The sequence below is a fragment of the Strix aluco genome, chromosome 1 (assembly GCF_031877795.1).
Source record: "Strix aluco isolate bStrAlu1 chromosome 1, bStrAlu1.hap1, whole genome shotgun sequence".
NCBI lineage: Eukaryota > Metazoa > Chordata > Aves > Strigiformes > Strigidae > Strix > Strix aluco.
Window position 1 is genome coordinate 119,536,787 of NC_133931.1, and position 102,880 is coordinate 119,639,666.

Genomic DNA, 102,880 nt, shown 5'->3' on the forward strand with positions numbered 1-102,880 from the left:
CTCTAAAGAGGTTTACTTCGGCGTATAACGAGAACACAGAAAAGAAGAACATTTTCTGTTCATTCTGGGAGGAAAATCATAGAAAGCTCTCTCATGAGTGCTTTGGGGCTAGTTATTTAAATTCCCTAGAATATTCTGAAAATTTCAGCATTAATTCACAAATACCAAGGTCTGTATGATTGCACTGCATCACATATACAGTACCTTGTGAACCAGCACTCACAACACCCTCAGTTTCACAGCACACTCACCTGTTCTGCTAGAGCAAAGCAGAAATGATACATTTAGACATTTTTTTCACAGTTCATGCAGGACAACCTCATATTCCCTTTCCAGCCCCAAGACCACAAATGCCACATGTGGATGGCTGTGGATTTGTGTAGGACGTGATGGGCTGATCAGGAGAGCCCAATGCTGCAAGGGTCCCTGCTGGCTGACACAGAGCTGCCTTAGTCCTCCCCACTCCATGTGCCACACGTGTCCCGTGTCACACGGTCTGATGCACCATTACATCGCACACTGCAGAAAGGGGTCCTGGAGAGGCCCAGGAGTATATGGAGAGCTGCGGTATTCATCTTCCAAGCCCAAAATTTTTTGGAAAAAGCATTGCCTTATGCAAATTGAAGAAATACTTCTTCCTTCCCACTCCATGCTAACACCCACATATCTTTTCCTGGAACTCATAGTCTCCAAGTAAGCAACAAATCCAGAAATTTGATATAGTTACTGTAAGTGGTTTGGAGAATGGAAGTAGGTCTTATGTCTGCTTCTAAGAAATTTCATTAATAAGTAAACGTATCCATAAATATTCTGAATAAAACAGGGGCAAGAAAGACATGCATTTCAGCCACTTAGATGCAGGAAAAGCAAGAAAGGATTTCTTTTCGCAGCCTCTTCCTGTAAATTATATGGGAGAGCTGCATAAATCTTCTTTGACCTGGTTTACCCATACACTGTGTTTTCCTGTTAAAATATTCACATACAATTAAGTGTCCACAGGCAGACAGACAGGAGCAGAGATTGTGGAGATGTAGGAGGAGTCTGCCACAGAAACAGACTTCTCCTCACAATACAGATTACAAAAAATGTCTAAAACTGTCAATGTAAATTTAATCTGTTGAAAATTTGCTTTAACTTATTGTCATTTCTTTTGTCCTTTCTCCCAAATCATTCCAACTTTTCTCTGTTAAAGTTGGCACATGGGAAACAAATCATTACAATTATTTCTGTTTTTCTCAACCCTTTAGTAACATACACCGTTACTAGAAAAATCCTGCTGGCTTTATTCACACACATCTCATCTTAATGACATCTAAGGCCTTTTAAAATGAGCCGTTAAATAATAAACTCAACCACAAATATACAACCATTGCAATAAATTCACATTAGACATTCAGACACTATGGCAATAAGACGTTAGATGACTAGAAAGACACTTTTAAAGCCACTTAAAACACAATTACAAAGGAAATTCTATCAGCTGTGTTTTCTCTTTAAAAAAAAAAAAAAAAAACCAACCCAAACAACCCCACTGTTTCTTCAGCACCTTCAGTTCTTGCCTTCTTTCCACATGGAAGAGAAAAGGGCCATTTGCAACCTCCTGACCCCAAAGAAAATGTCTACATCAACCTCAAGGACCTCCTGGATTTGGCCCCAAAATGTTTTCTTCATAGCTATGTTGTATAAATGAGCCCCATTTCGCCTTTGGAGTACACAGGGCAAACAACATCTGTGGAGACCTGCCCTGAGCCTGCATACAGGGTTCATCTGTGAGAATGGGTCACCATGGCGTGACTATGGGCAGCCCTGGGCTGCTATTTCTTGGCATGTTGGAACTGCCCGGACTAGCAGTTCCCTCCACTCAAAACACACCTGAGGGTGAACAACTTCTTTGGACCACGTTGTGTTCAGAACCAGAGATCACTTGTGTTTCCTTCCAAGAGTAACTGGGCACAGCATGCAGTCAGAACTGATGGCAGGTCCAAAGCCTTTCTTTTGCTCCTTCCCCCCCGTGTCTTGTTTTTCCCACTGTACAGTGGCTCTGCATAGGTAGGAGCGAAGAAGAGCATTGCCTCACTCAGACCGTCCTGGAGGCTTGTGGTAAAACCACTAGCCTGGGAAGTGGTAGATGTTTCTTAGCAAATGCCCTCTTCTGAGCAGTGTCCTGAGCAGCTCCAAGGTAAGCAAATGCCATCACATCCTCAATAATTGGGGACTTACCCTCAAAAAAACAATTATGTGCTTAATTCCAAATCATCAAGACACCAACTCCAAATGGAGCCAAGTGTCAGGCACCTCATCATCATCAGATACATCCAAAGACACGGTGTTCAATGTTGGCTAGTCTCAGAGCACTTTGTTCCATATGCAGGAGCCTTACATCAAACTACATAAGATACTAAGCTCCCTCTTTAAACAATGGGAAAAGCATTTCATTCACATGCTCTACATAGGTCTTCAGAGGTACTCTGTCTCTGCAGTGATTGCAGAAGCCTATGCACCTGATTTCATGAGTCTGAATTCCCCCTACCAAGACTAAACACTCACTCACATGGTTTTTCACTACCTAAATAATGATGGCAGGTGATCAGAATCTGGCCTAATACCACATAAAAGTCCCTGGAGATGAATCATCCCAAAAAATGTATTCAGCTTAATTATGTGGTAGTAAAAACAACTTTTGTCATGATGTTGATCCTTTGTGGAGTGAAGTTGATGCAAGCTATACATTTTATTTGTTTCTTCTCTAATATTGTCTTGTTTTGTCTTAATTCTTTTTAAGTCTTCCCATTGCTTTTTTCCCCTTCACATTTAGGCAAAACTATCTCATTAAGCTCAACTGAGAACAATCACAAGCTCCATTAGACCACACTGACAATATATGGCTTTAATTATTTTTTCATAGAAAACTCTTACACTGGAGCAGAGTAACAGAGTGGTTGTGACATCTTGCTACAAACTCTTACATGGGAGTGTGTGTGGTGGGAATGGGGCCTGGGGAGGGCTGATGGAGAGGCAGGAGAAGACAGAACTAGTTTGTTGGGGTTTTTTTAAGGAAAAGAATCTTGGTGATATATTTCTGTATGCCACATATGCTAAAAGCACTTCCATCTTTAAAGTCATCTGGTCAGAATTATACAGTCAGCATGCACTAAAATCTAAATCAGGTCATTAGTTATTTCTTGAGATGATAATCATACTTTTATTAAAACTTTTAAGCAGTTTTGAGCTGATAGATTTCCATAACACTTAATTTTTAAGCCATATTCTGGTATTCCTGTATTTGCTGTTTAGCCTATCTTATGGCACAGTAAAAAGTCCTGCCATCTGGCAGAACAATCACAGCCTTCCAAATTAGAACATAATTCTATACTTTCTTGGTTTGTTTCCCTGGCAAAGCTTTTGTCCCAAAATATGAATTCTCCTTACAAGCTAGAAAATATTTCCTAAGATATTTAGAGCCAGAAAAACTTTGGTACAAAGTGTCTCTTCTCAACAATTCATGCTTCTTCTAAAAGCAGGGAAAAATAGGCCTCAACATCCTTAATGCTCTTGGCTTTCACTTCATTAAGGCTTTTCTGTTTAAACATTCAGTATTGTTGATATGAGAATTCTTGTGCTGGCAAGATGGTTTCCCTCTTTCAAGGGATCATAAAATAGTGTTATGCATTGAGAGGATCTTTATTCATATACTACACAGTAGAGCTTATTCCACTGGCAAGCTTGCTGAGGTCTAAATCTTGGCCTCCCTTTTCCATCTCCAAGATATTTGCCATTACTTCATCTCCAAAGAACTGTATTTTTTTTCTCCAATCTCCCCTAAACATACTTAAAGAAAAGGCTTGACAGTAAGTCAGTTTAAGGGCATATGTGCAACCTGTACGTCCACCCCTCAGAGAAGCCAGCAGATCCTGCATGAAGTCTCCGGGTGGGACGAGGACAGCTGCACTCAGTTTTTTCTACAGGCAAGAGGATGCAACCCATGGAGGTGTAGGACAGCTTTGCAGGGGTCCGTAAAAGGCTGGGTAGAAAGCTCTCTAGTCCTTCAGTTTCCTCACAATTTCCTGATATTTTTCAAACTACCTGGCTTGGTCCTGTGAATTGGCATGACACCATTGACTTTTTGGCAATTTAGTGAGGACTTCAGACCCATTGTTTCTATTCCAGACACCACTTCCTTAAAATAAACAGTTGGTGTATACTGAGTGTATAAATATGCACAGTACTCCAGAAATTTCCAAAATTGCAATTCGATTGTTCTAGTGTGATCTCTGGTTCTCAGGCACCCTTAGGCCTTGTCAGTGAAATCCTGGTGGTGAGGAACAAGATGACTTAATTACCTTGAAATTAAAGTTTCAGCCTCAGTGTTACCTAGCAATATGTGCATCGAAAGCATTATGTTTTAAAAGACATTTGAAAGCATGGGAAGGTTGCCAGCTATTCAAATATTGTCATAGTTCTGATTTTTCTCCAGCTCCCCTGATAGGCACTCAGAAATGAGACCAGCCTTCCAAGGAGGAAAGACAGCTGGAATCAAGACATCTCCATTTATATATCCTGAAAACTTTCAAAGCAAAGAGCTGTACCTGGCTTCAGTTTGGGCATGTGGGTGCCCTCACTTCACACCAGGGAATAAGTGCCTCATTCCACTCTCCACTGCCTGAAGGAGGCAGGTTCCTATTGAATCAGATGGACTGGAGCCTTACAGACCCAGCTTTTGTAAAACGGAGGTTTGTCAGGACGTCTCTGATATGCCCGCAAGATTGCCATAGCAATTATACTGTTTACTGTGGATTTCTGCCTCCTCATCCTCACTGTGAAGACTCGATCTCAAGGAAGATGGAAGTTCAGGAAGCCATGGTAATCCTTGAAGGTTTCACCTGTAAGCCCCAATTCATCTTTTTCACCATCACTTCATAGATCTACCTCTCTGCTCCAGGCCTGTTACCTCTATCTAAATTAAATCCTGCTGATGAGCAAAGGGCACCAGCTGTCATCTGGGCTGATGTTCTCTACTTGCTGGTTGGTTGTATATCCCTTTGCCGTGTGCTACCACTGCTTCTGCAGACTTTGGGACAGAACCTGTAATTTTGTACTAGGGCTGTTATGATGGTGTCCTGCTCCAAGATGGAGGCTCCTAAGCTCTAACATAATAAAAATAAATAAATGAAACCCTGGGCAGCCTTTGTCTTGCTTCACATTACAGAGCTCAGAAGATCTTTATCATATGGTTTCTTCTATGTATGTTTGTCCAAGAGACAAACTTACTTCTCACACAAATGTGACTGGCCATGGTAACTCATCCTGAACATTTCCTTGGAAATGTTCTCCATTTTAATATCCTACATTGTCTCCTGTGGAAGCATCTTCAGAGATGAACAGAATAAAACAGGAAATGAAGGATCACTGAGACCAAACAATGTGGAAGGTGAGGAAAGGGTAAATAACCTTGTAGATATTTACTTTTCCCCTCCTGTCCCAGGATGAAGCAGCCCTTCTCTTCAAAGTGACAACAAGACTTCCCTGCACAACCCTTGGTATTATCCCTTCCACCACTCCTAACTATTCTCTAGACACTGACTTAAAGAAGCTGCTCATTTAAGCTAAAACCCTGTGTTTGTACTGAAACACAGAAGTAGCTCATTAAACTTTTCTTAGATAAATTGTTCAGACTAAGTAATTCTCTCCTTTCCTCCCCTTGTGTTGCCAGCCTATTGTTTATAGCCAGCACCCCAGGCTGTGTGTGATGAAAATGCTGATGTATTTCCTGAGTTACAGACCCAAGCTTTATCTCATCTTTCGTTTAGGAAACTGGCTGCTTTATCATTTTATACTGCTGTGTGCAATGTTTATTTTTTCCCCATTATTAACATTGTATAGGAGGATGTGCCCAGCCCCATCAGTGGTTTGTTATATTGTGCATACCATACACATACACACACACACAAAAAAACCCCCAACACATAGTGTAATAGTTCAGGGAAATCTACACACACAGTTCACAAATTTCCTTTGATATTGGGGACAACCTCTGCATAACAGTGTCAATGTATAGCTATGTCCTTCACACACAGTCTTGGCTGTGGAGTTTACTGGTATTCTCTGCACCTTTTACTTCCATTTTTCAATCAAAATCCACAGGATGTGACAAGGAAAACCGCCCTTTGCACAAACTTAATGATGATCACCGATTCATCTGGAATCCTCTTAGAAAGAAAGAGTTCCTCCCCAGGTTTTCCTCTGTTTAAATTCCAGGGGAGAAATTACTAAACAATGACTCACCTGATGGATCATGAAAGCAGCGAAGGGGACCAGGGGTTACACATGAATCTTTGACTAGCTGTTCTGGTCAATAACAAATTAATTGGAAAAGTCAGAGACACAGTCCATGATTTAGAGAAGCTATGTTTAAGAGAAAAAGAATCCTGAATTTCCAATAGGATTTTGATTTAAATCCAAAGAATGCACAAGTGGTTAGGAAAAAAAGGCAGATAGTCATTCTTTTGTCTACAAGAGATACCTCTTGAGCTAGTTCAAGTTCATTGATTTTTTTTAATCAATTTTTGCAAAGCCTGTTTAACTTTTTGCTTTAACTACTGAAAGAGGTAAGTACTGGAAGAAAAAGGTACTAGAATATTACAAAGACAATCAACAAAGTTTGTAGGGGCCAAAACCAACTGAATTAAAAGATATCATTGCTGTAAAGGTATAAAATATCCTCATGTGCTGCCCATGAGGATAGCTTCTAAATCTGAAACATTCTCACATGTGGTTGTCACCACAATTATTTTCAGCTACTGCTTTTATCAAGTATAATGGATTCACTGTATGTGCACAGTAGATTGCCCTGGATTTCTGAAGGATCCCAAAAATAAGGTTATCACACACATTTAATGTCAGGCAGTTCGATTATTTCTTAGTGATTCTATCAACTGCTGTTCTTGAACCACTTCTCTTTTAATAATAATAAGCATTTTAATAATAATAATAAGCATTTTCATTCTGAACTTTACCTACAACCATAGAATACCCAGAAAGTGAGTTACCAGTTCAGTCTTTCTTTCTACATTGTTTATCTACATTTGCTTATGCTGACCTTCCTTTGGAAAGAATTCTCTCTCAAAAATAATTTACATTTACCTAAACTGGAACAAAGCAACCTGATAAAAATATGACCTGTCAAAATCCAACTTGACCTTAGACTTGTTGCTCAGGTCTTCTTCCTTCCCTCCCCACACCCAGTAGTATTTTCTTTCTCTAATGCAAATATTTTCAGTTCCTTTTACTGTTCCCTTTCTCAATACCTCAATTCCTCATTAATGCACAGAACAATGTATGGTTTCAAATGTTTGCCCTGTGGTCATCCACAAAACTCACATAAGCCATGCCAGAGCTAAATGATGATGTCCAAGATGTAGTTGTCTCAGACTCGGGCCATGCAGATTCAGTTTTCGGAATTTTCACACACTTTTCTTTATAACCTTGGCAAAGTTCAAACCAGCTTAGTGTTACTGCATTCCCTGCAAGTTTCTCAGCTCTCCAGCTGTATTTTGTTTACACCATTTAAAATTAGTCTCTTACTAACTGTGACACCCATCTCAAGGTATTCGGTTTAGTTATTTTTGGATTAATAAAAACAGACATACTGGAAGTGAGACATACTAAACCAGAATAGTTTATAAAGATGAAGTATGTAGACCACTCTTCTCATTGTGAGGATGGTATCTCCTGCAGGGCCCCTGGACACGAGGCCTATGCAGTACTGAATCTATATTCAGACCTCCACTATATCCAGCTGCAGCACAGGGACATTCAGTTCATTTGCTTTAAGCCAAATTTCTGTTCTTCGAGTTCAGGGGCTGTCACATCATTGATGTGATCCTTGTTACACTATAGTGCAACTGACAGGTGGTATTTAAACCGTGGTATCTATCTCTAATCTGAAAGAACTGGTTTAGTGCTCTCCCCTCCCACAGTTCCCTTTTTTCCTTCCCTTTCCCAGCCCTGGGGCCAGCAGCACAGAGAGGGCACCGAGGCTTCACAGCCTCACACCTTGCCAGCGCTTTGCACAAGAGGCAAGGCTGCAATGGTCTTACAAGCACAGGATGTTGGACACCCTTAGGCAATCCTCCTCAGAAAGTCTGCTTCGTATGAGGAACACTAGATGGCACACAACAACCGCTGTATTACTTCTTTTCTGATTCAGAAACCAAAAATTGGTTTCAAAGCATCAGCCTGGAATGTGACTAAAGGACTGAGCGCAAAACATGAGTCTCAGTAGGCTAGAAAAACCCACTGGGAAGATAACCTTTCCAATAAAACCTCACCCGGCTTCCGCCATCAGAATTATTTTTCTATTTATAACTCTGCCTAACTTGGCAGCTTCAGAGAGTAAACACAGATTTTATTTAGTGGCTTGTTGAGAAGCAAGGGAATACTGCCATTTCAGTACACTATAAAGTAATAGAGTGGCACACAAAGTAAAGCCCACTTGGCTCAGCAACCTCTACAATTCAAAAGACAACTGCTGGTACGAGATTCAAATGATATAATAACCTATCACATGGATTCTGTTAAAGGATCTGTGCTTCCCTTTATAAGTAAAATCCAGTATTCACTTCCATTTTTTATATAGCAAGAAGTATTTCTTCCTTGTCCTAAGAGGTCTAAAAGGCCAGGAAAAAGATATATTTTGCTGTTCCAACTTCTTATGCTTTATTATAGAAGTGTTTAATATGGGTCTGTTCAAATTCTGGGAGGAAAAAAAAAACAATAAGCATTCTTTTGGTCAAGAGAATCCTTTACATCCTGTTGTTCATAAAAACACAGCATTTACAAGGACAAAACCACAGCAATTACAAACAAGGAAAAGCATTTACAGGACCCTTCACACTTCATTTCCATTGAAGCAATCTGTTCCTGGTGCCACTTCACAGATTCGTCATATCAGCACAATGTGGTTCAACTTCTGCATATAGGTGAGGTTATGATTTAACAGAAAAGATGTGAACTTTCAACTTCATGCAAACTGATAGTAATTGGCACGGCTTCTTTGGAAAACAGAACCTTGTCCATGATTACCTGATAGAGATCCAGTCCTAAACCCACCTAAGCAGGAAGCTGTAAACGTCAATTTACTGGCAGAAGAGTGGAAATCCTTCCTTGTGTGTATTAATAAAAACTAGCTGATGTAGGGGTGGAGAAGGAAGACTTGACCCTGAATGATTCCCCTTCTCCTCCTCAGAAGTGGACTAGAAAGAGACCTAGTGGCCTCTTAGGAGGGGACTCTTCTGCGAAAGCAACCTCAAGCTGTAGAGTCAAGACCAGTATAAAGCACCTGACAGGTTGGGAAATGACTCATCCAGGGAGAAAGGACCTTCAGTACTAACCAGACTCCCTGGCAGAGATGAGTGTTGGGGGTTTTTTTTACTTTCATTTCCGTTCATGTATTTTTGCATGGTTTGCATTTCATGTTACCTGTTTTCAACTGTGCAAATAAGTAGTTTTATTTAGTTTTAACTTATTCTGGTTTGTGTCAAGAATAACTTCTGAGCAACTGGTTGAACCTTATGGTATTCCAGTCCTCCAGGATGACAGTCTTCCAGGATGTCAATCCTAAAAAAACAGGGTCCTGGACAGCTCTCCCATACTTCTCCTCTTTGCCTCTCATAATAAGGCATGTTTCCACATAGTTGTAGGGACCAGTCTAAGATGGAAAAGTAGATACCTTGGTAGAAGAATTTATGTCTGCAAGTATCATTAACCTAGAAAGCTCTCTGGCATTAGGTAAAAAAGAGGGGGAGGGAGCATAGATAAATTCATGGGATTTTTAAGGGACATGTAATAGTAATTATTGATATTTTATTTTTCAGTTTTAAATTAAACTCCTTTCCTACCAAATATTCCTGCCAGTTTGAGTTAAGTAATATCTTTTTCAAGGATGCTGTGGTAAGAAAACTGATGAAAAATTTTTAGTACTATGCAAATCCATATTCTGGCTTACAGGAAATACACTTTCAAAAATGCTATCGCAAAGTTGTGTGTGTTGACAATTTGCTGTAACAGCTGCATATAATTAAGGGATGGAAAGGAGCTAAGTATATGTAAACAGTTCTCCCATCTTTTGTACAGAGTCATAAATTTTTATGTTACTTGGAACTGTACTTGGTAATTCTATGTTTGTTGATTGAAATGAATGGCATTTTTATTGGATTTGTTATTTATCCAAAAGATTTCATGCAAGATATTAGCTAAACATATCCACTTCTTTATTTCTTTCACTTCCATACCATATTACAAATTTGTCTCATAAAATCTTCAGTTCTTCAGAAACAGATTTTTAATGGCATCACATGGGAACTTAATAGCAGCAAATTAATAAAGAGTGATTGCAAACTTCCTAACAGTATGGGAACAATTGGACACACCTGTCCCAAGGACAGAGAATGAGAAGCAACTTCAGGGCCCAGGATCCTGTGCTTGGGATCAGTTGAATGCCAATCCAGCTCTACCACTTTCAGAGCTACACTAGTACCTCCACGTGATGTTGACCTGTTTCAGTTGTACTGGACTGATGGGAAATAAGTAAAATAACAAAAAAACATTCCTTTACAAAGGCATTGAGGTCTCAGAGCCAGATGCCTACCAGCCTGTCTGAGAATGCCCTTGGGGTCTACTTGCATCTTTAACATATACACACCTAAATACTTTTCACTAACTTTCTTGAAAATTGGTCTTAGGACCTTAGTAGCATATATTTTAATAAAACTACACAGAAATTAAATGTCAATATTTTTACTAACATTTTCTCTAAACATATCCTACTATTCTACTCTATATTTTGTTCTATCTACTGTCCAAGAAAAAGTGAAAAACGTGACTTGGTCACAGTCCAGAGGAAACAAGAGCAGATTGGAAACAGGAGCAGTGTGATCCAGGATGTAAACTGGCAACAGGCTTCAGGCTGTAAATTGCAAACACTAAAAGAACATGCAAGGGCTGTGGTGGATTCCTCATCAGTTGAGGCTTTCAAGTGAAGAGTGAAAAGCTCTCTGAAAGATATGCTTTATTCAAACAGGCATTTATGCAAGGCTTGTGTTATGCAGGAGATAAACTAGACGATCTCAAGGATCCCTTATGGCTTTACAGTCTATGAATAAAGAGCCTCTTTCACTATAACAGACTCAGTATTTCAGCTACTTTGGACCCAACGTGGTGTTGCGGGGCTGCTACAAAGCAGGAATTGTGTCAGATACTTCTAATGCCACAAAGGCCCCTGCAGAGCACAATGGGGGACAAGCGTGTGAAAGAAGTTCTTTCAGTGCCCCATCAGGTCAGCTGTTGGAGCACAAAGCAATGCTGAGTAAAGAATTACAGTATCTTTGTTCTATTAGCACATTATGAATCCCTTTCATTGACATACCCATGGACCCATTAAACGTGATATTATGGCTGCACAAACATGAAGTCTTCCAAGACTGATGAAAGGTGTATAGGTCTTCTGGTTTGCCATTCAATGTAATCATTACTGTTTGGGAGGAAGGGGGGAATTCGGAACAGAGTTGAACTTGGTTTACAAGAGCATGTTTTGGACTCAAAAGTTGAGCAAAAAAGTGATTTGGTTTTTAAAGGGTAAAAGAGAAATACTGACAGGTTGTCTGCTCTGAATTCCAAATTAGAGAAAAATCGCTCCACTAATACAAGCTAGCAGGTATTAATGTCTAGACAACAGAAGAGCTGGGTTATAAAAAAAGATCACATCTGGCAAATGAAGACATTTTGTTTCTTATTATAAAAATGAAAACAATTTCATAGATGCAATCTGCAACAACCTGATTTTAGGAAGCACTTGTAACAGTAACTATGATATCTTAAATGGTGAATGCAAATTGGCTTGAAGAAACCCCAGGTATGTCTTGACTGTAGCTTCTGCAGTAATTTTGGCTATTATGCAGATATGTGTAAACTAGCTTTTCCCAATCTACTTCAGATATTACAAGAAACATAACCATGACACCACAGAGCTCAACTCCAGTTAACCACAGAGCCTTCCTAGGCGTGTACTGCAAACCATTCTATGTTTCACTTGGCCATTTCTATAGGGCTATCAGTAACCAAGCTAATTTCAGTTGCAAGCCAGCTCAGATCATTTTGCAGTTAACACTAGTTATAGCAGTCGCTGAAACACAGGCATACTCAGAGTAGCTGGTGATGAAATACAAAATAATTCTGAACAAAATAATTCTGAGCTGGAGGAGAAAAAAAGTGCATGTCCAAGAGGAAAACTGTTATAAGTCTAATTTAAAATATTTATTAAAGATTTAGAAGAGGGATAAACAGTACATTTTGAAATTAAAATGATACTAGTTTACAACGGGTTGCATATCTACAGCTCACATAAATCACCAGTTATTTCTGGAATGTACAAAATATCTCAAGCAGAAATATTTGCTCTCACAATCCATTCTCAAAACCCAAATTCTTCTCTTGTTTACTGGGGTAAACTTCAGTTCAAAGGTTACTTCTTGATATCCTTCAAAAATAAGCACATTGGATATATCCTTCTTCATGTAGCTTGGCTTTATGGGTGTTTATGTTTCTCCTGTTCATTAACATTAGGGATAAAGGCCAAAGTCCTCAGTTCAGTGAGGCAAAAGCTAGGGAGAAGCAGAAGAGAAATGGTCCCAGTTCAGGCTGGATTTTAAGTATGCACATTCTTTCTCTCTTCACCACTTTTTCTCCCCTCTTGCTGACAGTGCCACAACACTGCATGAGTAAGAGCTTCCTCTTTGTTTCTGCACCCTCATTTCCTGCTGCTTCCATCCTGTAAACCTCCTTCAGGATTTTCAAAGTGTTTTTCCACTCGGACTGGGAGAATGCATTGAACTGAACAGATGGTGAGGGATGCGATGTGGAAGAAGAAATAAAAGAGGAAGTAAGAGAGAAAGGTGAGAAGGTATGGAAACAGAAAGGGCAGGTATAAATGAAATGGAGAAAATGGGAAGAAAGGACACGAATAAACAAAAGAATGAGCAGTGGTGAACAGCAAGGTAGAAGCAAAATGGAGGCTCTACTGCTTCCCATCATTTGTGAATAGTGATCCACGGAATGAAAAAAAACCCAAAACACTCTAATATCCATTATTAGTAAGAAAATTAAAACTGGTAAATTCTCCAAAATCTAGCTGAGCTGGTAGTGTCATATGATGTAGACAAATCCTCCAAACCCTGATGCTACCCTGGCAGCTAAACGGAAGAAAAACTGTCCCTCTGCATACAAAGGTTCTAAGGTGGATTCAGTGAGTAACTAAGGAGTACAGCTGTGAGCATAGGTCTTAAGAAAGCCTCATACTATACAATCTTACATCTTAAAAATAGATAACTTTATTTTGTGGCTGCATCTCCAACACTGTGTGCATTTCTGAACACTCGATGAAAAAAACGGAATGGTTACCTGTACCACAATTCATGTGGTACAGTCTAACAAAGACTGTGTTAGAAAGCAGGACAGAGATCACTATTGATCTCACATCTTCATCTCAACAGTGCAGACTCCATATAGCTTCAAATATGTTCCCTGAATAAGTTATGGGGTTGGCATATTCCAGTTACATTTTTTAAAAATAGAAAACCTAGACTTTCTGTACCTGAGAAAGTAAATGTCCAAAACTAAAATAATGTGCCCCCAAGCAGTTTTCTATACAGCTTCTGTATGTAACTCCCATAACAAGACAGCAAACATAGGCTTGGGACTTGTTTTGTGCTGTCTTGTAATCATCCAGTTTGAGAAGGATTCTCATTTTCCTAGAAAGGGACTTGGAGGCCAAGCCAAAAACATTTTCAAGAGACAAACCTTTTCAGGCAAGTTACTCAAAAAAATTAGGGGAAGGACAGTTTCTCCTTTAATCACAGATCAGGTTAGTCAGGCAGACAAGTCTGTTCTAGTAGCATGTAAGGATGTCTGAACATGCACTAGCAACCTGTGTACCAAATCCTGGGCTGGTAAGCACTCTTTGAAACTGCACAGTGCCTCTCACTTTCACCAGTATTCAAAGAAAAATGCAAAGTAATATCTCTGCCACTTTTTAGAACAGGACAGAGGCATCGAATGGGACAGTTGAAGCTGATGAGTGTTTTCTGTCAGCCATTAAGTCTCCTAGAGCTCCAGATGACCATCTGAACACCCACGCTGCACTACCTACGTGTTCACTCAGTGGATACAAGCTGAAGCTGGCTCTCTTTGTGAAAGCCTTGTATCAGCAGCCAGATCTGCACCTCTGCCTCCAGGCTCTGGATTTCCATCGTGCTGTGTCTCCAGATACAGCTGTAGGATCAGGGCCCTAGGCTGTAATTCTCTCAGAGCATGGATGGTGCCTTCCTTTTAGTCTTATTTTCTGTCTGTAGACTGCCATCACATATATGACACCAATAACAAATTTGTTTCTTCCTAAAGAATTTCAGTCATGACTCTTGGGTCATCTTTTCCATCCTTCTCCTGTATGCTTCCATCTGAAGTATTCCAGAGGACTCTGTAAATGATGAGGCATAAGGGTTTTATTTCTGGAGTCTCTTCTACACAGCAGTAAACCTGGGAAATTTTTTCCTTGTACTTGTCCAAAAATAATTTTTTGCTCTATTTCAGTTATTCTTGATTCTAGTATAAGCTTTTGGATACTCCTAGAAAATTCCTCTCCCTCCTTGATATCAGTGCCCTTTGAATACTTGTAGGCATTAATCCCCCTCCCTCCATTTTCTAGCCAAATTCTGCATATTTAAGTTGTTTAATTTTCTTATGTAGATTGTGACAAACACTCAGCTCAGGGACAGAAATCTCTTCAGAAAATTAAGTGCCTACAAATTTTACAAAAACAGGCAGAGGAGAGAAATCTGCGAAATCTCCTCACAGAGGCAAAGGCTGCAAGATCAGCTGATGTCCTGGTAGGAAGCAGAAAATGTATTTGGAAGCAAATCTACAGGAAGAGGGAATATATTATTGCTTGACAGCAGAAGAGGCTTCAGCAAGGCTTTGTCCTTGTACATCAAAAAATGTAAGAATGATTATACCACAGCCACTTAATCTATTGCTGTGTCTCCAGCAATGATCAATAGCCTTTGGAAGAACCAGAGCAAGCAGACACAGCCACTTCCCCAGAAGTCTCTCTCTGGAGCCATGTGGCTTAGGGTCACTGTTCCTGTTCCTACTGCCGCCAGGGAAAGGATGCTCGCAAGATCCAGCAAGCCAATACCTGCATCACAATTTTTATGAAGGGACAGAAAAGCAAAACTCTGCTTACAAGCTCTATTAAAATTGTTATTAAAGCTAAAATTAGCCCAAGGTCACACTAAAAGATAGTATCTCCTATCTCCTTGTTTGGTGCCATAGCAAAAGCAAAGGAATTTAAGCTAAAGCTAATTAGAAGATTACTTCTGCAACCAAATTTTGACCAAAAAAAATCTGCATTGTTGAATGTGAAATGGTCTGTCTGGAATAACTTTTATTTGGCAGGCCTTTGCCAAAGCCTGGATTTCTGAGGAAGTCCAGCGGATGTGGGCTCGACAACACCGGAGGCAGCAGAGCTTTACAGTCCTGTGGTCAGGTAGAGCTCTGAGATGGGACACAAGCAGGTCCAGCAACTTCTGGACCACCAAAATGTTTTCAGACTAAGCTGGGAAAAAAAAAATGTTTGGTGTTTTTTTTTTTTTTATATACGTGCTGCAAATGAAAAGTCTTCTTTTTAATCAGTTGCAGTAAACTCAGTTGACGGTATCTCAGTACTGATGTACATCTCTCCACTACTGGACTCAATTTAGTGCAGTGAAGAAGAATACTAAAGTTTCAGGTCTGTTGGAACTATTTCAATTTTCAGAAAACTATGGGAGGAACATTTTTCCTTTCTTCCTTGCCCAAGAAAACAAGAGACAGGAGGAGAGCCTACTGCCAGACGTGCCTTTTCCCTGCTCTCCAGTAGAGGATAAGTATCTCTGCGTACAAATGCAGGTATTTTTAATTTCCTTTAAAAAGTTGCTACCTGTTTTTTTCTGTTATTTGCGTGTGAAGAATTCTGACATTTTAAAACTATTTTGGCAACATTTAGTGGGAAAAAAAATCATAGCATAACCATTCACTTAACAGTGTTAAAATGAGACAATCCCACATGAAGCAATGTTGCCCTGCCTTGCAGAATTATTACCCAGAGGAAAAGCACACCACACCTATTGTACAGTTTCTCTCTTCAGAAGCCTCTGCCAGGACCTTTAGGGTCATGTTTTCTTTCACTGTCTATACAACTGAGTAACATAAAAACTATGAAACTAGTTCTGTATTATTAAAACAGAAAATTAAACTAAAATATAACACAAAATAGTTATTTAAGGTATTAGAAAAAAATCTATTTTGTCATGTGAAATATAATTGTTCTATAGTCTCTGCATTTTCCATTTTGTTCTTTATACTGCTATTACGTTAAAAATATACTTTGGCTAACACACCAAGCCTCACAGGGAACTCCAGATTTAGGAGCTCAGAAGAAAATGAGCCCAGCTTTTGCAAAAATAGATGCTCAGGATATCTTGCAAAACCAAAACCACGCTTTATTTTGACTAATTTCCCTTTTCATTATTACAGTTTAAGTCAATCTATGAGGCCAAAGGACTCCAGACTAAATAGGTTTACCAAACTATTACAACCAAACTGGTAATGTTTGATAGTCATCCCTTCTGGATAAAGTTCATGCACTTGTAAAGGACCTAATCAAAATCCTCTGCACAGTAGAAATGTGAAGAGAAAGACTTGGAAGTCTGTCAGGGAGGAAACCGCTGGATTTACACTTTAATAGATCCAGTGGTTACAATAGAGATGTGGGAAACAGAGCTGACACCCCCCAGTTTCCATGGAGTTTCCACCAAGCCCTATTATTTATTCAGAACCTATTTTCCAGGAAAACAGCCAGCCAGTCTGCAGAAGTGTTTTCAAGAAAATAATTTTTAAAGGATGGTGGAACAACAAAATAAGCAGTCCACAGATATCAGGTAGCTAGTTTTTTCTTTTGAGTTACCTAATTTGCATGTTTGAATAATAACATCAAACTGGTGATACTCTGTTAAAAAGTAGCATATATGTAATATTTCTACTCCATATGGCCAAATCATATTTCTACACTATTTGCTCTTTTTTTAGCCCAGTTTAATATGGAGATATGAAATCTCATCACTAGAAACAGGTGTATGTATGTGTGTCCCCATAGTGGGGGGACACACAATTCTAGTGGATTTCCAGCAAATGCGGAGAGATGAGACGTGAATATTTTTGGTTGCCTGAGGAATATTTTTTACAGAAGAATGTATCTCGAACTACCAAATGGCATACTCTTTTTTCTTTTTAAAGGATGCCTTTCTTCCTTCTCTGCCCTCAGATCTACTCGGAGCTCAGTTCCAGCTGCTTCTGTCTGGCACTCTGAAAGCCTTGTCTGAAGCCAAAGGTTAAACAGGGGATGGGGCAGCATGAGAGGAGATGTCAAGGAAACACAAGATTTGGCCAGTAGCACCAGCAGCCAAAGAGACCACAGTAGCTGAGTGGCAGGGAAAGCACTCAAGCAGAGGTGCAATGCTTCGGGCAGGCAGGGTTGGACCAAGGCTGACAATCAGCAGCCTGAGATGAGGGTTTGTGTGGAGGGTGATCTGGGGTGGGGACATGGTGCACTTGGAGTAGAAAAAGGGTGGTGAAATAAAAATGCTTTGGTAGTCATCATGGGACATTTACTTGCTGAGATAACTCAAACCAGGGAGGTAATATGAAGAAAATGGCATAAGCACAGGACTGCCGCATTATGCCAGCAGCACAGCATCATCCTTCATGCTGTCAGAAATAAGGTGCAGCAACCCTAAATACAGCAGTCTGCATGCTGCTGCCCAAACACCCCATGGGAGAAGGGAAGAACAATTTCATTGTACAATATATGTTGATATCAAATTGAAATGTTACCATACCTCATTTAAAAAGCAAGGAAACCATAAAGATACACTCAGCAGAACAGGCTTCACTAGTTTCTCACAAACTCAGGTGCTCACTAAGGTTCGTGTTTTCTCTAGAAAAATCTTGACTAGTGGTGACATCCAAGGGCCATACAGTAGCATCAGTTAGAGCAATTATCTATCCAAAATCCAGTGCGACAAGTCTTACTCATTTCTAGAACTAATAGGAACACCAGTGGGGTATGAAACATGGGAACTTAAATGTTGATATGAGACATGTCACTCTTCTCAGAGAATGTTGTAACAACACTACAAAGAAATCAAAAGGAGAACTACTTTTGTTCTGAATTTAGCCCATAAGGTTTAGCCTATAATGTTTTAAGAAATCATTAAATAGCTACTTCATTTAGATGAGTTATTTAAATGTTCTGAATCAATACTAAAACCAGATAATATAGACAGTTACCACTCTGATACAGTTTTAAAATGATGATTTTTTTAATGCAAAGGAGAAACTGGTTGCTTCCTAGAAGAGAATGAGAGCAGACACTTGAAAATCTTTATAAATCATATACATACGCATATATATGTTTCTATATGCATATATACAGACATGAACAGATAAAGGTTTAGATTCCATTCACACAATAATTAATCCACCTTTTTTCCATCACTTCAAGAAATGTAAAACTAGGAAATTTTGTCTTTTATTTACCAGTACTGGAAAGAAAGGAAGCTGATGGTAGGTGACATCTAAAATTTAAGGAGCCAAATGCAAGAATTCATATTCTTTCCTCAGCCAGGAAAGTGCTCTCTGTCATTGGGGGGACACTGTCACTGGATATAAGCTTGGGATATTAAACTTCAAATACCACATGCTGTGAGAACCAGTCAATGGACTCCTACATGAAATTATCTCCATATTGTGTAGTGTGGTGAATGAGAACTCCTCTGTCATATAGCAGATCATTTAACACAACTGTCCACAGATTCCCTTTCAGACATAAATGACGTCTAAAGAAGTGCCTAAGAGCTCTTTTGCTTCTTGCACCTGTCTATCCATCATAGTTCCTCCCTCCTCCAGTGATCAAAATAATAAAACAAATTTCAGAGTACCGCAGGGTCAAACTGTAACAAATAACTATTTTTGAGTGACAAAAATATGCAATAATCACATAACTGAGCATTTCTTTTGGTAGGTGATTCAATAATTTCTGCCAAAAGATAAAATTTTAAAAATGACCTTGTGAAAAAAAAAATTCTGTTATATTAGCTCATTTTTCTGTATTCAGGAAAAAACTTATTTTCAGAAATACCACAGTGCTCTTAAGGTAATAAGTCCAGTAAGAAAAAGAGTAAGGTGATACAACAAGCTCAGTATATGGATTTATCAGTGCTGTGTCATTTGGTTTTACTCCAACAACTGAATCAGAGTAAAGGACAAACCTTCTGTTACAGGTAAAGTGTCATAAGCACGTCTGGATCTTTTCCCACAGGTGAATCAAGTTCCTGTTTGCACTTGGAAATAAAAAGGCTGTTCCTAAGAGTATGACTGAAACAAAAATGTCCAGATAACAAGAGTGACAACCTTCATTTTCACTTCAGACCTGTCCTTTCCCAAGAAAAAATAAAAAAGCGTGCACACACACAATACACCACTTGTATTCAGTTTATCTCCACCGGAAAGGACAAGGTGTAACAGATTAAATAGTTACAGAAACACCCAAGGGCTGCCTGGTATAAAATTAAATTTTAAATAAGGGAGAATAAACAAGTCACTTGAAAGCCTTAAACATTTTGTATAAATAACTTGTGATGCTATCCAGAATCAGCTGAGCTGTAGGCATCATCTGCCCCAACCATGAGTCAGCTTGAGTCAGTTCAGTGTACTTTTATGGTACTATCACAGTCAGAAAATACAACTCTCAGCAGCACAAAAGAAGTCTCTGAAATATGGAACAAGTATTCGGTGGGAAGGCATTTTCTACTATAAGCTGGCAATGAAATTAATGGAATAAATAAAATGCCAACATACTTATCATTTCTGGTTTTTTTATTTTTAGCCCAAATGGGGCAGAAATCAAGGCCTAAAATGAAAGGCAAATCACATGCTCTTAAGGCCAAACAATTTGAAACTCTTTGTGAACTGTTCCTTCTGCACAGCATTTTCCGACTGTGCAAAGAAGCACTGTGGCAATATGAATTCAGTAAACAGGGAATGCTTCCAGCTGTTTGAGTCCCTCCCGCTCCCAGTATGCATAACATCCTGGCTGGTAGAAGCTATACTTGTGTTTAAACATGATAAGACTGATTTATATTAGAGGAATGTTTCTGATCAATCATTCATGCTGAATAGTCAGTGACTAAGTGGAGATACTTTACAGAGAGCACTGCTGAATAAGAACTGAGTAAGAAGTTTATAAAACTTCAGGACGTGGCCAACAGTTTCTAATCTACTTAGTAGACAGCACACAACTTCCTGTAACTGCTTACATTGGGCACACACACACATTTCTTCCAGTACTCAGAAGACTCTCAGTATTTGTAAATATGGAACATAAAAAGTAGGGAGAGTTTGTCGTATATAACTTTGCCAATGAAAAGTTAGCTGCCAAGTACAAACTGATTATTACAGTCAAAGGAGAGAGATATGAGACTTTTTAGGCACTTATCTTCAGGCAGCATGAATCACCCTGTCCACTGACTGTGGTATCAGCCTAGAAACTAATTAGCTGCCTCTAGCTGAGATAGATCCCACCAAAAAGTTTGGTGCTGTCTGCTTGTATGATGGATCATTGGCTGATGCTCTTTGTCAAACTGTCAATAGCTGTAGGTCCACTGGAAACTAGCAGAAGCAAAGATCTGCTTCTAGGTCTTTCCCAAGTTTACCATCCAGCACCATGAATACAACAGATCTGCTCTTGAAGACTCCTTCCAGAATAGCTTTATAGCGCACAAATAAATATTTACACCAGTAAAACATTTCTCCTTTGATATTTGAAAAAGAATAGAAGAAAGAGATTGAATTTAAAATAAAGTTAGTCTTTTATGATGTTTTCCTAAAGAAAACCTTAAAAGAAGGGGTTTTTTGGGCAAAAAGGCCACACTTTTTTAAAAGATCTCTGTTGCCAATAATGTCAGAAGATGATAAATTATCAAAATGGATATGTTTCAAAGCTAGTTTAGTATTTACTATTAATCATGGCTTTTAAACTTACTATGCTGGATCTGCTTAGACAACAAAATGACACAGGCCAATTTTAATTTAGGGTTCACATGTTAACAGTTCAGTGCTATGGCATCTGAGAGAATTATTTAAATTGAATAGCATCTTCTTTTTGTTTCATTGCTTTTTACAATGTTAGCATTGCAGTACTTTAAGGTACTAGGAAATTTATTAATGTCACCTTAGCAATGTCCCTGTAAACCTAAAAAACTAATGTGTAGGTATTACTGCCTTCACTCAAGGCCAAATTTCTGTTTATAACCCCCTTTTATCTATTATCCAGCTTTGCTGTATTTACGCATCAGGCTGAAGGCATCTAAGAAAATCATCTTCCTGAAGTTGTATGTTTTCCTTTGGAAAGCAAAAATGGACCCGCCATTTCCAATAGTGTAAAAATAAGATACAAAAAATGAAGGTAAAGTAGTTCCTGCAACCTCCCATCCTTGAGGCAAAGGCTTTTGAGCCATGAGAGGTATCCTCGGCCTTTCTTACGACAGCTTAGTAAATCAGGCTACTTTATGAGACTGGACTACCTCAGTTCACATATACATGATAGAAACATTAGCATTTCACATTTTCCAAAGCTTTGTCTATAGCAAGGAGACTCCAATCTGGAAAGGCAGCGGCTGGGCAGAGTTGTCCTGGAACTGCAGTCCATCTTCAGAGGACTTTGTGTGACTCAACTGCCCTCAAAATTCATCTTTCCTGAAGGGGAAGAGATCAGTGCAGCTAGAACACATAAGCATGAAGGCACAGGTGCCGCTGGTGAAAGGGACAGCTCAGTGTCCACACCGTGGACCACAACAAAGGGTCTATTCACAACAGATGAGAACATCTGGAGGGTCACAGATTAAAATGGGGAGGAAGAAAAGGTAATGATAAGATAGGGCTAGTGCTTAGAGATATGGTGTAGTTGAGAACTGTCAATGTCAGGTTAATGGTTGGACTAGGTGATCTTCAAGGTCTTTTCCAACCTAGATGATTCTGTGATTCTGTGATGGAAGATGGGTCATACAAGGAACAAGCTTTTCTGTGATATAGGTACTAGCTGAGCAAAGAGAATTAAGATTCACATTTGCTAGCTTGAAGACAGTTTAATTTTAGCTAAGCCTCAGCTACAGCAGAAAGGCAATGCCACATATTCAAGTATGTGGTTGCAGAAAATACCACAGATCCTGAGTAAGCTGTGAGGCAAAAGGCTGAAAGCCAAATGCCTTTCCACCACCCAAGCCATGGGACATCTAGCATGGCCTACGTGTGCATTATCTTCATAGTAACTTTACAATACATTTTTTATCATGAACTAGACTGCAAAATTCACTCCATGCAATGTTCCACCTCGTTCTTTTTGAGCTTTTCTAAAAATTGCTTGTGAGTCTTTCCATTACATATTAGTTCATCCACAATGACCTTTTCACTTTCACTCCTTGATGGCTCATTATACACAGCTGAGATCAGGATGGAACTTTGTAACAAGTTATAATGCCTACTGCCAAGGATACTAGCAAATTACAGTATTTCTTACTGCAGTTTCACACCTAGGATTTAATTAATAATGTATTTCATTTCGGAGCCTGCACCTGCAGACTGAGAAAATGAATTTTTCTCTTGATGAGTCCTGAGAGTTAAACAGTTTACTGTTGCAAAATACTGCAATCACCAGCAGAGTCATAAAGAACGGAAGAAAAGCTGGGTGCATAGCACAACAGAAAGTCGGAATTGCTTTGTATTAGCCTCTGCTTAGATGACAAGGTAGTGGGATAAATCAATATTCAAGCAAAACTGCTATTAATGTCCAGAGGTAACCTCTTAAGAATAAGGAAATTTATGACACTTGTGCGAGAAAGAGGACAATATACGGGGATCATTGAGAGTGCGCAAATGAGAGATTTTGGCTGTAAATCACTGGCATCTTCATCCAAACATTATTACTGCCAAAGCGTTTTAGATATGAGCCTAGGAAATTAAAAAAAAAAAAAAAAAAAAAAAAAAAGTGGAACAAATTATTTGAAGAAACACAATCAGGAGAATAAGTCCAAGCGTGTAGGAATGGGGAGGAAAAATGGGGGGTTTCAGAACAATCTCAATATAGGACTCTCTTCTACTTGACAGAAATACTATTATGAAAATATTATGTTCTGCCTTTTTTGACTCTGTTTTCTATTAGAACAGCAAATCACCTTATACAACAGTGATTCTACTTGTCCAAATCTCCTTTCCCAGAAGTATCATTTCTATTTATTTCCTTCAGACTTTATTTGTCCTGTTTCTTGCCTTCTAGTCTTGCTTAAAATCTGCTGGTTTCCACATAGCTCCTTTTTCCCCTGTGCATCAATGAACATAAAATCTGTCAGTACTCCTGCTCTCACAACACAAAGACTCTGACTGCTAGTAGGTTGTTCCCCTCTCCTACTTTTTCTGGAGCAGATGATATAAAAATCCTCCTCTCTCATTCCTATCCCTCCTCTCCTCTATGAAAGTCTAAATTTTAGTAATTTCATGGAGTAGTAACTACTGCACTTAAAATGTTGCAGGATGTCCCTCACAGTAAAATTGAGCCAGAAGAATTCTGCAAAGGAAAGCTCTCACAACCCTGCTCGCACACTTCTTTGGGGACAGTGGAATTCTTTTTTTCCCCAAATGAGCATGAGCTGCTTGTTTAAGCAGTGGGAATCCCCTGAGAAGGAAGGAATGGAATATGTAGGCATATGATCTCAGAACATCACAGAATAAAAGCACATGGTAAGAATCAACTAACTGCTGATTATCAGAAAGTTATTGTACATTCAGAATTACTGTCCTTTGGGGATATCTCTAATCTTCCACAGGCATCTTTTCTTGGGTAATTAAACACTAAAACATCTTCAAGCCTGAAGTTTTTAAATCGAGTTCTCTAGAAAATGTGCTTTAGTTCAAGCAATGTAAGAAGCTGGTGCAGAGGTTCTCTGCCTTGTGTTACCATGATCATAAGTGTTTCCTTTCAACATAAATCTCAAAGACATTCTTCTCCTTACTTAACTCCTGCTCACTTTCTTGCTTTGGAACACAGGAGCAACCTGTGCTTCATGCCTAAGGATGAAAAATGATTCCTGCCTTGCTAACTGAGAGTCAAAATATCTTATAGAATTTCTGCATCAAACAAATGATCTTCACAGTGACATTGGAGTCCCACAAAACAGCTTTGGAAGAAATGCATCCATGTGACAAACAGGAAGGAATGTCTATGCTAAGGACATCAGGGAAAACATGGAACGGTAACGTAACAGCTTAGCTTATCCAGACACATGCACAAAAGGAGGAGAGACCAGCTTTGCAGGTGAAGTAAGTGCAGAAAAAGAGTCAGAGGAAGACGGAAGGAGCACAAGGCACGGTGCAGCTGTAATGAAAGCTGCCCTCAGCCCCTCCACCCTAACAGCCTGCTCTGTGCCCATGCAATGGATGGCATGGGCCGGTCCCACCAGAAGGGCCATGTGCTCTCGCTGACCACTCCTTTCTCCTTGCCTGACAGCCTAAAGGGGACAAGTTACTTTTTAAAAACTGGTGAGCTGAAGGAAGGGCTTGGTGGACTCTGACCTTTTTAGGCTTATGCTAGACACAGGACTGTTGATTGAACAACTTGGAGATCTAAGTGCTGATCATAAACCAGGTGTTAAAGTATCAGGCTGATTGCGGACAAGTGCCAAACGTTGCTCCCAGACACAGGAGGTAAGTCCAGTAGGTCATCCAGTGTCTTGCAGGTAGACAGTCTTGGAGAGCAAACCTTTGCCCACAGACTACAACTGACCGCAATCTTCCAACTGGGCTTATCTGTGACTCATTTCACTCCACACCTTGTGTGGGGCAGGAGAACCTCGCTCCAATGTAAACATACTGCTCCATATGATGGACACATTGTACGTGGCTGACAAGCTGCCAGGTTTGCTCACTGCCTGCATCCAGAGAAGTGTTGCTCATTGTTCGTGAGGAGACAAATAGAATCCGTTATTGAAAGCAATTACCACAATCATTTAGCACCATCACTTCCTGCACTGAGTGGCCCTATCTTCTAATAATACTTTCTTCATTAATCTTGTGTCCATCTCTAACAACTCCTTCAGCCTCTACACTGGAAGGCATAGCCCAGTGTTGACAAGCTGCCAGCAGCAAGGCCTCCCCGCTGGCTGTGCCCCATAGTGACTGCACAGCCGCTGCTGGAATAAATCTGCCGCGGCAACTGCTGCTGCTCTGCTCTGAGCCAGGCCATGGAAGCCAGTGCTCTGGCAACCAGCGCAGCCCAGGTGGCCGCAGCCTGGTGCGGTCCCAGGAGACCTGCCTTCTGTTTCTGGCTCCATCGCTATCCTTGGGAAAATGACTTTGGCCTTCTGTTTTCTCTCCCACCCTTTATCTGTCTTTTGTATTTAGACTATGATTTTTCACCTCAGGTTTATGATTTGGTTTTCTTTAGTTTGGAAATAAAAATTATCTTAGGTAGGGTAGAAGCATTTTGAAGAGGCAGGGGAAGAAAAGAAAAGAGGGGGTGAAAGAGAATGTACTCTGCTCTCAGTAACAAAGTATGTTGGAAAAGAAAACAGTACAGATAAATAAACACTCCCTGAGGCAGAGGTAGGTAAGTTATCTAATACAATATGAAGAAGTAAAGGGGAAAAGACTTGCGTTAGCGGGTGGTGAGATTATGAAGCTGCTCGGTGGGATGCTCTGATGGGAGGCATCTGGGGGCTAGTGTGCAAACCATGGCACTCCTCACTGCGACCCCAGTTGCAATATATCTCCCCTTAAACCCTTTGCAAGCTTCAGAAGTGGCGTAGGAGATGGCAGGGAGCAGGATGACAGCCCCCCCAGCTGTGTGGGCTTTAGTTAACTCAGAGCTCAGTGTCTTGGCAGCAACATATGGCCACTGGGAAACTGCAGCCAAGGAAATACCCTGATAACACGGGAAGCTGCTGCAGCTTCTCCTTCCAAGCAGCTCCTGGTTCCCAGGAGGCAGCGGTCCCTGAGGCACTCCAATGACCGCTCACCCCTGAGGTTACCAGCCAGGCCTGGGAGCGGCTGCAGGGAGGAATGGCAGTGCAGCTGCCTGGTGTGGGGATGCTCACCCCCAGCCCTTCAGCTGCAGCTGAGCACCCCTGATTTACACAGTTGATCTCTTTACACATGCAACACCGGACACACCAAAGCCTGGTTTGGGATTCCTGGGTGTTTCTGTAAAAGTTATAATAAAACCTGTATCTGCAAGGCAAGCTGTAGCTACAGATTGATTCTTCCACCACACAACCTGGTCATGCTGGTATTTGTACTATATATATAAAATGACTCACTGAGAATAGGCCAAAGATTCTCAGCCTGTGACCTGCACACCACTGGTGCTCCACCAACCACTTCTCTTCTGTGATACCGGGGCCCTCTTTTGTCAATGGCTTAGCTTAAAAGATAGTTAAGACAGAATGAAAATATATTCTTCAACAGGCTTTTAAAGCAAAACTCTAGTAGGTATAAAAGATAATGCATGTAATTAAATCAGCTGTGCCTATTAAGTAATATAATTTGCCAAATATACTGTAAGTACTTTGAAAGCAATAACTAAAATACTAAAATATTTATATTTCTGTGATTTTTTCCATAATATGATATGTAAATAATCATAAAACAAAGTATTTTACTATTTCTGCTAATATCTGCAGACATCACTTACCTGGCTGTCCTGTGACAGTGTATTCTACAGCACAGAAATTTACTTCTTACATCGTTCACAGAAAATGAACATACATTACACATAAAACAAAAGGCATTGCTACCAAATGACAGTCCTTATTGTGTTCTAAATATAACCTGAGTATTAAATACACATAAAAATCAGGGAAAATGCTGTGTTAATTTAATGTAATTAAGCCAATTAAGTTAAACGAACTGAAGTATTATAATTCTGATATTTTCCAATTACTAGATGGGTTTGACACATGCAAGCACTTGCAGAAGGAAGAGTTAAAAACTTATATCCAAATCCTATAACAAAGAACCACAATCTCTCAAAATCACAGAAAAAAAGCAATAGCAAACACAACAGCAAATCCAGCAGTATCAAACAAATCAGTATATATACTAAGTGAATATACATCATTCACACTCCTTTCTCCAGTGTCACATTTTCTCACCTATTTTCTGTGAGATGCAAGGATGTGGATTCCCAGAAGTGGTACCCAAGCCTAGCAGTGACCCACATAATTCCTAGCTGCCCGCTCAAGCCATTTCTTGAGTCCTTCTGTGCAAAAATGTTAACTCACTCTCCCAGATGTCATGTATACCACAGCATGGAGACTCTACATTAAACATTTTGACATCATCTGCAATTATGTCTGCTGCCTCAGACACCTCCAGCACTTTTTTCTGACATCTTTAGTACTTCAGAAGTGTTGGAAAATAACAAATGGCGTTCATACGCATCTGTACTCTCCAAAGGAGTCCAGAAAGCCGCCAAATAATTCAGTGACTTTTTTCAGCCGTTTGGGAGATTTTTTCCTGCCAATTTCCTATCGCACAGCACAGTCAGCCACAGGCAACTTCACACACAAAAATGTCTGAGCTGTGTGTTGTGTAGTACTTGAAGCACCAGTTTGTTAAACAGTTTTACTTACTCCTCATAGCCCCAGCAATCTGAGGCACATTTTCACCACCACTTGTTTGCAGTACACCATAGTGAACTTCCACTCACCATTTGCATGTTCTGCAAAATGTGCTTTTTTCCCTGCAATAAGGAAGCAGAGAAGAATACCTTGGCTAAAAGTAATTTTTCTCCCCCAGTACTTAAACTTCTTACATTTTTGGCAGATCGCTATCCCTTTCGGCATTTGCTTTTATTTTGCACGGCATACGTTTCTGCAGTTTTAAAACCTTGGCTTTATGGCAGTCTCTTTCCCCGTTCCTGGCAGTATTAATACTATATACTAATTTACCTGTTGAAACATATGGTCTCTGGCTTCCTTATCTCTGACTGTCAAAGTTATTTCTCTTCCACTTCATTTGTCCAGTGCTTTTGATGAAGTTGTTTGGAGCAGCAGTCTATCATTTCAATCTCATTTTCTAACACCACTAAAACAGTTTTACAATTACAGTTGTACCAGCATTAAAAGCTTCTGCTAATGCAGCTATGTCGATAGACTTCATCCTAAACAACTGCACTGCTCAAATGGAACACAGGGTTGAATCACAGGCTGCGCTTGAGTGAGGCAGAAACATCGTTAATTTTTTATTTTGAAGTACAGCTAGAAACAAAGCAAGGGGAAAGCCGTTAAAACCATCACTTTGCAGCCCCAGTCGTTCAGTTAATCATACCAAAACAAGAATTGACACCAGCTCCAGTGGCCGCGCATAAAGGCACAGCTTTTGGGACTGTGAGCTGTGAGTCCGTAGCTTGCGTTTCCTATCACTCCTTACCTCCAAAAACGCATCAAATGCCACGTTTTTATTTTTAACTTTTTTTAACCAGTCGAACCTCCAAGAACCTACTTCAAGGAGCACTGAAAAGCGCCAAGAGCATGTGCCGAACAGCAGCGGGCTCCGGCCAGGGGACATGGGGAGTTCCACTTTTCAGCTTGGACGGTGCATCGGCGTCCCGCCAACCTCATCAATCACTCACTGACGGGCACCGCTTCTGCGAACGGCTGCCAGCGAGCGGGGCGGGCCGTGCCCCTGGGCGGGCCGTGCCCCTTCCCCCGCCACCCCTCCGCCGCCACGCGTGTCCCGGCTCCGCGGGCACCGCCGGGGCGAGCCCGGAGGAAGCAGAGGCAGCGCGGGGAGCCGGGCAAGGCGCAGCCCTGGCCAAGCGGCGCGGCCGTCGAGCCGCCGCTCGAGGCGGGAGCGCCGAGGGAAACGCCGGCAGCCGCGGGGCAGCCCCGGCCCCACTGCCGGTCCCGCGGGGGCTGCGGAGCGGGGCGACAGGCAGCCGGGGCGCTAATGAAACCCCACCAAATAAGGCGCTGGCGGTCACCGCCAAGGGAGGCGGGGGACGAGCCCCGCCTCGGGCAGGGAGAGCCCTTCCCTCCGTCCCAGCGCGCCGCCCCTGCCCGGGCTTGACGGCAGCGGGGAGGAATGTGTTTCCGGGGCGGGGAAAGCGCGGCCGAGCGCGGCGGACCTTCCCCTCCCTCTCTCTCTCCCTCCCTTCCCTCCCCTCCCCTCCCCCGCCGCGCCGGGCTCCCCCTCAGCAGCTCGGAGGCGACGGGCAGCCGGACGCGGAGCGGAGCGAGGCCGGGTGTCCCGCCGCACCCAGCCCAGCCCAGCCCGGCCCGGCCCGCTCCCGGGACGGAGGGGCAGAGGGGGAGCTTCGTACAGCCAGGCGGGCCGGAGCGCGGCCCCTGCCAGGAGCCCGCCGCGCCGCGGCCATGGCCGAGGTAGCGGGAGGACGGGGCGGGGGTTGGAGCCGGCCGGGAGCGGGCTGAGCGCTGCCCGCCCGGCCCCGGGCGCCTCGTCTCGGGCGCGCCCGCCGCTCTGCGGGCGGGGCGGGGCGGAGAGCAGCGAGCGCGGCGTCCCGCCGCCCGCCCGCTCCTGCGGGGAGCCGCCGGCAGCCCCCGGGAGCCGTCGGCGCCGCCGCCCCGCAGCGCGGGTCCCTCGGCGGCCGTCCCGGGCGGAGGAGGCGGCGCCTCGCCGGCCGCCGTCCCAGCCCCGGCGCCGGGGCGGTGTGCTCGTCCCGGGCGGGCGGGAAGGTGTCGGGCCCAGCCTGCGGCTTCCTGTGGCGGCGGGACGGCGGCCTTGGGCCTCCCCGTGCCGGCGGGGGCCAGCCAGGCCTTTGTCCGCCCGGCCCTTCCCTCTCCGCGAAGGCGGGAGCCTGTACCGGTGCCCCGCGTAGGGCTGCCCGGCGCCGCCCGCGGCCTCCCGCCCGCCCGGAGGTGCCCGGGGAAGGGGCGGCACTAGAGCGCCGGAAAGTTTCGGGGCGGCTTCCCCGGGGGTGCGTGGGAGGGCGGGCGCCCCCTCAGCGCCCGCGGCGGCGGCAGGGCGGGCGGCGGGGGCTGGCCTGCCGCGGGGAGCGGGCGCCGGCAGGGGCGAGTTACGGGAACGGGGTCGTAAGGGGCGAGGCGGCGGGGCAGCTCGGATGTCCAGGGGGTTTTGCCCGGCACATGTCTGCTAAAAGTCACCGCGGAGAGCGGGGGCTGCGCACCGTTTCAATGACGGCGCGATCGTAACGCAGCGTTTTGGCTGCTCCGTGCGCTCGCATTTGTGCGTTTGTCGCCCTAGGCTGGCTCCGAGCCTTTGTAGCCGGCTCTATGCTTGTGTTGGGGGGGGAAGTGGGAACGCGAGGCCTCTCTACGTGGTCTGTTTCACGTGGAGATTTCTGAAATAACTTACAGCAATAGGACCGCAGCGTTTTGTCTCGTATTACCTGCCTATACCGATGGTTGGAAGGAAACATGAAGGGATAGGAAATTCTTTCTGACTCACTGTTTAGCCCATGTCAGATGCCTTTATCTTATGGAATAAGTGTCTGACTGACTGTTAGACTCATCAGGTAGTCTCTGTGACTGTCTTTCTTTGTGGGGAAAAAAAAAAAGTTGAACCGTGTCCTTGGTTCCTTCTGCGTTTGTCCTTCGTATAACAAAACAGTCCATTCATGCCAACGCATGTGCACATACCTGTTGGGTCAAAATGTTGATTTTTCCGGTAGATTTGCCATCGGTGCTACAGTCCTGCTCATGCCAAGACACACAAACCTTTAGGCATAAGGATTGTCTCCATTCAGATTAGTGGAACTGCTCATGGCTAACTCTGCATGTGCGCTTAAGTGTTGAAATGGAGCGGGACTTTATGGATGTGAAAACACATTTAGATGATCTGTACGCCTGGCACGTGAATCATTTGGTAGGTGATGGTGGTAGGGTGAGAAAAATCATTTTCTGTTATTAAATGAAATTACTTGGTAGCAGGTTTTTTGGAGTTTTTTGTTTTTTAAAGAAGCATTGTACTACTAGAAAGATGTAAATTAGACTAAATTAAACAAGACTTTAAAAGTAGCGAAGACATTCATTGTCCACATCCATCCCTGTGATGAAACTGATGATTCATTCTCCTGTCACAAAAAATATTACTTGCCTCTGGCAAATGATTAAGTAGTGTATTGCAAGCCTGCCTAAGGCTATATTTATAAGGGTTGCAAAACAGCGAGCCATGGGCAATAGGTAGGCAAGACTAGGCAAGTTTAGGCTGTGAACACCTTCAACTTTTGTCCTTTTCAAAGATGCTTCAGCTGAAAGGTACAAACCTGACAGGCATGCAGAATGAAATCTTTCCTTAATCAAAGTTGGAGTTGATAAGTGCTGTATCTGTTTGCCAGCCACATGGTAAATGAACCAGAGTTATCTCAAAATGAGATGTCAGCAGTTAAAAATCTGGTGTTCTTTGTGTGTGCAGCTAGGGAGCTCATTCTGCTCTGTACATTCAGTCATCCAATCTGCATCATGTTCCTAGTGATGCCCACCCTTGTGAAGGACTGATTCAGAGGGATGAGAGTTTCTCTGGAATATGCATGAATTTCTGATGCGAGTGCAGAATTTTAGTGTTTTGTCTTGAGTTTTAAGTGACTCAAGTGGTTAATCTTCTACCACTTCCTTTGGGAAGTGATTCCCACAGCTGAAAACAAACTGTCCGGAAACTTTTCCTGCTGTTCTTTCTTCCTGATTCACGATTTCAGTCCTCTGCTCTTAACCATCCTCCCTATACCTCTCTTAGAGTAGCTCTGCAATGGTGCAGTTTTGAAAAGAGCTCCTTTGCTATAGCAAGAGGCTCAGGAAGTAGATAGCATGGGTAGCAGAAAAGCAAGCTCAGGGAGAGCGATGCAAACATGTGTTCTCCATTGCCCTGAATGTAATTCCCTTGCTGCCACTGGTATGAGTGCTCTTCAGTTGTTTGTAAATAGTTGTCATGCCTACCTTTCCATTCCAGTCTTGGTTTAGTCGAGTGATGTGATGCACGTTTAGCTGGTGGTTCTCCCAGCCCTCTGATCAGCCTGCTACAGGCTTCCTGGCTGTCTGTGGCTCTTGGTAACGTGGCCTTCAGAAACGGTTCTGATTGCAATTGCGACAGGACTGCTGTGAAACAGGGTGTTGAAGTACCTTCTGTTGATGCGGGGGACCCTTTTTGTAAGCCATCATCAAAGGCCGTAGTTCGGGAACAGGCTCCATCCCTGCTCCCTTTCCTTCTAGTGGGCAGACACACAGAATCCCTGCTGTTCCTCTCCTGCCTGCAGACCAGGGGCCTGGGCTTATTCAGCGCAGACCTGCTTGTGGTGCCTGGTGCAGCCTTCGCTCGTGCCTCCGTTGCACGTAGGGAGTGACTGGGTGTGCTGCGCCACTTTCTGTTCTCTCTTAGTTGCACCCACCACATGGTGTGGGGAGTAGGGTTTGGGGGGGAAAGAGCAGAGGCTGGAGGGAGCTTTGCTGGCAGTCGATATACCTGACCTCCTCTTCCTCCCCGCTCCTTTCCAAATACGTTTTGTACCCCTTCCATGTGAGAGACTATTATAATCAGTGAGACATTGCAAAAATGAAGCAGGGATTTTCCTGATCAGTATTAACTGTGGCAGGCTAGCTAGCTTTAAGGTTGTGTGTGCCTCTTCACATGACACTTGGAAGAGATACTGGTTAGATCCACAAAAGAGGGAATCCAGGCTTGGCAACAGTGGAGATTATTCTGCCCTCACTTGCTTTTCTAGAACTTTAAGTGGTTTATTTTTGTCAACTTTTTTTTTTAGGATGGCCTATGCCATTGGCATCCTTTTAATTCTTATGAGCTGCAGTCAGCCCTCTGAGAGGGAATCCTTGTTGGGAGTACCTTTTTTTTTTTTTTTTTGTCTTTTAAGCTTCTTGGGATCTATTGGTAGAGCTCATAAAGCAATTACATAAATTAAATAGTTCTTAAAAATGTAATGAAGGCAGTATGTAGTTAGATTTATTTTGGTAGTGTCATTAGAAAGTACTTGTCAGTATGTGTACTGTTCCCCTATGACTACATTTTTAAGTCACCTACATTGTGTGCCCTGTAGAAAATTTTCTGTCTCCCAGCAGCAGAAAACTTGGAGTTAAGTCTGTGTTTTCCAACCTCTCATCTCCGTCTGTCTTTGTGTTGCTGATTCTACAAATTGTTCCCACTTGCTCTACTCACCTTGCTTTGAAGGTACTTGCTAGTAGTAGCGCTCTCATTAGTGGTTTTAACATTGCTGGTTAGATGACTTGAGATTTTTCAGGCTTCTGCTCTGGTGTGTGTGTGTACATGGGTATTTTTTAATACAACACGTGCATCTCAGAGCTTTACAGGAAAACAAGTTTTTGGTGTAGCGGAGAGTTAGCTGTTGTTTCTGAAGAGGATGTTTGTTTGTTTTTCAAGAGGGAGTGTCACAGAATCATGAACAGATGAACAAATTCTGTGGCTCTGTCTCCTGGGCAGACACTGGCAATATCTTGGTCTGATTTAAGGCTCCTTTTGTGTCAAAAAATTGAAATTTGTTGGTGAGTTCTAACGCTGAATAATGTAATTTATGGTGGCTGATACCTTCTCTTTTTTTCTGTGTAGTTCCTCCTTGCTCTGTGTTGCTCTGTTCTGTTGAGTATTCTCTTGCCAACTTTCTGTAAAGGATGATGTTACTTGCCATTCAGTAACTGTGGTGGACCACAATATTGACCAGTATCTGTCAGTTGTCGTGGTTATGGAATTTCTTGGGTGGCCTACAAAGTCATTTTTGTGTTTACCCACAAATGGGAAGACAAATTCTACTTCATTTTTGGTTTTGCCCTTTTTTTTTTTCCCCTTATTTGTCCTGTATAGATGTGGCCCAGTAACCTAAACTGTTAAAACTGTAAGTCAGGATAAATTTATGATGAGACCTTTCTCTCCCACCATGTGGATTAGTTGTGTAAGTACCAGTAAAAAGTACATACAGCTTCATTGTAAAAAATGTTCATGTGCTTTAGCTGTGTTCGTAACAGGCTGTATGAGTTTCTAGCCCAACTTAAGACGTGTGTAGGCTTGCCGAATAGCTTGTACTGGGAATGTCATGCAGAGAAAATGAAAATTCTGACTTCTGTGAAAGAAAAATGAGACGCTGGGCACCTCATTATGCGTCACTAAGTAGTATAGTTGTCTTTTTCAGTACTAAGGGTGCTCCCTTTAGCAGAATGTTATTATTAAGCATCCTGTATTTTTGTAATAACCGCATTCTTTTACTTTTCTATTCTTAGACTAATCAGAGTGGTTAGTGGACTTCTTAGGCTATCATACTCTCCTATTAACAGATTGAAGATGTCCACCGTGATGGTAAAGTCACTAATTTAGTACACAATTTGCACATAACCAAGCATGTGGTAGGGAAAGCAGCCTGATAAGACTATAATATTAACATTTTCTTTTGGGAAAGGTGATAGGATTCCTACCTTACCTGTGAACCGCCTTTGGGTGTTGCTGAGTAAAGGTTCTTTAATATATCAGAGTGACAATTTTTGTCTATATATTTCTCAATTTCTCTTTACAGTCATCTACAAAAAGGGTTATGAAATATGCTTTCTGTCTTGAAAGCAGTTTCATGTTCTTTCTTTTCCAACAGCAGCAGCAAAATATCATTAGTATCATGGTTTTTATTAGAAGGGGAAGTTTTGAGTAACAAAATTGAGGCTGGAATCTTAACTTTGTTGTTGCTAGTAAGAGCTAAGAAGATACTCGTGTTCTCTCACCATCCTTTTCATTCTCTCCTTCCACAGAAAAACGTCTTGTGCATCTTTGATAAATTAATGCAGTTCTCACATTCTGCCAACAAATCATTAGTTTTCTGTTTATAGTTGTTTTCTCTAAACTTCTAATTTGTAAGACGATGTTTAAGTGCAGATTCTTCTTAAAATGCTCATAAACTATATCATATACAATATCTAGTACCAGTATTTTCTCCCCCAAAAAGATCACCATCATATTTGCAGCTCGTTTTTTTTCGGATTCATGTTTTGTAAAAGATGACTTAACGCTTACCTTAGTCCTAGGTTTGACTTAGCTTAGTTCTAACTTCTGGTCTTAGTAGATTCTAGTATATAAGCAGGAAGGAGAGACATTGTTTATATGGACTCTTACTGTGTGAAACTATAATATTCTGTGTAGTATACATACTACATACAAGTACTTGGATGAAGTTAATTTTCTGTTATGGCTATTAGCAAATAAATTTTTTACCTTTAGAGTTGTGCAACTAAAGGCACTTTTGATGTGGAAGCTGAACGGAAAAAGTGAAAGCTTTCTTCATCTTTTCTCATCCTTTGTGGTAGAAAAACAATAATTATATATTGGGCTGAACTGAAACACTGAACTTACCCTCATGCAAAGATAACTGATTTGTGGTTATTTAAAAGAGAAGAAAAATAATTGTATTAGATTAACGTAGAAAGAATTGGTATTTCAGTTAGGAAATGGTGATATTGTGAGTCAAAGGTAGTATCTTGGATATTGATGTGTACTTTGTCCCTGAGGTTGTGGTTTTGAAAAACAAACTTGAGAGGGGGATGTCTGGTTTGGCATAACCTTGACCTTGAAGTAAGTATTGAGATAAGGACGCGGGGGGCGGTTCCCTTTTGCAAAGAAAAATGGAGGATAAGCTGTCGTTCTAGGGTTTGTTAATTTTCTTTGGTGGAATTGTAGTTTAGTGCATCTTAAAACTGTGCTAACCACGGGCATTGGCACCGAGAGTTGTGTTTGCCTCTTGTGCAGCTAGCTGTTTGATCTGTCCTCGTCTGCTCTGTGTCTTTGTAGGCTGGCAGGACCCACGGGGAGTGATCTGTGGCCTTGCGCTGCCATAAAGCAGATCACAGGATGCTCTACGAGTGAGCTGTGGGGTAACCTGAGTGTTAGGAGCATATCAGGGACCATAGGAGGGCATGTGAAGGACCTGGCATTCTAGTAGCTTGGCCAGCATCCTCTGCAGATTCAGTTGTTCAAGTTTTAATTGGGCAGCATCCAAGCTCTGCGTAGACCCTCAGCTGTCCAGTTTTCCAGATCATAGGTGAAAGGGTTTTTTGTGAAGATGGGTACAGATAAAAGGAAAGTCTGTTTTTGAAGTGGAGATAAATACAAAAGAACGTAATCTTTTTGATGTTAAATAAAAAGCACTCTCCCAGGGATCAAAAGATGACACATTTTAGTAGTTGGTTATCATTAAATTGGGATTAAATTTTGCATCAGGATGACTTCTCATATTATTACCACGTCTTTGATAGTGGAGTGGCTGAAGACTTTGTGTTTGTCCAGTCAGCAAGTGAAATGCTCCCTCTTCTGATAATAAAAAGGAGAAATGAGGAAATCTTTGCTAGCATCATCCACAAGATTTACTAGGGTAAGCAAGGTTGGTTATGTGCTGCCAGTGTGTTCTGGCTGGGGTTTTTTTGTATTACACTGATGTTTTATTTTCTTGTGTATTAGGAAGGTAGTTTTGGTGGGCATAGGGTAAAGTCAGGAATTACCTTCTCTGAGGTTTTTTTTGTGCTTTTGCAAGGTTGTATTTAGTGTATGTTAATGTGCTCACTTTCTGGTGCTAGCTAAAAACTGTCCCGATGCTGAAAGGCATGCTGTAGCCCATCTGCATAAAATACAGGCTTGACAGTTTTTGTAAGGTCACTTTGCTCATTTTGTGTCAGAATAGATTAAAAATCTGCCTATCAGGTGTGCATGAGTGTAACTTATGTGCCTTTCCAAAACCATCTGTAAATGTAATGTTTTAGGAGGTAACATTTGTTCTTTGCTTTTACTGCATAGTTCAAAAATGGGGAATAATTTTTTGTTCTGTTTTTGTCATTTCTATGCAAATACAAATCTGTGTGAGAAATCAATGTTCAAGAATTTCAGTGTAATTTTTCCTGGGTGTGGACTTGAGTGTGAAAAAGGAAACATCAAATTTCCTTTTTCAGAAGAACATATTGTACATATTGGCTATAGGTTGTCTAAAATGCATCATAAAATTGATAAACAATGATAAACATTATTTTTTTTCTATGTATGTATTATCTTCCTCCACTACAGATGCTGTTTACATAACTTTTCAAAGGCTAGACTAAAATGTTGCATAGCCATGTTGCTGATATCCCCAGTTTCAGTGAAAAACTCAACTTCAGCATTAAAGAGTAACTGTAGTGTGTAAGATTGCCAACATTTTTATCACTGCCAGCTGACCAGACTGGAGGGTGTTTAGATAGTAATAAAAATGCTTGCACAGATACTGACTCTTTTTGGTGCATAATTCACAATGCAGTTTCACTTTCTAGATGAATAATGTCTGTATTTAATATGATTAATATTTGCTTTTAGCTGGAAGCAATTTTAATACTACTTCTCCGCAGAGTTTTAAAAAAAAAAAAGCGCTCACTCATTAGCAAGAATGCAAAACTCCGCAGTAGACAAGTGGTTTCAAATTTACTTGAATTTTATGTTTCATAAAATGTTCCAGTGGCCCTTGAACCATAAATTCAACTAAAAATGTGCTTTATTTTCATAGGAACATGGCTCTGCAGCAATGTATACCAATGTAGGTCTTAACTGTCCCTCCTGCCTTAGCTGTGCAGTCTTGCCATCCTCCTTGTATCAGCGGTGGAAGTCATAAGGCTGTACAGTAAGTCATTGAAGTAGCTGATTTGGTTGAAAAAGAGCTTGGCAAAAAATTAATTTTCAGCTAGATCAGCTGTTTCAACTGGGTGACGACATGCGTTACTAGTGACCTGCTTCACACCAAGGGGGAAAATAGGAAAATGTGCAGCTGACAGCAAGAGGAGAGTGGGACTGGTAGTCCAGAGATATGCTGGCATAAACTGCTGTGGAACCTAACAGTATCTGCTCATGCATGCTTCAGTGCTCTTCTGACTTGAGTAATCCATTTTAGCTTGCTAGATCAGGTGAGAAATAACTCAGCAAGGAGTTATTGCTCAGCTTGTTCCACTGTCTCAGTTAAGAGGTGAAAGTATCGTCCGTGGTTGGCACCAGATAGATGAAGGGTGCGAAGTGGGGAATTTTAGGGCCCAGAGAAGTTGAGCTGTCTCCGTTCAGTAGTGGCAGACCGGTAGATCTACTTGGCTACTTTGAGCAACCTCATCTTTTACTACTTTTTGCAGTCCTCTTAGAAGCAGCCTGTGGACTGCAGGCTTAAAATCCTGCTCTGGAAAGCAGCAGAAGTGTATTAATAGGCAGGTTGTTCAGGCAAGTACTGCTTTTTGTAAAGTACTTTGTGATGGCTCTGTTCTTTAAAAAAAAGACACCTTTTAAGGTTGAAGTAATTTTTTTCCTAAGATTGGTGAAGTTTTTCAAGTGCTTAAACTTCAGGATTAAGATCTGGATGAAGTCCACTGTTTGCTTCACTGTGTGCTTACACCTAGCTAGTTATCACTACCATTGAATTAATAATCTTTATTGGTTATATATGTAAAACATACATATGTGAAATTAAATATATACAGAATTAAATATATATTAAGAAATCTCATAGCTCGATACAGGTTTATATGGCTGTATGTAGTTCTGTGGGATGACTTTTTTTTATTACTTCTGCATGCTCATTTTTCCTGACCACTTACCCAATGTTGAAAGTATGCTGAGGATGAGAGTTATTTCAGTACAAGTGTCATTATAAATTGTGTTAGAATAGTGAGTCTTTTGAAAAACCTTGCAATTAAATATTTGGATACTATCTAAGCATTATTCTACATACTTGCCATTCAAATCCTGAATTTAAAAAAAAAAAAAAAGAACAAAAAAAAAAAAAAAAAAAAAATCCAAACAGTCCAACCAACAAAAAAACCTGAAAAACCTTCAGTGTTTTGTTCCTTGCTTGTCTTTGGCCAACTAATTAATTCTAATGATCTACTGGAGAAAATAAAATCAGAGTGACTCCCCAAACTGGCTGGCTGTGTTACAGAGCATTCATAAGCAATCCACTCAAGGCCAGCAAGGAAGGAAGGTGGGCCCATGACAGCCTGGATTTAGGCTGGTTTAGCAGCACTCAAAGAGCCTGGTGTAATTTCGGAGGTCAGTCAGCCTGACAGCCACCTGCCAATTTATATTTCCTCAGCACTCCTCTGTCCGTGTGGAGGTCTGGTTCATTCACTGAGTCTTACGGAAAATGGGTTTTGATGTGGAGGGGAAAGGGGTGACTCAGGGTATTGCTCTGCCAGCCCAGCAAGCAAAGCTGCCTTGGGATGGTGGCGGGGTGGTCCACCAGTGGGAGTGCAGGGGCAAGGGTTGATTTTTTTTTTTTTGGAGGTGGGGATGCTGTAGCACTGCTGTTCTTTCAGAAACAGTTAGCTTTCATCTTGGTTTTGGTTGCTGAAACTGTACCCTGGGTGTTAATGATAGCTACTGGTGGGTGAACACTGCCATGTAACGACAGAGTTTCCGCTGAGTTTGCCCTTTGCGGTGTGTCAGCTTCTGGCTTCCTGCAGTACCTGCAACGATAGCCAGCAAGATGTTTGCAACTGTTTTCTCTTAAAGAAATAGATGAGCGAGACATTGTATTAACTTAAATTCTCCAGCTTTTTACTTAAGAATGTACATGCCTCTGTTCTTTTCCTTTAAAAGAAAAGCTTGTATTAAAGTAAGTTTAGCCAGATTTTGGGACGGTCGTGGATATTACTAAGGCAGTACAGCCTCGGAAGCGTCAGTTACAGTAAGCTGTGTAAGAGCTATATTTATATGTTTAACTAAACTTTTCATTTCCCCCTGTGTGGATGAATATGAGGTTTAAGTTGCACAAAATTAAATAGTCTCTTTATGGGAGTAGTAAGTGGTGCAGAGTGTGTGGGGAATTTAATACTACCACAAGGAACATACACCCGTGTTTTCTACTAGAATGGCTTAAATCATTATGTGGCATTCCTAATTGTAATCTGCCTGAGATGGAAATGCTAAATTTAGCCAAGAAGTCCTGTAGACTGGCAAGACCTATGTAAACAAGCTAAATATTCAATTCACACTCTCCCCCGCAAAGAAAAAGGTGTCACGTTAAGCAAGAGGAGAAATTCAATTATTGTGGCAAAAATGACTGATGGGTCTGAAAGCATTTGAAAAGTGATGAAACAACAGATTATTTTTTTCGTCTTTTAATCACAATTATGTAAAGAGGTACTTGCAATAATGAAAAACCTGAAATATGGAAAAATGCCTACTGCTAACAGTGAGGTTGAGTACAGTGAGAATTCTTACAAATTCAAGGAGACAGCATGCTTGGAGTCATTAAGGCTGTGATGGATGTGAACTACTAGAAACTTCTGTTGGCAAGAGTGTGGAAAATGGGTATTGCTAACAGTGATGGTTTTAAGGGGAAAAGAAATTGGTGGTTTGGTTCTTAACACTTGCATGTCCTCATTATATATTTGTCCTTAAAGAGGAAGCTCTCAAGGTGCACGTGTATAGAAGCCACTGTAGATACAGAAAACAGTAGTTTCAACCACAGTATGGTACCTGTGGGCTTCGGGTGTTAGCTGTTTAGCCTTAGAGAGGTGCTGTCTTTGTGGTGTGCTTGCATGCTCGCATAAGCAGTATATGAATAGGTTTTATTATTTTGTCCTTGCTTAAAATTCAAGGAGCTTCATAATGTCCTTGTAGGAATCCCAGCTTTCTGTGGGCAGGATGCACTGACATAGGATTTCTTAGTGAAAGAGAGGAATGCAGGTGTGTGATGGGGGGTGGAGGGAAATGTTCTGCTTTTTTATTCCAGACTTCAGTAAGCACAGTAGTTTGAGAGGTGTAGAGTAGCAAAAAGTAGTTGCAAACTAGCTTTTCAGAAAAAGATGCAAATGTTTTAGTTGAAACTAGGTATAAGCCATAGATAATAAACACCAGCAATATGCTTTTACTTTTTTAATTACATGTAGCTGCAGGCCTCTGCCTGGTCTGCTTGAGAATATGCAGAGTTGTATTTCTCTCCTAATTTGATGTGGAACATTTAAGCACAATACACCTGTTTGTTAGTTTAGTTTTCAAAAATACAGTTGTCAGTGTTTACCCTATAAATTGCAGTCTGTGGATAATTGCCTGGTAAAAATATCTAAACAAACATATGTGGAAAAAATAATATTCTCATGAGAAAGAGCACCACTTCATTTGGCTCTTAAATGGTTTCCTATATGTGATGATCGTACGTGCGTTGTTTGCTCACATGAGGTGTGTCTAAGCACTACTTGCCTTTCAAGCATCAAGATGCTTTCCAAAGCAACTCCTAAACTGTGGAATCTTAGCTTCAAATTATCACAGAATCACAAAATCATCTAGGTTGGAAAAGACCTTGAAGATCATCTAGTCCAACCATTAACCTAACTGATTTATGATTTAACGGATCAAGAAAACGTTATGTACGTAGTCTCTTTGTCTGTGTTAGGACCAAACTAGGGACAAGGATGGTTAATACAGCAGTGTTCTTAAATTAGTAATTATTGGTTGTATGATAGTACTAAGGAGGTATAGTCATTAATTACAAACCTTCTGTGCATGGCAGTATGTACATATACAACATGAAACAAGATCCCTACTTCAAAAGTGATTCTGACTAACCAGTGTTAGTCCAGCCTGCACCACAGTGCTCTCTAAAAGGCATTAGAACAAAGGGAAGAGATCAAGGTTGTGCTTAGGGTTTGCTGACTTGACAGGTAAAGGCTCTTTGTCCGTGACAGCATCTTCATGTTGTTCCTGAGCACCTTTTCTCATTCTTTTACTTTCTGTCACCATTGTCAGCATGAAATCTGGACTTGTGTGACTTCTTAAATAGAAATATGTTATGAAAAGGCAAACTGATTAGGCTTTAGCAGCACTAGTATTCTTTACAATTTACTATGCAACTTGGTTTTGTTTGTGATATTATTTAGGTTTGCAGCCAGTTGCAGGAGTTTGTCATTAAGTGAAATTATCAATGGATTTTGCTAATGAAAACATGTATAGAAATACAGTGTCATGAAAGAAAACATGGTATGTAATCTGTCCTGACTGAATAGGTTTGCTTCGTTCCCTAGAAGTCTAAACTCAGTAGGTCTCTCCTTGCTTTCACCAGAAGCTTCCTGGCTGCCTTTAGTTGCTTGTTGGAGGGGAAGTATTCACTTTAACTTCTTTCAGTCCATAGTTCAGATTGGCCAGTTCTGCAATTAGAGAGGGATTTCAGCTCTGTGTACTAGCCAGAGTAGTCATACATGCTGCAGGAGGTTTGCAGTCAAAGGTCTCTTCTGTGTCTGAGTGTGAACATACATCTGTTTTCTTTCACTTTCTGCTGGTTAGGGAATTTGGTGAGAAAGAAATAAAGCTCACACTCTGAATCATGGTCCCAAGACTATTTTTATCCCAATAAGCTGTAAAAGCTCTGTGTGTGTACATATATATTACCGGGAACAGGATCAGGAACCCACTTACGTCTTTCTTCCACCTTCCGCCATCTGAGTGCTTCAGTAGATAAACAAGAGTCAAAACTTTTATCAGCTCGTTTTCTGTCTCCATGCCTTCCATTCTTGGTAGCATAGCAGCTTTGGTTTAATAAAGAGCAGTAGACAGTGCTCTTACTCATATATCCTGTAGGGTGATAGAGCGTTCCCAGGAGATGTGAATTCAAATGCTTTGAGGCTGAGGAGGGACTGGAGCCCAGTTATCTTATTCTTGGATATGCCTCAGTGCTGTAAAGTACCTGGGAACCATTACCACCCTCTGTCATGTGAACTATCACAACTGCATCTACTACATGTTTTATCTTTCTCAAGGCGGAGAGATAACAACTATCAGAAAATGTTATCATCTGCAGTTGTTCTGAAATCAGTACCTCTTTTTTTCTGATTATAGAGGAAACTTATGTGTTCTATCAAGAAAAATCTCCATCTCCACCCCTCTCCCTGCAGCCAGGCACCTAACTTGGGTGGATTTGTTTCCACTCAGTAATTCAAATCAAGACCAAAAAATAATTTTCAGAAAAGTATCTAATTGCTTTTCATTCCACTATTTAGAACTGTCAATAAGTTGAGGGCTCCTGTGAAATCCAGAAACAAATATCAATAAATTCTCTATAAAAGGAGTAATATGGTCAAACTGTGCGAGTGCTCATGAAGTTAGCTGTTCTGTCTTGAAGCAGCTGTGTCCTGTATAAACTAACAAACATCCTGTACTTTGGGGACACAAGCCGATACCATGAACAGCCTTCCAGATCTGTTCTCGTGAGCTGTGGCCTCAGCCTGCTGGTATTTGTACATGAACATTTTCATGTATTCAGCTGAAGAGGCGATGTGATGCAGGTGTCCATGCTGGGTTTTCAGTAGTGGTTTTGGACCCACAAGTCTATTTTAGAACCTAATGCTTACTGATTTTTCCCATTAAATCCAGTCCTTTTTGGTGAATTTTAAGCAACTTGATCTCTTGAGAATTTTTTTAGAGCTGTGAATAAACTATGGGTAGTAATGCACTGTAATTGAGAGTTTTAGCAAACCAGTTGTGTTACCATGTATGTTTGTCTGCCATACTAAGCAGAGAGGGCGAGGGTACAGTAGTTTTCATGCAGAGTCTGCAGAATTGTGATATGTTTCTCTGTGGTTCTGGCATGCCGAAATGTGTATTCTCCTCTTTTTTTTGGACTCCCAACCCAACAGGGGCATCCACTGAACTAACCAGTGACATGCACTAATTGTGGCAGATAGATAACCTCAGATAACCGTACTGGAGGAGCAGTCTCCCTCACCTAAGCAGAAAATTAGTTTCCTGTAGATTTTAATTCTTTGTGATTAAAATGTAAGTCCTTACTGGTTTATTATATATTATTATAACATACGATGCTCCACTAAAACAAGAGTGGTTGTGGAAGTGCTTATCGTGAGTATTTGGTGACTGCTTGTTTTATTCCATTAACTTAGAGATAATAACTGACAGAGAGAAATTAAGTCCAGTGTGAAATACTACTGATTCTTTTATCCTGTAGTGTTACGGTAGCTGAAGTGGGTTATGCCTTAAAGCTTTTTCAGGACACAATTTGAGTAAGCAGTCTTGATATGATGAATTTTTTGTGTAAAAGCTGTTTCAGTGCTAAAGAATTTCTTATTTTGCACATTAATCTGGGTTAATGTTCCATTCTTTCCATATTACTGCAAGCAGTTCAAAACCTGCTACGTTTAATGTCTGCGAAGTTGCTGGGAAGGAAAGAACATCGTGGTCTTGATGAGCCATGCTGGTAGATATAGGCTGTTGAAAGCAGTCTTCTAGCATTTCAATTTGGATTAGGGTGCTGCAAAGTCCTGCACTGTCATTGTCTATATTGACTGTTTCCATTAAGCTCACTACCCCTATGTGGGGATACTCCGCTAGCTCATCTCTGATGGTGCAAGACTGGGAGCTGAGCCTGTCTGTGAAAGGCAGCCATCCCAGGGCTGGTCCACATCCAGGGAACAAATAGTTTTGCAGGGTGGGTTAAGGTTTTGGTTCTTTGATTAAAATTTCTTGCTTTTCAACCATCAGTGTTTACCCCAAATCTCCACTTCCATGAAGAAGAATGCATCATGTTGTTTCTTGATCTGGTGGTCCTGGAATTTACTGTGCAAGCAGTGTATCCCAGCTGTAATTCAGTATTACAATAACATTTACATTGATTAAGTAAATAACATAGCTGTTAATGTCACAAATGAAGAATTGCCTATTTAAGATTAATTGGAAAATCTACACCACAAACTTGGAAGTTTTAATCAGAAATAACTCCTTGGTGTGAGATATTTTAATTTCTGTACCTGTGTCTTTCTGAGCAATATACTTCTCTCGAGACAGAGCAACAGGATGCCATTTTACTACTTTCATTTGCTGTACAAGCAGATGTGCTCAGAGTTGTTGCGTGTCACGTCAAATTTGGGTTTGTACTTAACGTCCGTTGTGGGAGTTCTGGCCATCAGGAGTGCTGACAGAGATGTGGGTCATTGCTAGAGGTCTGTAGTGTCCGTGTAACTACTGTCCCACGTCACCCGGGTTGTTTGGTTTCTCCAGTTAAAAATTGCTGTGTCTTTTTTTTTCCTCCATTTTTTTCAGAAATGTGAATGGGTTCCTTGCCAGTCTGTAAAATTCATGCAGAAAAGTGAGGCCCTCAGCTGAAGTCAGTAAACCTTCTGGAGTGAAGGAGAAAGGAACTTTTTTAGCAGGGTAGCCATAAAGTCCTGAAACGGGTGTCTCCAGAGACTATTTAATTTTGCTTATTTTAGAAACATGTCTCTTCCTGCTCTTTTTATAACCAGAGCCTGGATGACTGGGAGTGGGGACTGACTGTGACCACTGTAGTCCAGCATACAGCCGGATCTCTGTGGCTGAGAAGCAGTATCCTTTGCTTTTTCCCCCCCCAGTTTTCTTTTTCTCCATCCCCATCTCGCCACCTCCGCCATGCCAGGATGAGCATTTTTGTACCCAGATGGCTGAAACTAGCCACTTTCTTTGATGAATTAGTGTTTCAGCCAGATCTTTTCCTCGCTTGCTCCTTGATGGCTGCACTAATGCTGGCACTGGTCAGAAAGGAAAGCAGTAAGAATAATCAACCTCCCAGGGGTGTATAATCAACAAAGAAGATGGGGTGGCTTTCTTAAGTGACTTTCCATCCTTACACTAGGTGAAAGTGGCTGTAAACATAATCTCAGGTCTAGGAGGGATCAATTCCATACAGCATTTCTGAATCAAGCTTTAAACCCGTGAAAACGCAGCTGATGCAAAGAGGTGTCAGTCTGCGGGAAGCACGAATGCTAGTTTGAAAGTGTGAGATGCTTATTCATTTCTAGGTTTAAAAGTGTAATTAGAGTGGTGTGTGGGGATGTGAATAAGTAGACTGTATGGTTATTGCCTCAAAAAGGTGGCTCCCGCACAACTCCACTCTTACTGTATATTTAAATGTTTCCCCCGTGGTCTGAAGTGTGGTTATGTATTTCAGTAGAAAGCTTTGCAGCAAGGCACACTTCAGTATGCAGTAGGGACTATGCCTTGTAGTGTTTTCCTTTGCTTGGCATTGGCTTGGTGGATGCCAGAGTACTGGGTCAGCTGAGGAGCTGCTCAACTGAGTAGAATAATACTGCAGTGGCCTAACGTATTGTTAATGTTGTCTTAATTTTGGGATAAACTGTGGCCTGCGTCAGGTGGGGTGAAATGCTGAGCTGAAGAGTGGTGAGAGGACAGCAGCATAGCCAGTGATATTTCATTTCAAAGGAATTAATGTTTCTATAACTCTTACAGTTTGGTTTTTTCTCTTGATCCCATTTGCCCAGTTAATTTTCTGCACAGGTGGTGTTGCTGTTCTAACAAATTTTCAAAGTTGCAAAAGGCTTTCTGCTGTGGAGTAGTTAACTTAATTTCTAATTAATTAATTAATCTTGATGATTAGCAGAATACAACGGTGCTAAATATTTGATTTGCAAATTCAAAATTAGTCTCACTATGGAGAAATAATCCTTCCTTTTTCCTGTTGTCACTTAATGAGTCTCTCATTTCAAATTAGAAGCTCCAGAGATTTCCATCAAAACTGGTTTTATAAAGGAAAAATTCTCTTCAAGCATTACGGTTTGTAGAGGCAGTTAGCAAAAAAACTTGGAAAGCAACGAGTCCAGACATTCAAGGTTATGGCCATGTTTGTCTTCCTAAAATATTTAACAAAAATAGAGTACGGTTCACAAATGTGCAGAAATAATTTTAAAATCAGTTTTTCAACAGCACACCATTTGCAGCCTTTTTAAAAAGATCCAACTGGTGATATAGTTATTGAAGAGATTTCAGTTCTTGGCAAGCTTACCTTTTGTAAGCTTTGAGCTGCTTTTTTTGAGAGGCGAAGAAAACATCACTTTTTCAAGGATTCTGGGATAATTTTCAAGTATTTAATTAAAAAGGGGAGAACAAGTATAATAGGAAATATGTAAACGTTGCGCAAAAAAATTCATTTCTTTCTTGTAACAATGGGTTCTTTTCTGTTCCCATCATCTGTGGTTGAATGCTGACATGGGGTTTAGTTCCAGCTCCACCAACTGTTTCCAAAGGCTTCCTCTGGCTGTCTAGTGTAGTTAGGCGTTCTTTGTTTTGGTTTATTCCCTGAATAGAGAAATCTGCAACAGGGCAATCCACAGCACTAACCAGTGACTTGCAGGAGAATGTATTTGACGCTGTTGTGACCAGGCTGCTGCAGTGGCTAGGAGGAGGTCTGGAGCCTGAGGATGTGCATTGCTTTGCTTGCATTAAAGAACAATCAGAATTGAATACAAATTAGCAAACCTTTACTCGAGTTTTTCCAAAACTCAGCAGATGGAAAAGCTATTAGGCAGTGGAGGTAGAGGAAGCGAGCTAGCATGTGTCGGAGGGCAGGCGGCTTGCTTTGGGAGAGGCATTGGCTTGGCCATATATGGAAGAGGACATTTTCCTTGTTCACTTTACGGGCAATCTGTGCCCAGAACTACATTCATCACGTGGATGCATTTCCACAGGAACATTTCTCTTCCAAATGTTCTTAATCATAGTTTTCGCACTGTGTCACATCTTTGCTGACTTATTTATACAGTCTGCATGGGCTCGCTGTGCATCCGCTGCTGGTCTGCCCTAAAAAGGTGAACTGTTTATAATTTTCTTGTTTTGACTAACAGAAAAGACAGTACTAAACTGATGCCAGCAGCTTAATTTTTTTCTTACTGAAAACCCCACCCCATTCTGGTCTGTACTTAAAGCAGAACTGCTTCTAGAGTAACAAAATATCCTTTCATTTGAGGGAAGTAAGTGTTCGTGAAAGAGAGCTTTTGTGAATGAAGGACTGATCACCTCAGCAGCGATGGGCAGAGGGAAAAATTGGAATTAGATTCGTGCAATAAGTAATGTTCAAAAGTTAAGGTATAATGCACAGTTCAATTATTTCTTTGTTTTTTTATCAGTAATTTGTTATGTGCAATGCAAAGTCATTCCACAGCAAATTGTCTTGATTCTCCTGTGTCTAAACTCCCCACCACCCTCTAGCTACGGCATCCACTGAAGAGTGGGCCAAAATGATTTATCAGAAAAATATGAACCATCTAATACTGTTGCTGGATACCATTTGTTAGCAAAGGATTGGCTTCTGTTTGAAACCTTCTCCACCAGATTTTAGAGCAGCTCTCCCTTCTCCGTTAGGTCTGGCTGGATGTGCAAAGTAACAATTATGAATGACCTCAAATCAGTGTGGGAAAATCAAAGCTCAACTGCTGTGTTAATTTAAGCATTGCTCACTTTGCTGCTAATTTGTATGAATAATAGTACATCTTCTAGAAAATGACAGGTTCGTTTTAGAAGACTGCCAAATTCACTTTTCCTTGGCAATATTGCAAGATATTTTTTAGAACAAAAAGGCATTAATAATATTGATGTTTCCAGGATGACTGGAAAGGCTTTAATTAGCAACAACATTTTAGGATGACCAAGGAAATTGGCAGCTATGGTCCAAGTTCTCAGAATTCTTACAAGGAATAAAAGAGAAATGGAGTTTAAAACAGTACCAAAATTTCAAAGATGTGACAACTGACCCTCACTGACTATCTGCTATTAGAGTGGAAGAAAATTTAGGAAAAAATGGTCTATTTGAAACCTATTTTTAGAATGTAATCCTAGCTCTGTAGTAAGGAGTGAAGTCTCACTGCTGATTAGGGAAAATGACAAGTCAGTAATCCTAAATTGTGGCATATAAACATTCAAATCTTGTCTCATAATGTGTATAATTATATAGTTTGTATGTATTTATTTTTTCTGCCAAGCTTTCATTAAGATTTATAGCACTGAACAAAGTGTAGAGTGTTTTTTCTTTAATAAGGATGTTGTCTAAAGAAGAAAAACGGGCTGAGTTTATATCAAAGATGCTTTATGTTTCGTATTGTGAGACAAAATTTCTAGTTTGGAGTATAAGGTGCAAAGTTAGGCTGTAAAATGCCCTTTGAAGATTCTGAGGAAAATATTTTGTAAGGGGCCTTGATGTTTATCTTAAAACAGAGACTTTAACAGAGAAACTCCATTTCCGTCTTGTGTTTCTGTGTTATCTTTATTTAGAAGTCTCTCTCTGATAACATTCAGAGCATAAATATTTTTTTATAAGATGTTAATAGATTGGTTTGGGTTCTTCCCACCACCAACTGAAGAGCATTTCCAAATTTCTCATAGCTTGCTGGTTTACCTAGCATAAGAGTATTTCAAAATAATTTAAGAAGCTACCCTGTTTGAGGCCACCTAAATGCAGTTTAGCCCACAAACATGGTTGTATTAGAGCAAAGCTGTCCAGCTAGTACAACTAAGATAATTTGATTTGCATCTGCTCCATGTTCCTTTTGTCTTCTGAAACAGTTACCTGTCAGCAGTTTCATGCTTTGTTTTTTTTGGTGGTGTTGATTGGTTTTTTTTGCTTACTCGTTACGATAAATCATAAAATTTGGTGTTCTGTTTTTGTATTTCAGACTAATTTAAAATTGGTCACATGGGCTGGCATCCTCTGTTGCTTGATATGGAATGGATTTGCTCAGCAAGGTAAGTCACTTGATTTCATTGCAGCAGTTTAATGTTGCTTTGAAACTATATATATTTAGCAGTTATTTATATAGATAAATATATCATTGTTAGATGCATGCTAATGGCAATATGTCAATCATATCTCGTGTTAATAACCTGGTTGTAGTTAGAATTTAGTTTACAAAGCCAGAATGAAATAAACTAAAATTCTGTTGTTGTTGGCAACTTTTTATAAATTGACTGATTTGTGTTCTTTGCTAGGTGGAAGTGACTGCATAAAAGCTAATGCAAAATCATGTGGTGAATGTATACAAGCAGGACCAAACTGTGGTTGGTGTAAAAAATTAGTAAGTGTTGTTTTTATGGTTTGATTTTTTTTCCCTTGGTTTCAAATTTTAGTAAATGCTTTAGCTGTATAGAAATGTCTATTTTCATTAATAATAGTTTACTGTTTCAAATCTTCAATTTGATGCTTATTTGTACTTAAAAATTCAGATACTGTGAATTTCCTGATGTCCTGATTTGGGTATAAGTGCTTTTCACAATGTGTTTACTTCTCCTTTTTTAAATCTTAAGTGTATACAGACCCTACAGGCTGTCTTACGGTTATTTAAAATCATTCCATCGTGAAATCTGTCTGGGTATGCTTAATTATATTCTTCCAGTGACATTAGAGTAAGAGGTAATTTTAGACAGACAGAGGTGGAGTAGGGGAAGAGATTGAAGATTTTCTTTTATAGAAGAAAGATGTTAAGATTTTAGGTTCTTGTTGTTGGTAGACCGGGGGGGAGGAAGGAGATTGGTGTGGGTGGTTTGTTTCCATATGAAACATAAAAAGAGTGCTTTCTTACGTAATTAAAAAACAAATTCAGAAATACAAAATGTAAGATAAGCTTAAATTGTGTGATTTAACCAGTGTATGATGAAGTGTCTTCTTCAGGTTAGAAACAGAAGAAAATGTTTTCTACAGCTGCTCTCCAGTTTGTTACTGAAAACTGGGAAATTTTTCTGTTTCTTGCTAGAAGATGAAAATGTATATTTATTTCCATATAGTACCTACTGACTATCTCCCAAACCAGCTTACAAACTTTAAACATTTAATTAAACTGACTAAAATTTGGCCTTGAGCTGTCAGATTCATTGTAGGTCCTACTCACCAAAAACTGACAAGCTTTAAGATATATTTATTTATATGTGTATTTTGGGGGGGGGGGGAGGGGAAACCAAACCAGAATTGTGAAGTTTCTCAGTTAGAAGCCTTATTTATTTATTTATATTTGAGGTTAAAGCTTTTTTTAGTTTGAGGTAATGGTAACTTGTTGTTCAGAACAAAGTTACATATTGGTTTTGCTTATGGATCTCACTTTCAGATTGAATTTCCCCAAAATAAAAGAGTTGTCGTCTGCCTTTCCCCTGCTCTGTCAGCATATTGCCATTTTGTTGTGGAGTACCAAAGTACACTTACATAATCTTTAATTAAAGCCTTTTTTTAAAAAAAAAAGTTAAAAGGGAGGATAGTTGCCAAGTAGGCTGTACAAATAGGTTCACAATATTGATGACTACGTGAAGATGAGAGCTTTTTCTACCTGCTATCACTTCTAGAGTAGCCAATTTAAAAGGATATCCTGCCAGAGGATGTTATGTCGGAGGTGACATTGGACTTCTTTTTTTTTGTTTTTCTTCATCTTACTTACATCTTACAGACAGATAAGTATAAGTAGATGCAAACTCCTGGACTAAATAATAGTCACCGATGTATTTAGTATAATTTAACATATTTCAGGACTGTGTGTTTAATGGCTGATCTTTATAATTTTTTTTAAAGTGTTATTGTGGGTAGAGTATAACAAATTGCAGATAGCTGTAAACTTGATACTTTTTTGCCTGTGTTTTCTAGGACTTTTTGCAAGAAGGAGAACCAACATCTGCCAGATGTGATGACTTGGCAGCACTAAAGAGTAAAGGCTGTCCTATGGAAGATATAGAAAATCCCCGAGGTGACAAACAGGTGCTTGAAGATAGAGAAGTAACGAATCGTAAGATAGGTGCTGCAGAGAAGCTGAAACCAGAGGCCATTACACAGATCCAGCCACAAAAATTAGTACTGAAACTCAGAGTCGGTAAGGACGGTTTCATTCTAGTCTTTGGATGATTTTTCTGTCACCACTGCATCTGCATTTTTTGTTTTGAACATGTAGCCATTTACAGAAACTACTATTGTTCAGATAACCTGAATGATAGCAGAGCCATTCAGGTCAGCCCCAGGTGTTTAGATACTCCAAATAGTGTTTGATTTTTATGAAAGTTTAGATATTATCACTTGTTCCCAATAGAACTTAGGAGAAAATAGATACAGCATGGATTGATACATATATCAAAAAGGTAAAATTGTTTTGTTTTCAGTATTTTGTAGGTTATTTTCTATAGTGTGGCTTCTTAGAATGAAAGTCAAGGAGTGAGCAAAAACTTAGAGAAGTTATGAGAGCATATGCTTTTCCTTGAAGTACTGTCGATGCTTGAAGTCTGCGTGTCTGAACTGAATGGTTTTGTAGTTATGCAGCAAGATTTTTGGATTGCTACATAAACTACTTTCCAGAGGCTAAAGATGTGGACACAGGCCTACAGTAATGAGAACAAAGTAGTTGTGTACCATTTCCAGCCCTAAAGAGAACTTTTATTTCATTCAAATGAGGGGAAAAAAAACAGGGCTAGTAGCTCATACAGTACTTGAGCACAATGGAGGTTGTCCTTAAGGAGATTGTAGGTACTGCAGGTGCATTCAACAGCTACCTTGTACTTAACCTGGAATAAGAGCCTGCACTCAGCGTCAGCTGCTTGGTAGTAATTGCCTTAATAAATGCAAGATGATCTGAAGAAGCTTAGCGTGATGAGGAGAGGAAAGGAATGTTATTTTACAATTTTGGTATTGTCCCTATTTATTTCTAATGTGACCCTTTCAGCTTCAAACCAAATTATTCCTCTTTTGACATGGAAGTTCCTGCATCAGAACATACGAGGGACCTGGACAACCAGAACCTAATTACCCCAAAAATTATTACTCTGTTTATAAGCACTTTTTTTGTTCATAAGTTCTCTGATGACAGATTGTGTGCTTGCAGAGGGGGATATTTGCTTTCTGTGCAGGCTTTTTCATAAACAGTAGCTAAGGAAAATATAAAGTTTTTAGGCTTTGGTTTTAGTGGTTGTTCTTTTTGCAGGGTTTTTTCTTATGAAAACCATGCTGCCCTTCTAAGAGTTTCCCCAGTTTGCTAATTTTGCTCATATTAAGCAAATGTTTGCTAATTACCAAGCAGACTTTAGCAGCTGCAATATCACCATTTAACTTGAGTGACTGAGAGGAGTTGGGGGGGGGGGAAACTTCCAATTCTATTCCTTATTTCATATATAACAGGCAAAAGAATACTTTTCCATTTTCCAGCGGGGGGCGTAATTCTTCTGCAGTGTCTTTCAACATCAGAGTCTTGAGACTACAGCTTGATAGAAGAGAAAGATATCAACAAACTCTTTAATCACTCAGTATCTTGAGTCACAGCCTGAGACTACAGGCTTCTCTTGGCAAAACTGAGGGTCTGGGCTTACAATTGCAACAAATGGTAACTTGCTGTTATCTCGCTGTCATTTCTGTGCTCTCAGCCTCTATTTGATGTAAAGTAATTTGAAATATTCCATCCAGAACTGATTGTTCTTTTATAAACCTTTTTAAAGAATGTGAGTTTTTTTAAACTAAAACCCTGAGAATTTTTTGAGTAATCTTGGATGCAAATAGATACTGAAAACTTGTGCTATTAGATCTTACAGGAATCTTGTTAAAATATTGCAAGTATGAAGATTTGAAATTGCAGCAACTAAGAGAGGCTTGATTTTTGGCAGGCTAGTATTTTCTACGGAAAGATAAAATACTGTGGAAGTACAAAGTTGAACATTTGAAAGAAGTACTTGAAATTTTTTTCATCTTAATTTGATGTTAAGCATTTTTATTAACAGGAGAAAAAAATCACTCATCTGTAGTTCAAAACCTCCATCAGTATTTCAAAGCTTTTCCTTAAAAAGGCATTTTTCTTCCTAGTGAAGTTGTAGAATTTTTAATGGTTTCTATTTGTTGTTTAATCTCTGAAACAGGGGAACCTCAAACATTTTCACTAAAATTTAAGAGAGCTGAAGACTACCCCATTGACCTTTATTATCTTATGGACCTCTCCTATTCTATGAAAGATGATTTAGAGAATGTGAAAAGTCTTGGAACTGCTCTGATGTTAGAAATGGAAAAAATAACTTCAGACTTTAGAATTGGTAAGAAAGATTTTCCTATTCTAAAAAAAAATAAAAATCAAGTTTCCTTCCTGATGTTTTTCACATGACTGTGTATGAAGAGGTTTGGGGTTTTGTTAAATTAGCAGTATTATGGCAGATATTTTAATACATAGAATCTGTTGAGGAACGTGAGAGTACTTGGTGTTTATGGAGAAAGTGGAACATAAACAAGTATGAGAGCTATTTCTGATGTCAGTTCAGCTACTTGCAATCTGTTGTGTCATAATATAAATAAGAGACTTCCATTCTTCAACTTATAGGGTTTTTGTTGTTCTGTCTTAGGTTTTGGCTCTTTTGTGGAGAAAACTGTGATGCCATATATAAGTACAACACCAGCCAAACTCAGAAATCCTTGTACAGGTGACCAGAACTGTACAAGTCCATTTAGCTATAAAAATGTGCTCAGCCTTACCAGTGAAGGAAATAAATTCAATGAGCTTGTAGGTAAACAGCACATTTCTGGGAATTTAGATTCTCCTGAAGGTGGATTTGATGCAATAATGCAGGTTGCAGTTTGTGGGGTAAGTGTGTATTAGTTTTCTTTACTACTCTGTTAGATTAAAATTGTTTGAATACAGCCTTAGTGTTTTATGGTGGCTGATGTTTGAACACGTCATCTCATGCTAGCAAGGCAAGACAGACTAGGCAGACTGCATGGATGCATGTATTTGTCTTTCATAGAGACCTCTAGTGAGTGAATGAAACCAGGAAATGGGAAAGTGCCAATTAGAGGTCACATTCACAGCTGAAGATGCGTTCTAGAGACAAAGTTTTTAAAGTTAGCTGTAAAAGAAGAGTCAAGTTCTGCTCAAAAGTGTATGAAATGCTGAGTAAATAACTACTCTCAAATTATTTCAAAGCTTTATATGCTTCTTGTAGTTGTTGCTTCAGAATGGTTTGGTGGATTGTAACTTCTACTAGCTTCTCAGACAGAAGTAGAGGGAAACCTGTTTTTTGTTTATTTTTGAAGATCTGATCTAGATCACTGCATTCTTCATTTCCATAGTCTGACAGACCATTCTATGGACCTGTACAACATGGACTCCCAAAAAAGTGATAACTGAGTTTATTGCTTTGTTATCGTGTTATTTTTGCAGTTGATCAATGGAGTCAGGACTTTCTAAAACAATCTAGAGTCTTATTTTAACAGTATTAATCATAAGCCTTTTGGGTTTTTTGTTGTTTTTTATTTTTGGTGGTTGTGGTGGGTTGACTCTGGCTGGATGCCAGGTGCCCACCAAAGTCACTCTATCACTCCACCTCCTCAGCTGGACAGGGGAGAGAAGATATAACAAAAGGCTCGTGGGTTGAGATAAGGCCGGGGAGAGATCACTCAACAATTACTGTCACAGGCAAAACAGACTCAACTTGGGAAAATTAATTTAATTTATTTCCAATCAAGTCAGAGTAAGATAATGAGAAATAAAACCAAATCTTAAAACACCTTTCCCTCACCCCTCCTTTCTTCCCAGGCTCAACTTCGCTCCCGATTTTTCTTCCTTCTTGCCCCCCAGCAGTGCAGGGGGATGGGGAATGAGGGTTGCAGTCAGTTCATCACACATCATCTCTGCTGCTCCTTCTTCCTCAGGGGGAGGACTCCTCACACTCTTCCCCTGCTCCACCGTGGGGTCCCTCCCATGGGAGACAGTCCTCCACAAACTGCGCCAGCGTGGGTCCCTTCCATGGGCTGCAGTCCTTCAGGAACAGACTGCTCCAGCATAGGGGGTCACAAGTCCTGCCAGCAAACCTGCTCCAATGTGGGCTTCCCACAGGGTCACAGCCTTCTCCAGGTGCATCCACCTGCTCTGGTGTGGGGTCCTCCCTGGGCTGCAGGTGGATCTCTGCTCCCCCGTTAACCTCCAAGGGCTGCAGGGGCACAGCCTGCCTCACCATGGGCTGCACCACGGACTGCAGGGGAATCTCTGCTCCAGCACCTGGAGCACCTCCTCCCCCTCCTTCCTCACTGACCTCGGTGTCTGCAGAGCTGTTTCTCTCACATATTCTCAATCCTCTCTTCAGCTGCAGTTGCACAGGTTTTTTTTTTTTTCCCCTTCTTAAACACGTTATCCCAGAGGCGCTACCACTGTCGCTGATGGGCTCGGTCTTGGCCAGCAGCAGGTCTGTCTTGGAACTGGCTGCCATCGGCCCTATCAGACATGGGGGAAGCTTCTAGCAGCCTCTCACAGAAGCCACCCCTGTAGCCCACCCCCACCTGAACCTTGGCACACAAACCCAATACAGTGGTAACTGGTATTTATGTGACACATTTATATGGTCTTATCTCTTTAAATTAACTAGAACTTCAACTTGATGGAAGAATTTTTAAAAAATAGGAAAGGGTAGGTTACAGAATTAATTAGGCCCTGCGGTTGTGGGCCAGGATGCTTGTGGGACAGTGAAAAAGGGCACTCATCTGGCGAGCACTATGCTGCATACGAATCTGGACTAGAATGTCAAAAAGCCTGATGATTCTTCAGAGCCTAGTGCCAGGCAAGCCACAATCTTCCAGTTCGAGACTGCGGCAGTGCTCTACGTGCTAATGTCCGCTGTGCTCAGGCTGTGCGGTAGTGACATAGAAGTGGACTTGGCATTGAAGAACTGGACAGACATGCCCAACTTCTAAAAACTTATCATTCTTCGAATACTCTAGTGAAAACTGAACAGACCAAAGTATGTCTCAAAAAGAACGTTTCTTGCCTTTGGTGAAAAGCCTGCAACAGATGTTTTGGAGCAGACAATTAAGTGCAAGTGCTTTTAAGGTTTGAGTGGATTATGATTTCCAGGGTGACACTTTTGCAGTATGGCTTCTCCAAAGTCTGTCTTTTATCTCTCAATGCTATAAAATAAATTGGTGCAAAATACCAAAAATCCATTTTTTGTTTCCCAAGGAACAAATTGGCTGGAGAAATGTTACGAGACTATTAGTGTTTTCCACAGATGCTGGATTTCACTTTGCAGGAGATGGTAAACTTGGTGGAATTGTATTACCAAATGATGGGAAATGTCATCTGGAAAATAATATGTACACAATGAGCCACTATTATGTAAGTCTTTACATCTTATTCTAGAGAAATTAATACTTTGTGATGCTTAAGGTCAAAAAAACTCATTAGGTCGCCTAGTATAGTTTCAGATCGCTACATCTTTTGAACTTTACCCATTTACCTCTGTATGGCATCAAGTGATTTTAGCTTAACTAAAGCAAATGTGCAAGAATTAATCCAGTCTTGATTGGAAAATTTCAAGAAATGGCAACTTTCACACTATGATTTTTGTTGTTGGATTTCAACTTTTTAAATAATTAATAACCCTGCATGTCCACTGGCAAACTGGTGGCTCTGTCCCATTGTTTTATCATTTTGTTAGTCAGAAAGTCAGAAGTATTTTACTACTGTAAAAAATAATGTAAAATAGAGAGCTTCTTGGTAGGTGTTTTTAAGACAGCTTGAAATCTTGCAAAGTTTATGATAAAAGTATGCTTAACAACATTGACTCATAGTTTGTTGATAAGTAGATCAGACAAAATGTGAAAAGAAGAATATTTACTGAATGGGGTAAACACAATAAGCTTTACAAATTTTATGTGTTCATATATTCCTAAAGTTATGTGAGCTATTTTTCAGTAAAAGCCTAAAATTAATTCAGTTTTATTTAGTCTTTTCTTTATGAAACAGTGCAAAAGGTAGTGGTTTTCACTGAGATAAGTCATATGGAAAATTACCGAAGGTAATTTTCTGAGAACATTGAGATTAGGGATTTAACCTGAAGACTTTAAATGTCAGGGAATACAATAATGTTATTGTGGAAAAAGCACCTACCTTCATGGGGCATATATGGAATCTTTTCAATTTGTTTTCAGGTTACTTTGGTTTAAACTGTGACATAAGATGGCTAGTTAGAAGTCTTATGTATGTTTCTAAAGGTGGTTTGTTTTTATGATGTCAGAGTCTTTCTGATTGTTTTAGAGCATGTGTCCCAGATTTGAATTGCATTTATGCTTGATTTTTATAGGATTATCCTTCTATTGCTCATCTGGTACAGAAGCTTAGTGAGAACAATATTCAGACAATCTTTGCTGTTACTGAAGAGTTTCAGGCAGTTTATAAGGTAAAGATAAAAAACACGTGTTTCTGGTTTCTGTACTCTTTCCCCCCTGTTAACACAAAGACTGACTAGATTTGCTTTGAAATTATTAAAATTGCTTGATTTGAAACTAAAATAAGTTTGGAAATGATCATGGATGGTTTTATTCACATTTTTATTATTAAGCCTTTTTTACTTGTTCAAATTAGTACTGAGTGCATGTGTAATTTCCAAGGAGAAAGTGACCCTCCTCCATAGCCCTCTTTATAGGTAGAAGGAAGTGGAGAACAGATTTGCAGTGCTACTTTTTATGAACATTTTTACAACAAAATAGCTGAGAGGGTTGTGGACACTGAATCAAGAGACACACTTATGAAAGAGCATATTTTGTCCTTTGTGGTCTATTTATATTCCTCATGTTTAACTAAACTGCTGGATGTGATTGTGAAACAGGAAATGACTGTGTAAAGGAGATGCATATTTTTCATCGTTTTAACCTAACAAGGTATTTTTCTTTTTTTAGCTATATTCAAGTTGTAAGTGGTTTTTACTTTTTGTTGGAAATCATCTTTTATCTGTCTATCTTTAATGCACTAGAAGCGTGGTGCTGCTTCTTTAAGATCTTGAAGATACCTTGTATGTGGTCAGCTTGTATAAGAGGAGGTCTTAGTATTCTATTACCAAATTTGACATGAAAATGCAGAGGAAAAGAAAAGGCTGGATATTTATTTATACTAGTAGTGCTGTGTATAACCTCAAAAATCATGAAGATCACCAGCAACACTTTAGCCTTCTTGTTTGAAGTACTTGGTCTTGACTAGTTAATCCACCAAAGCATTATATCACCATATAGATATTTATAGTACAAATTATACATTGTTTGTTAGTAAGACTTTAATTTTCCTTTTACTTTTGTAAATATTGAAAGGAATTGAAAAATCTGATACCAAAATCTGCAGTGGGAACGTTGTCTTCAAACTCCAGCAATGTGATTCAGCTGATCATTGATGCATACAATGTAAGTTCACCTTTTATTCAGGTTGTGTTTATTTTTCTTGCTTCTAAGTTGTTATGAGTTTTTTTCAAGCAGATACTCTAAGGTGGATTTTATTTTTTTTATATAAAATACAAAGTTAGTACACTAAACTATAAATATACCACCATTGCAGTAAAACCACATTAGACATACAGACACTATGGCCATAAGAGGTTAGATGACAAAGATGTATTCTTAAAGCCACTTAAAACAAAACTACAAAGAAAAGTTATTATCCATGTTTTCCCTTTTTAAAAAATAAAACCCACAACCAAAAATCCCACTGTTTCTGCATCATCTTCAGTTCTTGCCTTCTTTCCACATGAAAGAGAAAAGGGCTGTTTTGCAACCATTTGACCCCAATGTCTGTATCAACCTTAGGGACCTCCTAAGGTTTGGCCCCAAAATATTTTCTTCGTAGCTGTGTTGTGTAAATGGCCCCCATTTCTCCTTCGGAGTACACGGAGCAAACAAGTGTCTCCAACATCTGTGGAGACCTGCCCTGGCCCTGCATAACAGGGTTCAACCATGAGAAGGGGTCACCACGGTGTGACTATGGGCAGCCCTGGGCTGGTGTTTCTTGACATGTTGGAATTTAGGTAATTCCAGTGTGCCCATGGGATTGGCATTTAGACTGTGCATAGTTGTGTAGTGTCTTTTCTTCAGCAGAATGCTTGTGCAACTCAGTTCGAAGTTAGCTAATAACTATTGGTTTAGTCCCTTTCTTCAGAGGTTATCCTGGAAAACAGTAAGCTACCAAAAGGAGTGACAATCAGTTATAAGTCTTTCTGCAAGAATGGAGTGAATGACACGCAAGAAGATGGAAGGAAATGTTCTAACATTTCAATTGGAGATGAGGTAACTTACAGAATATGTGCTGCCACTAAAAAATAAAATATAAACACTCAGGTGTTGGTTTTTTTAATAGTACAGACAAAACTCCTTTTAGTAATGTAGCACTCTTTATTTTTCTTTGCAGGTTAAATTTGAGATTAATGTAACAGCTAATGAATGTCCAAAGAAAGGACAAAATGAAACAATTAAAATTAAACCACTGGGGTTCACTGAAGAAGTGGAAATTAATCTACAGTTCATCTGTGAATGTCAGTGTCAAAGTGAAGGAGAACCTAATAGTCCAGCCTGCCATGAAGGAAATGGAACATTTGAATGTGGTGCATGCAGGTAAACAGATTTTTTTTTTAAATTTTTGCAAGAGAGAAGTATGAGCAAGACCCCTTAACTAGGGTTTATTTGATTTTTTTTAACTAATTTTTTTAGTGAAAGGACAAGAATTGCTATTATGGACCTGTTTCTTTTAGGATATTTTGACATACTGCCTTATCTCTACAAATAATGCCTATGCTGAAATTCCTAGTATTGATCATTAGATTGGCAGTATTGTACAAGTCAGAATTCAAATTTGGCCTTGAGTCAGTACCTTTAAGGATATAGGTCTTACTGCTTTTCCTGTTCCTTTATTTAATTTTGAGGTCAATGTAATAGGGCAAAATTATGGATTTATGGGACAAAATGAATGGAATTACTTTGTTTTTGCCAAGTATTCATACTGATCTAATTATACCCTTCTAATGTGAGGTCTGTTGATTTTGAGAAATTCAAAGGCTTCCTAGTTTTTTGGTAGGAGCTCCTACCCAGATTGGCACCAGTTGTTTCATAGCAGGAAAGAGTGAAAATCATAGAAGAATCACCTTTTATTTTGGATGACATCTCAGTCTCTTCTTCCTGCTTTATTTCTAACCTTTTGGAATCTTGTTACAATGTTTCTCCTAATTGCATATATCTGTAATTCTTTCAGAATATATATAATTTTTTTGTATACTTATGCCTTTGAAATGTCCGTTATTGCCCATCACAGGAATTAGATTACACATGCATTCCTTAATACACATTTGAAAATAAGTAAAATGATAATGGATTTTCTGGAATTACACGCAATGAAAGCAGAGTAAAATCTTAAAGTTTCAGTGAAGACTGGTTGAAGATCAACCTAATAAATCAAAGTTTAAGCCTTCCTCCCCCCCACCCCCCAAGAAACCTACAGCAAAAGTGAAAACTGTTTCTTCTTGGAAACCCTTGAGAGGAGAATGGTAAAAGCAGAATAGGATTAAGATCTTCTCCAGGAAAACAAGATGCAGGACTTTGGAAGACAGTACTGGTTCCTGCTCAGTGAACTGTAACTGAAATAAAGTGTAGAATTCTCATTCCTCCTGGTTTAATATATGACTTATTAAAAATGAAGCAAAATACACAGACTTCAGTCTTAGAGGACTATTGGTGTAGGATGGACTAACATCTGCCTGATGAAGTTGGTGGTGGTAGTTAACAGGGTGTTTGAAAGACTGAGGTATGGCCCCCTAAGGGCTTAGTATTCTGTATGTTGAGGGATAAGCCACTTTGAATCCAGTATTTGTGGTTCATTGCTCCATTTTGCAGTAAGTTTTTGATGTTCCCTTTAAATAAGGAAAACAGATTTTCCCATCTTTGTGTAGAAAGACTTCTTAAACTTGGTATCACTGTCACTGGTGTCCCCATGGTTTCATGTCAGGGAGAACAGACTGGTGGGTAAGAACTGCCTTTTGTAATCATAGCAATTTCCCAACTGAACTGTTGTCTCTTATGCCCCACAGCAGTTTGTTAATCACTGCTGGAAACAAGAACAACCTCTGTTTGTTCATTGATATTTTAGCCTTGATAATGAGAAGTGCTGATCCCCAAAGATCTCAGCTGAATGTGCTGGTGCTCAGCAGCTCTGAAGATCATCTACTCCCCTGCCTAATTGCTGTTCATGGGAAATCTTTTTATTGAAAGGTGACAGCAGCTACAGTGAACTGTCACTTAAAAATAATTATTATTCTGTCACATGAGAGAGGGATTAATAGTGGTTATGTGGCAATTTAGTTAGAGGTGGTGACACATAGTTTCTCACCTGGCACGTCAGCATAGAAGCAACTTAGTCCAGTTTGCTCCAGTGTCTCCAAGAGCGTCTATGTAGGTGTCACCTAGAAATCTCATTTGAAGTTTAACTCGGAATGTTCCTTGAGAGAATAGTCACTTTTACTCCTGTTCTTTCTGCTATTTTTGCAGTCTTCTTACTGTATGACTTTTAAGTTTACATTTTCAGTCGTGTTTTTACCTTGCAGATGTAATGAAGGACGTATTGGAAGACTATGTGAATGTAGTACAGATGAAGTAAATAGTGAGGATATGGATGCTTACTGCAGGAGGGAGAACAGTACAGAAATATGCAGTAACAATGGAGAATGCATTTGTGGACAATGTGTATGCAAGAAAAGAGAAAACACCAATGAAGTGTATTCTGGCAAATATTGTGAATGTGATAACTTCAACTGTGATCGATCAAATGGTTTGATTTGTGGAGGTGAGAAACTACTTGAGTTTTCTGGAGGCAGAACTGGCCAGCAGTTTACAAGTCTGACAACTCTACCCTGTAGAGTAGTGATACTTAGGTTAAAGACCATAGCTACTTGATAAGAGAGACGAGAATATCCACAGATTTAGTGATTGAAAATGTCTATTAATAAAACAGCTCTCTGTGATGACAAACATGTAGTATGTTAATACACATTTCACCTTCCTTGAACCACAGATACAAGAAGGGTGTAAAGTGAACTTGACTTCTGCTGTTTATTACAGTATTACCCTCAGGTATTATAGTAAAGAATGCTGAGACAACTGGCCAGAGATTATAATGTTAACTGGCTCAGTGTAACCACTGTGTCAATAAAAAGAGATAATGACCTCAGCTTGTAATAGTGAGTGCTTGACTCTGTGCTTGACAAGATACCAGTGAGATGCTATCTTGAGGCTATTCTGAAAGATAAGTGAGGATTAGAACATGCAAGGTCCAGAAAAACACCTTAAGTGCCTGAAATAAGACTCTGATGGCAGTTAATTCTTGAAATCAAAAGCAATTTGGAAAATCCTCCAGCAGCCAGTGTTTAAATTATTTTGCTTGCATGTATTTTTGTCCTATAACTTTCCTAGGCTGCTTTGTTCATGGAAGTACCTGGTAGAAGTGTAACTACTACCTCAATTTTGACTGTGGTACAAAAATAAAACAGAGAAGCCACTAAGCTTTAACTGAATTATGAGAATACCTCATCTGATTTGCTCAGAATACTCTATTGGTCATCAGCTCCACAAAGGATAGGAGCAATGGTGGTGATGTTCCAAAATATATGGTGACAGATAAGTATTGACTTAAACACTTTATTCTCAGTGGAGAAGGAGGGGTGTAGCCAAAGATCTTTCCATTTCATCCAAGTCGCCCTTCTGGAGATACAGGTTTCTTGTTTCCTGTGTAGGGAGTGTAAGGAGCATAAGGTTTAGTTGGGTGGGTGAGGTCAGAAGTACAGCAGCTGAATGGTGGTGTTCTAGGACACCAAAGGGGTTTCATTTTTCTGTGTTGTGAAGTCTGTTAGTGCATTCCTCATCTTCTTAGGTCTTGCTTTATAAAGCTGCATAGCAATAGATACAAAGACAGGAGTGATCAATGAATCGATATACATATAAAATTGTGAACTGAAGCAGTGCTGTAATGCTCTCCACCCAGGAGATACGGCCATCACATTATACTGTTCTTGATCAGCTTTCCTTAGTCTTGTTGTTTTGTTTATGAAAGGAAACCCAAATGTTAGAGAATGGAAAAGGGGAGAAACACCTGTAAGTAGCTTTTCAAGGAGCTAAAATCTATTTTGTAGCTCTTAATTCATTAGTATCTTCATTATCTCTCCACCACGGTTTTCTTTTCCCTGTATCTATCCTGAGATGGTGGACATGTATTTCTTACTGTCAAAAATTTTGTGTTTTATATTAGACTTAATTTCACTGCAATATCTTTTCAATGCACAGGAAATGGTATCTGCAAATGCAGAGTGTGCGAGTGTTTCCCCAACTTCACTGGCAGCGCATGCGATTGTTCTTTGGATACTTTTCCATGTATGGCATCTAATGGACAGATTTGCAATGGAAGAGGAACCTGTGAATGTGGCACCTGTAATTGTACAGATCCCAAATTCCAAGGCGCCACATGTGAAATGTGTCAGACTTGTGTTGGTGTCTGTGCAGAGCACAAGTAAGTACCTAGAAAATCAAGTCCCAGCTTCTATGCATTTCAGTTTGGGATATTTGCGTGTGCAGAACTTTTAAAATGAGGCTTTTGGTATTGTGCTTTATTCTACCCTGAAATGTAGGGACATCAGATCATCCCTTTAGACAGTAAAAGTTGTTGGGTGAGAATCAATAATTACAAACAAAACATTATTGATACGGTATTTTGATTTCTTCCAGGTAGGCAAATTATTTCTTAAATTTTTTCCCTGCCATGTTTTGTTAGGCATAGAAATGTGTACGTTATGTTAAATCAGTTTTAACCATTCAGATTCTCTTGGGCAGGTTACAGCTTTCCCTTCTTTCCTGTATGATTGTCGGCAGCCAACCTTCTGCAGAGCTGGAGGGAACATAGGTCTATAATGTGACAAGCTGTAAAGTCCCATCATCTTGACCTTTTGAAATCAATGTAACAAAAGTATACGTATACTGTGCAATTTCCAGAGTAGTTAAAACTTCAGCTAAACTTTTTGCTTAAAACTCGTATTCCAAAGTACTGTTGAAAAATTCAGACTACCCTGACAGTTGAAAAGTAAACCTAGATCTGTGTGGGCCAGTGAAATTTGCATCCCTACCTTTGGAAATCTGGGTTTTTAGAAACCAAGCATTTCCTGCATGGAGACTTCGAAATAAGTTTATGATTAGTGGCTGGGCTGTTTCCTGGCTTTGTGCTACTGACTTTAAGGGTTTCTCTCAGCACAGTCTTTTTAATATAAAAATCCTGCTCAGTGTGTTTTTTTCAATGAGTTATTTGGAGTGATATCCTACTGTAAAGCTTGTCACTCAGTTTGTTCTTTTTAACCTGTCTGTTTCTTGGATACTGTTTCACTATAATTATCTTGTACCTACACTGCCTTCTCTGAGAGTATTAATTTTTCAGGTGGGAGGTGTTGAAAAAGTTTTAGCCTTATTTCCTTTTAGAGATTTAGGTAATTTTTTTCCTGCCCTTGAAACTTGTGGGTCATCCAGGGAGAGGAATTTGTTAATCTCAAGGTGCATAAATGTTCTGGCTGGTAAAAAGCTGTGTCTTGCTTTATTTTTTCATGACCTCTAAGGCAAAAGGGCTGGTTTTCTTGGGGTTTTTTCCCTACATTTTCTCCTTCCCATGTCTTTAGATGCTGGAAATCTTTTGTGAACATATTAAAAAGCATTGCTTCTGATATGTACTTCCACAGGGACTGCGTTCAATGCAGAGCTTTTGATAAGGGAGAAAAGAAGGAAACATGTTCTCAGGAATGTATGCATTTCAACATGACACGGGTAGAAAGCAGAGATAAGTTGCCACAGCCCGGACAGCCCGATCCATTGTCTCATTGCAAAGAGAAGGATGTTGATGACTGCTGGTTCTACTTCACGTATTCTGTCAACTCAAATGGTGAAGCCAGTGTCCACGTGGTAGAGACCCCAGGTGTGAACATGATGTTGTCTACTTTCCCTTTGTTAATTCTTGCAGTTGTTGCATACTACGAAGTAGCTCTGGTTGATTTGTGTGAGTTAGATGCATTTTGAAATAGGTACCTATTCCCTAAGTGAGAGGTGAGGATGTCTGGAACTTGAGTGGCTTTAGAAGAACACCTCTCTAGATCTAGTTTTTTCAAACCTTTAGGCTTAGGTTTTGTTTTTTAAAAACAATAAGTCAATCAGATATGTGTATTTGTTAAGGCATTTCATGTTTCCACTTGACACACTTTGCAGGCTTGTTTTACCTGTCCTGTAGCAAGTCCTAGATATCTAGATTTTAATAATTTTTTTTTTGACTGGGCTTGTGCTACAGGTTATAAACAATGGTGTCTGTGGGGTTTTGTTGCTTTTTTCCTTAATAATACAGGGCCAGTCATACACAAAAAACCACCACCACCACAAAATTGTGTACCGTGCTGCAAACTACTTAAATTACTTCATGCTGAGAGCCTTTGCTTTTACTGAACTGCGGTATCTTCAAGAATAGATCTGAAGAGCCTTATGCTTAGTTAATCCTTAACAGTCAACTGGTCTTGATTTTTTTCAATCTTCTGATACAAATAAGAAAGAACAATTCTATAGATCGACCAGTACTTTACCATTTATTTACTCAGAGTATTGTCTGAATCATTGGATGTTGCATCTAACAGTGCAAAAATTCTGGTTTTGTACATTAGCAGTGTGCAATCTCCTCATTTTTATAAGCCTGATACAAAATTCACACCTTACTTGTGTCTTGAAAGGTTTAGTGCTGTATTCTACTCAAGGAATTGATCAGTTGGGTGATCATCACTTAATACACATCAGTGGTTAGTGGCTCTTAGAAATAAATACCACTTCAATTCAGAATATTTAAAATTCTCTAAAAATGTAGTCCAAAGTATAGAGGAGGACCTTGAGCCCTGTTGTCTTTTAGGACAAGGGAAAACATGCCCTACACTTTTGAGGTCTGACCTTCTCTTCATGGGTAAACTTCTGTTGCCTTAGTTAAGATTGGAATCAAGCCTTCATGCACCAGGAGGCACCTTAATTTTGTGCCGTACAAGTGCTGAAGGAACAAGCTCTGTTCGGTAGAGCTGTGTTTGGTGGAGCAGATGCTTGTTCCTTATTGGTTCCCAAGGAATTCCTGTCACGTCCCTTCCCACTTCCTTCACTCCTGCAGAGGCAGCTACCAGGATTTGGAGTCTGAAGTTTGGAGGGAAGCAGTTTTCCTACTGACAGCACAGGAGTTGCATTTATTTGCTTCTGACTCCTTCAGTCTGTGCATTAAGCTCTGCAAAAGCCCTTGTTCAGTTTGTGATTGGTGAGAATTTTGTATTAATAGAAGAGTTAGGTTTTATTTTGGATTATTATTTCTACGTTAGTTACCTTAAATCATTTTGCATCTGTATTACTCTTTCCAAGCACATAATTCATTTATTTTGAAAGTACATATTTTTCTGCAAAGAAGATGTGTTTTTTTTAAATTTCAGCAGAGATCAATTCCCAAGATGAGGAAATATCCTAAAAAAAAAAAAAAATCTGTCTCAGAAGCAAAGTTATTACTTATCTCTTTATTAGCTGCTAACAATAATTGCCATATGAGGTAAAATGAGGAACACCCTTTCTCTGTAATGGTGTTGACAGAGTATGTGGAGCCTGTTTGCTGATCTGCGTATGTACTCTAGCTGGTTTATCCCTCCAGCACCACCTTTGACTTGGAGCTCTTGCATGTTTAAAATACAATTGCTAGTTATTTTACTCTAATACTCTAGATGAATAGCTTAAGGGGTTAGCAGTGTACAGACTTCATCATCAGAACATGAATTGTTCTATAGCTAAGATTAAACACAACTTAGAAGGATAACAATAAGCTGGAATGTTACAGGATGTACACATTCCAAAACTCCCATTATTTGAAAGGAAAAGAGTATTGGCATATCTTTGATATTCAAAATACTGGCTTCAGTACAAAATAAAATTTTAAAAGCATCTGGATGTGCATTACCTTTACCGTTTTGTAAAGTCATGCTTCCCTCACTTTGTTCCTTAGAATGCCCCAGCGGCCCTGACATCATTCCCATTGTAGCTGGTGTGGTTGCTGGAATTGTTCTTATTGGACTTGCATTGTTATTGATTTGGAAACTACTAATGATCATTCATGACAGAAGAGAATTTGCTAAATTTGAAAAGGAGAAGATGAATGCCAAGTGGGATACGGTAAGTCAAGAGGCTTTTATTTGTATAAAAGCTACAGTAATCGAGGAAGAATAGAAGATTTTTGTTCACATGCCTTAAATGTTTCAGATTGTATTCTTGCCTTTTGTCCTATGGAGGAACAGAAAGATCCTTATTTTATGCTGACTTCAAAACATGTTATGTGTTACCACTAGCAAAAAAACCAAAAACCCACAAAACCCAAAACAAAACAGAAAAACCTCCCACAACAACCAACAAAAAACCCAACCCTCTTTGAGAAGTACCTCTTGGGTTAGAAATGTAATGGTGACAGAACAGTTCAGCTGTGCAGTTGTACCACACTACAACATATTATTAAAATGTTTATTAGAAGATGAGAGTTGGTTTTGTATAAAATGAAGAAGATAATTTTACACTTATGAAAGAGATCTTCTAAATACTTTCACAGGTTTAGTTGGGAGCTTTCAATGACTGGTCACAAAATCATGGCTGGTACTGGTTTGTTGAAATCTTCCTTGTCAACAGCCCCTTGTCAACAGAAAAGTGTAGGCTTACATAGGGTATAGGGTTGCTGCCTCTAGGAAGTCTTAGGAATCTGCTAATCAAAAACCCTTCACTACAGTTCTGTAGAAGTCAACATCTACATACACTTGGTAAGAGAATATTTGAAAAAAAACTCCTAGGAAGTCTTTTGTTTCTGTTTAAGAAAATTAATTAATTCTGTGCTGGAAAGAAAAATACTAACGCTTTTCTTTATATATAGCATGATTTTTTTTCTGTGATAGTTGAGAATGTTACTTTTCTTTTTTTCCTGTTGAATTATTCGACATTGACCATTTCTTTTACTTCAGCAAGAAAATCCAATATACAAGAGCCCTATTAACAATTTCAAGAATCCAAACTATGGACGTAAAGCTGGTCTCTAAGTCTCAGTTTGTATCTTCTTTCATTTTCTTCCTTTTTTTGTCCTTTGCATGTCACTTCAAACTCACTGTATGTCATAGTCAGTTAATCACAGTTTGAGTCTTGCTGAGTTTATATACCTCTGCTTTGATTCTGGGGTTTTAAGGAATGCAGCTTGAAAATTTTTAACTTGTTTTGACAGCAAGATTGCTTACTTACTAATACCACCAGTACCACCTTAAACTATTCTACGTGATTTTTTTATTTTTATTTTTTTTTGTGGATAAATGTGTGGATATGTAATAGAACAGCTGTTAGGCTTGAAGAAGCTATTTGGATTGTGGAGAGACACAGAGTTCAGGGGAGGGTTTGTCTTCTCAAATCAGCAGTCAGTTTGCTTAAAGTTAGCATGTTTGCAAAGCTAGGTTAGATACTCCTCAGATATCCTAGCCTATAAATATCGCTGGGTTTATTAGAATAACTCTGGGAACATTCAGAGAAACCTTACAGATTTTTCTTTTTTTTTTTTTTTTTAACTGTTTTGGCTTATTAACCTAGTATAGAACTAGCCTGTATTTAAACTGTGAAATGCATATACTCTGCTGATTTTATAATTAAATATGCATCTTATTTTTTCCATCCTTATTTCTACTGAAACTGGCAATATCACAGTACTTGTAGCCCAGCCAGCTTGGGGGTCTCCACAGAAAAAAAACATTAATATGAGATGAAGAAATGTTCTTGTCCCCTCTAGGTGCATTTGCCCCCAGTTTCTTAGTCCCTCCTAAACTCTGCCTAAACACCTCGTTTCTGTTGGAAAGGCTGACTTCAGTTCTCTCCACACTCAATATGCAAGGAGAAACAGCATATCCAGAAGAGCAAGTCAGTAAACCAGAAGTGATGGGTAGATACCTTCTGTAGATTTTTGAGGTTGCACTTTCTTGAATGCTTTAGGTGTTCTCCTCCTTCCCTGGGATCCCCAGCTGCTGGGGAGGGAATGAGAAAGGGAAGATGTGATGGGGAATGGTTGTCAGAAGAGTACTGAGAGATAGGAACTACAGAGATGAGATTAGAGGGAAGGGAATGAAGAAGTCAGGAAGGCAGCACATCCCTTTAATATCCAAAGGCTTTTTTCAGGACCCAGTGGATGGGAAGGATCTGTAGCTCTAATTTTATTGTCTGCTGTCTCCCTTTTTCAGTGTTGCACTCAAAAGATTTTTGGAAAGGAAAAATGAGGGGAGAAAGCAGGAATTAAGAGTATTTAAGTTCTTATCTGTCATCACTGTGACAACAATTCCAAATACTTTGTCTAGCATTCTGAGCCCTTACTTGATGAAATATACTTTCCTTTTCTCTTTACAGTCATTTCACTTTCCAGTGTGTCCAAAATTGATTGTAAAAATGGTCATTTTGCTTGCCACACCAACCACGTTCACCTCCTTACCATTTTTCTTCTCAATTATTCCGGGGAGGAAATGGAGTAGTTCTTCCTTTCTAACATTTCACATAAACCATCTAGTTAAGTCTCTGTTACCTTATCTTCTGTTGTTCTCTTGATTGTGTACTTTGTTGCATGCAAGATAAGCATCTAACAAACTATATGGTGTGTAACTTCCATTCTGTGCTCTCGTTCTCTGCGCCATGACTTTCAGGATCTAATGAATAGTGCTGCCATTTCTCCTCAAAACGTAGTTCTTCCCTTTTTGTTTCACTCACTGCAAAGATTAAAATTACGAAAGAGTGTGGGTTTTTTTAAACATGACTTTATCATTTTTAGTATTCATAGAAATATCAGAACTTTGGGAAGAGAGGGAGGTGGGTTTAGCTTTCTTGGCCACTGAAAAGGAGATCAGTATTGGCAGAATAGGTGACCCACAGGAAGTAAAAAGAAGAAAATCCTCCTTTCCCCTACAACTAAGACTTTCTAGGGTTTTTAGATTGTTGACGTAACCTTTCATTTAGGTGAACAAACAGTTGTCTTGTATTGCCAATGCAAAAAATTCACCTGAAATCCCCTTACAAGAAAATTACGCTGCAGTAGGTTCCCTCCAGGTGTAGACGTGTACAATAAAATGAACAGTGTGCAGTTTGTGTGACCCTTCCCCCTCTTCCACAGCAGTCATACACACACGTGGGCTTGGTTACCGCAGTGAGTGAACTGCGGCACCACGGAGCTTGTCGTGGACCAGGTGCCCAGATACTTCCCCAGTCCTGGTCGGTGATGTTGTGAATGACTTGTCGCCACAGTATCCTTGCTGTTGATGCTCAGGCCAACTAGGTTGAACAGAGTTCAGTTTGTCCTTGGCCTGCAGCACAGCTACTGTCTTAGTGTTGCTTCACCACCGTTGAGCCTTGCCATCCTCACTGGCTGTCTGCTTTGGATTTGTGTCATGAAGAGTGTTTACTTGATAGCAGGGCAGCTGCTGTCCTCTGCTCTTCCAGTCCTGGTGGATGACGCCCTCTGTCGTCGGTGTTGCCCTAAACCTTGGCCTTTGCTTCATCCTCTGATACAACTACCGTATTTACAGGTTGACAGATGACTCGGTTTATATTACTGTAAAATAATGATGGATATTAACGAGAGCCAAAAATAGTAAGAACCAGCTCTTGAACAATATATATGTGGGTGATTTAAATATTCTAGAGTGCAGTTTCTTGCGGTGACTTAGAACTTAAACTCACTATAAAGGCAGCCTAAGTGACTGTTAAAACAGTAAGTCCATGGAGAAAAAAGGAATAAGAAGGTTAATCAAACGTCCTATATAATAGGTTCATCTTTATGCAACACTAGACTGAACTGTTACCCTCTGAACAGTCCAGTCTAGTTGAAAATAAATACTGTTGCAAGAACATAGCTCTTTATTCTTTGCTGAAGGTACCTTTAAGAAAAAACCCCTCCATCTTTATTTTAATGTATTGATCTTGTATATAGTTACTGGTTTTTTGATTTTTATTTTGGTTTAAGTGTGCGTGGTGTTTTCATTTATAGGGGCACGTGGTAAACATGTTTTCCCTAACTTTGTATGCTTAAACCAGTGTATTCTCTACAGTGGTGTAAAGAAAATGGGTTCTTAAAACCAGTAGTATTTGTCTAAGACTGAAAGTTTGGAATACCATGTTTTAGTGACCACTTAAAAACCTGGAATGCTGCTAATCTCTGAAAGTTCATACCATGTGCCAGCTATGAGGGGCCCTAAGCAAAGTGAGAGTCGTGTTGAACTAGTGGACATTTATTTACTACTTCCATGTTAGTTTTAATGATAAGGTATCTGTAGAAGACAAGGGCTGAGACATGGTGATCAAGTATGGCTGGAAAGGCCAGGGCTGTCACTGCCTCTCTGACCGAAGATAGCAGGGAAGGAATTGCAAATCCATGTTGCGGTTATAGGCAGTAGAGCCTCAAGGGCTGTTTAGCTGATCCAGCATAAGCTTGGGTTAAGCTGAATAGTTCTCTGTGTGTTGACTAAATCTCCGTCATTTGTAATGGGAACCGAGACATTCTACTGACATGGGGAGACACCTGGTTGGGTGCCTTATTCAGTGATCTATATCCCACTGTGTGCTTCTGAGAGTTCTTGGGAACATAACATGCAAGTACAAGGGAAGACAGTACAGTCCTTCAATTTCTTTGTAAATAGGGCTTATGCTATATAAAGAGCATATAAATTTCGAATTGTGATTTCTCCTGAAAAGGCATTATAGTAAAAAAATTTACAATCTTACTACGCAAATTACATTTTAAACCTGACTGGAAGTTCAAATTAATTGTACGAGCAGCACCCTGCAGATTTCCAAGTTTTAGTCCTAACCTTTAGATCAATTCCAACACTATCTGAAAGAAGTTATCTCTCTTTTACAAACAAGAAAATGTAAACATATATGTCCCTGTATATGCTGGGGGTAGTCTGTTTTGTAAAATGTTGAAGGTTAAAAGCACAGTATAACAAGTATTACATAATCCCTTGCCTTCGAAAGGCTGTGCAGTATCTTCTAGTCTGCATACGATGCAGACTGTGAAGCTTACAGACTTCCTCTGCATCAAACTTCACTGGTTTATATTTACATTTTTAAGAATTCTTCATTAAAACTTGTTGAGGAAACAAACAGTGTACATTGCCAAGAACTTTGAGGCATAATGAGATACTTCAGTTACGGATTAAATCCTTCATCCCTGGATGTTTTTCCAGTTTCATTTACATCTTACTATTGCAAAGTTTTTTATTAAAAATATTGGGAGGAGGTAATTTAGCATTGACTAATTTGTCTGGCTGAGAACTAGCCACAATGTTGTATTTCCATGATTACTAAAAAAAAAAGTTTAAAAAAATCTTAACTCCTCATCCCTTTCCAAAACAGTAGCTGGATGTACTTTTAATCAAGACAGAGTTTGCCTGGGAACTGAGAGAAGGGTCTTTTGCTGTTGCTATGTATTTGTGAAGTATAGGCACCACTGGACACCTTCACCTCAAGCCATATGGCATTGACTCAGATCTTGAGAAGAGCGAACAGAGAATCTTGACTTCCATTGTCCAGCAATCTAGATTCTGGCGGGACTTGAGAGACTAGGCTGGAGTCTCCCAGGTCTAGCCAGGATTGGACATGCCTCATTGCTCTTTGCCTGTAGAGAAGCTGGCTTTGAGGAGAAACACCCTTTTTCTGTGAAAGGAACCATGACAGCAAGGCAGTAACACCAATTCAATGGTCTTCCTTAGCAGCAGCTCCTGTTGTTGGGGTAGACCAGTTACTTGGTGCCTACCAGGTCTTGCAAATAGAAGGCAACAAAAGGCCAGGAATTGTGATACAAAAATTTCACACCAAGTTACTTTTTGCTTGCCTTGTCACCTTTTAGCACATCCTGTGGTATTCCCAGTTGATTTTCCAGGTTTATGACCCGAAAAAACAGACACACGTGGTGTCTGGGTGTCATGGGGGATGATTTCCTTTAGGAAAATTTCCTGGAGGAAAAATTGTTTTAACCTGAAATATTTTAAACACTGTATAATTAAATAGAACTGAATTAATACGGTTATGTAGGCCATCTCAGATTGGGGCGGGGGGTGCATTTCAAAGGGAGAGAGATTCCCTTACTACTGCTGAAGGTCAGGTACGGTTCTGGACGGACCTTCACTCAGGCTGACATCTGCAGCGTAGCCCTTTCTCCTACCAAGGTTTACTTACTGATTTTGAGTTCAAGTTGTTCATCTTAGGTGTGCAAGGACACCATAAATAGAGTAAGATTTACCGAGATAAAAGGAAACCTGGCCACAAAGGAGGCTTAAAATAAGCTTAATATAGAGGGTTTTAAATCTCAGAAAGAGAGAAGTAAGCGGTTGTTCTGTGGGCATTTCTTGTATCAGTAGAAATAATGGTTTTATTACAGCATTTGCACCAGTACAGAAATTTCCTAGTTTTAACTGTGCATTTTGAGCATATGGGGGCTGGGGAAACCTGCAGGAATAAAATGAGAATGCCGAGTACTGAATGTTCAACATAAATAGTGAATGTGCATTATCAAAATACTACAAGTCTTTCCACTTTGTTTCTAGAATTAAATTATAATAATACAAGATAAGCTGTTTAAATGTTTATTATAGCAGAATGTGGTCTGTGGTCAGTCATGGCTTCAAACAATGTCGTTTACAATTCCGTTCTTTAAAAATATCATGGGCTGCAGGCCCCTGCGTTGATGGCTCAGCTCTGAGATGACCACACGAGGTTCAGCTGCTTTCGAAGGAAACCTGTGGTGTAAATCAAACAGGATCGTGGCCTAACCCTTTGCTTTGTTAGCTGAGCATGCCTTTGTTCAAGTTGCTAGAGGGAAAACTAGTTTGACTTAAACTGTTTGTGTGTACAAAAAACCATTAATGGGTAATTTCTTAATCTAATTTCTTAAGCTAATTTTTACACTTCTCGAAAACATGGTGCCTTTCTTATGTCTTTAAATATTAACATAAATATTTTTCTTTTTCTAGGGTGAAAATCCTATTTACAAGAGTGCAGTGACAACTGTGGTCAATCCTAAATATGAGGGAAAATGAACACTCACTGCTTGTATAACTTCACAACACTGTATGCAGCGTAGCAATTTTTGTAGTCACAGTAAGATAGATTTAGGGCAAACTGCAGTGATTTTACTAATTCATTACATATAGGTTTGTTTTCCTGTGCAGGTTTTGAAAATGTACCATATGTAATTTTATTTTTATTTTTTTTGCAAATAAAAGTAATCAGTGCCAGAGGTCTGACAAAAAAAACTTGAGACTGTGTAGCCTAGTCAGCTAAGGTCACATGGTGCCTTTTTGACCTTTTCCACTCCTGTGCTGTGAATCTGGGTCTTCTGCAGGGTGTGATACTGCGGTGGCATGACTGGGAGGGAAATGGTTAAAGCAATCAGCATGAGGGCTCTGCCTAGCCATTTAGTATTAAACTTTTTAGCTTTACAGGGAAATCAGGGCTTGAGTTTGCAGATATAATTAAACTCATGTAGCATGGAGCTGGTGGTTAATTGGTTGTCTTCTTGCTAGACATATGATTAAGTATATGGTAAGTTGAGTAAGTTGGAAGTGAGCAGTGTAAAAGACTGAAAAGTGTGTGCATACTTATTTTTAATTTTTAAGTTGCTTATTGCCAGGTTATAGTTAAAATGAAAGGGTTTGAGAAGAATGTTAAGAAGGAGAAAATAGCTTTAAAACACGTGCCATTACTGAAAAAGTTGCTGACTGGTAACTTGCTTAGTTTTTCTTTGTAAATTCAAGCCCTGGGTGGCAGTATCATGAAGTACCTTACCAAGACATCCTCAAACACATAAGGGCCTTACATCATACTGTGTCTTTATTCTGTAATGTTTCCTTGGTTTAAAGCCTGGTGCTTTGTCACCCTTCTAATCTTTTTAACGTATTTGGTTGTGATTCTTTTTGTAATATTTTTGTATCAACACAAGCTTTTTTTTTCTTTTTTCCTTTTTTTTGAGCAGTCTTAGCTGTAAATTTGCCTTTACCCTGTAGCTAAGATTGCTAGTTTGTCATGTGACATAAGTCACACATCATTCTTGACATGTGCCATGTATATTTGCCTTTGACCATTCAGACTGCATCACAGTCATATTCTTGTTTTAAGTGCCTTTTTATTTTAACAGATGTTCACTTTTTACAGTGCTATTACTGAAGTTATTTATTAAATAAAAGTACCTTAAAATCTTAAATCTCGTCTCTTTATCTTGTAGAAGTTGATACTGTTCAAAAAACTTGAGAACTGTGTCTGTTGGGCAAGAGGTAATAAGCTTTGTAATAACTTCAAGTATGTCCTTTAGATCAAATCTGAGAAAAGTTAAGCAGAAGTGATCGTGGGTAACAAACATTAGCTGTTGTATAAAAGGATGCAGGCCAGGGAGCAGCACAGAGCTCCATGTTATACAGTGGCCGTTGGTGTAAAGTCCCAGGCTTTCATTAGCATGTGTGCTAAAGAAGTTCTGGAGTTTAATAACTGTTCCAGCAAGTGGGTTATTTGGTTAATTATTTTTTCACAACACACGACACGTGAGAAAAATGACTGCATTTTGTAGGAAAATACTCCAGATTTTTTTAAGGGTATAACATTCTAGATAGATTATCAAAACCACTTTGTAATTAAATACATTCCTAACGTATATTCATGGAATCTGTATAAATTTTTTTTTTTAAACTGTTGGTACTTCAGGTTATCCTGAGAAGCTATGAGGGTGTGTTCTAAAAGCCCCTTTTAACCTCTGCCTGAGGGCAGAAGCAGCCTGGTTTCCATGAAGTGGGAGGGGGGCATTGACAGAGAGGTTGGGCTGTGTGTGTGTGTCTGTCTCGTCCCTCTGTGAGGGAAGCAGCTGGAGACAGGAGGATCCAAGGGCCAGTTATGGCGCAGACTTGGTTGTCTAAGGCCAGTTATGGTCAGGAGGATCCATAGTGTGGTGGGCTGGGCGGGTGGGGGAGGTTTGCAGCAGCCGCTGGAGCAGAGCTGGTGCGGGGGGGCAGCTGTGGAGAGGCTGCGGGAGGGGTGGGCGCTGCAGATGTGTCTGTGCTGCCTGCGCACAGAGGCCTTCATCCTGATCAGCAGGGAGGGCGATGGGCAGGAGGCCGTTGGTCCCGTTCATAATTCCACAAGTGCTGTTCTCCGTCTGTGATGCTCTGTGTGATGCGTGTTTGTACTGTGTATGTGGTTTGTGTGTGTGCCTGCAGATGCTTCAGCGCACAGGGGTTGGACCTGGGGACGCGGAGCTGCTGCAGCCTCGCTTCTCTTGGGCCGCTGGATTTGGCAACAGGTACATTTTCTGATGGTGCAACTGAGAGCAAGCTCACCGATGGGAAGAAGCTGTGCAACAATTTAGCCTGCTGTCCTTTATAACAAACCCCACAGTACTGCTCTGGGTTAGTTCTTACATCATGAACACTCTTCCTTGCCTTGCCTTCCCAACCAAGGGAAGCAGCACAGCCTGAGAATGCCATCTGACAGGACCACAGGGCAGGAGGCCAGTGGGAGCCGCACCTGTGTGTACAGCTCACGTGGTCTGTTCCTCTTGATACTGACTTGGCAGAATTGCGACTTGACTGTGGCCACGATGGATGAAATTTTATTTTGGATGTTTGGGTACTTACCTCCCTTCCTACTGCTGTTGGTCACTTCCCCAACAATACCAAGGATTGTCAATAGCTCCATAAGGAAAAGATGCAGAAATTTCTTCTAAACACATCCTGTATTACTTGTCCATGAAAACTATCTTCATTGGAGACAAGGCAGCTTAAACAGAAAGGATAATTTCTGACCTTTTTGGCTGTTGGTTTTTCAATATTCTAGAAAGATTAATCCCAAATTTCTGTTTCAGACTGTAGCAAAGTCCCCTTCAGATCTGTCTTTTTACCTCTCAGTCTTTCCCAGACTGCACAGAACACTGGAATCCTGAACTAGCCAGGAAGCATGTCACACAGGTAGCAAGCGGTATGCTGACCTTTAGGAACCCTGATCCCTATATGGCATTACCAAGCAAATTTTTAATTATGTGTGCATTAAGCTGGTTCTGACCACTCATCGATGTTACATGTTCTGCAGTTTCCTTAACAAGTCTGGTTTCAAAATGTTCTTGGGGATTGGTGGACAACTTTTCCACAGAAATGCTACTGAAGGCTTTGAATGCAAGTGGCCTGTTAAGGAGAGCTTTTTTTAAACCCTTGTTTAAACGGGGTTTCCAGTAGCCACTTCCAGCCAGATGGAAGCTGCTTAATATCTCCAAGTGAACAGTTGCTTAAATGAGAGAGAGCAGCTGCCCTCCTACAGTATCAGATTCAAGATACTAGAAGTGTCACAGAGCGTATGACTTGCCTTAAAGCAGGACTGGATGCTTTAGCTAAGAGAGATGGTGTAGTTCAAATATAAAATTTAAGTGCTGGAAAACAGAAAACAGACGTAGCTGTGAATCCTTCCCGGCTTACAAATACTGACGTCAGCTACTTACCCTGAATTCTGCAAGTTGGTGAAGCAGTGAACTCTTACTAAAATACCAACAGATGCATAGACTCAAAAGACTCTGATCCCACACAAGCCAGATATAAGATCCCAGTGGTATATCTATTTTAAAAGAATTCCAGTTAAAAGAATTCCATGTAACTTTACCACAGTATGTTGAGCCTCTTGCCTTAAACTACCTCCAGGCTTCTTGAAGACGAATCTAGAGCACAAAATGAAACAGCCTCTTAGCACTGTCTTGAGCACCTATCTATGAGGAAATCTAGACTGATAAATCTAAACTTGCCTTGGGATTCTGATGGTTGTCTTTCCTTTTCTGCACACTTGCACTGCTCTACAATATGACCATTTTTTCTTTTCCATGACAAATACAAATTCATTCTCAGAGGAGCACAGAATATGAATAGGAAAAAAAAAGAAACTTTTTCAAAGTAAAACTCTTTTATTTACTAAACCTTTGGTATTGATAAAGTAGAAGCAGTGAAAGAGTATGCTCTAGCTAAAGTTCTACTATTCAGAGGGTGTTTTCCAAGCAGTTACCTAGCAGAAAGAAAATATTTATAAGCAACTGTGAATGCAAGTACCAGAACACAGTGCTGCATTCAAGTGAATGTTCATTAATGATAATAAATACATTAAACCCCATCTCATTAAAATGGATAAATTGCATCTAGAAAAAACTGTAGGGCATAATTTTAAATAATTTGAGAATATTTGGGTTAAACATTAATTTTAAATTAATTTTGAAGGCAGATTTTTTAAAAAGAACATACTAACAGTAAACTGAAGTGTTTCGTACAGATCGATGTAAGAAATAGCTTCTAAAATACAAAGAAATAAGTACCCTGTCAATGGAAAATGATCAGAAATATTGTTTGTTTAGTCTTCACAGAATAGCTATATGAGCTGTCTCACCTTGTTTTAACACTGCATTACACAAACCATAAAACAAGTATTTTTATCCACAAGCGATTTAAAAGTTCTATATTGTAGATTCTCTGCTATGTGAAATTTCAGACTCTGGGTTCCACGCCTAATCTTGCATACACGATTGGGATTGCCAATTACACACTGAAAATTTAATCTTGCTTTTAAGTGATTTAAAGAGCAAGACTTCCATTATCGATGCCTTGCACTGCAAGCTATTGAATATTCTTTTACATGTGTGATATTTTTTCTTGCTCTTTGAAAGTTCCAAGCTGCATCTTCTTATCAAGATATTCATTACCAGTTAAAGATGTCTCATTGCAAAGAATGAGCCAGTGCTGCAGATGAAAGCAGAGATTATTCTTCCTATGTACTAGGTACTGTGGATCAGCCTCTAATGCACCTGTTGACCACCGCCTGCTTTTCCCCTTTGCTCTCTGCTTCCTGAGGACAAGGTACCAGAGCAGAGGATGGATGTGGCACTGCTGGCAGCAAGGTATGTTGGCCAGTGTTTGTAGCATGGTGAATGTCGAGAAGCAAAGTTTCAGAGCAAGGAATGAATGTGAGTGACCAGGAGAATGCCAGAGCTATGGAGGCAGCACACAGAGGAAGGGTAGGCAGCGGAAGGAGGAGTCAGACCGTATGTGAAAGAAAGGGAAATCCACCTCTTTTCCTGAACTCGCCCACACTCCTGCATCTACATGTTTGCTTTCATATCCTTTCATTTACTTTGCAATTACCAGTGAATCTGTCTGTGATTAAATGGCTTGCTGTCACATTCTCAACTTCTTGCAAGCTCTTCAGATTTTCTTCTATTTCAGCAATCAAAATTTCTCCTTTCCTGATGAGTTCATCATGAGTTCTTCTATAGAAAGTGGATGATTTTGGTGTATATCTCAGAAAAAATTTACAGAACAGCTCTATAAAATGAAAACTGAGATACAGAACATGAAAAAGAAATGTTTGTATTTCCTCAAGAACACTATTATGGCAATACAGAACAGTCAATATAGATTAATCAAACCATTGCATTTCATTAGATAAAGTGATTATGTGTTTTAAAAAAAAAATTGAAAATGAATGAACTATTTAATTTTTCTTATCTATTTACCTTTTATGTTAGCACAGGGTAAAGACAAGTAAAAATAAAAAATAAAAAAAAAGAAAAAGAAGTGTGAATCTGTCATAGATTTTATTCTAGAAATATTTCCAAACTAAAGCACAGCCCTAAGAATAATTAGTCATGCAGTCATGGCTTTTTTCTGAGTAATGACTACAGACTCAGAATCAAGGCCTACTTCAGAGTCCCATATAAAACAAAGCACCAAAAAACAGTAAGTCAAATGCATCCATTCTTCTAAACAAGTGGTAGTCTAAGTAGTAAGTTGGAATAAAGTGTCAAATTACTGTTCTTTTAATGAGGCTGCTGGTATAGCATAATAGGCATATCAGAAACTCTGAAAGTATGATAATTGATAGGATATTATAATTGCAAGACTAATAAAAGTCAAACCATTACTACAGTATTGCCTAATTTCAAAAAGGGAAAGTATAAAAAATAAACTCACAGGGATATCTATAAATATGTTTGGAGAGAGGCAGCAAACTATTGGACACCACAGAACCTGTTCAAGAAAGACTTCAGAAAGATCACACAAACAGAAGGACTGATTAAACAGCCAGTAAAAGATGCTGATCAAAGAAGATGTCCTTGAAAAAGCTGAATTGCTTTTAAATGAAGAAAATAAGAAAGCACAGAAAGTTAAACATTAAAAGTATGATAAAGAGGATTTATTGCCTCACGGAAAGCATAAAAACTAGGAATAAGAAGCCTGACACTGGGATATAAGGAGGACAGTTGGAATGGAGAAATAACAGAGTATGTAAACTCATTCTTTGCTTCTGTGGAGGAGATCATGAGACAGCCAACCTAAAATTGCCTATCATGGGGCAAATACCAGAGAAATTATTCAAATTGAAGTGTAAACAAAATATTCTAGAGCTAAATCAACAAAAGGAATAGCAGCAAACTGCCAAGAGCCAATGTTAATCATTTGAGAAGGCTCAGGGATGAGTGCCAGATCTCATTGCCATATGAATGTAAAATGGCTAACATACATAGTCTCAATTTTTACGAGGCTTTCTGGGGGTTAAAAAACATACAGAAGAGTTATCTAGATGTTTCTGCCACTATCTGGTAGAACTTATAAGAAAAAGAGGACACGGATAAGTATAACATATTGTGGAAGAATCAACATGGGCAGAAGGAAGTCGTACCTTGCAAATCTAGACTTCTTTGCAGAAGTCAGTAGCATGCAAAGAGAGATCATTTCATACAACTGGATTTCCAAAGCCTTTCAACAATGCTTTTCATCAAAGACCCTTAAAGCAACTTCTAAGGGATGTGAAGAAAGTCTTCAAAAGAATAAATATTAAAGACAGAAGACAGAAAACAAAGCATAGGATTTAATTATCAGTTTTCTAATTTGAGAGGTGTCATTGATGGAGTCTTCCACTTGCTGGCCATACTCCTTGTGATGCAGTCCAGGATACTATTAGCCATCTTTGCCATGAGGGCACACTGCTAGCTTGTGTCAGCTCACTGTCCACCAGGACCAACAAGGTCCTCCTCTACAGAGCTGCTTTCCAGATGGTTGGACCCCAATCTGTACTGGTGCATGGGGTTATTCCTCCCTGGGTGCAGGTCTTGGCACTTCCCTTCATTGAATGTCATGAGATTCCTCTCTGCCCAATTCCCAGTCTGCCCAGGTCCCTCTGAACTGCACCACACAGGGTACCAGCTGCTCCTCCCAGTTTTGTATCACCTGCAAACTTGCTGAGGATGTGCTCTGACCCATCATCCAGGTCATTATAGAAGATGTTAAACTGTACAGGGCCCAATATCGAACCCTGGGATAAACCACTATTGACTGGCCTCCAACTAGACTTTGTGCCACTGATCGCAACCCTCTCAGCCTGGCCCTTCAGTCAGTTTTCAATCCCCCTCACTGCCTGCTTATCTAACATATACTTCATCACCTTGTCTATGATGATGATGTGGAAAACAGTGTCAAAAGCCTCACTAAACTTGATATAATATCCACTGCTCTCCCCTCAGAAAATCATGTTTATACATTTAAACCAAGGGAAATGGTAAAAATCAATCGTACCTGTACATACTCAGTGACAATCTCTGAACCACCTGTTGCCTACTCAGGAAATAAGGTACAGACTATCAGCTTAATGCTCAGCAACAGTCAATAAAACATAAAGAATAACTAGAGATTACTAGAAAGAGTAAAAAGCAAAACAGAAAACACTGTCAAATTACAAAAAAAAAAAAAAAAGGCTGGTATGACTAAATCTTTAATATCACTTCAGTCTCAGCCTTCTCAGCAAAGATAACAGTAAAACTAGAAAAGACGCTGAGGAGGATGACAAAGATAACAAAAGTTGCATAGCAGTTTCTATACAGTGAATTATTAAATACAAAGGGATTTTCAGCCTCAAAAGACAACTCAGTGAGGATACCATAGTGACCTGTCATGAGAGACAATGCGAAGATGAATAGGGGAAGACCAGAGTTATCAGACAAAGATAGTTCCAAGTTCAAAGTAAACATACGGTACTTCTTCCCATAACCCCTAATTAAGTTGTAAAATACTTGGACATACTGTGGATAATATGGATTTTAAATTAATAGATAAATTCACAAAAGAAGAATTCATCATGGGATATTAGCTACAGAACATAGCAAATAAGGCTTAGTTTGAAACTGGAGAATATTCTGGGAAGAATCATATACTGTTCTCTGCACATTGCTTTTGAACACAGATGGATAGAGGGCACTGGATTATATGAACCTTTAATCTTATCCAGGAACGTTAGAAACCTTTATGTTCTTTAGTATTTACCATTCATGCTACAAAATTGTCTAGCTGCAAGAGCCTGAGCTTGTTGCAGACTTTTCCAGTTTGTTTCCAAGCGAGTAAGCAAAAGCTTTCTTCTGTTACCTCTTGCATTTTCTTTCTCACAAGAGAAATACTTAGTAGCAATAATTAGAAGTAAATTACATTTACTATTTTAAAATCTGATTCAAAAGAAATAATAGACATTTCAGTAAGGTTGTCTGGCCTGCTACTTTATGTCACACTAATGGGCACATCAAAACCTCATCCCAAAGAGAATGGAAGCAACAAATTCTTTTTCTTTCAAGACTCTCCACTGACGTAAAACTAAACCACTTTTCCATAAATCTCTCAAACAGCAATAGGAAATCAGTGTACGTCAAGAGTTCTGGGAGCTGTTGTGGAAGAGAAGCCTGGCAGAAAGAGACATTTCACTTTAGTCTAATACATCAGAAAAAAATATGCTGGCACTTAGCAGTACCTGACTAGGAAGACACCACCAGTCCGCTCCTTTATATTCTGTTCTTTCATGAGGTGCATGAATTCTATTACCAGAACAGAAAATCTAGCCATTGGGATGTAGTTTATAGAGTCTGGGATTTTCAAAACCACCTATAACTTGGAAGCATCCAAATACATCTACATTTTTATAAGAACTGGTGTTTTAGTGAAATGAACCAAGTGAAATGAACCAAATGTCAATCAGTTTAATCCCCAAATGAAAATGTGGTCATTCTGTGCTCCTGTTTGAAGCATTATCTACAGTCAGTAAATAAGAAATATTAAAATTAAAATTTTATGTCACTTATTGCCTTTCACTGGCATTTTAGTGGTATCTTCATCCATACAGGATCCAGAGCACTGAGCCCTCCCTGGGTGTGGGCAAGTATAATACAGTTCAGTGGTTGGAGCACACCATTGAATAACAGTTTTATTGGACTCCATTCCTTGTTGAAACTGGATCACTGTGTAGTCAGAAACCTAGAAATCTTTTGGACAGTTGAAAACCAGGAGGGCATGATACTCTATTACAAAATAATTTGACACGTTCAGCATCTGCTGAACTGCTCTCTTTGACTTGGGCAACTCAGTTGTTCATGAAACATCCTATCTTAAGTGCTAAAGTAGATATGGTCTGACCTTTGCACTGAATTCAATCTCCTGTATAATACTGGTCATCAGATTTTCCTCAATTAATTCCTTTTGAGATAGAAAATTAAAATGAATATAACCTATTTTCATTTTATGTTGGTAAGGAACACATCACAAAACAGACTCAGCTGGAATACATTTGACAGGACAGTTAATTCCATAATTTTGTAATAAGAATTTCTTTCTGCGAAACTCTAGTGACTTGTAGACTTCAGCTATGACAACATTATAACTGCTATTAATAAATAGGGCAACTTTAACACTGCTCAAAAAAATTAAGTCGGTTTGCATGTTATTTTCCATAAAACAATGAGTGACATCAGTTATGTTTCCTTCCCTTACTTTCTATTAATATCGCCCTGCTAACTAATTCTATCCAATGTCAAGCTGATATTGTCCCATATATCTTTTTAAAACACTAGCACAACAGTAGTTCCATTACAACTTTCTGGAAATTTTCCACTATTTCAATAATGACTATAAATTAATATAAACTGTCCAAACAGCTCCTTGATCAGTTCATTTATTCAGTACCTTTATGAGACAGTCTTCAGCTCGCAAATAGGTAATCAGCTGTTGCATATGCAGACTGGAACGCTACCTAAGCCCTTATAGTACAAAATTTTCAGTTGAACAAGTTTAATACTTCTTTCTCATTTTCTGAAATATTCCATCAGTTCCATTAGAGTTTAATAAAACCTGAAAATCTGACAGAAATTAGTACAAAAAACCTTTCTGAACCAGGTTTTTCCTGCTCTCAGAAAATCTTTCAAAGTTTCAATAATTTCCAAAGATATTCTCAGAATTTATAGTCTATCAACAATTTTTTAATGAAATGGTTTCTTATAACTACATTTTATCATCAAATTTTCATATTAAGTTTATATATTAAAATTTCACTAGCCACATAACAATGTCAGAAAGTTATTAAATTGAGAGTTGTACTTAGATATAAAACATCTTCTAGCTGACACCTCAAACCATAGCACTGGTTTTCAGAGGCCTGTAAAAACAAGATAGCTGCAGCTGAATATAAGAAGTATTCCGCAGCTTCAGTAGAACCACAAGGGCATAACACAGCAATGGCTATAGCAAAAAGAGCACAAAGGAAAATTCTACATAAATTAGCTCTGCCTTCTGTACTTTAGAACATAGGTCTTCAAGGAACTTGGCTGCAGCATCACAAAATCATATTGTAAGACTTATTGAGAACTTTAAGGTAAATTTGATTAATGTTAAAATTACTTAAAAAATATTTGGATGATTACCTATATTTTTCAGTTCTATTAATTGGGAAGAAAAAGATTGAGGGATCTGTAAATTCTTTTTTGATTATCTCCTGATTTGTTTGCCTATCTTGATAGGGCAGAAGACTTAAGGCTAATTATCTTTTATAAGGTAGATAGCAGTTCAGAATATTTGTTCATATTTCTTCTATGACTAAGAAATATAATCATCTAACACATTCCAAATCAGACACAAATGATAATAATATTTTCAGTAAAAAAATAGAAATTTAAGCACCCATTCTAGGACTGTCTACCAAACCCAGAATTCTTACTGGCCATACATATAGATGAATGTACATACAGGGTCCCACCCTCTGACCCACGTATGCCTAGCTGATCTGCTACAGAAGTCTCCGCTTGCCACAGGCCTTTCAATTTTCCTTCCAGACTTGCAGCTAAAATCCTTTTTAGCTTGTATACTTTCCTCTCTATAGAAAATGACAGATATATTATCCAATTTAAGGTTTTACAAGCTCTTGTAATAGAAGATTTTAAGCTACCGTGTTTATTGTCGAACAGTTGTCTTTGCGTTCTCATAGTAAATACAGTATATTAAATGTTATACACAGTAATTGCTCAAAGGTGTTTAAAATATTTAAACTGAAGAATGAAACCATTCTATAAACTGTTATAGACTATCACACAAGATAAAATGCACATATGTAACACACTCTCTCTGTACAGCTTAAAGAATAAAAGCAAGTAATTACTGCTTGCTGAAACTTAGAACTTTGATAACATTTTCCTATTACAGTGACAATCTAGTATTGCAGGCATAGATCAGAAGTTTATTTTTATGCGTATTTAACTACTATGAGCCTAAGTTATCAGTCATTCAAATTGCATTTTCTTTAAAAATACCTAAGTAGCACTCAGTCAACCTAAAATATCACTCCCCAGTGTCAGAACCTCAGTCAATGACCATTTTCACCTGTGAAAATAAATATTCCCTTCAACTTCTTACTTTTTTTTTACATAAGTCTCAAGCAAAAGAATTCCAAACATTAAAATTTGCTAAAATCATTTCAATGTTTATAAAAAGCCAGTCCTGTACTCTTAGTCCTGGAAAATATGAATGTCTCAGTGATTCTACTCTATGGACACACAAACCTGTTAGTGAATAAATAATATGGTATCAGACTTCAGCTGTGTACTTACCATTGGTGCTGCCTGTTTGGCTAGCTGCCAGAGCCAGTGTTTCCTGCAGGTCTTTCAGATTTGATTCCAAAATTGCAAGAAGTTTTCTCTGGTTTGGTAGCTCATTTAGTCTACTACCTGCAGTAGGTGCAAAATATTAGTCGTTAGTTGGAAAACTACACTTATATATTTATTTTAAAAACTGAATCCTATCAGATGGATCTTGATCTTAAAATTCACTTTATATTGGAAATAGCATCCATGATATAATAAATTATTAGCCTATACTGTGATTAATGTTTAAAAGAAATTTCTAAGCCTTGAAAAGCAAGCATTGTCATTTGCTCACATTTAAATAAAAGTGCATAGGGAATGACAAACAATGGTATTTTTATTATCTTGTTAACCCTGCCCTCCTGCATGCGTTCTGTTTTAGATTTAAGCCCTTCAAATCAAAGATTATCTTCTTGTTTGTATCACAATGCAACGGTGATTCTCATTCCAGCCTCTGGATCATAGTGTCTTATTTTCCCATTTACACATTACAATAGCAAGAAGGAATTATGGTCAGACATAGGACCGGGGGTAACTTCCTGACCCTAATTAAACCAATCACAACATTCTCATTAATTGCAGCAGAGTCCACCATAAGTCATTAAATCACCTGGGCACTGAGTGCAACCGGTTCCCTGCTCCTAGAGGCTCAGCTATCTGTGGTCAAGGACAACTCTGGTATAATGCAGCTTGGTAGCCTAGGGACAAGACTGCCATGAGGAGAGCTGTGTGAGAATAGCTTGTGAGAGGAGGGTCTCTTCTCCTTGGCTTGGGAGCTGTGTGAGCTTTCAGGCCCTTGCCTGAGCTATGCTGTAGGCATGCCTTTGCCTGGCCATGACCTCACTGATCTTGACCTGCTGACTTGATTTCCTGGCTTGACTTTGGACTGAACTGTTGGCTGAACCTGGTTGCTGTCACCAGCCCTGATTCTGACCCTGATATGCTGACTTGATTTCAGCTTATGTCTCATCATTCTGAATTTGTCTTGTGATCTGACTGTTAGGCGATCCTAATTACCATAACCACACCAGCTCTGCTTGCCTTGCCCAGCTACTGAGGGTTTGTGCCCTTGTCAGTGAAGGCAGTGCCCCTGACTGTCTTGCTGTCATCATCATCTCCCAGACAGCCTTCCCTGGCAGAGCACCCCACTCTTACTGCTCCCTGACATACATAATCTCATTGTCCTTCATCTCCCTTCATTTCTTTCTCTTTTGCCTTCTTCCTATTTTTGACACCATAGATCTTTCTTCCCTTCCTGGCATTTTACACCCACTAGGATTGAAGATCGGTTTTTTTGCCCCAGTTCCTTTCAGGACTGTTCTTTCCAAGACTGTTCTTTCAGCTCATCTTTTGATGAGCCTTTTTACTCTTTCCCCACTCTCGCATTATTCCCCAGGGCAGTGTCTATAGCCTTTTGTTCATCTTACATTATGTTCTCTCTCCAAGCAATTTCATCAGCTGACATACCTTCAGTTCTCATCTCTGTGCTGATGACTAACAAATCAAGCTCAGCATCATTAATTGTTCTTCTAGTAATATTCTCCATCTGTCCTTCTCTCAAATGATGTCATTTCAAGGTTTTATCAGCTTTAACTGAACTTGTGAAAAAGAGCTAATATCTTTCTGTCAAAAAACTTGCCATATTTTTACTTTCCAAAGCTAACTTTCTGGATACTCAGGTGCTTAACCTCAGGATACTTTCAAAGTTTTCCATCACATTGCTCTTAATAAAAAAAAACCCACTCACATGCCATTTTGGGATTCACCTCATCCTCTTTCCCTGTTTGTCCAAGCAGAAGTGGCCTCCTCTCAGTCCTTATAAAAAATGTTACAAAAACCCTTAGAAAAACTCTTTCAGTTTGTTCATTCTTGCCTCAACACTGTCCCATCTGAATTCTTCCACCAGCTCCCAGTTCTCTTTGACATCACATTTACATTTTTCAGTATTGCTTTTAAGTGTCCATGTGGCGTATAAATCTACATCTTTAAAAAAAATAATAAACCCTGTATTAGGCAAACTATGCCTAGTTACTGAGTTGAAGAAATATCTGAGCTAGTTTTAAGTTATCTAGTTATTGGAAGTCAATTAGTACAAGTGAAATACCACCAACAGTGGTACTGAGCTTCTTGGCAGGGTGTATTAACTCACTCACAGCTTTATGTATTTGTGGATAAATATTCTTCCTGTTCTTTTGTATAGCTCTACAGTTGCCTCATAACATATTCTCTCATTAAGTGTTATGATTATTTATATTTTGTACATGTTGCCAGTATTCAGAGTCTTGTTTAATCTGATTGACAGTCTGTCATTGATACATCAAATAATGTAGTCTTTTAGCCTATTTGCATTTAAGTTCCTCTTAAAATAATTCTACTTTTCATGATGTCACTGGTAACTTTCACTAATGTCTGTTTCTTCATCTTGAGACCAGGAGTTGCTAGAGCAGTAACACTTCTTGAATAAGTGCATATTAAACAGGGACCTAAATAATAGAATACAGATCTATACATTTATTTTGCATTTATCAGTACTTCTGTCTATTTTGCTGTCTTCAAAAGCTTCTTTGTCTTTCAGATCTTCTACACCTGATGACAGCTTAGCAAGCATACTGTGCAAAAGCTCAACTGTTTTCTTCATAAAGATAAAAGCTACTTAGAAAGGTGTTCAATAGAGAAAACATCTAAACAGTGTCTGGTTTTCCTCTAGAAACTAGCACTCAGTGTTTTCTAAAAAGAGTGACGTAAACTCTCTATAACCCTTAAGAATTAGACTTTTTTAAATTTTTTGCTGCAGTCATGTGCATTCCATGCAGCTTCATTCAGAGATGAAGACAAAGCATGTACTGATCCAGATACAGGCATTTTGGCCCATTTTGGAAAGCACACGTGTAGCACAAATGTAGGTAATTTTGTCCCCACATGAAGATTTTAGATTTTGCTGTAGAGTATCCTTACCTCATCCTTTATTACATCATCTTGATTAGCCATTTTATACAGATAGATGAGGAACTGGCAAAAACTTAAGATTTTATGGAGTTGGTCAAGTTTTAGTAACAGTTGAAAAAAAAAAAAAAAAAAAAACAGAAAAAAAAAAACCACTTCACTGAAGGCAAACTGTCAACATCTTCAGGAAATGTTTAATGTTCTCTTACCAGAGAGATTAGCTTCCCACTTAGCAGTGTTCAGGCCAGCTTCTGCTGGTGAAAGTATTGATGCTTGTTTCATTTTACTTGATTTATTAATGGAAGTCTTTTGCCATTTTATAGAAGTTCTATCTCATTGGGAATGTGACAAAGCAAAAAGTTACTTTAGGAAAATACACAGGCCTTAATCTAGGACACAGAGTAATATATTTTACTTTAAAACTATGTTCTATATTTAGTACTATGACCTTTTTGGACTATAGTATCTTATATATAAATACATAATACATTACAGCCTTGATTATAATCTATATTAAACTCACTGCATACTCTCCTGTTAATGTAATGAAGCTTTAAAATAGCTGAAGCAGCACTAGTATAAAACATTCAGGCTTATGTTTATTTTTAATCTAAAGATCAAAAAAAGGATCAATACATATCATGTTTCTGTTGTTATATATTTACCTAAAACCAAGTCTTTAAGTTTTATTACTCTGTTACAAACTTATTTGCAAGATGAGAATACATACCATGCAAAGGTATCTGAAGACATAAGAATCATTATCTCTTTTTACAGAAGCAAAAACTGAAGGCTCAGAGGATGGGGATGAACAGTTTGCAAAAGGTTAAGAAGTAAATTAATTGCCAATATGCAAATATCAGTGCAGCATCTGAACAATGTCCTTTTCTGTCTGAAAGACTGTAAACACACATGGACAAACTCCAGTTCTCTTGGCTAAATATCAAACAAGATGATTTCATTAATTTGTATAATTTTAAAAATGTTTTATATTTCCATACCTTTTAGCACATAAACAATGAGCACATAAGGATGACAGTTGTTTCAGGAATTGCATCAGAAACCTTAGCAGGGCCAGGTGTGTCTTATTTCTCCTGATAATGCTGCAAGTTCCAGTATTTATCAGTTAAGAGGACATGATCTAGTCATTCAGGGAAGAGTGACTGCCACAGAAAATAACCCATAATAATTTGTGGAGTCACTTTGAAAATAATCATTGTCATTACTGGGATCCTGCATTATTGTTTGTCTGAATCTAATTAAATTATGGGCATTTTCTACTTGTGGCATAGGTTCCTCATTTGACAGCTATTACAAAAATATAAGCCTTACTTGTATAAATATTCCCCATGAAGCAAAAATATTTTTAATAGCAGAACATATTAATGCACATAAATTTTCTAAGATTTTCATCATATATTATGTTTTACAATTATTTAAAATTCATACTTTCTGCATGTCAGCATGACTGAATGTGCTTTATATATAATCAACTCAGTCAGAAATATATTAAATGGTATAACAAATTCCCCGTGTATCAGAAAGAAATGCTTCTCAGTACTGTTAAAATACTGAATTTGGGAAGTATATTCTATGGTCTCTGGCAATATTTGGCATGATGGCACTAGTTACAATCAGACACTCTTCTTTCAAAAGAAAAGATAAGATTTATCTTTAACTTCTACTACTTCTTTTTAAAGTCTATGGAAGATTTTCTTCTTCAAGTAAGATGGTGTCCAAAGTTACATTCTGTAATGAAAAATAATATTATGTTATATTGTTCACTATTATTACAACAGTAGTCAACTGATAAATGTTCTTATTTTAACACATCCAAGTCCTGAATAAACTCAAACTATAACTTAATGAGTTATCTTTAAGAACTCAGAAGTAATTAGTTAATTTACTAGAACTAATGTCTAAACAGATGGATGGAATAATATTTCCCCTTTTTTTCTCATTTTGATTTACTCATCATTTTGAACTGCTGAACTATGGGAACAGCGCTGCACAAAGAAGAGATGTCTCACACAGTAGTGCTGGAGAGACTGTCATATTCCAATGTACAAAGAAAACCAGAGATGTTAGAGGTTTGCTATAGATTACCATTGCTGCCATAAAACCCTTTAGAATCATACTCATCATTTTCATATGGCTAGCAACCATTATTTTACTCCAAAATATGTTATTGATCACATTTTAACACTTTTACAGTAAAATCTTCTATATTCCAATTTCTGTGTTAAGTTTTTACCTCCTTACCTCATGAGATTCTTGTATACTGCTCTCGAATCAAAATACTGTAATGTAAGCATAATATATTATAACACTCAAATACATTCCACTACAGTCTCTGTTCTACTCTGTGCTACAGTCATGTAGAAGAACTGATGAAGTCCAAGACAGAAAATCTTTTCATGCAGAAGTCCCCCAAAGTCAAACAAGCTGTGTTCAACTGCTGAACATTAATTTATGAATGGGTTATCTGCTTCACTGTAGTTTAAAGAAGCAAAACTCAAGAATACTTTCAAACACAGGAACTAAGAGTACCCAAGAGCCAATGGATTATTTTCGAAATATAGGAAACACTTTGTTTCACCTTGTTATCTTGATTCAGTTCCTTTATGTTTGTATTTTCATCGCCCAAAACAATGAGAAATATTGAAGTGAAACATTTTACAATGCTGGTAATTTCACAAAACTGAAAAAAAAATAGGACACGTAAGAAAACAAAAAAATGTCTTCTACTGCAATCAATTTCTCCAAGTTTAAACAGCTGCAGTTCAGGTTACAAACAAGACAGTTTGCTCACTGAATGAAGCTATGCTAAGTGTCAGTTGCTAACAAACAGAGAGCACTGACACAGCAATACTGTAGTGATAAAAAAATTATTAAATTCACCTGTCCAGTGTATAAGAGAATTAAATAAATTCTGTCCTCATTTGCCTCTGTTTCTTCTGAAATATTTTACTACTATATTAAGTTCACAAAACAGACTTGAAGATTGGAATAGACAAAACACAATATAAATTTGCAGGTACTATGGTGACCAATATCTTAGAAAACAAATACTTCAGAGTTTTAAGTTATTTCTTCTAAAAATCATCTACTGTTATTTGGACTGAGGCTCACTGGTACATTTTATTTGGCATCAAAACTGATTTGGCATCAAAACTACCACATTCCCAGCCAGTATTCCCTCTAGCTCACTACAGTTCACTGCCTTCTCAGTTGTACTACTGCAATGATTCGTAAGGTTGCAGTCTGAAATGACCCATATTTTTAAAAAAAGTTTGCTGGTTCTGCTTTTTACTACTGCACTGAACTCTGATAAGTCTCCACAGCACACTGGAAAACCCTAGCATTTAGCTCCTTTGGACTAAAAAAACACCAGAAAAATACATCCTTCTTGAAGTAGCTGAAATGAACTAAGTAATTTGATCAGTTTTTCCTGTATTGAGTTTCTACCTATCTGCTGTAAAACAAAGAGTGTTATCATGGTTGATTCCTGATACTGTATTAGCCAAAAAAAAAAAAAGGGGGGGGGGGGGGAGTCTTAGAAATGTATGACTCTTCCTCAGAAAATGACAAGCAGAAGTATCCCACCCCATCCCATTCCCCTTCAAAAGCACTATTTTTTTTCAATATGAAGGAAACCTGCCTGAAAGCTGGTGGATTTAGAGTTTACATGACTGAAATACTACAAGGCTTTCTATTCAGATGGAGGGGAAAGAAATAAAACAGCCACTGAATGCTGACATAAGTCAGAACAATCATTAGAGATGCTGTAAATTACACTAACATAATGTACTTTTGTGGCAGAACCTAAAGTACTACCTATGAGATCCTGGCAAAATCATTACCTCTTTGTATCACAGATTTCATCTGCTGCAAGTAGGTAATAATGTTTATTCATCTTTATAAATAATTTTAATAACTTGAGATTAAAATTATTGTATGAATCAGTCCTGTAAAAGCCAAAGAACTGGAGTGCAGATGCAGCAGTTTTTTCTTGTCTGTCTGAGATTAGTTGGGGTGAATCTTTTTTGTATATTTAAAGACTTGGGTAATAATTGTTCTTGATGCTTTACAGAGAAATGTGATGAAGATGAGAAAAAAAAATAAGGTCTACTTTCAATATAACTTTTTTAGCATTACTGAAGAGTTTGGAAAGAAATATTTTTTAAACTAGCGTATTACCCAAAATGAAGCTAAACTGCTAATGAAAGAGTCGATAAGATCATGGCCATAGTCATTTAGAGTATTTTGGTACTATCTTTATCATTCACAGTGAGGAACAAACTGTGGTCCTTGGGCCAACTGAGATTAATTCATTTAAGCCTAAAAGCCTTCAGAGCACACTGGCTGTGTTCATACTTCCTAGGAAAGGAAATGCACCCTGCCCCCACACATGTAAATATGCTTCACATTCACCATTCATTTGCCCCATGCACAACACATGAATGTGCCAGTAGTCTTAATACAAGGGGTTTGTGCTTGATGTGTCCTCAGTGACAGCTGCTCACTTATGAATACATCCTAGTTCATCACCCCTGATCTACGGGCCAGACAATCCTCCAGAAAGGCCATCTAAGCCATTGCTATCTGTACAGTTAGGGACACCCTTCTGCCAGGGTGTCCCTGGAAGAACTAGTGCTACTAAAACTGCAGGAATAGGAAGAGATACTTACTTAGCAGTGGCATGTTCCAGCACCCTGAGTTTCTGGCATCAGGCTGAGTCATGAGTGCTATGATAATGATATGGAATTCTTACTTCTGTTGCCCATCAGCTTGAGCTGGCAAGAAGACAGACAGACAACTAAACAATTTAGGTAGCAATCACTACCATTTTCAACTCTCATAGCTGTAGGAGAAGCTCTACAAGAGCTTCTAATTAATAAGCATTTAAAAATCTCTAGTTCATCAAAAGTTTACTATACATACATTTGAGTCTTCATGTGCTGTTTCTTCTTTCACTTCAACTTTTTTAATATATATTTTCCACTGTGTTCATTATCTGTAAGAAAATTAATATTAATTAGCAACTATATTAAGAGAAAAATCTCCTTGCATTGTGTGTAAATTGCAAGGTTTTGGTAGGGACAGATACTCAGTTATTTCCAGCCAGCTCCACAACAGATCTAGCGCAAGCCAAAGCTGAGCCAAATCAGAGTTTGTGGTGTCTCCAAAAATAAGTCGACACAAGCCTGATATGACCCTACAAGTTAAAGAACAGAATCATTACAGTAATATATATAATTACTAATTAAGACTCAAATGATTAACAGTTATTTCTCAAAAATATTCTTTTGTTTAAAGGCAAATAGTTAATTTACAGTAAAAATTAATTTGCACATGACATTCAACATATCTGATTGTTGATCTAGCAATAAGCATATAATTACACTTACTATATCATTTGCTGTTCTAGGAAAAAATCTACAAGGACAAGAACCTGAAGCTGTTACTGAAGAAATCTAAAAATGATACATTGAACAATATGCACTGATTGCTTTAAGAGCAATTATGATAAATTGTTCTGACAAAACACTGATCAAAACCAATTATCAATCAAAGGCTTGTGTAATCTTGGTCATCATATATTAATTGGGTCAACAAACAGACTCCTGAAATTCTACTGAACTTCAGGGAATTTTCCCAAGTATAAAATTATTATTGGTTAAGTCAAATTCATTTTTTGTTTTTCCAATATGATTTAAAGACACATATTTTCTTTAATTGGCATCATTATAGTATGATCATCCAGTGTTCTGCTATTAACAAAAAAGCTTTTCCTAGCTCCTTGCATCTGCATAATCAAAATGAAAGGAGCCTTTTAGCTCAAACTAAAAAATATAAATGAGAAAGCAATTTTTGTTGATCTTGTAATAAAAGGATAAAAGGTTTTTCAATGGGAGAAGAAAAACCACAGAAAAAAATTGACTATGAATTGTAAAGGTGACATTTTTCACTATTGGCAAGTGAATTACTACCCTGAAAGTAGCCAATATCCACTGTCAGCTGCCTTTGATTCAAAAGACAATTACAACAGATCTAGTTTAAATTACAGATATGCCAACTGTGCTCTTTCAGGTTCAAGGCATAAAATCATTTGGCCTCTCTATCCCAAAACAACTTCAGACAGTTCTCAGCTACCACCAGAGGCATTAAAAAACGCATGGTCAGGATTCAGGTGAGTTAATCAACCTACCTGGAGAGGGTTCTTTTTCTTCACTTAAAATGCAAGTGCTAGGATAGTCATTTTAGAGTTTGTGTGGAAGGCAGAAAGCCAGACATCAAGCAAAGGACAAAGCTCAGTAGTGTAGGTGAACAAAGAAGTTGTCTCATTATTGTTTCTGTTATGTTTAGAAAAACAGGAGTACATGCTTCTGTAAAGAAACAAGATTACAATGAAATTATAACTTGGTAGTACTGATTTGTGAGGAGACAGAAAGATCTGCGGTAAGCTAAGGACACAATAAGGACAACAATTTTCTTAATATTTTCAACATATAAGCAGTTCCTGGAGTAGTTCCAGAGCCAAAGCTGCTTTGGTAAAGCAGAGTCACACAGCCAGTAACATTTTCATTCCGTGATGTCAAGAATTGTCCAAAGCAGATGTTTAAAACAAACAAACAAACAAACAAAACTTTACACCCACACAGCAGTTAATGAAAACTATGTAGAAAAGGAAGAACCGGGGAAGGAAAGATGTGACAACAATCACACTTCCTCCAGTAACAGCAGCTGTTTCCTGCTGTGGCCAAGATGTGTAAGGGTAAGGCTGCAACTGGCTGAAATGCTTAACGCAGCATAAAAGTCCCCCAGGAGGACGCAACAAAACTATTTCTAATCCACACCATTACAGTAAACTGCAAGTTTTGACAGTTTGGTCACAGAAAAAACTTCATTTTTGTTTTCATTCAAACTTGTCCAAGGATGTATATATTCTCAGATGTGACTGGGGGCTGTAGAAAACTAAGAAACTTTCATCTTCATACACACTATTAAGGCTGGGAAATAGAGATAATTATGTGAATTCTCTTATTTCCCAAAAACATCAATGTGATAATGCCTATTTCTGGTAACAAACAAGAGTAACAACAGCATTAGGCTTCACTGGTAGACCCAGCTAGTATCAGTACACCAGGCCAATATAAAAGTAGTGCTTGGACACTGAAAATGAGTTTCAGGTAAAAGCATGTACTGTCCACAAATGAGAAAACCCAAATTCTTTCAAGCTTATTTTTCTTAGCAGCTCTCGACATGTTCTTCTCCTGCCTGAGGCCTCCATAAACAACACAGAACTGGGTGATACCCCTTTCCCCTCTGGGTCATTTACAGTATGAGGAAGATGGGTAAAGTAACTTAGTGCATTTTCCAAAGGTTTTCCTGGTTGGCTAAGATGGAAGATAACATTACCCCCACTGTGTAGTTTCTCACCTGAATAAAACAACCTGTGAAAAGCTACAGGCCATTACCATTAAAAATTGCTTCTTATGTGCAATTTACCTGGACAGCAAATAGTTAATACAGTACATATCAATGAGAATGGGGTAGGAATTTAGATCAGAATAGGAACTGAAGGGGTTATAACCAACCTAAACAGAAAATTTCAAATCATCTGAGCTGGCCAAAATGAGATTGTAACCGCTATACTGTACATAATCACTGCTATGCTAGGTCTTCAAGATGCCTACATTTAGTCCTATGAATTAACTTTCAAGGCTCCCTATAAAATTAACAGAAAGAGATATGTTCGGTACATATCCTTACAGTTAGCTGGCACATTTTTAGTCTGAATTGTAAGGGAACTTTAAACAGGGATTAAATGGGGGAAATCGAATGAAGGGATATTTCATTATGTACACAACACAAAGTGATCTCTCTTTTTTATCTTTGCCACAAGTGCTTGGTCAGATTTATGCTGCTGGAAAGGTAGACCCAGCTCTCTGATACAGTATTAAAGATATCAAATAATTGTGAGCAATGGGACACTGTGGTATTATTTTTAAACCACACAAAAATATATAGAAAACAGACAAGCAAGAAAATGTAGTGTTTACTTTTAAGAGGATGTATTATTGGTTTTGTAGTAACAATATATCTGCAATAATTGAATACAGAAGACAAAATAAAACATGAAACATTTTTCATATATATTCAAAAAGCACAGAATAGAAAATATTATGTGCTTTTATGTAGGCTCAAAATAACTTTTAGCATGTTTAAAAGAAAAATCTTCCACAGCACTACATAAAAAGTAATGCTACAACAATAAAACATGATTTGTACATTTCAGGATACATACAAATCTTCTGCATCGCCAAGTCAAAAATTAGAAGCCAATACACAGTTCCACAATGATCAGAGACAAAATGCTGCAGAATGATCACATTTCCTAAAGTGGTAAAACTTGAACGAGCTCTTAGGCTTTGCTAATTCAGTTGGACAACACTGGCTTCAGCTGCCTCTGAGCACCATAAAAAACACAGCATAAAACTACCTTTGGGCTTCCGCCTCTTGTGTTCAGCATACAAATCAGAGAGCATTTAAGTTTTCTATTCCTATTTTTTTTTTTTAAGTAGATCAGATTTAAAAAAAAATTTCCTACTTTAATTCATATTTTATTTTCTAATTTTATGTGTATATTGATTTTTAAATTAAAAATCCCAATTTAGCTAAAGATCCAGAGCAAAATGATAGGAAAGAAGGGGTTGGTCATAATGCTTCTATACTGAACCAACATGAATCAATGTCTTTAGTGTGACTATAATTGCCACTATTGCATTGCACCGTTTCTGTACTTGCAGAAAAACTCCCTATAGCTGCAAGCATTTATGAATTTTAAAATATGGTTCTATTGAAGGAAAGTTAGAGATATCTTGACATTATAATACAACAAATACCTACTTAAAAAAAACCCCAACAAATATTCTAAGAGTTTCCTGTTTCTCAGCAGATGGAAACTATTTCCTACCTTAAAAAAAGTGAAATATCCAAGTAATAAGTACATTTGAGTTTTAAGTAAATAAACATAATGGTCTACTTAAGTAAATCAGTATCTAACTATTTGCAGCCTGTCTAAACTCCCTTATCTAATTTAAATGTATTTTTATGACAACCACACCACTATAAAAATTATCCCACTCCATTTCTGTGCTGGTTTTGACTGGGATAATTTTCTCCATAGCAGCTTGTATGATGCTGTGTTCTGGATTTGTGCTGAAAAGTGTTGATAATACAGGGATGTTTTAGTTACTGCTGAGCAGTACTTTATACAGAGTCAAGGCCTTTTCTGCCTCAAGTAGGCTGGGGGTGCACAAGGAGTTGGGAGGGGACACAGCTGGGACAGCTGACCCCAGCTGACCAAAGGGATATCCCAGACCGAATGATGTCATGCTCAGCATATACAGCTGGGGGAAGAAGGAAGGGAGGATGTTTGAAGTGATGGCGTTTGTCTTCCCAAGTCACCGTTACACGTGATGGAGCCCTGCTTTCCTGGAGATGGCTGAACACCTGCCTGCCGATGGGAAGCAGTGAATGAATTTCTTGTTTTGCTCTGCTTGTGTGTGCAGCTTTTGCTTTACCTATTAAACTGGCTTTATTTCAACCCAGGAGTTTTCTCACTTTTACGCTGTGGATTCGCTCCCCCATCCCACTGTGAGGGGAGTGAGCAAGCGGCTGTCTGGGGCTTAGTTGCTGACTGGGGTTAAACTGTGACAACTTCAATTTTTTTAATAGGTATTAGTAATACAACCAGAAGTCAGTAAAAACAATATTAATGCTCCCCTCACTTAAAAAGGCATCCTTTGCTATTTGTAGGGGTGGGCAAGACAAAAAAGCAGCTATTTTGTCTTTCTCTAAGCAGATTCCAGACCTGAGACCCAACACCTAGTTATTCAGGGAATTACATTCCCTGGGTAGTTAACAATATGCCTCCTCACTGCTCTGGTTTACCCATTTCAAGGAACGGGTCAGGACTGAGAGAGGTTCCTGCTCCCTCTCACAGCAGCACCTGCATGAAGAAAATTTCTGGAGCCTTTCAGTGGCTTCTCAGATGGTATCTGATCAAGACCTGACAAGCCAGGAAGCACGGATCTGCATAATTCTTTTGGTTTGGGACAGCTGACAGGGGACAGGTTGTGGGCATGGATGATATGACGGCCATAGGAGCAGTCACCAACCTTTCAGCAGTTTCCTTCCCAAGTCTCCTGGTCAAATAATCTCACATCTGTTTTTGTAATCTGCTGGCAGGGACCATATTGCCCCAATGTCTATACAGCACCAAGCCCTCTATGATGGGTGTGAGGGAGTCTAATTATTGTATTATCTGCGTAACAGTTAATTATTACTGTTGAGAAAGCTCTTCCAGGTCTGAAGATACCGCCAGGTAGGCCAGCAGGCCAACTCTGGCCCTGCGGGACTGCCAGAAGAAGGCGGGGAGAGGAAGGGGGGGCAGAGGAAGGGAGGCGGCTGAGGCACGCCACCAGCAGCCGCAGACAGCGCCCCGAGACTGCCGCGCGCCGCGGCGGCCCTAAGGGGAAGTGTCGGAGCGGAGCTGCCGGCTGCTGAGCCGGGGGGCCGCCGCTGCGCCCGGCTGCGGACGAAGGCGGGAGGGGGAGGAAGGCGGGCCCCCCTCACGGCCGCCCCCCACGGCCGCCCTTCACGGCCGCCCGCCGGCGGGCCGAGCTGGCGCGCGCCGCCGCCTGCCCTCGAGAGCGTCCGCCTCAGCCCGGCCCCGCTCGTCCCCTGCGACCGCGACAAAGAAAGTGTCACTGGAAAAATAACTGCAGTGCTGTTGAGAACGGCAAGTGAACGCGAAAGAGGCTGCTTTCCGGAGGGTGTGCCTATTTACGTAGTACAGCGAAACAGCTTTTAACAAAGCAAAGCGAAAATAAGGGTGTTGGATGCGGGTTACACTGTAGGTTGTGCACGCGTACAGTCACACCACAGCAGGACTGTGGGTGCTTCTGACAGTCCCAGCTGGGGCCACGCAATTAGGAAATGAGCAATGTAGGATGTCAAAAAGTTACTAAGTAATTTAAATTCTTATTGTTACTGAAGCTTCAGGCTTTAAGACAATCCACGATCAAAGCACAACTCAAGTTGCTTCTAACGCCAATACTACCAGTTTTCACACAGGCAACAGATGGTGTATAGAACCAGAAGCGGTCCTCTGAGGCAGGGGAAAGGGGAATCTCCTCACCCTGTGAGAAAAAGGGTTTCTTTCAATACATTGGACTTAATAAATATATAAAGCCCCAAAGAGAATTCTGTTTTAAAATGTGGAGGAGAGGGAGGGTGCCAAGTGCACAACGGAACTTTTTTAATAGAAAATTATCCAATTACAACCAACCTACTTAGATCAGATACAAATTCGAGGCAAAACTTAAGACGCAACAATATAGTGCAATAAATTTATTAACTGAATATTTAAATAGCACTCCTTGACATGCACATGTCATTTTCATTAAGAATGCCCAGCTCCAGTGAGAGAGAAATAATCCCTGAATAAATAAACAGAAACCCCACCCCTGTCATAATGTCCATAATAAAACAGAGCAACATTTACACAATAAATTGGGTAAAGCAAGAGTAAATAAAAGTAGCTAATGATTTTAAAATACAAAAATATGTAAACTCTGCATCTGCATGTTTATTTTATCCATTCTCTCTTCCTTATACCTTATCTTTGCTAAGACACAAATCATGCAACTAGCCAAACAGATGAATGTGATGACTCACTTTAAAAAAGGTAGTTGCTGAACAGCTTTGTGCTTTACGTGTCTTAAGGCCTCATGGAAAAATTAATACGTCATCATGTACCTGAAACATCTTCACTTTACATGGTGGGAATCCCTAAACCAGTAGCTATTGATAATTTCATTCGAAGTGTTGATAGACATTACACAACTTTCAAATCATGCTTTGGAAAGGGGTTATTATTTCATTATGGCTTTTTCCTCTTTCTTTACAATGCAGGTCACCACTGAGAGTCCTTTACAAACATTAATTCATGCATTTTCAGAGACACTTTGTATGATGGATGAGGCAATGGTGTGATTTTATACATGAGTATAAAGAGAGCAAAGTCAGTAGTGTCAACCTATTTTGAAAGTCCAAGGTGAGCTTTGATTTTTCAGTGTTAGCACTTTGTGCTTTCTGATCAGGGTTCCCACTGACTTCACCTACACATACAAGTGGCAAGTCCTGCTACAAATTGTGACACTTCCAAATTGTACCTTCCATCACTTTTCCAAATTTTATTGGAGTAACTGGGCCACAATCATACAGGAAAGAAATTCAGTCCTATAGGGGGATTATGCAGCTGCTTTAATCCTTACTTTTTCTGAGACATTCACTGCACATTCAGTTTATATATTCTGAAAACAAATGATCTGGGAATATCAGAGACAATTTAATTGCCTGAGGATCATGTTTCATGCACTGGAGGAATCAGGGATCTTATAGAAAAAGTACTAAGTGACCACCTATTTAAGGCCCATACTCCCTCATGCTTGCAAAAGTTTTCCAAATCAAGGTTGCATACACAAAACTCTCCAGAATAAGAAACTTGCAACTTTAGTATGCCTTTAAAATTGGGCCTTGTGTCTTGCCTTTTTTTTTTCTTTAGTAAGAATATAACTTCTCAAACTTTTTTTTTTAAAAAAGAAGAAAGATACACATGTACTCTCTCTGCCCTGACTCTCCAGAAATTTCATCATGTGAAAATACATTCACCCCACACAGAGTCTGAAAAATACTGGACCATTTGGATTGGCAGCACAGACAACTGCCCAATAACTTGTTGCTGTCTTCTACACAGAGAAATAAGAAGAGAGGTCACATACCTTTTTATTGTTTCCAAAGCTATTTGATGATGACAGATGCACACATTGACTCCAAGAATTATGGATTAATTCCAGGCTCTCAGAGGAGTTTCTCCTTCTTCCTTAGCCATTCTACTTTTGTTTTCTCCTCCTAATCAAGTCTCTTTGTCTTCTTTAATATGCAGCTGCTCAACAGACTTGTATTCCAGTCAGACTGTGCCTGCAAGTTCTCCACATTGAACAAGGAAAACCTCAGACGTTACCCAGGTCTTAGTTTTAGCACTGCTATAACTTTCATTACCACAACAGAATGTTAGATGTTCTGCTGAGCTCTGGAGCCCTCAG

At 39.3% G+C, this 102,880-nt stretch overlaps 1 protein-coding gene across 2 annotated transcripts; it reads left to right on the top strand.

Moving 5' to 3' along the window:
* The first annotated feature begins 29,327 nt into the window (after nt 1-29,327).
* ITGB1 (integrin subunit beta 1) lies at nt 29,328-76,007 on the top strand. 2 transcript variants are annotated; one of them, XM_074832653.1, is made up of 17 exons: nt 29,328-29,576; nt 49,611-49,680; nt 49,924-50,009; nt 51,560-51,782; nt 53,803-53,973; nt 54,277-54,515; nt 56,883-57,038; nt 58,006-58,101; nt 59,006-59,095; nt 59,831-59,971; nt 60,093-60,295; nt 62,275-62,513; nt 64,007-64,229; nt 65,440-65,672; nt 67,758-67,924; nt 68,755-68,835; nt 74,779-76,007. In XM_074832653.1, the coding sequence occupies exons 1-16, from the start codon at nt 29,568-29,570 to the stop codon at nt 68,827-68,829; spliced, it is 2,421 nt and encodes an 806-aa protein (XP_074688754.1). In that variant the 5' UTR covers nt 29,328-29,567; the 3' UTR covers nt 68,830-68,835; nt 74,779-76,007. The 2 variants fall into 2 exon arrangements, with proteins under 2 accessions (XP_074688754.1, XP_074688763.1); XM_074832662.1 differs by lacking the exon at nt 68,755-68,835 and having other exon boundaries at nt 29,329-29,576.
* The last annotated feature ends 26,873 nt before the right edge of the window (nt 76,008-102,880 follow it).

What these genes read in the sequence shown, in the direction of transcription:
- ITGB1 (XM_074832653.1), top strand. An exon ending in GTGGTTGGTGTAAAAAATTA is followed by an intron (nt 50,010 to 51,559) that starts GTAAGTGTTGTT and finishes TGTGTTTTCTAG; the next exon opens with GACTTTTTGCAAGAAGGAGA. An exon ending in AACTTCAGACTTTAGAATTG is followed by an intron (nt 53,974 to 54,276) that starts GTAAGAAAGATT and finishes GTTCTGTCTTAG; the next exon opens with GTTTTGGCTCTTTTGTGGAG.